At 36.8% G+C, this 138,054-nt stretch overlaps 5 protein-coding genes across 7 annotated transcripts in view; 1 reads left to right on the top strand and 4 right to left on the bottom strand.

Moving 5' to 3' along the window:
• Positions 1 to 16,804: 16,804 nt before the first annotated feature.
• Positions 16,805 to 42,090, top strand: acvr2ab (activin A receptor type 2Ab). 2 transcript variants are annotated; one of them, XM_026256032.1, is made up of 11 exons: positions 16,805 to 17,572; positions 29,770 to 29,977; positions 30,068 to 30,168; positions 30,464 to 30,618; positions 31,708 to 31,851; positions 34,504 to 34,647; positions 34,859 to 35,004; positions 37,261 to 37,375; positions 38,535 to 38,673; positions 38,763 to 38,893; positions 39,884 to 42,090. In XM_026256032.1, exons 1-11 carry the CDS (start codon positions 17,518 to 17,520, stop codon positions 40,076 to 40,078), a joined length of 1,533 nt encoding a protein of 510 aa, XP_026111817.1. In that variant the 5' UTR covers positions 16,805 to 17,517; the 3' UTR covers positions 40,079 to 42,090. The 2 variants fall into 2 exon arrangements, with proteins under 2 accessions (XP_026111817.1, XP_026111816.1); XM_026256031.1 differs by having other exon boundaries at positions 30,065 to 30,168.
• A 165-nt stretch (positions 42,091 to 42,255) lies between these two features.
• Positions 42,256 to 48,642, bottom strand: orc4 (origin recognition complex, subunit 4). The gene is made up of 14 exons (XM_026256026.1): positions 48,564 to 48,642; positions 47,605 to 47,661; positions 47,424 to 47,500; positions 47,179 to 47,269; positions 46,521 to 46,596; positions 46,312 to 46,397; positions 46,185 to 46,233; positions 45,476 to 45,627; positions 44,743 to 44,916; positions 44,579 to 44,665; positions 44,388 to 44,496; positions 44,182 to 44,277; positions 44,011 to 44,078; positions 42,256 to 42,542 (listed from the first exon to the last, which is right to left on the bottom strand). The coding sequence occupies exons 2-14, from the start codon at positions 47,653 to 47,655 to the stop codon at positions 42,360 to 42,362; spliced, it is 1,299 nt and encodes a 432-aa protein (XP_026111811.1). The 5' UTR covers positions 47,656 to 47,661; positions 48,564 to 48,642; the 3' UTR covers positions 42,256 to 42,359.
• Positions 48,643 to 52,209: 3,567 nt separating this feature from the next.
• ntan1 (N-terminal asparagine amidase) lies at positions 52,210 to 55,624 on the bottom strand. Of its 2 annotated transcripts, XM_026256014.1 has the most exons (10): positions 55,436 to 55,624; positions 54,981 to 55,083; positions 54,846 to 54,911; positions 54,632 to 54,740; positions 54,470 to 54,543; positions 54,342 to 54,395; positions 54,015 to 54,068; positions 53,539 to 53,636; positions 53,354 to 53,467; positions 52,210 to 52,789 (listed from the first exon to the last, which is right to left on the bottom strand). In XM_026256014.1, the coding sequence occupies exons 1-10, from the start codon at positions 55,514 to 55,516 to the stop codon at positions 52,628 to 52,630; spliced, it is 915 nt and encodes a 304-aa protein (XP_026111799.1). In that variant the 5' UTR covers positions 55,517 to 55,624; the 3' UTR covers positions 52,210 to 52,627. The 2 variants fall into 2 exon arrangements, with proteins under 2 accessions (XP_026111799.1, XP_026111809.1); XM_026256024.1 differs by lacking the exon at positions 54,342 to 54,395.
• Positions 55,625 to 57,791: 2,167 nt separating this feature from the next.
• On the bottom strand, positions 57,792 to 68,591 carry LOC113089428 (thioredoxin reductase 1, cytoplasmic-like). The gene is made up of 16 exons (XM_026256007.1): positions 68,275 to 68,591; positions 67,312 to 67,372; positions 66,206 to 66,315; positions 65,238 to 65,345; positions 64,559 to 64,631; positions 64,358 to 64,477; positions 63,707 to 63,849; positions 63,235 to 63,350; positions 62,376 to 62,601; positions 62,157 to 62,249; positions 61,420 to 61,496; positions 60,362 to 60,518; positions 60,138 to 60,245; positions 59,966 to 60,061; positions 58,962 to 59,096; positions 57,792 to 58,866 (listed from the first exon to the last, which is right to left on the bottom strand). The coding sequence occupies exons 1-16, from the start codon at positions 68,389 to 68,391 to the stop codon at positions 58,804 to 58,806; spliced, it is 1,803 nt and encodes a 600-aa protein (XP_026111792.1). The 5' UTR covers positions 68,392 to 68,591; the 3' UTR covers positions 57,792 to 58,803.
• A 53,356-nt stretch (positions 68,592 to 121,947) lies between these two features.
• LOC113089396 (plexin-A1-like) overlaps positions 121,948 to 138,054 on the bottom strand; it is a 111,054-nt gene continuing 94,947 nt past the window's right edge. The window contains exons 21-32 of the mRNA XM_026256005.1: positions 137,259 to 137,401; positions 136,921 to 137,177; positions 133,830 to 133,896; positions 129,917 to 130,063; positions 129,511 to 129,670; positions 129,244 to 129,347; positions 128,163 to 128,259; positions 126,734 to 126,924; positions 124,848 to 125,017; positions 124,558 to 124,770; positions 123,688 to 123,838; positions 121,948 to 123,603 (exon numbers count right to left, since the gene is read on the bottom strand). Of these exons, the coding sequence (XP_026111790.1) occupies positions 123,508 to 123,603; positions 123,688 to 123,838; positions 124,558 to 124,770; positions 124,848 to 125,017; positions 126,734 to 126,924; positions 128,163 to 128,259; positions 129,244 to 129,347; positions 129,511 to 129,670; positions 129,917 to 130,063; positions 133,830 to 133,896; positions 136,921 to 137,177; positions 137,259 to 137,401 (1,796 nt within the window). The 3' untranslated portion in view covers positions 121,948 to 123,507. The remainder of the gene's footprint in view (positions 123,604 to 123,687; positions 123,839 to 124,557; positions 124,771 to 124,847; positions 125,018 to 126,733; positions 126,925 to 128,162; positions 128,260 to 129,243; positions 129,348 to 129,510; positions 129,671 to 129,916; positions 130,064 to 133,829; positions 133,897 to 136,920; positions 137,178 to 137,258; positions 137,402 to 138,054) is intronic.

Here is a 138,054-nt window from a genome sequence, read left to right as displayed (position 1 = left end):
TTTCACGTACATTACAAAAATCGGTACACACATGTAACACACCAAACCTACAAAAAAGTCCCATGTTACGAAATCCGAATCCCATCAGGAAGTCGGTTATTTAGAATTTTCTCTGCAAAATTTGCATTGTTTTGCCATTTTCAGGGGTTGTACTTTAACAAACTACTCCTAGAGATATATTCAGATCAACACCAAACTTGGTCAGTTAAATCTAAAGGCGTTTGCGATATTAAATTGCGAAGATTTTGAGGTTTCGGTAAAGGGCGTGTCCATGGCGGCCTGACAAAATTCGATGTTTCGCCATGAAAAAGGAAGTTGCTGTTACTCAGACTTACAATGTCCAATCTGCCCCAAACTTCACATGTTAGATAAGACTTCTGCCCTTAACAGATCTACATGCCCATATTCAGTTATAGTCATAGCGCCACCTGCTGGCAACAGGAAGTGACATGTTGTATGCTGTGACAAACTACTCCTAGAATTTTTTTGAGATTAATGTATTTTTTTGTAGTCAGTCTAATCTAAAGGCCTGTGCAATGTTAACTTGTGGAGATCTTGAGTTTTTGTTAAAGGGCATGTCCATGGCGTCATGACAACTTTTGATGTCTTTCCACAGCAAGAAAAGTTGTTGTAACTCAGGCATAATTTGTTTGATCTTCCCCAAACTTCACATGATCGATAAAAGTCCTGCCCTGAACACATCTGAAGGCCAATAGTCCATCATAATGATAGCGCCACCTATTGGCAACAGGAAAATTGGCACATATAAGTGACTTTGACATATTCCACTTATATAAACGATTTGAAATGCATATTTCTCACCTTCACCTTTTTACTAAAGCCACACGATTGCGGTGAGCCCGGGTGCGAGGGCCCGTTCATCGCTGCTTGCAGCTTTAATTATTATTATTATTATTACGGTGCCAACTGAATCGCCTTTTTGAAGGCCTAAACATACTCAAAAAGTCAGGAAAATTTGCACACACCTCCGAACTGGCGAAAATTTACATCTGATATGGGTTTCAGAAGTGGGCGTGGCAAAATGGCTCGATAGCGCCACCTATACACGTTCAGCGGTGTGCGCCTCGAGCTACGTTTCACGTACATGTATGAAAATCGGTACACACATGTAACACACCAAGACCTACAAAAAAGACTCTTGGAGCAAAATTCTAAACCCAACAGGAAGTCAGTTATTTTTTATTTTATGAGCAAATTTTTTGCCATTTTTGCCATTTCCATGCGTTGTATTTTAACGAACTCCTCCTAGAGATTAATTCAGATCAACACCAAATTTGGTATGCCTAATCTAAAGGCCTTTGCGATGTTAAATTGCGAAGATCTTGAGTTTTCGTTCAAGTTCGTGTCCGTGGCGGCCTGGCGAATTTCGATGATTCGCCATGAAAAATGAAGTTGCTATAACTCAGACATACAATGTCAAATCTGCCTCAAACTTAACATGTTTGATGAGACTCCCAACCTGAACAGATTGACATGCCCATATTCAGTTATAGTCATAGCGCCACCTATTGGCAACAGGAAGTGACATATTTTACACTGCGACAAACTACTCATAGAAATTTTATGACATCAATGTCTTTTTTGTGGTCAGTCTAATCTAAAGGCCTGTGGGATGTTAAGTTGTGAAGATCTTGAGTTTTCGTTAAAAGGCGTGTCCATGGCGCCGTGACGAAGTTCGATGTCTCGCCATGGGAATAACAGATGTTATAACTCAGGCATAAAATGTCCGATCTTCCCCAAACTTCACATGTGTGATAAGAGTCCTGGCCTGAACACATCTGAAGGCCAATATTCCATCGGGTGTGGCAAAATGGCTCGATAGCGCCACCTATACACTTTCAACAAAGTGCGCTTCAGGCTATCTTTCACTTACATGTACAAAAATAGGTACGCACATGTAACACACCAATACCTACAAAAAAGTCTCTTGGTACGAAATCCGAATCCCAACAGGAAGTCGGTTATTTTGAATTTTCTCTGTAAAATTGGCATTTTTTTTGCCATTTTCAGGGGTTGTACTTTAACGAACTCCTCCTAGAGATTTATTCAGATCAACACCAAACATGGTCAGTTAAATCTAAAGGCCTTTGCGATGTTAAATTGCGAGGATCTTGAGGTTTCGTTAAAGGGCGTGTCCATGGCGGCCTGACAAATTGCGATGTTTCGCCATGAAAAAGGAAGTTGCTGTAACTCAGACATACAATGTCCAATCTGCCCCAAACTTCACATGTTACATAAGATTTCTGCCCTTAACAGATCTACATGCCCATATTCAGTTATAGTCATAGCGCCACCTGCTGGCAACAGGAAGTGACATGTTTCACGCTGCGACAAACTACTCCTAGAATTTTTTTGAAATTAATGTATTTTTTTGTAGTCAGTCTAATCTAAAGGCCTGTGCAATGTTAACTTGTGGAGACCTTGAGTTTTTGTTAAAGGGCATGTCCATGGCGTCATGACAAATTTTGATGTCTCGCCACAGCAAGAGAAGTTGTTGTAACTCAGGCATAATTTGTTCGATCTTCCCCGAACTACACATGTTCGATAAGAGTCCTGAACTGAACACATCTGAAGGCCAATATTCCATTATAATGAGAGCACCACCTGCTGGCAACAGGAAGATTGGCACATATATGGAGTAAACTTTGATATATTCCACTTATATTTATGAGTTTAAATGAATATTTCTCACCGTTCACCTATTTACTAAAGCCACTAGCTGCCGGTGAGCCCGGGTGCGAGGGCCCGTTCATCGCTGCTTGCAGCTTTAATTAGGGCTCAAGCCCAAAGGGCGAGAGGCCTATTGTTTTCCTTAGGATTATTTTTTATTATTATTATTATTATTATTTTTTTCCAACGTCTCGGGGGCTTTTGGGGCCCTTAACATGCTTAAAAAGTCTTGAAAATTGGCACACACATTGGAACCTGCGGCCATTAGGGCCGGGCAGAGACTGATACACGGGCGTGGCACAGGGGCTCTACAGCGCCCCCTGGAATACTGAGGGCCATATATCATGCATACTTGCACGTAGACACACGAAACTCGGTACACATGTAGATCTCATCAAACCAAACAACTTTTGTACTGCATGTCATAGGCTCCGCCCAACAGGAAGTTGGATATTTAGGGTTTAGTATTCATATTTTTCGTCAAAGTTGTGGGGGCTTTTGGGGTCCTTAACATACTCAAAAACTCTTGAAAATTTGCACACACTTTGGAATCTGTGGCCTTTAGGAGCCTGCAGAGGCTGGGACCCGGGCGTGGCACAGGGGCTCTACGGCGCCCCCTGGATCACAGTCAGAAATGTTGATGTATAGCTCACACATACTTGCACATATTCATATGAAACTCAGTACACATATAGATCTCATCGTGCTGGACAACTTTCGTATTGCATGTCATAGGCTCCGCCCAACAGGAAGTCAGCTATTTAGAGTTATGTAAAAAGCGCATGCTCTGGAATTTGAAATACTTGTCATAGGTTTTTTTGACGATTGCCACCAAATTCGGTCAACATGATCTCAAGACATTGGGGATGAAAAATTGCCAGGGGATTTTTGATATCTCGAACGGTTTGCTCGTGGCGAGGCGTTGAAATTATGGCGAGAAATGAGAAACAGGAAGTGTCTAATACCATCCACATACATTTCCTGATTTTAATCAAACTTCATCAGATTATTCGTTGTATGATGTCGATCGCATATATGTGACTATTAGGAGTCAAAGTTATAGCGCCACCAACTGGCAGAAGGAAGTGTGTCATTTTCAAAATGATTTGAATTCAGCATCTTATTATTACTCGATTTGCTTCAAACTTCATCAGAACAATGTTAAAATACAGCCGATATAAATCTGCAAGGGGGATATTGATATCTAAAAGTATTGTTGCCGTGGCAACATGTCAAACTGGAATACTTCTCAGGTGATTTTGAGGCATATAACATACTTAGAATTTCACGAAACTCGGAACACACATCAGTATTTCTGATAGCTAGAGACTGGCAAAAGCTTATTAAAGGGCGTGGAACAGGCACTCTATAGCGCCACCTTTTGTCAAAAGTGGGGGGGTTAGTTTTAGCTACAGACACCAAACTCGGTACATAAATTGTTCTTTTCAAGACGGACAACTTTCTAATTCACAGTCATCAGCTGCGACCAACAGGAAGTCGGCTATTTTGATTTGAATATGGATTTTTTTACATTTAGCTGTGAATTAATGCATACTGCTCAGAGGAGAGTAACACTATAAACACCAAACTTTGTCTACATGATGCCAAAACATTGAGGAAATTAAATTGCCAATGGATTTTGGATAGCTTGAACGGTTTTGTCGTGGTGATTTTTTTTAAATGACAGTAAAAAGGGAATTATTAATTGTTCTGCATTTTTAAATTCCAAACACTTCAAAACCTTTTTCATACAGAAAAAAAAGTAATTCTGAGTAAATATGGATAGTTTCACGACTTTACAACACTGTATGAATAACAGAAAATTAAAAAAACTGCCAGACATCTCATCTCACTCTGTCCCTCTGTTTGAGTATATGTGCTTAGACTTCCATTGTCTGAGAGAAATAGCGCCCCTAGGTGCAATTCCCGGACTTTTACTTTCACTTTTAAATCGGTTAAAAATACAAATAAATACTTAGATTTAATTCACACTGACAAGCTAAACCAACATATCTGATTATTACCGGTTCAGGGCTCATGGATAAATTATTTCTGGCCAGAGATACGTGAGAAATAGGAGAGATGAATCACCGCTGTGACCACGAGCCTCTGGAGTAAAGAGCTCAGAGAAAACGAATTTATTCCTGTTTTAAAGCTTTTAAAAATAAATTATTACAGCGATATCACACAATCAACCAATTAGAACACACCAAGAGCTAAATTCAGATGTTTTTGAACTGTTTGTGTGAAAATGAAATATTTGTGGCTGCCTATCTGAAATCACCGCCTCCGATCAGCGCGTACAGTGTCGAGCTCAAAACAGACGAATTTATTCTTGTTAAAGAGCTTTTTAAAATAAAATATTACCACAAATGCACACAATAAACCCATTGTAACACTACAAGAGCTAAATGCAGGTGTTTGTGACCCGTTTAAGTCTGCAAGACTATTTGAAAGCGCGACTGGCAGAATAACATATATCTCTCTCGAGCTGCAGGATTCTGCCTTTCGTCGTAAGAACGAACACATCAAGGACAAGATTATTTCAAAATACATAATAGATTGGCTAATATAAACGAAGACAGCCACGTGAACATAAACTGTATATATCTGAAGTGGATCTACTGGATTTGAATATTAAGTGACCGCATATACCAGCTGCTTCTGTCTTCAATTTTAATCTATATAAAAAATGAAATTCATTCATCTTGGCTGCTTTTTTAATGTGTGTACGTATTTATTTATTTATTTATTTATTATTTTGCTCTAACAAGAATTAATCTATATTTAATTAAATCAATTACATTTTATTTTACATTTTATTTTACATTTCTGCATCTAAACGCCTAAAAACATAAAACATGCTCTATTATACTATTGTTAGCAATTTCTTTATCGTCCAATTTATCTGGTGTACACACTTTTATTTTCATAATAAACTTGTTTGTTAGATTATACACACTTACAGTGGTCTATAATAAATATTAACATGTTTTATTCAAGCTGTTTAGAATGATTGCAGTAGGCTAATTTTTTTAAATGTAAATCCAAAAAAAAAAAAAAAAAATTAATAAATAAAAAACATTGGAAAACAATAACTACTGTACTTTTTTATACATTTTGTATAATTTCATAGTTTATGCATTATAGTTATAAAAACAAATAAATTTAGCCACTCACATAGAAATCGTAGGCCTTATCCTTTTCTGACATTTTTAGGGATTTTTAAAAATCCTAAAAAACCTTATTTGTGCTGCAAATAATAATTTCAAACTCAAAAAGTAAATAGTCAGTTCATGCTTTATAAAGCCTTGTCCCAATATTAATAGTCAGTAGTAAGCAGTTTATAAATACAGCTATAAATAGCTTGTTTTTGGTTTATAAGCACATTTATTAAAAAGGAGAGTAAAGGGTCAGTTATCTTCCTATGAAAAATAAAAAAATAAAAATAAACAAACAACAACACAGATTGATACAGAACTCAGAAATTCTATTGTGGATTTATGATAAAATCAGCCTGTAAATGAATTCATACTCCTCCAAGAAGACACAAGTAGTTCACACCAAACTTTTTTTTAACATGAAGCCAATATACTGAAGATGTTAAATTGTGAATGCGTTTAGGATAGCTTAAATGGTGTGGCCATAGCGATTTATTAAAGTAACATAAAATATAAAACATAATTCCAAACTCTTCATAATTTTTTATATACGTAGAAGTCATCATTTGAAGGAAGCACAGTAAGTTTCATAGCTTTATCATTTTCAAGAGCCAGCATAAAATTAAAACTATCATAACTTATAAATGAAGCTTGCAATTCTTAGTACCAATAATGGCCACCAGATGGAGCTATAGGATTACTTTTAAATAATTATTGTAGAAACAAGTATGATTTAAATCATTTATAGAAATCTTTCAAAGAAAAATAATATGAATTTTATGTATTTTACTGATAAAATGACCCTGACTTAATTAGAATAACAAGCTGAAGTATTGTGAACTGTATATTAAGAATAATTCTTTATAGGCTTTATGGATAGATACGTTTTGAGTGACTCTTGAAGGATCAGCACCACATCCTCTTTTACCACTGTTTAAAGAATTTATCTTACAGAACAGATGCGAATGAATTTTGGATAGCTTGAATGGTTTTGTCGTGGTGATTTTTTGAAAAAACAGTAAAAAAGTAACCAGTAAATGTCTTTGATTTTTTTAAAGTGCAGCTTCTAAACACTTCAAAAAAAATTTACACATAGAAGACAAGTCATTCTGAGGAAATATGCATAGTTTCATGACTATACAACACTATATGGATGATAGAAAATTAAAAAACTATCATACATCTGATGTCACTCTGTCCCTCTGTCACTGTGGGTAGTGTGTGCGTGTGTGTGTGTGTGTTTGTGTGTGTGTTAAGTGAATTAGGTGTGAAACTATCAGGGAGCATTTAGTCTCCAGCGCCAACATTTTACAGAACTGCCACTTTCCTGGAGTCTCAGAATTACAATGTGTCAGGTTCTGAGAGATCTAAGATTCCAAAAAAGAATTTAATTAGAATACCATGAAGTATTGTGAAATACTATATATTAAGTCTTTATATATAGGCTTTATGAACAGAGTAGAGTGACTCGTGAAGGACCAGCACCACCTCCTCTTGTCCGATGGTTTGAGGAATATATCTTCCAGAATCCAGGATTAAGATTTAGGAGCTCATTTTTATTCCACCTCCTTTCCTGAAAGTCTGTCTTGCAGAATTGACTAAAAATTAATCTTCACATTAATTCCTAATTATTTTGCAATTCTTTTTGTCAGTTCTTCTTGACCTGTTTTTTTCTTCTTCTTTTCTGACTTCATGACCCAGTCAGCATTTTTTGTACAATGGTCAAGTCTTAACTTATCCATTTCTGTATTGCATTTGTGTTTGATATTTCTCATGGGTATTTCATAATTTTCGACCTTACAGTTTGAGTTAAAACTCTTTTTTAGCGCATTTCATCTGTAAAAGAAAACATGCCTAATAATTCTGCACATATGAACATAAGGAGTTTTTCTCTTCCAGCTTTCCTGGACTATTGTATAGCACTCATAAATGATTAAATAAAAAATAATGGTAGTTATTAAGATTGATATGGTTTGGAATTGGTAAAATGTGCTTGGAAAAAAAATCACAATAAAACAATGTTTTAATGTTTAAGTTTGGAATATTAACTGACATGAATGAATGCTATATAAATATTGTTCATGTTAACATAATGTTTATAAATGGAATCTTATTGTAAAGTGTTACTAAAGTTATATATATATATATATATATATATATATATATATATATATATATATATATATATTGTTCTGTGAATGTGATTTTAAAGTCTAGATGATTCGGATTAACCCTTTAACTGCCATATCCTTTAAAACCTCACTGCCAGAGGGATATTGTGAATGCATGTGCCCGCTGGGCACAGTTTACCTGATGCCACCGGGCTGGCGATGGCATTGGTGGCTTGAGCCCGCCATCGCTGCTTGCAGCTATATTTCTTCTTCTTCTTCTTCTTCTCCCGAATGAATCGCATTTTTGAGGGCTTTAACATGCTCAAAAAGTCATGAAACTTTGCACACGCGTCAAACCTGGTGAAAATTTTCGTCTGATATAGGATTCAGAAGAGGGTGTGGCAAAATGGCTCGACAGCGCCACCTATACCAAGAAAATCAACAGCCTTCCAGCTATGTTTCACGTACATGCACGAAAATTGGCACACATATGTAACACACCAATACCTACAAAAAAGACTCTTGGAGCGAAATTCTAAACCCAACAGGAAGTCAGTTATTTTTAATATTATGAGCATATTTTGTGTAATTTTGGTCATTTCCATGTGTTATATTTTAACGAACTCCTCCTAGAGAGTTCTTCAAATCAACACCAAATTTGGTATGCCTAATCTAAAGGCCTTTGCGATGTTAAATTGCGAAGATCTTGAGTTTTCGTTGAAGGGCGTGTCCGTGGCGGCCTGGCGAATTTCGATGATTCGCCATGAAAAATGAAGTTGCTATAACTCACACATACAATGTCCAATCTGCCCCAAACTTCACATGTTTGATGAGACTCCGAACCTGAACAGATTGACATGCCCATATTCAGTTATAGTCATAGCGCCACCTATTGGCAACAGGAAGTGACATATTTTACGCTGCGACGAACTACTCCTAGAAATTTTATGACATCAATGTCTTTTTTGTGGTCAGTCTAATCTAAAGGCCTGTGCAATGTTCAGTTGTGAAGATCTTGAGATTTCGTTAAAAGGCTTGTTCATGGCGCCGCGACGAAGTTCGATGTCTCGCCATGGGAATAAAAGATATTATAACTCAGGCATAAAATGTCCGATCTTCCCCAAATTTCACATGTGTGATAAGAGTCCTGGCCTGAACAGATCTGCAGGCCAATATTCCACCGGGTGTGGCAGAATGGCTCTATAGCGCCACCTATACACTTTCAACGGAGTGCGCCTCGAGCTATGTTTCACGTACATGTACAAAAATTGGTACACACATGTAACACTCCAATACCTACAAAAAAGTCTCTTGGTACGAAATCCGGATCCCAACAGGAAGTCGGTTATTTTGAATTTTCCCTGCAAAATTGGTGCTGTTTTTGCCATTTTCAGGGGTTGTACTTTAACGAACTCCTCCTAGAGATTTATTCAGATCAACACCAAACTTGGTCAGTGTAATCTAAAGCCATTTGCGATGTTAAATTGCGAAGGACTTGAGGTTTCGTTAAAGGGCGTGTCCATGGCGGCCTGACAAATTTCGATGTTTCGCCATAAAAAGGAAGTTGCTGTAACTCAGACATACAATGTCCAATCTGCCCCAAACTACACATGTTGGATAAGACTCTTGACCTGAACAAATCTACATGCCAATATTCAGTTATAGTCATAGCGCCACCTATTGGCAACAGGAAGTGACATATTTTACACTGCGACAAACTATTTCCAGAAATGTTATGACATCAATGTCTTTTTTGTGGTCAGTCTAATCTAAAGACCTGTGTGATGTTTAGTTGTGAAGATCTTGAGATTATGTTAAAAGGCGTGTCCATGGCGCCGCGACGAAGTTCGATGTCTCGCCATGGGAATAAAATATGTTATAACTCAGGCATAAAATGTCCGATCTTCCCCAAACTTTACATGTGTGATAAGGGTCCTGGCCTGAACAGATATGAAGGCAAATATTCCATTGGGTGTGGCAAAATGGCTCGATAGCGCCACCTATACACTTTCAACGGAGTGCATATGCACTTTCAATGGAGTGCGCCTCGAGCTATGTTTCACGTACATGTACAAAAATCGGTACACACATGTAACACACCAATACCTATAAAAAAGTCTCTTGGTACGAAATCCGAATCCCAACAGGAAGTCGGTTATTTAGAATTTTCTCTGCAAAATTGGCATAGTTTTTGCCATTTTCAGGGGTTGTACTTTAACGAACTCCTCCTAGAGATTTATTCAGATAAACACCAAACTTGGTCAGTGTAATCTTAAGCCCTTTGCGATGTTTAATTGCGAAGATCTTGAGGTTTCGTTAAAGGGCGTGTCCATGGCGGCCTGACAAATTTCGATGTTTCGCCATGAAAAAGGAAGCTGCTGTAACTCAGACATACAATGTCCAATCTGCCTCAAACTTCACATGTTAGATAAGACTTCTGCCCTTAACAGATCTACATGCCCATATTCAGTCATAGTCATAGCACCACCTGCTGGCAACAGGAAGTGTCATGTTTTACACTGCAAAGAACTACTCCAAGAAATTTTATGACATCAACATTTTATTTAGGTCAGTCTAATCTAAAGGTCTTTGCAATGTTCAATTGTGGAGATCTTTAGATTTTGTTAAAGGGCGTGTCCATGGCGCCATGACAAAATTTGATGTCTCGCCACAGCAAGAGAAGTTGTTGTAACTCAGGCTTGAAATGTTCGATATTCCCCAAACTTCACATGTTCGATAAGACTCCTAGCCTGAACACATCTGAAGGCCAATATTCCATTATAATGATAGCGCCACCTATTGGCAACAGGAAAATTGGCACATATAAGTGACTTTGACATATTCCACTTATATTAACGATTTGAAATGCATATTTCTCACCTTCACCTTTTTACTAAAGCCACACGATTGCGGTGAGCCGGGTGCGAGGGCCCGTTCATCGCTGCTTGCAGCTTTAATTTTTATTTGTATTTATATGTGCTTAAAGACCCAAACTGAGTTTTTAACCCATTAGTTCTTAGAGCTGGTTTCTAACTTCAAGATCCAGAAACAGTGAAATTTCACAATCTCTTACTGTTGTTATCAGTTAGATTACAAGCATTGAAACTAGCAACCTTTTCGTCCAGTGTTTTAGGAATAATAGTCAGTTTTCTGAACACGTATTGATGCATTAACATGGATTTTACTAAACATTTCCGCAGTTTAGTTTCAGTTAATGCTCTTTTTGAGCAGGTTTTGATTTCTAATGGACTCTAATCTCAAAGATCCAGGACAATGTAAACCCTCATCATTAAATTAAAAACCTATGACCTATATAACACCCTTCACACACACACACACACACACACACACAGATCAACCTGACGGTAATTCAGAAGGGAGTGAAGCGAAAGAAATGAAAATGAAAGAATGCAATAAAAACTCCCACATCAAACAGACAACTAACTGGAAACAAATTTTCCAATGAACCCATGACAGAAACTTCCAGAAATGCTGAATGCAAAGCTTCAGGCAAACATTACGGTGTAAAGACATCGTGTGCAATGACTTGGCAGTACTGGGGTCATTCGTTTCATTTCTATTCACTGTTTCTGTCTATTTTTGAATTAATGTGGTTCAGGTTCAAGGTTAAATTTAGATCCAGAAGTTTCTGAGAGTAAACAGGTTCAGTCAGAAGAAGTGTTAATGTGTTTTATGCATTAGTATTTTATCCCTCATAAAGGTTTGCGAGTGCAGAACATGCAGTAACAGTAAAAGATATCCATCATTGAGTCTGTCAGTTCAGTGCCTGCAGGACAGTTTCCTAATTTCCTGAATGTGTATCCAGTCCAGAATTACCATTAAACCTGAGGCTGAACTCCTGTGTGCAGTCAGGATTGGTGCCAAATGATGCATTTACAGCATTTTCTAATATAGAAATTTAGTAATTGCCAGGGAGTTCTCGGTGGTTGCTAAAGAAAGTTACTTTCTAGTCCAAGTCAAACAGACCCAGTGCCAAGACTGATGAGATGATATTCTGGTAACACACACCTCTTCTCAACAAGCTGTGTGATGAAATGAGTCATTCATGTCCGTAACACATGCAGAATGAGTTATGTGCCGAGGGTTATTACTTAGAGTTAGATGTTGTTCAAAACATGTGTGTACTGTAAGAGTCATTTCTGAATGTTTTTTAGAGAGACAGAGAGAGAAACAGCATGTTTTAATTCCCCATCACACTAACTAATGCATCGATTCCTGTTGAAGAAAAGCACAAATTATGAATGAATCATACAGTACCAAACTCAGTATGAAATCATGAAAACTCATGCAATGGACAAAACTGTACTTATTTTAATTGAAAGATGTATATTATTGTGTCTGACAGGCCTAACAATTCTGAGCTTTCAACCAGAATTGTATCAGTCGGTTTTCATAATTTGTGCTTTACTTCAACAGGAATCGATACAGTAGTTAGACATGCCAGAAAGCACTTAAATTTCATCTCTCATAAATCTGTGGTGCAGAGATGTGCTCCTGCTCTTTCTGTCAAGGTGAGTGTATTTCATTTGTTTGTGGTTAGAGGCGTTTATGGGTGTAAAGCTCATCTCTGTCACAGCTGGGTATCTCTGTGTGTGTGTGTGTGTGTGTGTGTGTGCCAGGCTGGTGCAGGCGCTGGCATTCAGCCCGGCTGGCACATTAATCTAAAGAGTGAAGCTAATTATGGCCACAGTACCGAGCTCCAAACACGAGGCTGCAGGCTTGTGTGAGACGAGCACATCTGCTGAACCTGCACTCACAGTTCACAGCAGCTCAACGCTCACATATTAAACTGTTCCAAGCTCATAATATAGGACAACACAAGCTTATTTGAGTTCAATGTCAGAATCGCTTTAAATTACTCTTCCTTTTTTTTATTGTACCGTCCCTTAAGTGTGTAATATTGCTGTTTGTGCATGAAAACTGCAAAGCTGCAAAGCGAAGTCCATGCCAACCCATATTTTTTCAATATTTACAATATATTTCAAAAAGCCCAAAAATACATTTTCTAAAGTATATTTCAAAATATATTAAATTTCGATTTTTTTTAGATATATAAAAATGTATTTAGCCTTAAATATTTTAATCCAAGATTTCACATTTGAAGAAAGCTTTGTCTGTCACATGTGAAGATAAAACACTTTTGAATTAAATTCTGCAAGGAACATGCGTTACATTGTAACTGCTCCGAATTCAATTTATAGCTCTGTACTTTTACTGTTTGACAACTATTGTGACTCATTTGGGTCTGTTTTGTATTTGTAAGATAAATAAAATTGACAACTCACTTAATAAGACACAATTGTGAACTCTGTTAAGTCTTATGAGTGCTGAAAGAGCAACATCTGAGCAACAAATCTTTACAGTTTCTGTTCACCTCACTTTCTGTCTCTGTCCAGATCTATGATGATTCGATTACCACTCAATAGCATTTTAATTGACTCTAATAACAAAATCATATTGAAAATATTTGTTCAAAGCTGCACTGTACAATTTTTTTGGCAATAGCAGCACCAACTGTAATAGCACAAATAATGACTGTTGTCAAACAGGTTTCCCCACACACTGTTCCCATCTGTCAGGGTCTGATGGGTAATAAACATTTTCTGCATGCTATTTCATGACAAAATAGTTCATGGCACTTTTGATCGGAGCTGACGGTTTCAGAAATTTGCATGTTGAAGGTATTTTGAAGCATGTTGAAGCATGATGAAGGTAAACAGAGACGTAAGGCTTGAGCTGGAGTTTGACTCCAGCACTAAAAACCACTTAAACACTTCCTAAATGAAGTGTGTGATGAAGGGATGAGGTGATGGAGGGATGCTGGAAGTCCAGTGGTGAGGTCAGCAGCTGTTTATATGCTCTTGCGTAACGACTGACCGGATTAAATGAACTCGCTCCTGAACCCTCTCCTTCAGCTCTTCATCTCATCACATGTGTGCATTAAAAACATGGTTGCAAGATAAAAACTCTAATGATACCTTTTTAATATTATTTTGATGGGTGTCAGTGTTGATCATAAATCAACTTAATATTTTGTCATTTGAACCACCTAAATTGATCTGACCTGATATCTTCGGGACTTTTCACCCACTCTATTTGTTTTCCATCTGTGTATTGTTAGTTTTACAGCAATGTTGACCAGTCTGCTAGATTCACGAGTGAACAGTAAACACGCAGCAGACATGTAGAGTATTGCATGCGGTCCATTATTCACGTTTCAGTCGTTTAATCCTGCAGAGATGGAGAGATTCATGACCTTCATGAAAACACTCCTATAACTGCACAGCAGAAGTACATGACAAATCTCCACTGACAATACAGCATGCCAGTGGTCTTAGTGTTAAGAGCGCCAGACCTCCTGTGAGGGATAAATGCAGATCACTAAGTGTGTGTGTGTTTGCGATTTATCGCCTGGCACACACCATCCATCAAAATCAGCTGTGAACTATTTAACCTCATTGACTCAGGAGTGTCGTTCAAAACCCTGCGCCATTAAACACAAACTCACAGCAGAAATAAACCCAGTCCTGTCTGTCTGTCAGCGCAGTGATGCTGGTCATATATATTCCTCCCAGAAATATCTCAGGGCCAAAGGCTTCTGGCAGCTGCTTTTATTACACCACTAAAAGAAAACAGACACACATCCACATAAAATCATTTATTAGGCTAATCTTATGTTTTGATTGGTGTATAAGGAGTTTTCGTTTTATTAGAAAAAAGTGTTTATTATTAAAATTATAATTGTATTATTTCTTAATTAAAATCAATCTACTGAAATGTTGTTTTTGTAAATAAATCCATATTAGTCATTTATTTATGCAATTTATAGGCAACTCTATATTTTAAGCATTTAAGCAGATGCATTACATTATAAGGCATTTAAGATCATTTTAAAAATACATCAATTCAGTCAAGTGTGTCTAAAGATTTCAACAGGAGTGTATTTATACCATATATTTATGTGTGCCCTTAATAACTCAGGCTTTCACCAATAATAGACTTACTTCAAATGTGCTTGTATTATATCCAAATATCTGCCTAAAATACACTTAAAACAAGTCTAGATCGTTTTTTATTGAAGGTGTTGTTTGCATCTAATATTCATCGTTAAAGGATTACCAGGAAATATCAGTCTGAAATAATTTAGTCACCATCATGTTTAAACCTGTATGACTTTCTTTCCTCTGTGGAAGCAACATTGCGTAGAATATTTTTGATTTGATCTTTTACATGTAATAAAATTGACTATATTCCAAGTTTTCTGAGGTCCAATCTGTGAAGGATACTCAAATGCAAGTTGTTATTAGCAGAAAATCTTGTAATGCATGAGTTGCATGACCACTTTTATACTTGAACGGTGTTATTTATTTCTGTATTTAATCTTGACACACTCAGCCCTCATTTACTTGCGTTACACTTAACTCCAAGCCATTTCTCTTCAGTTTGTGTGAATTGAATGATTATTATTCTGGGCGAACCTTTAAAGAAAAGCATTCTTTAACAATTCTTATCATTACTGAAGAATTATCTGTTGTGAAATGCTCTCTGTTGATCCTCACTTGTTATACTCAACAACAAAAAATCTTGTATCTTATAATAATGATTTAATATTTATTGATAAAAATCATTCTTTTGAGCCTTGGAACCATTACTGGAAGCAAATTATGTATTGATAAATCTGTTATTGTATTAATGATTAAATAAACATGAATTATGGTTCATTTGATTGATAATGGGTTTATAAATCAAATAAAATCAGTACTCCACATCTCCAGTTGCATGTTTATTCAGAAATATTAACCTACCAAGTTTATAAATACATACATTTGTGAAATAAACACCATTAGCAGTACAATGTTTCCATTTATAGTATAAGATACTGCTTTATAATTAAATTACATTTCAAAGTAAAATGTTGGCTTGTTTTAAAATGCTCTACAGTGCTTTCGCAATGGTGTAGGCTGGCTACTGCCAATAAATCCGAACTGGAAATAAATACATAAATAAATAAATAAATAAATAAATAAATAAATGCCTGATTTTTCGCCCCTCCTGACAAGTCACGGGTCACCTGATCACTCTTTGCTCTGATTGGTGTGAACTATTTACAAGCGTTCTTCCATTGGACAGCTGAGCTGTCCGTAACATTCCGTCATCGGGCCGAGGGCGGGGCTTGTAGTAATACGAGCTGGCGCAAACCTCCTTTCTTTCCATTCGAGCTGTCAATCAAATGACTGTTTTGAGTGTTTCGTGTGGAAGCTTGGAAATAGAGGAAACCAGTAGAATGGCACGAAACAGTTGTTATTAAAATGGGTGGGGACTAACTAGATGTGAATAATATTTGTCTTGTTTTATTTCTTCACTGTGTATTTTAAGTTTACTGCCTGTTTTAAGGATTTTCAGTATCGTTATTTACGTGTAAACACTTAATGCCGCTGCTGAATCGGCGGCGCTGTCACACGATATCTGTTACTTTTCTCATCGCGGATATGGCTTAACCAATCAGAGTCGAATACCAGATAGTTTAAAAATATATAATTTTACAGTTAAGATGGAGTTTAAATTTTAATGTGCGTGCCTCCAATAAATCCTAGGAAATAACTTATAATAAATATTACACTTTTAAGTTTTCATATATTTGTATAAACACAAAAACGATCACAAGATTTGAATGTTGTGTAAAGGCAATAGCTGTTTTTGGGCCGCGCAGCGCCCCCTACAGGAACAACCGCCTTAACAATCCCCAGATGGAAATACTGCTGTTCATTTTTAGTCTGGAAAAGAGAAGGAGGAAAGGGGGAAAAGAGGAGGAGTGGAGGAGAGGAAAAAACCAAAACACTCAGTGCTGTTCGCCATGTTGTGTTCAGGACACATGAGAGAAAATATGGACGCCTCCGAGGCTTTATTCCAGCATTTAAACACACAGAAATGGAGCTGCTTTCTTCTGATCTGTGACTGATCTGGGATCATTTGGACGAAAAAAGGATTTTACGGAGGAATGCATTTTATCCGACACTATAAAACACGGTTTAGTTGATCTGTTTTAGCTGCTGTTTCGGATCTCTGTAGCTGGATTTCTATCCGTGAGTTCTGGAATGAAGATCATGATTATGATTTATTCAAAGCATTTTTAAAAGAACGAGAAGATCACATCGGGATGTTTTTGAACTTGACTGAACCATGAATAGGAATTTTCCCCATGCATTCAAAATGATCGCTGTTTCTATATCGATACTGATCAATAATAATGCATAAGTTTCAGGACAGGCCGCTGTCACTTTCTAATGCAATATGATTGTATCAATGTTTGATATTTCATCTATGCAAACAGAAACACACGCACTGACCTCCACACTGAGGATTTGTCAAATCTCTCAAACACTAAACCTCTCTTACAGACTTAAACATTGATCCGGACCTGTTTGCTCACAAATAAATGCTTCTGGCAATATTAAAACATTAATTTTAGAGGGAGTGGATTATCAGCTCGGGTGTTGCTGGGATTTATTGCAGTACAAGAATCTGCGCTGAAAATGAGGACAGACACCAAACTGGCCTTGGCTATATTCCTCGTCTCGTGCTCATCAGGTGGGTCCATATTTCTGCTTTAAATCCCGTCTGCTTTTATGTAATAAACTTCAGCATTGCTCGTGGATTGTGAGTAACTCAGGTTGTGTCGGATTAATCTAAAGCTGCTTGTTACAGCCGTGTGCTGATATGGAAAGCCAAATGGGTCAGAATACGCGTGCTTTTCAACGCCGTATTAATTTTAAAACGCCGTTTTCATAACGCCGCCAGGCGTTAAATAAGCGCCGTTACGCGTTAAGTTAACGCCAGACGCCACCACGCGTTAAAATAACGCCACACGCCGATAGACGTTAAGTTAACGCGACACGCCACTTAAGATGCAGATTTATTTACTCATCTACATGGACACACCTCTCATGGCTACAAGGACTCTACGGCAAGTCAGAGCATCCAGTTTGCAAGAGCGCGAAGATGGCAAGGATAGCCCTTACAATTATACATATAGCTTTTGTCTCATAAAGTTAAAACACGAATAAGTGCAAATTTGGAAAATATTTTATTCAACAGTTAAATTAATACGAAAGTAATATTATTATTTTATTATTATATTATATTTTGAGTAGGCTATCATTTCAATTTAATAAATAGTTGGTGATAGTTTCACAAAAATAGAAATTCTGTTTATTTACATTTACTCAACCCAATGATTCAGATGCAGTTTCTGTAACAAAAGTATAGCATGTGTAATTCTAAATTAAATATTAATATTTAAAGCTACATTTTGTTTGCTTTTTCAGATTTAACTCAATTAGGCTCTAATATATCTTCTGAGGGTACTTTTTCTTCCTTTTTAAAAACATAATAACATATGATAAACTGAAATCATACTCAAAAGTAGTTACCTGATTTATTTTACAATAAAGCAATTACAAATATGGATATAGGGAATATAGTTATCGAATGACACAAATAAGTCCAAATTTGGAAATTATTACAATGGTTAAATAAATGAGAAAATGTATGGCAAGTCCTGACCTTTTGGATGTATTTAATTATAAATACCTTTGTAATCTATAATAACAGTACATTTGTTCATTCTTGAATATTAATATAGGTACCTGTAATTTTGGCCAAATTATATATACTTTGTTTGTGAATTTGCACATGCTATAATGTAAGCATCATTAATGACCCCTTTGTGTTTAATAAAAAAAATAAAAAAGATTGATTAGTGAAATGAAAGAATGATTTAATATAAAATGAGACTGATTATTAATTGTCTCCCATTGGCCTGATTAGCTTTGCCCTCAAAACCTTTCTTATTTAGTGGTACAGTATTGCATTATTTGTACATAATACACTTTGCATAAACGTTTGCAATTAGTTTTTTAAAAGGTAACGTTACAGTATCAAGGCCTCTATGCTTTTCTTTTTTTGATATTTCTTTGTTTTGATTTTATTTTATTTTTTTTTTAGCTTTTTGATCCCATTTTCCATCTAATTTTTATTAAATTAGTAAAATACAATCCAGAAGAATAAGTTACCAGTCAAATGAAATCAGCATCAACATTTCAGCTTTGCAAGACACAGAACTCTGCTGTTGCATTAAGGATTATGCAGACTTTTTGAGAAGACTTGGAGGTGGCGTTAATGTATTTCATAAGAACGATGTAATGAAATTAATGTTTAAAATATAAAGTTTTGAAAATGGAAATATTAAACGATTTAAATGACTCATTTATACTTTCAAATGAAACTGAAACCGACAGTAGGTGGCAGCATGTCACTGCCTTATCAATGAATCACAAAGCAAATGACTCTCTTTATGAATGGGTGATGGGTAAATCATTGACTCGCTAGATTTGTTCTAAAATGCAGATTCATTCATAAACGTTGTTCAGAAACAGCTGTGTGTTTGTTTGGAGATACACCGCGATCAGCTGTGACTTTGTTTGAATTTGTTTTTAAGAAATAGAGCAAATTAAGTGTTCCTGAAATTTAAGTCCATATGTTCAGGGGCGCCTGCAGGATTTCTTCCGAGGGAGTCATCTCTACACTGTTTGTTATGATGAATGACAATACTGCAGCCTGCTTTCACGATCTGAGGTGAACCAATAAACATTTACTGCCTTCATTCCATCCCCATACTCCGTCTGTTTAATCTTATTTACTATCCTAATTGCATTATTATTATTATTATTATTATTATTATTATTCAGATTTGCCTTTGTTGTTGATGCTAATACAAAATATCAGGGGGGACTCCCATAAGTCTATTTTTAGTGGGGGTCAGCTCTGCAGTTCTGCTTAATTCAGCTATGATTATCATTTCAGCTTATGTTTATATATATATATATATATATATATATATATATATATATATATATATATATATATATATATATATATATATATATATATAAGAAAAATGATATTTAATTTAGAATTACATATGCTCTACTTTTGTTTCAGAAGCTGCATCGGAATCGTAATATTTTTACAGACTAAAACAGTTTGGTTATCAGCATTCTTCAAAATATCTTCCTCAAACGCAATACAGGCATAAGGTTTGAAACAACATTAGGTTGAGTAAATGTAAATGTAAATAAACAGATTTTCTATTTTTGTGAAACTATCACCAACTATTTATTAAATTGAAATGATAGCCTACTCAAAATATAATATAATAATACAATAATAATATTACTTTCTTATTAATTTAACTGTTGAATAAAATCTTTTCCAAATTTGCACTTATTCATGCCTGGGGTGATAACTTTATGAGACAAAAGCTATATGTAGAATTGTAAGGGCTAGCCATCTTCGCGCTCTTGCAAACTGGATGCTCTGACTTGCCGTAGAGTCCTTGTAGCCATGAGAGGTGTGTCCATGTAGATGAGTAAATAAATCTGCATCTTAAGTGGCGTGTCGCGTTAACTTAACGTCTATCGGCGTGTGGCGTTATTTTAACGCGTGGTGGCGTCTGGCGTTAACTTAACGCGTAACGGCGCTTATTTAACGCCTGGCGGCGTTATGAAAACGGCGTTTTAAAATTAATACGGCGTTGAAAAGCACGCGTATTCTGACCCATTTGGCTTTCCATATGCTGACGCGCGTTACATTGTAACGGATGTGGTAACACTTTATTTCAAGGCGTCCTTGTTACACGTGTTACTTACTATAATAACGATACATTATGCGTATTAACATGCAAGTAACCCAAACCCGTACATGTAGTTAATTAATATTACTCAGTACTTAAATGTGTAATTACACTGTAACAAAGACACCTTAAAATAGTGTAACCACTGGTGTTCGTCTGGTGTTACACTCTGCTCATAATAACTGCGGTCTAGTATTATTGTGCAGAACAAAGACGAAGGCCTCAGTATATCCTATAGACAGTTCCCAAACCTCAACATAATTTTTACAGTTTCCTGGTTACTCAATATTCTGTATATGATGTAATTTGAGCAAGATTAATTTTGAGCTATGAATCACGTTACACATCACATGTCAGTAAAAAATTGTATTCTTTATATACATTTACTGTTCAAAAGTTTGTTGTTTTAAGACTTTTTTTATACGTCTGCAATTATTTGACCAAAATACAATAGAAACAATTTTTTTTTTAAATATTACAACGATTAACTGTTTTCTATGTGAGTATATGTTTAAATTAATTGATCAAAACTGTATTTTCAGCATCATTCCTCCAGTCTTCAGTGTCACATGATCTTCAGAAATCATAAAATATACAGATTTATTGCTCAAGAAACATTTCTGATTATTATCAATGATGAACACAGTTGTGCCGCACAATATTTTTGTGGAAACCTTGATACATTTAATTTTTCAGGATTCACGGATGAATAGAAAGTTTGAAAGAACAGCTTTTATTTGAATTAGAAATCCTTTATAACATTGTAAATTACTTTATTCTAATTAAAAAATGACTGACCTCCTCTCCAAACGTTTAAACAGTAGTGTATGCCGTGTGCATTTTCATGCAAACGTGCTGTAATAATTTTAATAATTCTTTAGTCCTATAGAGCTTGGAGAATCTGCATGGCATTGACATTTGACATCTGATGAATGAACAGTTCTCCTTGGGTAGATTTGTACAATTAAATATTCAGAGTTTTCATTCATTACTTCTTTAATCATGTAATAATATTTAATTATTTTAGGTGTCAGACATTTTGAATGATCTACTCAAATCCTCATTTGTCCTGTAAGTGGTGCTTTCACTTTCTTGTGCTTTCTTTCATAAATGTGCTTAAAAGTACATTAAACTCGTCCTGTTAGTGGATCTTTCTTTTTCTCCTCCTAATACTTCATCATGATTTTGTGGCTGGATTGTTTGAATCTTGATGGTAATTGGCTTTTTAACAAAGTGGGAGAAGCTTTTGTTGTGATCAGCTCATCCCCTCACACCTAAAACACCTGAGACCAAACTCTGGAGAGCTTCAGTGTTTGCTGTTGTGTAGAGACAGATCTGTGGATAAAGAGTCTAGATCATGAGAAGGACACAGGTGAGGGCAGTAACGTTCTCTCATTGGTCTGGATTCGGTCAGATGCTTGTTCAGATGAGACACTATACTGATCTTTTTAAAGATGTCTGAATGCTTCACTGCTCAAGGTTACAGAGTCTGACGCCAGAATAACACTAATGCCATTAAAGACCAGTCTATCTGACGTGCTGCATTAGAGAGTGTTTACTATGGTAATATAACTTGAGGAAGTGTGTAATTTTTTTCAGTATATTTATAGTAAGTGGTCAGCTGATGTGTTTTTCATTAGCTGTAACTGATTGAGATATTACTGGTATATATTTCTAAATGGTCTATCATTATTAAAAAAGGACATCACTGTCATTACAATTAAAGTATTGCCTTTCTTTCATTTTAATCCGTTTGTTTAAAGCAGTCTGACATTGGGAAACCTGTCTGAAAACAGTAATTTGATAACTCTCGTGACGTGCAGAAGTTATCAGAAGCATCAGAAGTGACAGGTGAAGGTGTTTACTGAACTCCAGCACGCTCTCTCTCGCTCTCTCTCTCTCTCTCTCTCTCTCTCTCTCTCTCTCTCTCTCCTCGCTCTACCAGTCCTGAAGTAGGCCAAAGGTCTGCAGCAGCCCTCATCCTCTTTAACATAAGCCTGTAGGGCTCACACAGACTTATGCCAAGGTTACAGCCGCGAGCAAATCCCTGCACCAGCAAACCTCACGCACCGGCTCTAAGAGCAGCTCACCGCTCATCAAAAGCATTCTCCAACATCCCAAGATGATGCAGGAATCCCACATGCCCTGCTCCTTTACTTTGGCTGAAAAAAAAAGAAAACAATTAAGAGATAAATTTTTTAGCCTAGTCTTACAATTTTTAAACATTTTAGTTATATATTTATTTAATTCTCATTATTGTAATAGTGTACTGTTAATTGAATGTAATCACAACTATTCTTGTAGCTTCACAAAATTGAAGTTGAACCCCTGATGCCACATGGACTGTTTTACTGATGTCCTTGTTTCTGGACCTGGGATCATTCAGTTGTGTTGCTGTCTATGAGGGTCAGAAAGCTCTCGGATTTCAACAAAGATATCTTCATTTGTGTTGCGATGATGAACGGAGGTCTTACGGTTTGGAACGACATGAGGATGAGTCATTAATGACATAATTTTCATTTTGGGGTGAACTATCCATTTCATATTTATCATCAAAATAATTTATAATAACAATAATATAAAATAATAATATATTGCTTTAAAAATTAAGCTTATATGCTGAGCCAGTATCTTTCACATTGTGACATTATTTCATTAATTAGAATTCAGCACATTCTCCTAGAAATTTTTGTGTTTTATTTACCGGTATTTGTTTTTGTCATCACCGTAATACTTCAAAAATGCTATTATTATTACAGTCAGCATGAATGAAATGCAGTTAAAATGATCCTTTTGTTCACATTGCTTTGAGGATTTCAAAACAGAGAGTTCTGGTCCTTGATTCTGATTGGCCGAGCCACGCTCGAAGCTGTTACTCTTCAAACATACTCCTTTGTTTACATCTGTGTGTTGCTCGGCAAACACTTCGTTGGAACCACAGCTGTTTCTGAGGAACTACATTGTTTTTATTATTAATATCACTACACTGATCTGTTTTATTCTTTGGAACCTTACTAGGTAAATGGAATAACTGTTTTATAAAAGCAATAATCCCCGTGAAGCTCCTGGGTCTGTGGTTTAGTGTTGGTTGTTTCTGTGAGTGTAGAGGCTCATCTGCAGCTCCAGATGGGCAGCCGTCTCTCCGCCGGTCTCCCAGCATGTGGCTGGCGTTGGTGGTTGTGTTTGAGACAGATGTGCCTCTCCGTCCAGTCGCTCTGGCTCCAAACTCTGGGAACGCTCCTCTGGCAGACGGAGGAGTTACAGACTCTGAAAGCATTTCATTTGATGAATCTGCAGAGAAACTGGAGAAGACAGACCGACCGAGAGCGAGAGAGAGATTCAGAAGCTCACGAGAGTGTGTGTGTGTGTTTAGAGAGAAACTGTGAAGTGTTTGAAATGACTGAAACCCAAAGCAAAGAGTAAAATATGATGCTGGTTTGTGAATGAAAATATGGGGGCAGTAAACCAGAAGTCTTAAAAGTGTCACATTCTAAGTTCACTTATAACACCAGTCAAGGTTTCTTGCTCTGAAAGGAGTCGTAAATTCATTTTTTTATGCTCTTTTTCCATCCTGACCCTAACAATGGAGCTGTTCAGTCATGACGTCAATTTGTCAGCAAACCCAGAAGACTAATTCAGCAACAGTTTCCCTCAGGAATGTCCTCTGGGTCTTTAGAATTGCAGATTTCTATTTTTCAAAGAGTAAAATAAGGTCACTTTTTGTTCTACACACATTAACACTTCATTTGTGAGATATGAAACCATTGTGTGTTTAAAAGATTAAGGTTTCTACACATGCACAACAACAGTCGTCTGATTTGTGAAGTTTATAAACTCACATCTTTGTAGTTATAGTCTTTGTTAGCAGCTCTCATTTTTTAAAGCAGAATAAACAAAATTAACATTTAAAGCTGCGGTAGGGAACTTTTGACGCTCTAGCAGTTAATAAGCAGAACTGCTTGCGTCTTGCGGAAGAACATCGTAGCCGGAACTACTTCTCTCTGTTTATGTCTACGAAGAATCACAAAGGTACTGGGTTACTCCGCCGCGGTATCCCCGGAGAAATCTAAAATAGTCCGAATATAAACACTTATTATAGGTGTACCCTAGTGATTCAGGACAAGCCAAAAACACGGTTTGGAAAATGGATTCATGGTGTACTCGCTTATTATATACATTTTTCTACATTTTGAACACAAACAAAGTTACGGACCGCAGCTCTGATTGTTTTTTTTTTTTTTTTATAATTTCCATTTGTATTTTTCAGTATTGTTGTGTTCGTCATTTTAATGTTCTTAATGATTGTTATTGCAATATAAGTTGAGAAATGAGAAATGTTGTACTAACAAGTAGCTGAAATAAAAAACTTTTTATATTTTATTTATTCCAGTAAATGTTTCTTTTGTAATGAAGTAATTCAATTAATGAAAAAAAATTTAATAATAATACTTTATATTATACATATAATCATTTTTTTTAATGAATGCATGTAAAGTTCAGAGTTTATATGCACGTTGTGTCTTGGAAAGTTTTCTGTTTTGTGAGCTAATGTAGTTTTAACTTGGTATTGTGAGCAATTACTGGCTTGTATGACAAATTTCTTGGTTCCTCATTTGTAAATCTCTGTGGATAAAAGCATCTGCTAAATGTTAGGATATTGTTCGCCGAATGGGTTGGTGTTTGTGAGATTGTGAAAGAAATGCTAATGCTGACTTACATTTAAACATTTAAACAGATATTAATTAGGAGACATGACAGGACAAGTAGTCTTAGCTGATTAGCTATATTTGTGCATTTGCTTATTAGATTAAAGTTTCCAATATATGTAGACATTCGACAAGCCTTTTTAGCGTTAGTTTTACATGACACTACGACTAAGCAAAACAAACTCTTAAAGTATGGTTATGACCAACATTATCATCTCTAATCAGGGTCGTTTCTGGAACTAGAAATGGCTCAGTTTCCACTTAAGAAAATAAAAAATAAAGTAAAAAAAAACCCTAAGGTTGCTACACTTCAAGTACCCTTAGCCAAGAAGTATTTATATAAAAGTAAAAAGCCCAATTTCAATGTGAACCTGTGGTCTTGTGCTGATTTACTTTTTCTTCAAGTACATTGTTTAATTGAATTTGGAAAACTATCAGTATTTAACATTTCTGTGGTTATTTGAGTAATTGAGCACACTTACACACAGTTTAGCCTGACTGTAGTTTGTCTGATTGTGGCGGCGCCTCATTAGATCTGCTCTCTGTAGATGATGAAGTGATGCTGTCCGCTGTTTTGCAGTCATTTGTATCCTCAGTTATTCCGGGGTTGTGAATCTGTGTGTGTTTTAGTGCTGATTGTACAGTATGCTCAGCGTCTGAGGGAGTGCATTGATTTTGTGTATTGGATTTGGCTCTCTGTGAGGTTTCTGCAGTAGTTCTTGTAAATTTGAGTGCCTCCTCCTGATTTACACGTCTGTCCCAGCTGGCCTAGTGATCGGCTTCATTAGCTCATTACTGAGAGGATACGAGCGCTTCATTGTGCTTCTCCCTTAATCTCTCAGAAAAAAAGGTACAAAAGCTGTCACTGGGGCGGTACCTTCTTAAAAGGTACCTAAAGAGTCCATATTGATACCTTAAAGATACATATACGTACATAAAGTGTACAAATTACTACCTAAAAGGTACAAAAATTTTCCTTTTGAAAAGGTACCGCCCCAGTGACAGCTTTTGTACCTTTTTGTCTGAGAGTACAAGCTACATTAAATGACATTCACAGTACGAATGTATGCACTAATACTAATAATATCCACTTTTAGAATGCAAGCCAAAAATTTTTTTTTTAAGTTTTATTTATTTAAAACAAAATTCTTTACATATTTTGTGTATCTTTTAAACATTTATTTGTTTTTATATTTTAATTTTAGTTTAAGTTAATTTGTAAACATAATTTTTTATTTAAAAAAAAAGTTATAAAGAAATGTTTTATTTTTGTAAAAAATTATATTTTATATCATTTAAATCATCTATATTTAAATTATAGAAATAAAAAATCTAAAATTAATTATATATAATTATATTTTTATATTTTTTATTTCACATTAGTTTTTTATGTATTTTTTATTTTTTTATTTATTTTTTTATATATAATAAAATAATCACAATTTAATTCCTTTTTTTTTATTAAAATGTATGTCATACATGTCATCAGGTCCAGGTGTGTTTCCACCTGTTGTGTGTTTCTGCTGCTGACGGTGTTTGATTGGTTGCTGTTAGAAGCTTATGGATGAAGAACTGCATTGTGGGTAAATTTCAGCAGATTAGGTGGTAAAAAAGGTCTTGCCAGAGTATATGGCACGTGTGTGTGTGTGTGTGTGTGCGCGCTGCCAACAACACACACATATATTGACTTCCCTTTATTAAATATATATATATTTTATGAGGAAGTGCTCTGTGATTCTGTGCTGGAAATGACCTGCATTTTACTGGAAGTTCAGATTTTTATTAAATACAGAAAGAGATCATACAGGAACTGTATTTCAAGAAAAACAGATGGTGTTAAATGGGTCTTGATTTAGGATCATTAATGAATGATTGAGGGAGTAACTATAGATCCGTTTACAGCACAGACTGGATTCTGAGGTTTGTGAAGTTTTGATCTGATGACACTGATCTGAATCTGCAGAGAGAAAGAGAATACAAATGAAAAAGGGTTTTTAAGAGAACTTTCAGAAAGATTGTTTATTTTTGACATGAATTCAAATTCATATTCATCTAGAGTTGATCTAATTAAGGCAGGAGTTTCTGGATAGTTTATTGCAGCAGGTCTGTCTCAGTGTAATACTCTTTGCACTTTATTGATTTATTGTAGAATACACAGTGTGTAATTACTGCTGTGTTGGTGTTGCCCTCTGCTGGTAGTAGTGTGTGTGTGTGATTATTTTTTAATACTCCAGTTTAATATGCAGAGACAGCTGTAAGGCACTGTTCTTGTGTGGTAATGCAGATGATTGAATGTTCATGTTCAGATTTCAAAAGAAAAGATTACAGGGATTGATGAAAGCTTAGCACGGACTTCAGTGGAATATGTCAGACTGATGATTCTCTCTTAATTGAGGTGATTAAGAGAAGATATACGACTCTTGACGAGACGGCAGAATCATGTTGAGGCATCAGAAAGTTGCTCGGGGACAAACACACCGTTCAGAAACTCACACCAGACTCCTAAAGAATGAAAGTGACATTTAGGAGAGAAATGATGCAGCGCAGAAATATCTCCACCAGCTGAAAACTGAAGAAGCTCGATAACATCGAGAGAGAGAGATCAGTGACTGCCGGCCTTTTAATCTTGTGATTTATGAAACTAAGTCGACTATTACTCTGAAAGCTCATAATTATTTGATAATCAAGCGCCTCTGCCCTGCAGCCTGATGAAGGCTTTTCATGTTTGTGTCTCAGCGACGCTTGCGTGGAATTCGGTGAATGTTCAGTGGGCTGAAGTGAATAGAAATCTGTTCAGTGTGTTGAATTATTGAGAGGTCAAAGACGTCCGTCAGCAGAAATGTCTGATTGCTCCACGTCTCGGCTTTCTAGCATTCCTTCCCTTCAGTGAGCTGCTGTGGATGAAATACAAGCCCTTCCCTGACAAACACACACACACACACACACGCTCAAAAGTTTGGAGTCAGTAATATTAATATACAACTTTCTATTTCAAATAAATGCTATCCTTTTGAACTTTATGTTCATCTGTGAATCCTGAAAAATAAAATGCATCATGGTTTGCAACTGTGTTCAACACTGATAATAATCAGAAATGTATCTTGAGCAGTAAATCATCATATTATTCTGATTTCTGAAGATCATGTGACACTGAAGACTGGAGGAATGATGCTGAAAATACAGCGGAGCATCACAGAAATAAATTACACTTTAACACAGATTCACACAGAAAACAGATGTTTGAAAATGTAATCATATTTCAAAACGTTACTGTTATAACTGCTCTTAAAGCAATAATTTACCTAAATTTTAGAATTTCTTATCAGTGAGTAACATCATAAAATTCAGTCTGTTCCTCACAAAGTTATAATGTCATTGCAGAAGATCTTCAAAATATAAGACATGCATGATTATGCTGCCTTCGATTTAGGCAGCATCGCATTCAATCCCAGAATGCACTGTAACAAACACTATAAGAAAACTAATTTTGTTATTTTTAAAGCTTATTTTAATTTGACCCACTGTCTGTGTCTTGTGTGTTAGTTTTTAAGAAACATCCAAGAACTGAAATCTAACAATATTCAGCTCTACAGTGAAAAATCATGAGTCAATAGATAGTATTTGAGATTGTTGAACTCTACGAGCTCTAAATATGCTAAAATGAATCATAATCTTAATTTTTTAATGTGTGTGTGTGTGTGTGTGTGTGTGTTTTATACCTAAAGGTCCACTAATAATGTTACTCGTGGTTTAATGCATGAGTTGATACACTGTAAAAATAAAAATAAAAATAAATAAAAGAAGCAATTTTCCCTCAGAAATCACTAGTACCGTACTATAAGTCACACTTTTTTTCATAGTTTGGCTGGTCCTGCGACTTATAGTCAGGTGCGACTTATTTATCAAAATTAATTTGACATGAACCAAGAGAAAACATTACCGTCTCCAGCCACGAGAGGGCGCTCTGTGCTGCTCAGTTCTCCTGTAGTCTACACTGTAAACACAGAGCGCCCTCTCGTGGCTGGAGACGGTAATGTTTTCTCTTGGTTCTAAATAAATGCGATTTATAGTCCAGTGCGACTTATACATGTTTTTTTCCTCATCATGACGTATTTTTGGACTGTTGTGACTTATACTCAGGTGCGACTTATAGTCTGAAAAATACGGTAAATGTTACAAATAATTACACAGATATTACAAGTGACACTGAATTAAATGTGAAACTTTGAAATAGTATTTTCTTGAAAATGTAGACTCCAATAATCTATTTTATGTGCGACTATGAAAGATCATCATTATTTTATAGTGTACTGTACTTTTAAGGTTTGATATGCAATGAGCCTCTGTTTTGTTGATTAAACAGACTGAAGTGTCTGTCTGTGTTTCAGGTGCGATTCTCGGGCGCTCGGAGACGCAGGAGTGTGTGTTTTACAATGCAAGCTGGGAGAAGGACGGCACGAACCAGAGCGGAGTGGAATCATGTCACGGAGAGAAAGACAAGAGACAGCACTGTTTCTCCACCTGGAAGAACCGCTCAGGAGCCGTGGAGATGGTGAAGCAGGGCTGCTGGCTGGACGACATCAACTGCTACGACAGGTACGAGCGCTAGATGTGTGTGTGGAGCAATCGATTGCGATGTGAACAGATGATGACACACGTTACCTGTGTGTGTGTGTGTGTGTGCAGCGAGTGTGTGGAGCATAAGGAGAATCCAGACGTCTTCTTCTGCTGCTGCGAGGGAAACATGTGCAACAGGAAGTTTCACTACAGTCCAGAGATGATTGAGCGTGAGTAACACACACTTCACACCCCTCTTTTAGTGTCAGGCATCAATGTATCCTGCTACTAGTAAAGATACAATCTTGTTATTCAACCCAACTCTCTCACTGTACTCAGATATAATTTTGTGCTTTTATAATATGGTTGGGCCATATTTTGTGGATGGATATTTCAGTGTCCTGATGCTGGCTGTTGTTAGTCACGTTGGTTTGCTTCTGCAGCTTCAGGACCTTCTGAATCAGGGTTCACTTCATGGTTTTTAAGGGCTTTTAAATGGTAAGATCTCTTTCTCTCTCTCTCCAGCCACGACCATCACCGTTCCCCCGAAGCCGGACTTGTTTCCCACGTTGCTGTACTCTCTGATTCCCGTCATGGCTGTGGCCGTCATCCTGCTCATCTCGTTCTGGATGTACCGTCGTCTGAAGCTGTCGTATCCGCCGCTGCTCGTGCCATCACAGGTACTGTACCTCATCTCTATATACTCAATATCTGATCTTTCACATAACAGTGCATTATTAATGTGTATCCATGTGTTTTGTGCTTCTCCTTCGTAATAACAACGATGTTTCACTGCAGAGTGATTTTCTCACTGTGTATTTGTCTTGTTTTCTTGTGCAGTTTAAGACTAACATCTGTCAGTGGGGTCAGAAAAATAAACTTACTTCAAAACCCAGTTTATTTTTCTGAATCAGTTGACAAAAACCAGTCTTAATATCTTGAAATTTTGCATCTCAAGTCAGTATTAAGTGATAAGTTTCAAGTACAAACAAGACAAAATTACTAAATAAGGAAATATATTTTTCACAGTGTTTCACTCGCTTGTTTCTACCCACATGTTCTTATTCCAGAGGGATTGATCGATCGAGCAACATTCAAATCTCTTTTATTTTTTTTTATTAGAGACATTTATACACCAGAAAGAATGCATCTGTTAATCTGAAGGATTCATACTTTCCCAGAAATCTCTATAAAACTCATTTTTATTCATCTTCATGTTGTGTATGAAGTCAAAGCATTGTGATTGGTCCATATATTAACCAGCGCTGTGATTTGATTGGTTGTTACGTTCCGTTTCCATCTGAGTGTCTCACTGTGGCACATGAGAATCCACAGCTCAGTGTTCAGAGCTGGTTCTTCCTCACATCCCTGCGCTTGTGTGTGTGCTAGAGACAGTAAAACCCCTCTGTTCCTCTCTTGCTAGCACGCCTTTCATATCATGATCGAGGTAAGAGCTTCATTCACTCTCACGGTCTCCCATCATGCCCTGCTGATGCTTTAGTTCTCATCCCATCATGAGTTTGTGATGCGGTCGCTGTGTTCTGCGTATCAGATCTGTATTTATTTCTTTCTAGTATGCATGGATTCATATTTGTGTTCTCCTGCATCAGACACTGTGTGTTTGAGTGTGTGAGTGTGTGTGTGTGTGTGTGTGTGTTCAGTGTGTGTCTGTGTGTTCGTGTTCATTGTGTGTGTGTGTGTATGTGTATGTGTGTGTGTGTGTGTGTGTGTGTTCATCATGTGTTCAGCGGCTGTGTTTGTGTCTGTAGGACCCGGGTCTGATGCCTCCGTCTCCGTTGTTGGGTCAGAAGCCGCTGCAGTTGCTGGAGCTGAAGGCTCGTGGATGCTTCGGCTGCGTCTGGAAAGCTCAGCTGCTCAACGAACACGTGGCTGTAAAGATTTTCCCTGTGCAGGTCTGACACCTTTCATTTTAATCTCATTACTGTTTGTGCATTTTTGCCTCTTCAGCCTCAGCATACAAGAACAACACATACTGCTGCCATAATGTAACTCAAAACTCTGTGTGTTTTATTATTGTGCTCTGAATTTCTGCATTGATATTCTTCAAAAATGATGTTTGTGATAAACCTCTTACCCGAAATATTAAGAACATATAATTTCATTGTACTGTAATTTAAAATGTTACACAACTCTACAAGCTCAAAAATGATCAAATTAATCATAATCTACACATAAGTTTCTTTTTTTATTCCCTGGAGGTCCATCTATGTTAGTTATGGTTTCTTGCATCAAAAAGTCATAATGTAGTTTTTAGTGATTTAAACAATTAAACTTTTTCATATCTTTTACATTTCAAAATGCTGAGTTTGATACAGTGAAAAAAAATGTGCAGTGTAGTTTAAGTCTTTGTTTTTGTAAACTTTGTTGTTTAAATGTTTATAAAATTCACATTGGTAAAATTATGATGAAGTCATTGTAATATTTACATACTAAATGAAACAGTCTTTTGCACCAATTTACATTGCAAACACTAAATCTAGTTGCTTTTATAAAACAATTGCTACAGCAGTGATAAAGCACACAATGTTCAACAAATAATTAATAACAATAATCATAACAAAGCACCTATCCATCAAGTAAGACAGCTCATCAGTCTGTTACACCTCGGCACATGAATACAGAAATCAACTGATGTGCTTATACTGTATATACAGTTGTGCCAAAGTGTATTTACATTTATTCATTTAGCAGATGCTTTAATCCAAAGCGATTTACAAATGAGGACAATGGAAGCAATCAAAAACAACAAAAGAGCAATGACATATAAGTGCTAAAACAAGTCTCAGTTACCTTAAATGCAGTATACATAGCAAGGGCTTTTTAAATAATATTAAAAAGAAAAAGAAAACAGATAGAATAGAAAAAGAATAGAGCAAGCTAGTGTTAGTGTTTTTTTTGTTGTTGTTGTTGTTTACAATAGAATAGAATTAGAATAGTGAGTGTTAAAGTTAGAGGGTCAAATAAAGATGGAAGAGATGTGTTTTAAGACGATTCTTGAAGATGGCTAAGGACTCAGCTGCTCGGATTGAGTTCCACCAGGAGGGAACATTTAATTTAAAAGTCTGTAAAAGTGACCTTGTGCTTCTTTGGGATGGCACAATCAAGAGACGTACACTTGCAGAACGCAAGCTTCTAGAGGCACATAAGTCTGAAGTAATGAATTTAGGTAAATGGGTGCAGAGCCAGTGGTAGTTTTGTAGGCAAACATCAATGCCTTGAATTTTATGTGAGCAGCTATTGGAAGCCAGTGCAAATTGATTAACAGAGGTGTGACTTGTATTCTTTTCGGCTCATTAAAAATTAATGTTGCTGCCTCATTATGGATTAATTGTAAAGGTTTGATAGAACTGGCTGGAAGACCTGCCAAGAGGGCATTGCAATAGTCCAGCCTGGACAGAACAAGAGCTTGAACAAGGAGTTGTGCAGGATGTTCCCAAAGAAAGGGCTTGATCTTCTTGATGTTGAATAAAGCAAATCTGCAGGAACGGACAGTTTTAGCAATGTGGTCTGAGAAAGTCAGCTGATCATCAATCATAACTCCAAAGCTTCTAGCTGTTTTTGAAGGAGTTATGGTTGATGTGCCTAACTTGATGGTGAAATTGTGATGAAACGATGGGTTTGCTGGAATCACAAGCAGTTCTGTCTTTGCAAGGTTGAGTTGAAGGTGATGGTCCATCATCCAGTAAGAAATGTCTGTTAGACAAGCTGAGATGCGAATAGCTATCGTCGGATCATCAGGATGGAATGAGAGGTAGAGTTGAGTGTCATCAGCATAGCAGTGGTATGAAAAGCCATGTTTCTGAATGACAGAACCTAATGATGCCATGTAGACAGAGAAGAGAAGTGGTCCAAGAACTGAGCCCTGAGGCACCCCAGTAGTTAGATGTTGAGACTTGGACACCTCACCTCTCCAAAATACTTTGAAGGACCTATCTGATAGGTAAGACTGAAACCACTGAAGTGCAGTTCCTGAGATGCCCTTTGCCAGTAGTGTTAATAGGAGGATCTGGTGGTTAACCGTGTCAAAAGCAGCGGACAGATCAAGCAGGATAAGTACTGAAGATTTGGATTCTGGCTACAACAACTGAGAGCAAGGCAGTCTCAGTTGAATGTCCACTTCTGAAGCCAGATGCTGTCAAGGAGGTTGTTCTGTGTGAGAAATGCTTGTTCAAGTGTTTTTGCAATGAAAGGAAGAAGATAAACTGGTCTGTAGTTCTCTAAAAGAGATGGGTTGAGGGTGGGTTTCTTAAGTAGTGGAGTTATACGATCCTGTCTAAATGATGAGGGGAAAACACCAGTGTGAAGGGAAGTGTTGATGATGTGAGTTAGTGCAGGTACAACTGCAGGAGAAATGGCTTGATCAGTATGTATATATATATTTAGTATTTTGATACTTAAGTTTTTTTAAACAAAATGTCATGTTTAAAAAAAATGGAAGTAAAAGAAATCAATTGATGTGTATCACAATTGTTTGTAAATGGACTGTCTTACACAGACTTTGAATGTTGTTGATTTTGCGTGTGTTTGTCTGTGATCTCTCTCAGAATAAACAGTCGTGGCAGAGTGAATATGAGATTTATAGCTTGAGCGGAATGAAACATGAAAATATCCTTCACTTCATCGGAGCAGAAAAACGAGGAAATGGAATCGATATTGAGCTCTGGCTCATCACAGCTTACCATGAGAAGGTATAAACACACACACACACACACACACACACACACTCACACACTTACTTACTTGTACACACACACACACACACACACACACACAGCTACAATATTCAGAATTCTACAATATTTAGAAAATATGTCATATGCAGCAGTTAATGTTTGAAACAGTATTATGATACATTATTGTCACATGTTTGATATCATCTGCATGTGTGTTTGTATTCAGGGCTCGCTGACAGACTTCCTGAAGGCGAATGTCGTGTCGTGGAATGAGTTGTGTCTGATAGCGCAGACGTTTGTGCGTGGATTGGCGTATTTACACGAGGACATTCCCAACCTGAAGGATGGACACAAGCCTGCCATTGCACACAGGTACAAAATGCCTTTCCTAAAATTAACAGTCATCTATATAGTTTCTCTTAAAAAGAGTCAGTTTATACTGTAAAAAAAAATTACAGTAATAAAATTGCATAATAAAATGTGTAAAAAAAACTACTCTTTTTTGGGGGTATTTATTTATATACTTTATTTATTGATGTATTTTTTGAGCATATTGATTTTTAATATTCTTTTTAAGTTTATTTTTTTAATTATTTTTTACATATTTATTTTTAGTCTAAAATGTAATTTGATTATTAATAATTAATTAGTTAATCATTTCATTCATTAATTTTTTTTTATTATTATTCATTTATTTTAGTAGTGAGGTCCCCTCCACTTTATTTAGTTTCTTGTATAAAGCTCCAATTTATATGGTTTGGAAAATATTTAGTTTCAGCTAAGTTACATTATTATTATTTATTATTATTAATATCATCATCATCATTAGGGCTGTAACGATACACCAAACGGTTCGTATCACGATTTTTGACCCACGGTACGATACAAACCTCGATAATTAAAAAACAATTTTTATGCGTGGTTAGTGAAAAGCTAAAAATGTTAAAACACTTGAATAAGGCAAAAAAAAACACATAAAGAACATTGGTTCCTGGGATTTTTGAGAACTGGAGCTTGTAGCCTAGAATTTTTCTTTCTAAATTATGTGAAAATCTTCTTGTTTACTCACTCACAGAAAACAATATATTGATTTAGATTTTCTAAGACACTCTTTGTTGGTAAAAGTCATATGCGAGAAGGCGTCAACTATCATGAATATCATTGTGATTTACACCTGAGAAGACAAAGGCCTGCATAATGAGCTGCATAATGAGCCTCTCATTCAGCTGTGCCACTGAGAGGGAGGAGTTACAAGAAAGAATGTAACCCTTACATTCTTATTATTATCATAATTATCATTGTTATTGTTATTTATTATTAATGTTGAAAAGAGCTGAGAATATTTTTCAGGTTTTTTAGGGGGGATAAATTAAAAGAACACAATTTTTTGTTACATTTGTTACAGTTGCATTTATTTGTTACATTTATATTATTTACATCAAGCTTTTGAATGATATAGTATTGCATATTGATATTGAAACTTCATAATATTTCACTTAATTATACATTTAGTCAGGAATTATAGTTTGGAAAGTCTAACTAGTAAAATGTTTATACGTTATGTGAAAACTAGTACAAGTATATAAATAAATATAAAGAAACTTACTCATGTTTATGATCTCTGCTGAATAGAGGACATCATTCTTTTTTTTCTGAGGAAATCCAAATCTCAAATACTCAACCAAATCACATCTGTTTGGGGTGAATTATGTCTTATTGCTCTCATCACAAAGCAAACAGTAAAATAAAAAGAACTTGAAGAACAGTCTCGCTGCTTTTTCTTCTGTGTGGGTGTATTCAAGCCGCGCGCTTCAGTTTGAATCTGAATAGCGCGTTAAGCGCGGGGGCGTGGTCACATTAAATATAATGAAGGGAGACGTGAAAAACGGACATCGCCTTGTTTTCATATGGATTACTTTATCACCGAATATTTGTTTTCGGCAGCACTTGTTTAGTTTAAAAGTAGACATGTCAAGCTTTCTATAGATATCTCTCTCATGTCTCTTCGTTGAGTATTCACGGAGTTACACTTCATTTTAATGACGTGTTTGTACATGACGATCAGCGGAGACGAAGGCTGCAGACAGCACACCTTGTTTGTTATCTTTATTTTATAAGTGCACAAAGTTTTGTTGTTATGTCTGTATCCAAAAAAAGTAGACCCTTTACAGATTCGATTGATGTATTGCTCTTATCTTTACGATTAAAACCTGAAGTGTAATTTAAGTTCTTTTCGGGGTTATCAGGAGAAAATTACTCATAACGCGTATCCGCGTTAATCGACTCCTTCAAACGTATTTTATAATGTTAACTTCAAATAATACTTATAGTAATTTTAAAATGTGGTAGCATTGGATCTGGACAGGAAGGATAACTTCAGGAGGGGTGTGTCGCGATTCTGCCTTCTCACATCGCGATACAGGTTCGTGGACCTGCGTATGGCGATTTCGATTTCATATCGCATATCGTTACAGCCCTAATCATCATCATCATAAATATTTTTTCTCTACTCATTATAGTAATTAACCTCTCTCTCTTTCTCTCTCTCTCTCTCTGTATTCCTCTCTCTCTCTCTCTCTGTCTCTCTATCTCTCTCTCTCTCTGTCTCTCTCTCTCTCTCTCTCTCAGGGATATCAAGAGTAAGAATGTGTTACTGAAGCATGATTTAACGGCCTGTATTGCTGACTTTGGCCTGGCACTGAAGTTTGAAGCGGGGAAATCTACAGGCGACACACACGGACAGGTATGATCAAAACTTCACTGACGAGTGGTGATTTAACTTGTTAAATGTCACTCACGTTTTTGAAGATAGACATGAATGTGCATGATACAGACCTAAATTTTTATAATTCATGACTGAAAACATTTTGTAAGATGAATTTGATGTACCATTTACATGGTAATGCAATGTCTGATTTTAAAATGGGTATTGAAGGATGAATTTTGAGATTTTATGTTTTCAAGTGATATATAACTTCTGATGATTTCTAAAATGTGATAGAGAAAAAGGCAACGAGGAAGTCTTTTTTTTTAAACAAAGGTCAAAACTCCTAGCCTGGTAATACCAGACTCTGCTACTTCACTTTGCTTCGTAGACAGAGTCTGGAATGGCATAATAGAGAAGTGTTTTCTCTCTCGCTAGGGGGCGCTTGTCTGAAGTTTAAAATCATTGGTTACCCGTAGCCAATCAGATACGTTTAGTTATGACGTATGTTATTCGCCTGTACAGCCGCATCGAAGCACAGACATCATGCATCGAACTCAAATCTATGATTGAACTTCCACTGTAAACCTGTTGTTAACACATGATGATGCGAGCGAAATACCGGAGTGAACATGGCTGTAAACGACTTTTGCAGTTTGAAAAAGAGTTGAATGTTCTCCATAACAGAGCGAATTGCATCCCGTGTCTCGTTTCCCATTTCCGCGGTCGTTTCGGTTTCTCTAACCTACAATGTAAAACTCGGCGCTAAGCATCTACGTCACGGCTCTCAGCCCGCCCTCTGCTCGTTGATTGGCCCGGCCGTTTCCAGACCGGTGGCAAACAGAAAGCTCTGACGCAGTATCAGACTGAGTACAGAAGCGAAATGAAATTGAGCGGAAGTAGGAAGTCTGACGTAGTCAGGCTACAAAACTCCTTTTGTAATGTAGATTTCTGAGGGTGCACTCTTGTCATAAATTCATCTATTACTTTTCCTACATAATTTTTAACAAAAAATATTGATATAATACATATTTGGGAGTCTTAGACCTTTCCAACGATATATAGTTTGTCAAGATTAGATTAGATTTGGTTGTAATATAGTATAGTCAACGTAGGCGTCCCGTATACGGGACGGGGTGACAATTAACAGGTTAAAGTGATAATTATTGATTGTTGTGGTTGTATTGGCTGTGTGAAGGTGGGGACGCGGCGGTACATGGCTCCGGAGGTGCTGGAGGGAGCCATCAGTTTCCAGCGCGACGCGTTTCTGAGGATCGACATGTACGCCACGGGTCTGGTGCTGTGGGAACTGGCCTCTCGCTGCACAGCGGCCGACGGTAACAAACACCCATTCACTCACACTCCAGTGAAGTCCTGTGATGAACCGCTGCTGATCCGTGTGTGTGTGTGTGTGTGTGTGTCTCAGGTCCTGTGGATGAGTTCTGTCTGCCGTTTGAGGAGGAGGCTGGTCTTCATCCGTCTCTGGAGGACATGCAGGACGTCGTTGTGCATAAGAAACTACGGCCGATATTTAGAGAACACTGGCTAAAACATACGGTACTTCACACACACACACGCACACACACAGGCACACACACACGCACACACACACACACACACACACACACGCACAGACACACACACACACACACACATTGACTGCATTACATTTTCTATATTTTCACAAATATTCTAGATTTTAAAATGATCAAAAACTCAACTGACCCAGTATACTCTTAATTTCATTTTCATCATTGATGTTTAGTGAAAACAAAATTAAAGTCTTCATCTTTCATCATGATGTAAAAAGTTCTGAAGTAACTTTCATATAGAAACACTTTTTTATTATCCAGTTGATGCTTTGTGTCAGGTAATAATAATGAATACAAATATGACCATAGTGACTATAAAATCAATTTAAATTGTAAATTGAATAAATATACAAGTATTTTATACACATCAGTGTTACTTTAGTATTATTTAGATACTATTACATATTATTGAGATATAAACTGATAGTATTTTTATATACTATTATTATTATTATTTCATTTTATTTTAAAGTTTGTTTTTTTAAGTCTTTTATAAGTCATTTTTAGTCTTTTATTTCTATATAGCTTTATTTTTAATGAGTTTTAGTCATTTTAGTAACTTTTAAATGAAAATTCCTAAGTGAAAATGTGACCTGAATTAAATCTTTTTTCTCCTAATATTTCTATTTTTATTTCAGCTTTATTTTAAATTACGGTTTTCAACAGTAACATTAGGAAAAAGTAGTGCTTGTTAGAAAACGCCATGGATTTTGAGAAATGCAAAGCCAAGGTTACATTCAATGCATAAGAATAAATCTACATTTCAGATTCCATATTTCTAGATCAACTAATTTGTAATTTATTTAGTCATGTGACCCTTTGTACAGTTGATCAGAAGCTCAAGATGCTTGAAGATGCATGATGTTCAAGTTTTGGCTCAGAAAAAGAGGCCCACACCACATGCACAGCTCTCAAAGGTTTTTATTCTTATTATATTTAATCTGTGTATGTGTAGGGTCTGGCGATGCTCTGTGAGACCGTGGAGGAGTGCTGGGACCACGAGGCCGAGGCGCGTCTGTCTGCGGGGTGCGTGGAGGAGCGCATCCTCTCAATGCAGCGCAACACCAACCTCATCGCCCCCGAAAACATCCTCTCCGTCGTCACCATGGTTTCCAACCTGGACTTCCCCCCTAAAGAATCCAGCCTATGATGCTGTTCTCTCGGCCAATCAGAGCGCAGCGTGTGCGAGAGAACACCAGACTACAGTGAAAGCAAAACGAACACGAGAATGATTCAACGACTCACATTTACACACGGAGGAACTCGAGATCAAACACACACGGACGTCTCCGTCTGCACCAAAACCTCTTTTATGCATTAAGGAAAGACTTTTGTGTTTTATATGAACAGCGTATCGTATGGTTTTAGTATAAAAAGGGCGAAACTCTGGACTGCGTTTGCTGTTCGTTTCTGCAAATCATAACAGTCATGCCAATACAAAACACTTCTGAATGTCTGCCGCTCAGCCGCGAATCACACACGGCTCTATGAGAAATTATGCTGAAATAACCATGAACCTCCCTAAACAGGTATACCTCATTTTGATTTCTCATGCTTTTTTCTGGACAGCTGCTACGGAGGCGAGACGAGTCGCTGTAACACGCTAGTGTTTCTACCGTTCACATTTCTGCTTCATTTCATCACAGCCGTTCTGAAGGGGTCGAATCATGAGGAATCAACGCTCGCTTCACTGAATCACAGAAACCAGGGGCCAATGTTAGCGTCTGGAACAATTCGGACCGCTCACGCTCACTCAACTATATTTTTGCACCACAATTTTTGAAAATAGTGACACATCATATGCAAAACTGCACCTGAGACATTGGGTTTTTCTGGACATCATCTTTCTGATGTGAACTAGATTAACGTTAACAGCGATTTAGCGTTGAGAAACCTGGGCCACCGAGACTAGATGTCAAACTATAGACACATGAACATTTTTAAAAGGTAATTGGAACTTTTTATCACACAATATGGATTTATATTTTTGTTTTAGAATTCAGATTTTTTTATTTTGCAATTCAAAGAAAGTCAGACTCGAAAAAAACGGATAAGTCTGATGTTTTCATCAGTCAAACCTTGCATTTCTGAGTTTATAGCTCACAATTTAGTTTTTTTTTTCTCTTCTCACAGTTGTTTTTTGTTTCTGCCATGAATTCCAGAATCATTTGCAATTACAAGTTTAAATCTCAATTCTGGAAAAATCTTGATACTTTGAGATAAACTCAGAATTACGAGACGTAAACTCAGAATTGAAAGGGAAAAAAGACAGAATAATCAGTTTATATCTCACAATTCTGACAGTTTTTCTTTAGAATTACACGTTTCTATAGACTTGTGAGAAAAAAAGTCAGACTTGCGAGATATAAAATCAGTCACAACCAGCTTTAGTTTTATTCTGTGGTTAACACAAGCTTCCAAATCAAAAAATGGTCTGAACACCAGCAGAAATAAAATACATAGAGTGTGAACGCTTGTGCATTTCAGTCTGAACCATTCAGGATTGATTTACGAGTCACAATCCGATGCATCTTTACAAACAGGCTGTTGTTGAAGGATGGAGCAGTTAAAAACTAGACTGAACTCACAGAAAACACTCATCGAGGATGAAAAGATGTTGTTTGTAGGAGCAGGAATCCTCATGTGACATTATGAGTTGACCTTGTGGGATAAATAAATGCTGAAAAGGCCCCTTTAATGACTGTTTTCACACGACAGCATCTTTCAGGCTGTGAATCTGTCTCAACGCCACATTGTCCTTCCTCAGTCTCTCTTCATCTCTGTCTGAAGCACTACAGCAGTATTCAGGGACTTACAGCAATTATGCAACCAACACGCAGCAGCGATCGCAACTGTAGCACACAGTCTCAACCGCTTCTATTTATTTCATTAATAATGTGACAAACTCTCAGTACTGTGAAGACAAACCCTGGTTATTATTTGCCTGAATGTGTTCGACGACAAACCGAGTGTTGGGTGAGGAGTAAGTTTGTAAAAGACATTTCAGATCAATCTGTAGTTCCCCCGAACACACACATGTACAGCAAATGAATAATGTAAATATGATTGTTGGTTTTAAATTATTAGACTAGCATGATGTTGCTCTGTTCTTTTCGGTGTCACTAATCAAAAACTGTTGTTTATAAAGAAATTATACCAGAAGATTGTACTGCGGGGTATTTATTGTCTTAATGTCTGCAGAAAAGTTGCAGTTACCCTTTCAAAAAAAAAATTTTATCCTTTCATAACATTAAATCAAGTACTTAAAATAAGAACAATGTTGTACAACATAAAAAGAGTGTTTGAGAAAAAGACATCACAAAATGTAATTTATTATTAGAAATTTTTATTGAAAACAAACCAACCCAAAAAATCTATAGACATACATTCTACTGTACAAATGCATAGTTCAGCTTGTGCAGGCTCAGTGTTCAGCCGAAGGCCGAGAGAGCCCACTGTTTGACGTCTGTGGGGCATTGTGGGTACCTCTGCAGCGCCTCCATCACCTGACCGTGTTCCAGCATCAGACGCATCAGCTGATACTCACGCTGAACCTTACACACACCTGAGTCCACCGGACGCACCAGCTCCAGCTGCAGCAGATGCTCAAACGCCTGAACACACACACACACACGGAGAGAGAGAGAGAGAGAGAGAGACACACACAGAGAGAGAGAGAGAGAGACACACACACAGTGAGAGTGAGAGAGAGAGAGAGAGAGAGAGAGAGAGAGAGACACACACACACACGGAGAGAGAGAGATAGAGAGAGAGAGAGACACACACACACACACGGAGAGAGAGAGAGAGAGAGACACACACGGAGAGAGAGAGAGAGAGAGATACACAGACAGAGAGAGAGAAAGATACACACACACACACACACACACACACACAGAGAGAGAGAGAGAGAGAGACACACACACACAGGTAAGCACTTGAAAAATTGTAAACAAAAATGTAGATAGTCAAACTTTCATTTAATCTAGTCAAAGAATAAGAAAAAAATTTGATAAAAAAAAAAAACCTACACACCCCAAAGGTAAAAAATACCATATTTTTCGGACTATAAGTCACACCTGAGTATAAGTCGCATCAGTCCAAAAATAAGTCATGACGAGGAAAAAAACATAAGTCGCACTGGACTATAAGTCGCATTTATTTAGAACCAAGAACCAAGAGAAAACATTACCATCTCCAGCCGCCAGGGGGCGCTCTATGTTTTCAGTGTAGACTACAGGAGCAGCGCCCTCTGGCGGCTGGAGACGGTAATGTTTTCTCTTAGTTCATTTCTCTCAGTTCATGTCAAATTAATTTTGATAAATAAGTCGCACCTGACTATAAGTCACAGGACCAGCCAAACTATGAAAAAAAGTGCGACTTATAGTACGGAAAATATGGTACTAAAACATTAAAATAAGACGAAAACGAAAAAAGCCAATTCAGTATATAAATAATACTAAAATAAGACTTTTAGATTAAAAACATTTACTGATAAATACCATTGAAAAACTTTACATTTTTATCTCAAATGAAAGCTATTATTTACTCTCCATAAAGTCATTCATAACACAAACTTTCTTTCAAAGAACATAAAAAGACATTTTAAAAACCCTTCTGGATGCTTTTATCAAATTCATTTTTAGACCAGTTTTATTAAAAAAGTCTATTTAACACATACCGTATTTTCCGGACTACAAGTCACACTTTTTTTCATAGTTTGGCTGGTCCTGCGACTTATAGTCAGGTGCGACTTATTTATCAAAATTAATTTGACATGAACTGAGAGAAATGAACCAAGAGTTCACATTACCGTCTCCAGCCGCCAGAGGGCGCTCTGTGCTGCTCAGTTCTCCTGTAGTCTACACTGAAAACATAGAGCGCCCCCTGGCGGCTGGAGACGGTAATGTTTTCTCTTGGTTCTTGGTTCTAAATAAATGCGACTTATAGTCCAGTGTGACTTATAGTCCGAAAAATATGGTAACTGAAAAGATTCCACTCCAAAGAATGATTCACTGAACATCATGAACATGCCATCACTGAATAACCTTCAGTCTGTTTTAGAACAAGCATGAGACTGACCTTCATCACCACGGGCTTCTCAAACTTATGGATGGAGTGAGACTTCCTCTGAATGAACTTCTTAAACTCTGAGAGAGAAACACATTCGTCTGAGCTGATGTACACATGATGGACACTCACACAATATAAAGGCCTTCAAATGTTTTCAAAGAGTGCTCAAGGATGTCGTACCATTATGGACCATCTGGAAATTGAAGGGTTCTCCATCATAAGTGTCATTCAGATGCTTCATGGCAATAATCAAACACAGCTCGAGAATAGACAGACCTGGAAAACAGGCGATCCAGGACATCAGAGATGAGTGTGTGTAACTGCAGATCTTAAAGAGATGTGGAAGAATCATCAAACTGCAGTAAAATGAGTTTCCAGTGTCTCACCGTGAAGGACGTTTGCTTTTGAATCAGCAGAAATCAAGCGACTGGCCTCCAGCAGATCAGCCTCACACAGAGTCGAACGAGAGACCGACACTCGACTGACAGCCAGAAACTACAACACACACACACACACGCTTACAGAGCCGAACAGACAAACAGTGGTCTGATTGCCAGATGAACTGGGTTCACCATACCAGCAGTGAATGAAGAGAGCGGAAATCTTTACTAGCGTTAAAGTGCCTCTTCAAAATCTCCTCGACAGACTTCTCTTCACATAATTTCTAGAAACAGAAAACACGGAGGTAAGAAACAGAGACTTGTTTGTGAACACGAGAAGAGACGTGTGTTGTGTTTGTACCGTGACGCTGTGGTTCCACTCTTCGGAGAATTTGGGATCTGGGAAGTCCGGAGGCAAACTGAGCTGAGCGCGAACCACATCCACGTACTGAGCGAAGGAGATCGAGCTGAACAGATGAATCTGTCTGTGAGAGAAACGAGACTTCACTCGCTTCTCCAGCAGCTCCAGCACGTCCTGTAACACACAAACACACCACACCAGTGACTCGAGAGCGATCCGCTGAGGCTTCAGATCACCTCATCATCTAGAAACTACAGCTACAACAACCAATGCATGAATAGAAATCAATAAAACAGTTTGCATGGAGAACTTCAATGGGTTTTGCATGAAGTTTGCATGGAGAACTTTAATCAGTGATGATGTTGCAAATCTAATAAAATCACCTATTATGAAAAACACATTTACATTCTTTTTTAAATCACGTATGTTGAGTAAAGTAACTTAAAATTAAGCAATTTTTTACTAATGTTTTTAGTTGAAATTTTTTCCTTTTATATGTTCCTTACATGGTCAGAATTATATTAAGGCCACAATGCACAATTTAATTTTTTTGCATTTTTATTTGCATGAACAAAAATGCTAATTTGATGCAAAGTGATGCATTTTTAAAACTGCATTTTATCGTAACCTTTATAATTAATTTTTGCACAAAATCTACAGAATGCATCACTGTTTAAAAGAAAGCACTGGGAATATAAAGGGTGTAAGAAATGTGTTTTTCGAGCAGACGCACCAGTCTGCAGGTGAGTCCCAGCACAGCGACAGGCGTCTGAGCAGACTGAGACACGTCCAGCAGGTTATACAGCAGCGTCTGGTTCTTATGATGAGCGAACAGATCGAACTCATCCAACACGAACAGCACGGGACGACTGCTGCTCTTATCACCTGACCACACCACAGACAGAGCGACACACCATCAGCTGCAAATACACTGAGTTACTGTCAGCAGAAATTGTGCATTACCAAATATTAAGGGATGAAAAAATTATAAGTTGAAGTTGAAATGCTGACCCTGGAGCACAAAAGCAGTGAAGTCGCTGAGCCAAAAATTATTAGAATTTTAAGTAAAGATCATGTTCCATGAAGATATTTTGTAAATTTCCTACTGTAAATATATCAAAACATAATCTTTGATTAGTAATTTGCATTGCTAAGAACTTTATTTCGACAACTTTAAAGATGATTCTCAAAATGTAGATTTTTTTTTTGCATCCTCAGATTACATATTTTAAAATAGTTGTATCTCAGACAAATATTGTTTCCTAATAAACCATACATCAATGGAAAGATGATTTATTCAGCTACAAATAACAAGAAGTTGAAATACTTAAATTCCTAAAAACCAAAATTTAAATAAAAATAAAAAAAGACAAAACATAAAACTGAAAGTATATATGTTAACACAGAATGGTACACAAATAATAAAATTGAGAAAGCCTCACCTTTCTTAAGAGCTTCCAGGAGAAAAGCCAGATTCTCTGCAAAGCTCCCCTAAACACAAGATCACCTCTCAGTACAGAAACCGTGAAAACTACAGAAATGCTTCCAGTAATAACGTCAGGAACTCACAAAGACTTTGTCTCCGACGACGTTCTCCAGGTGCAGCTGGCGCGTGATTTCTTTCAGAGCGATTTTGTCGTCTGTCTGCAGAAGACCTGTGTTCAGAAACCACCGCTGTCACTTTAACATCATCTCTGAGACGTTACACAGCTGTAGCTTCTCATTTCAGCGTTTAATACAGAGAACAAACAGCATTAAAGTGATGTGCACGAGCTCACCGTTCAGCTCCACCAGAAGAACGTTCTTCTGCACTTCCTTCAGACTCATGAGCTCTCGGAGGACACAACCCAGCAGCTTCACACATACACCAGAACAACCAGTGCAGGACAAACAATTACACCAGAGCTTCAGATATATTCACCTTATTTATTTGCACACTTCAAAAGTTACTTTCTTCCCCAATTTTGTCTTTTATTTCTACATTTCTAAACATTTTTAAATGCATTTACCTGAGATGCAACTATGAGACACAAAACCTTATTTTCAGGGAAATTAAAATTAAGTGACTGCTTTAAATAAAATAAAAAATAAAAAATAAATCTGCCATTGCCAAAACTCAAAGTTGTTAAGTGGACATTAAAAAAGTGGTTTAAAGGAAAATATTTTCCATATGAATTTCCTTAACCTTTTTTTGTTTCATTATGGACACTGATTAAATAATGACAGAATTTTAGTTTTATTTTGATCTATTACTCCAAATGAGTGAAAAAGAGATGTCAGTCAACAGAAGGGTTGCAAAGGGGTGGAAAATGTCAAAATTTCAGAAACTTTCCAAAAATTCCCGGAATATTGAAAAAAATAAAATCCTGGAAAGTTTTCCAAATTTCTGGAATATTGCAAAATTCACTATTCATCAGCTCTCTTGATGCTTCGTACCATAGTTTTACCGGATCCTCGCGGACCAACAATGAGGACCGAGTTACTCTCTCCATGAACAGCTGTGCGTCTCAGCAGCTCCAGCAAGTGCCTACACACACACACACACACACACAAGTATAAGAGTCACACACACACACACACACACACACACACGAGTGTAAGAGTCACACACACACACACAAGTGTAAGAGTCCCACACACTCTTTGAGCAGACAAGAGCTGAGAGAGTAAACGGGACACACTTGTACTGTGAGTCCAGACCCACGGGTCGATCCGGCAGCTTCTGATGACACAGTCTCTCTCGCAGGAGCGTCTGAGCCTGAACACACACCAGCACATCAACACACACATCTGTACACATCTGTACAGGAGAGGCAGAATAACGAGGACAGAGGATCTGAAACCATAAAACAGCAGACAGACCAGAGAGACGCGCTGGGCTTCAGTGAGAGCCGCTGACCGCCGTTTGCTCATCTTCACCTGCACACACACATACACACACACACACACACATTAAAACATCTCCATTATCATGAGCTTGTTCACAAATGTTAATAAATACATGCAAACACACCAGTCCATGACTTGATCATGCTTTCAAACGATTAATCACATCAAAATGTTTTGTTTACATCATATGTGTGTGTACAGTGCATAATTATTATGTATATATAAATGCACACACATACAGTATATTTTTTGAAAATATATGCATAACTTTATAGTCATAATTAATATTATACATTAATATATATTTAATATATAAACATATGTTTTCTTAAATATATACAGCACACACATATATATTATGTAAACAAAAACTTTTCTTTTGGATGTGATTAATCGGTTGACAAATACATAAATACAGGAAACATTATCAATAGATAAAAACACAAGTAAAGACCACATAATCAAATCTGGAACATAACTGACACTAAGCTGGTTTTCACTATTTTAATACGCCTTCATTAATTTATTTTTAATAGTACTGCGGTATGACATATTAATTATAACGTAGACATATTTAATGCAATTTCTAAATTAATATGAGCTCGTTGCACTGCATATCTCGGGATGACTTTTGCACATTTTTTATTGTTTTATTTATATTATGTACTTTGTTTCATTTCATGTTGTGTTTGTCTTTAACTCTTAATTGTAGCCCACTGAAAGCGTTCTTTGAATCGTCTTTGTACAGATGTAACGTTATATTATGGACGCACTGATAGCATGCCTTGGATTAAATTACAAAAGAATTAACGTAAGAAACTCTATTTTAAAATGTTGTAGACTGAGTTCGGAATACTGCTAACATACTTAGTAAGTAACTTTAAATGACCTTAGATTAAGTTAACTGCTAAATTAAGCGTAAATAAACTCACCAATGTTGATCCTGTGATTTCGCGCCACAAGCCCAAGTATTTCCGGGTAGCAACATTGCGTATTTCCGGTGTAAAAAATGGGCGCTGATAGCAGATGGCGCTCTGCGGCCCGCGAAACCGAAGTACAGCCTCGATATATTAATTATGGAGCACTGTAAACAAATTAATAGTAGCCTACATTATATTGTAATTCGTTTGTATTTAATTAATTGAACGCATAAACACGGCCTGAGCTTCTCTTGTCAGCATTCTTTAAAAACTTTTTTAGGTGCAAATTACTCTAGCAAGCAATGAAACATGGACTGACATTGTTGACGTGTAGCCTACCATTAAACTCCAATGAAATGCCACTTAATGTCCATATTTTATTTTATCTGCTTACTAGGCCATGCTAGTTTAGAATTAGAATGTAACCTCTAAAATCTCAAATAAGGAAAAATATTTCAGTCTAAAAACATTTTATTTATAAAGCACATGCTTGTACAGTCATTTAAAGCATTATGAAAAACTATGCATGCTGATGTGTTTTTAAAAACAACAAATAACCTGTCACTTGTATACATAATGTTATATGTATGTAAAATGTAAAAAGGAAAAACATTATTATTTGAGATTGTCCTCTTTTCCTCCTTCACACAAAAGATCAGGCAAATCCATCAACACAACATACAACAACATATTACAAATATCTGATTTTTAGCATCTTCAGATGAACATCTTTAAAAACAATAAGGCATATAAAGCTGCCAAAATGTGTGTATGACCCACTGACTCCAAAGGCATGGGCTACTAGGTTTGAATGAATGCTGATATTTAGTTCTGCAAGATCATATTAAGAATAAGTATTCACACTATTTTCCAGACTTCGCATTCAGCAGTTTCATTAGTAAATGTCTTGTATAATTAAGTATTAAAAAAGGTTCTGCTTGCACTTGTACTGTGCGTTTGCATCTGTTCAACTTTGCAGATCCTTATGATTCAGTTTCTTATGATGTAGGCCTACTTATGTGTAGTCTGCTTTGAATAAAAGTTAGTATAAATGTACATGATGAAAAGTGCGAGTAAAACCCCTACAAAGATGCCAAAGACTAGTCCCATAAAAGACCCTCTAACTCCATTTTCAGCTCCTGCAACGGATCCAAGAAGTGCTCCGACTGCACCCATCAGTATCAGTACAAACTGTGTGAAGTCCAAAGCCCAAATTCCCTTAATCATCCATCACAATCAGAAAAAAAACAAAGATTATATTTCTGATGTGCAGCAAAAGATGATTGAGCTTCACAAATTGGTGAAGTGGCTTTAAGAAAAGAGCTTGAGCAGTGACAATTCCCATTTCCACCATCAGGACAATAATTAAGAATTAACAACCAACATAAATTGTTACTAAACTGCCTGTAAGAGGACGTGTGTCTATATCATTCTAATGTGTGGTGAGAAGGAGAGTTTGAGTAGCTAAAGACTCTCCAAGGATCACAGCTGGATATTTCCAGAAAATAGTTGAGTCTCTGGTTCAGAAAACCTTTTAAAAAATGGTCAAAAAGCACCTACATCACCACATGTTGTTTGGGAGGGTTTCAAGAAAAATTATCCTAGCTCATCCAAAATCATATCTCCAGCATATTCAGTTATCAGACACGACTGGAACTTCAAATGGGACTGGCTTCTATGATCAGATGAAACTAAAAAATCAGCTTTTTAGCAGCAAACACTCAAGATGGGTTTGGTGAACACAGAGAGAAAAAGTACCCCATGTGTACAATGAAATATACTGATGTTGTGGGGCTATATTTCTGCTGGAGGTCCTGGACATCTTGTTTAGACACATGTCATCATGGATTCTATCAAATACCAACAGATAAAAAATCAATAAGTGACTGACTCTGTTAGAAATCTTATAATCGACCATGTTTGGATCTTCCAACCGTACAATAATCCAAACACAAACCTCAAAAACAACACAAAAAAATGGGTCACTGAGCTCAAAACCAAGCTTCTGCTATAGCCTTTTCCAGTCCTCTGACCTGAACCCTATAGAGAATTAGAGGAGTGAACTGAAGAGGAGAAGCTGGGAATCTGAAGGGTCTGGAGTGATTCTGGATGAAGGAATGGTCTCTGATCTCTTATGAGGTGTTCTAATCTCATCAGGCATTATAGGAGACAGTTTAGACCTGTTAAACTGGCAAATGGTTGTGGCCAATGTGTATTAGAGAAAAACATTTATTTCATAATGATATTTCCCCCCATTTTAAATTCTTATTATCCAATGAAAGGATACATTTTTTGTGAATTTTTCAAATAAAACATCAAAAGGATTAACAATGCAGATGATTTTCACAGCCTTATTTGACCGTATTTACCAAGGGTGCCAATATTTTTGGGCATGACTGTAAATGTAAGAGCACATGGAGTCACATTCAGAAGAAACAGAGAAATCCACCATGAGCCAGTAAAGCATTTTTCTTATGTATAAATACCAGATTAAAACATTCATAAAATGTAATTAAACTTTTACACCACTTCATGTTTTTTATTTATTTTAATCTGGTTCAGAATGTAATCAAATTCAAGTTTTACATTGCTATTTATTAAATCTATATTTAATATGCTAATATGCAGTGTTTATAAAACAGATTTCAGTTGAAATATTAACAGATTGTTAGTTTGTATGTAAACCTATGTATCTGTGTAGTTACTAACTGGTCCTGTTTCCTGTTTCTTTATAGACCAAGGCGGCAAGGAAAACTGCTTCATATCATATTCATATCAGTGCTCTGAATACAGCCATGCTATTACTGAGATGGGTTTGAAGTATTGCATTAAAAGTACTTGTGGGTCATTCACAAAGTCAGGCTTCACTTTGGTCACTGTTAAAGAAAACAGCATTAGATTAGTACAAAAGTGGCATGCATTAAAAAAACATTCACTGTCAGGAGGATTTTTCCAGATCAAAAATGTTTCTTGTATGCATGCTCCTGTCAAAACAAGCTGCAGATGATCTTATAATGAAGTGTCTCTGTCAGATCACGTTCAAAGAAGACTAAACAAGTGCCTAGTGCATTCATGTCGGTCTCGACAGACTTATTGTGCTCTCCTGTGAAGTTCAGGAGATCATAGACCTGCTTTCAATTGGGATATCCAATATTTTATTTTTTTTTAAAAATGGACTGATTGACATTTGTTTCATTATGTTTGGTTTCAACACCACGAACACGTGTATTTTACTAATATTGCTCAACGCCGTGAAGATAACATTGTGGGAGGGACTAACCTGCTGGACTACAGCTTTCTACCAAAATATTTAATATAAACAACAAATGAAGATATTGCCTGTGTTCTCAAACCATCGCAATTTTGCATTTCAATCTATATGCTTTAATAGGCTCAATAAACGTTTATTTATATTCAGCATCTTGGAATACATTACAGTTACCTTTGCGCAAAACAACTGATTTTTCCCCTACATATTTTCTATGTATTTAATTGTACATTTTAAATACAGATATATTGTACTTTAGTACTGCACAAACTAAAATGTGTCAGTAAACAGCAGATCCTCGTTAAGACAACACTGTCTAAAGAGGAATATATTGAAAGTGTCCATTCATTGTTATTATCATATAAAGGTTTAAATAAACAAAACACCATGTTTCCACTGACAACAGAATTTTTATTCTCTCATTCCTCGTTCAAGAATCACAACTTTATTTACGGTTTCCAGAATGAATGTTTGGTGAGCAAATAATATGCAGCTAGATGTTAGGGGAAAAAAACCATCCTATCCTGTCAGTGTAAAATAAAGAACACATCTTATGATCCATATACACAATTGCATTGACATACATAACAAATATGAAACAAAAATAAGAAATAGTTCATAGACTCTTGTTTCTACGTAAGGTGCGGTTCATGAAAACCATCATCAGATATTTCACTCTGAGTAGAAATCACTCTCTAGACACTGTTTTAAACTGTTTCGGTTCAGATCAGTGTAAAGGAGCTTCTACTTTAAACAGCAGACGTTGAAGGCCTTTAGTTGGGTTACAGTGGGGGTCAGAGGTCAGCGTTTAGGCTCTCTTCCAGCGGCCGTCCTCGGCGCGGCGGTACAGCTGCGGCTGACCGGCTGGAAACAGCCCATCTGCGGTCGGATGGTCCAGAAGAAACCGGATGGTGGATTTGATGTGATGCACGAAGTGAGGAGGCTCTGCATGCGGAGACGTGGACAAATACTGACGAGAAATCAATGAGAAAAAACCAATTAATCCTGCCCACCTGACTTAATGATGAAATACACACCTTACTGTATCATATCTGATCAAAGTTTGCAGTTAAGTCAATCTACTCCATGCCTTCTGCATCTGATTGATAGTTTATGCTTTTTTTTAGCAGTGAAAAGGCCATTCATCTTCAGCTTGTGATTCACGTCTCATCAGGTTTTAGATTGCATTGCATTATATGTTTGGATCATTTCAATCTCAAGACTGATATTTCAATCAATTTAGGGAAGCATCTGTCATATTGTTATGAAGATGTCAATGTATCTTTTTGGTCATTAACTTCAGCATCTTTGAGTTGTGCTTTCTTGTATATTCTCTCTATATAAGCCATAAAAACTTGATGGATAAAATACGAAACGCGACGAAAAAAAACACACATGCAAACTTTTTATATATATATATATATATATATATATATATATATATATATATATATATATATATATATATATATATATATATATATATATATTTGGTCTAAAGGTTCAATAAACGAGCAGTGAGGGAGTTTCAGACCTGTAGGATAGTTTCATCATCTTGGGACAGCCAGAAGGACATGTCTTTGTTTGGTGTCCATCTGCACGGGTCGATCTTCACCAGCTCTCTGCTGGAGTCATACACTTCTACCATCTGTCAATGACACACACCGATATCTCATTCTTCTGTCAGGAACTGAGTGCTATAGAATATCATCTGTGTACCTGTCCACCAGAGAAGGAGCGAGCGGATCGGAGCTCCTCGGCTGGTCCTCGACAGGAGAACGAAGCTGGAAACACGTGACCTGTTTTAACGTTCACACCTGAACTCAGACAGAAACACGCCGTCAGGGTCTCATCCTCTCAAAACTGAAACTGTGATATGGCTTCACGTGATTATGAAATCACAAAGGCTGCAGTTTAGTTAAATAAACAACAACTGTGTGTGTTTCAGAGTAAAGTGCAAAAAAAAAAAAAAAAAGCTCGGCAAATCTGAAGAAATTTAAATTTTAACAAAAAAAAAAAAAAAAGTAATGCTGTATTTTTGGTGCTGTTTTTTTTTTTTTTTGCATTATGCAGCACTGTGTTTTTAAGTATTGTATTCAATTCATACTGAAAATTCATAACTCGGATAACAAACACATCACATTTTTGCTGAGGTGTCTATCACACTGAGAAAAGATGGAGATGTTGTACAGTACCTATCCCATAGATCACGGGCCGATGAATCCCGTCTTTGATGACGTCATTCATGTCTAAAGAGAAACACCATACAATTTGAGACACTATTTTGGAAAATAGTGAGTAGTTGTAGAGACTAATTTTCTTAGGGCTTTGTTTTGACGCATGTGAAACTATGAGCTGTTGTAAGGATCTTGTCAAAATGACTGCTCTTGTGTTCCACAGAAACAATTAATTCATACAGGGTTGGAACAACATGAGAGTCAGTAAATGATGACAGAATCTTCATTGTTTCTTTTTAAAGTAAATTAACTAATAGAAGTGAAATATTTCCCATCACGACGGACCTGTGATGCAGCACGTCTCCAGGTGAATCTCTTCCTTCTGCTTCTGAAAGGCAGCTGTAATGCAAAATCATCAGAATCACTTCTGATCACACAGTGACTGTTTCATCATGCCTTCGCTCTTGACCTACCCAGAATACTAAGGCTGAGTGAGTGTGAGGTCCTTCGGTCATCATCAAAACCACCGACCAGATGCAGCTCTAGTCTGAAGACACAAACACAGCCATGAATCACACATACAGTCCTTTCTATTTGACGTTCCTGTTCAGTGGTGCGTGACCAATCTACAGCACCTGCCCTCTTTCACTGGACTGCTTCTAGAAGTGACAGCATTGACGATCAGAGGAACTTCAGTCCATGTGCTGGAGCCATCACAGTGAGCCAGACACGTCGCTCCGCTGCCTGCAGAACAGACACAAACACAGTCAACCAACACACACACAAACACACACACACTGACTCTGTGAAGACACACACACACACTGACTCTATAAAGGTTCATGTTACCTGTGTGTCGAAGCACCACTAAGTGGCATGTTGTAGCGTCATCGGATCCCAGGATAGAGACTGAATCTGAGGAAAGAGAAACATTAGAGTGTGTGTAACACATCGCTGGTCATCAGATGGAGAGCAAACACTCACTGTCCGCTGGTGTGGTCGCTGCAAACTCCCGCTGCTGGATGTACAGGAGCTGTTTAGTGTCCACAGCCTCTGGACTTCTGGACACAAACTGCTTCGCACTTTCCTAAAAGACACACATCAACAAATCAACCTCTTCTGATTATGACATGCATTGCACACTATATGTGCATAACTGGCAAATGACATGACACGGAAACTAATGTTTCTTTTTTGCTTATATATATATATATATATATATATATATATATATATATATATATATATATATGCATACTTCTGTATTATAATAAAATATTAATAAATTTAATGAATTTCAAAAGTGTTGTTTTAAAGATTGTGTTGTTTATCTTATACATCAAAGAGAAAGAGGGTCTATATTCATTACAGTCTGTGAATATGTGCTGCAGTATAATACTAATAATAATATTATTATTGTGTATTATTGTGTAACTTACCTTCAGCTGCGGGTATTTGCTGAAGAGCTCCGCGGTTGAGTTCACGCGCTCTATTCGCTTATTCTGAGTAAACAGCGGCATCCTGACAGAGAATAAATCTGATCATTTCATTAAAGTCGGATCATTAATGATAACTCTTTCATGTGTGATTCTCCCCTTCTCCTCATCACACCGCCGCGTTCTCTTCCGCTTTGCGCGCACGTCAAAGCTCACGTGACTCGGTGCAGTAGAAATGATTCGCTAGAACGGACAGAAACCGGAAGTCTCTTTGACATTAGAAAGAAATCGAGAGGAAAGGCCAATGCAGTTTACTAGCTGCATGTGAGCATACAGACCGTCAGGCGGCGACTTTATCTGCTCTCGCCTAGTTCAGCTTATATTATATTATAAGTAATATTATCTAAATATATTAAATAAACACATTATGATGTCAAATAAACAATGAAATAAAATATAACAATTGTTATTAATAATAATAATAATAATAATAATAAAACGCTACTCCTCCGCGGGTGTCGTGTGTAATAGCGCTGGTGAGCAGCAGGAGGCGCTGGAGATCATCTTCAGGATTCACTGACACTGACTCACTCTGTATTCGGTTTTGATTAAAGAGGATCTTCTTTTCTTTCCTGGTGCTTGAGAAATATTTAAGAAATGTTGAGATGTAATCCATTTCCTGGAGCAAACACAATGAACAATGTCCTTAATATTTAAATAAGAATTTGGTCGCTTTGGATAAAAGCGTCTGATAAATGAATAAATGTAAATGTAACAGAAATAAATAAATATATTCATTAAAATAACTTTACTAATAGAAAGAAAGGAATTTAAAAAGCTATGCAGTTAATACATAGATAAATGTATGAAGCGGTTAACCTTTTAATCACTATTATAGTTACAAACAGCTTGCCAAAAGTATTTTTTTGGAACCCTAATGAATCCTATATTTTAAGTTTCTATTTTTTTTTTCTCCAACACATCATTTAACTAGCATGTCAACTGTTAATAGTAAGGTTTAAATTTAATTAATTTAATGAGAATTGAACTGCTGACTCACTGTGATCATGTGTGTATTAAACACTGTTTGTGAGGTTTCTGAATGCATCAAGTCAGTAAAGTTACTCACAGATTAATCACCTTCATTTCCCAACTCCAGCAGCATAGAAGCTTCTAGATTAGTGTTGCCAGACTTTTATGTTTTGCCACTTTTAATTTGTGTATTCATTTTTGTATTCACCATTCAACAGAAAATCTGACCACCTGTACAAAGAATCACACATTGACAGTCTAAATGTAATTTAGTGTGTGTGTGTTTTGACTTTTGTCTTATTACTATTGGAAATACAGGATATAATAAACAAATATATTTTTAATTCTATAGAAACCATATGAAGTTTTAAAGAAAACTGTTAGGTGTCAACAGCCAGCCGGACTTAAAGTAGAGCAGCATTATAATCAAACCAAACAGAAAGAGATGAGAAACACACACACACTCAGCCTGTGATTATTCTCTCTATAAATGCATGAAAAGGAGGCACTTCATCCTCATTTCCTCAGGTCTCAGATGAATGCACATAAGCAGGTGTGCAGTCCAGGAATTGAGGGTTTATTGTGAATATTCATCCAGAATCATAAAGAGGACGAACTCTCTGAACTGAATCGAGAGAGCTGCAGGAAGTGACCATCCCTGTTCTATACATTACAGCAGACTCCTGTTAGACGACAGGAAGCTGTTTATTATAAACATTTCCTGTTTACAGTTTCCAGCCAATCAGCTGTCACCTTCCATCCAGATGCATTACTATTATCAACGTTCCTGAACTATATTTATCTCTTTCATAATTCAATCATTAAATATATCTCAAAAGTTGCAGAGAGTAATTTACTGAGAAGGAAAGCGGAACTTAAAGGCTCTGACGAAAGCCACGAGTAAACTAAGGCTTTAAATTGAATGTGTTGACTTGCATGGATCAACTTAAATAGTATTTTTTTTTTATTTCAGTAAAACTTCTCCAATCTGCTTCTGAATCTTACTGATAAATGATAACCCTGGAAACAACTGTTCATGCAATAACAACATGAAATACTAAAGATTCTTGGTCAATAAATAGATTATCCTCCTTTACAAAAACTAAAAATAAAAAATGTCTGCCTTGAGGTATTATTGCATTGCTTTCCCATCCAAGCTGCAGAAAACGTCATGATCTTCTAATTATATTGACCGAACATTAAACAGTGATAAATCAAAGTATAAAAACATTGAAAAAAAAAAAAAAAAAAAAATGCACACAATGTATGATGTTCATTAAAGTTTCACGCTTGATAATTTCCTGCAGATAAACGTGAGAAACTCAAGTTGTGTACACAGCTTTATTAAAGTTCATGAACAGAGATAATATGGAAATACTGTACATGCATCAGGAGCCGACTCTTAAACACAATCCTTAGAAAGCAACAGGGAGTGAATGATGAGACGAAAGCAAACGCACATTTATACTCGACACAGATAATCCAGTGAGATTTATAAAAATATGAACATACACATCTCAGTGATGTTTCTAAGTGCTCTGAAGGCATCAGACGGATCTCAGCGATGATGCCATTAGTTTAAATACTTTGAGGAAGCATCTACATGCTGCATTTGATCCCGTCTCAGTTACTCGGCAGGAAGTGAAATCTGTTTTACGATGATCCTGACACGGATTGATGACGCTCTGCCGAGCAACTGATGACGAACCACTGTTAAATATAGAAAAATAGACTCCTACGACTGAAAGAAATTAAAGTATGCGGCCCTCACGAGTCTGAAGGCCATGAGTTATCTATTTAAAGTCCAAGTGCAGAAAACTTCAGTCATAACCCGCCACTGAACGTGGGTTAAGGGTTAAAACGTCACTGAGCACCAAACACGAATGCGCGAGTTTATAAGGTGTAAAAAAAAAAAAAAAAAAAAAAAAAAAAAAAAAAGGTTAAGCACAGACGCCTCTGGTGCATTTCTGACTCGGACAATCAGTTAAAGCAGAGTAACCCCGCTGTCTAACAGGCTGTCAATCATCATCTCCTCCCCCAATCACTGGTCTCTAGCCAAGAGAAGCCCCGCCTCTGAAGGGCTGTCGTGTCCCAGGCTCCGCCCACCACACACCCCTCACATGGTTAGTTAAAGGTGATGCAAACGGTGAACAACAGCGAGACACAAAGGCCTTTAAGAGCAGGGCGGATCGTGATCACACGACTTCTGATGGGTTTTAATGACCTGAGATTAATTCAAGAGACTCGAGTGTGTTTATGCCAAGGGCAGAGGGATGAATCACTAGAATAAACCAGTTTAAACTAGTCCTGACAGCCTGTTAAACGAGCAGGGTTTAACCTCAGCAGCCCGACTGAGTGATGTCTCCACCCGAGCGCTTGGTGACCTCCATGGTGGTGAAGATCTGGAACAAGTGAAGGGAGAAGCATGTTATAACTCAAGAGCAAGAACATGAGGAAGCAGTGATGTATCATGAAGCAGCAGGTCGCAGGAACACACCTCAGCACATGTCGGGTGAATCCCGATGGTGTTGTCCAGCTGGTCTTTGGTGATTCCACATTTCATGGCGGCTCCGAAGCCCTGAGTGACCTCTCCAGCGTTAGGACCCAGATAGTGGAAGCCAATCACACGATCCTGCACACAGACCACAGACAGACAGCCGTTAATACTCCTGAAGTGTCTCAGAGTAATGACAGCATTCACACGACACAACGCTCGAAGGAAATCAGTCACTGCTGGTAATATGAATATGATTTAAAGCCTCACATTTTTACTGCATTTTCAAAATATGCATCATAAGCCAAGAACGAAAAGAAAAACCATAAAAAATATTCTTCATTACAGATACATTAATATTAAATCTATTTTGACAATTTTTTTTCATGCATTAATTTGAGAATAAAATAAAAGTAACAATGCAAGATTTGTTAACATTGTAGGGTAGTGTAATGTAATAGTGTAATGTAGTTTTACAGAATGCATGAATCTGTTCATGTCATAAAAAAATGCAGTTCACAATTTAGTGTTAACATGCAACTTTTGATTTTAAAATGTATAAGTAAAAAGATGGACAAATGGTACGCAAGAAAGCCTCATTCCTGTCATTTTTCACAATTGTAACATTACAACAATTGTAATCCTCCATCCTAATTTCATTTCCCCATTTTAAGTTCTAGTAACTCGTCATTTTTTTTTTTTTATTCCCATTTAGTTTTTCTAAATTCAAGTGCTTTTTATTACTTCCAAGTTAAATCAAATTTTTTCAACCATCTATTTTTTTTTTTTTTTTTCTCATCCCTGAAACAATACTAGTTTACTGGAAGCAGCACAGTTCACTGTTAGTTCAGCTAATGCTAATGAATTAAACCTTAGCGTAAAGTAACTCAAATCCAGTTTAGTGTATCATCCTGACTTGGAATCATAATGTTTCAAAAAAGCCTTTATTTTTATTTTAAACGAATCAAACCACGTTCATGTAGGATGGTGAGTTGTGCATGTCTTACGTTGTCCAGTTTATTGCAGATGATCTTGGCGTAGCACCGGTTGTTGTCCCGGTTGGGAACGGTGAACTCCAGAGGCCAGAACAGACTGTGATAGATCTGCAGAGACCAACACAATCATTATCAGCACAGGTTATTAATATTTACAGTCTGACGTCTGTCAGCAAACACGCACCTCGAGGTTCTCGTCTCCGTAGATCTCGACGGCCTTCTCCTCCGGATAACCACAGCTGCCGTACTCCATCGGAGTGAAGACCGTGGTGGGAACGTTCACATAATCACACTGAAACACACACAGAGAGGGAGACAGGAACAGTGAGATCACAGCAAACCAACTGCTCTTTACAGAGTTTACTCTAACGTTTAACACACAAACACACAGGAATAGTTATGACTGACCTTCAGCGACGCTCCAGCGAACAGTCGGCGAGCCAGAAGCTTCCCGGCCTGGATGGCCACAGGAGTCAGCTCCCACTTCCCCTCCAGGATGTCTCCAATGGCATAGATGTGAGGAACGCTGGTCTGCTCCTCATCGTTCACCGGGATCTTCCCGTTCCTGGACGGAGGATCAGGAAAGGAATCAATGTTAGCTTTGGGAGAGCAGAATCCGTAAAGACACCACACCAAGAAACTGAAAAGTCCAATTCAAACTTGCTTCTGGAGCTTGATCTGAATCGGATTACTTGCATTCCCTTCTCAAACATCTTTTCACGTTGTATTACTTGGTTGTGAAACATCTGTGTCAGTACTGCATGATCACAATCTTCCACTTTTCCTCAAAGCATCAAAACTTTTGTATTGAGGTTTCAATAGATTTGTGCATTCATGTCACAGACTAAAATGCAGTTGCAAGCACTCATTGGCGACTTAAAATGGATATGCATGAACTAAAATGTAAGATGCATTTATGAGCTGCAGAAAGGCTGTCGTCATAATAAAACCACATTACATCAACCTCCGCTCACTTCTGCAATCTTGGAAGACTGTGTTACTGTAACTAGTGCACAATGACTTGTCAATGTACAAACACATTGTGTGCATTACTAAAAGGAAATGATCAATTCAGTCAGCATTTCAACTCATAATTCTGTGAATGCTCAGTGAGTGATCATACAGAAGAGCCGTGCATCACTCTCACATGTGTGTGGGTCATATGGAATCACATGATTCTGCTTAGGAACAGATCTAAACCAGTCAAACACACACACTTCTGTGTGAATTAATATAAATCATCCCTCACTACTGAATGGAAATGTTTATCTGAATCCTTCTTGACCCAGTGTGCTCTACAAACACAGTCCTGTCCTGAGGTCAGTTCAGACTCAATACTGCTGACTCACTGTGACACTCGCCTCTGACCCCGCCCTCTCTAGAGACACCATGACAACAAGCACTTTGTTATGGGATGTGGGAGGGACAGACGACCAAAATAAACTATTCCAATGAAAGACACATACTTGGCATTGACTTTGACTCCAGCTTTGTCCAGACCAATCTTTCCTGTACAGGCGTCTCGACCGACAGCGATCAACACCTGAGACACACAGCAGCATTAGAGACACTGAAACACAAGACTCCTACCACAGTTATAAAGGAAACAGCAAAAAACCAATACCAAAGCACTGTTCACGACACATTTAACGGTAGACTAACTGTACAACTCCAGTCAGGGTTTATATTAAACAACTAATGCAATTATTATTATTATTATTATTATTTAAACATGACTTGGAAACATCAAATTATTTATTCATCAAGTACACATTCAATTATTCAAAAGTGACAGTCAAGAAAAGTTACAAAGGATTTCCATTTCAAGTAAATGCTGTTCTTTTGAACTTTACTCATTTTCATGGAAACTGATGCATTTTTTTTTAGGATTCTTTGAAGTACAGCTCTGATCATCAAATGTTTGAGCAGCAAATCAGATCAAATTCAGCTTTAATCAGAAATATTACATTTTACAATATATTTGCATAGAAGACGGTTATTTAAAATTGTAATAACTCACAATATTACGTTTTTTACTGATAAATAAATAATGGCGAGCAGTTGTTTTCAATATGGATTGCTCCAAATCAGGTCAGTTATGAGGTTTCAGTTCAGCAGCACGCCTCACCAGTTTTGAGAGATCACAGATAAAACCTGACGCTCTCCAATGAAATCTTTTTGTCTGAACACACATGATACTCACAGTGTTGTATTCTCCTTCACAGACTTCATCACCCTCGGTTGATTTGGCCGTCACTTTAAGTCGGCCTGGAGTCCCAGCTTCCAGCTGCTCGATCTGTAGAGAAAGAGACTAAGTGTTTATCACCAACATGATGATAATACTCCTAAAGAGCATTTCATAACCGACAGATAAAGCATCATTTCATATTTCAGTAATGTTTAACAGCACACATGCACCAACCTTGGTAGGAACAAACTTCCTGAGGAATTTGACCCCGTGTGTCTCCATGTAATCTCCCGCACGGTTGGCCATGTCCTGATCGAATCCTCGCAGGAGAATGGAGCGCACCATGATGGTCACGTCCAGCCCCAAACCGGCCAGAAACCCCCCGCACTCCAGAGCCACATACGACGCCCCGATGACCAGAGTCTTCCCGGGACAGTAGGGCAACGAGAACAGGTCATCGCTGCGAAGAACAAACACAACCGGTGAGGAGGACACGGACGGACAAAAGTTCAGACACATACAGTTAAACCTCAAACACTGCCAGAGAGAAAAGTCAATATACTGAAAACCACAGAGGCTTGAGCCAAACACCTGCTACTCACTTCCTTCTCAGATAAGAGATGAATGAACATCAGGAAATCTCAGACGTGAGTCAAAAGAACAAGCGCACATTCAGTTTAAAGGCTTGATACATCAAAGAACAAACTCTATTTGAAATGTTCAGACTCTCTGTTTGGGCGGTGTAAATTAAACTATTTTATTGACTTAAAATGCATTACGTGACCAGGTGAAATTCTATTCAAATCAGTCTCAGTTTCAGTCTGATCGGATCAGATTCTGCACAGCTTTTTTGCCTGTGCCACCTTCTCACACCACGCATTTAAAAATAACCACACGACCACACGACCTATAGAAGGAAATCCTCCTCTTATACGACACATGCAGTGAAAGCCTTCCTTCCCTTGGTGACTGAGAATGAATCTGCTTTAAATCAATAAAGCTTCATGTAAATACACCAGTAACGACCCCCCGAGGTGCAGCGGTGTTTATCGGGCTCTCCAGAGGGTGAACTGAACTCAGAGTCTGATCTCACCTGGTGATGCAGTACTCTTTGTCTCCTGGGACGCCCAGATAACGAGGTCTCTCTCCCGTCGCCAGCACAAACTTAGCAGCAGTGTAGAACATCTCTTTACCGCGCTTGTTCGTGGCCTGTTGGGAAGAGCAAACAAAAGCTTAGACGAGGGAGGGTTTGGCAGATCAATTTTTAGCATTTCATTCTGGTGCCATTTAGACTACAGCAGCTCTCTTAATCCAAAGCAATGCCTTGTGACATGAAGCCATGCTTTTCCTCATGTTCTGCTGACAAAAGTAGTAATTAAATAATGTTTTACACTTAATCTCTAAAGGAAATTAAACGTCCTTAGTGGAAAAGAATCAAGTTCTCTTTGCATTCTCACTGTGTCTGAACCTGAAGTGGACTTGAATCTCTTTTAGATTAGCTCCGTCTTTATAAAACTTGTTGAGGGTCGACTACATTTCAGTCAGATCGAGTCAGACACACTTGCCTTGATCTTGTGCGGCTCCACAAACTCAGCGTAGGCGTTGACGTAATTGACGTTTTTGTCTCGTAGAGAAACCCTGTAGCCCCAGTTCAGTGAACCGATGTAGTTATTCACCGCGGTCCTCATCGTCTCCCAGTTGTGACTCACTTTAATAAAAAGTCAACATTTCATGACAATGTCAATTAGAACAGAAAACGGACCAAAAAAACAAAAAACAAGGGAAGCTTTTGAAATCAACACTTTGCAATACACTGAATGTTGCAATGTTCACTTGTTCTGTGTATCATGAAGATTTCTGATGTTAAATCTCACATTAACAACTCTTTCGATGACGGATGTAAATAAAGACTCTCGTGACAGTCTTTTTAACCATTTCAAGAAATATTCACGAGGCTGCAGTCACAGAATTAATAAACATATACTGAAACTCTTTTAAAGAAAGAGGAAACCAATCTGAAACATGTCTTCAGATCAGAAATCACAAAATTTCATCACAACTTCAAGCAACTCACGTTTAGTTTCACTTCTATCTGGAATGCATTCAATCATGAAAAGCAGTTCTCATCTGCGCTCCGTATCAAAGAGCCAGTTTATCATGTGCTGCTGTGTACCACGTCCAGCTTCATATGTCCGGTCGTGTTGAATATAGCTCACCCTGTTCACTGAACTCCCAGCCGAACTTGCGTGCGTCCTCCAAGGCGGTCCCCAGCAGAGCCGTCTGATGCATCAGTTTCTTGGGAATACAGCCCACGTTCACACACGTGCCACCCAGACCTGCACAGAGACAGCTTATTATCATCTTATTACAAGTCAGTTTTGATTAAACCTGCATGCTTTTGATTGCGGTGTTCTTACCCCAGCTTGTGCCTTTCGGTGTGGGAACAACATAATCCAGAACCATGACCTTCTTCCCCAAGGAAGCTGCTTCCTGTTTGGGCAGGAAGAGACCGCGTTAAAATCTGATTGATGTGCAAAACCCACAGAATTGCTCATGTGCTCCTATAGAGTTAAAGTGTTTTTTAATCACTATAAGTATTTGTTTCTGATGATTTTGCAACATAATTAAGCGAAACTAAGTGCACCTTCACTTCTTAATTTGACATTTAGTTTCCTAGAAAGAGTGTTATTCATATTTGTTGATCATTTTAAATATTATTTAAATGAATCAATTCAAAACTGAAATACACACAAACCTATTTTATTTGGTGTATATAACTTGCAAATGAGTATTAAATAAAAACTGTAAATATAAAATTCATACAAAAGGACTATTAAAAAAAAACAGTATAAAAGTAAAAATACACCAGTATAGCATATAGAAAAAAAGTTTATGTAAAACTGTGCCTTCAATAATTTGGATTTACATCTATATTTTACTCCTTACATGCCAAAAGCTTCAAACTTTTTAACACCAAGACCCTAAAACAGGCTTCATGCCTGTAACTTGAAGCTCAGAGACTGGCTCGACTGACCTGAATCCACACACAGCATTTAAACAGCACTATAAATGAAGGATCTGTGTACTTTAACTCACCTTTGAGCAGGCCAGACCCCCAGAACCACCGCCGATCACGATCAGATCATACTCGTACGCCTCGCTGTCTTCACCCAGCAGCTTCTGCAGGACGCCATCCCTGTGAGCCTGTTACCACGACAACAAACCCATCATCAGCAGGAGCATGAACACGATGCTGATGAGAGACTCGGTGAAGAGGTGCTTGAGCATCATTCAGCTCCATTACCAAACGTCTCTCCCACAGAGCTGCTGAACCTCAAAACAGTCCTCACAAATGCACCTCAAGGCATCATTGGTGCCATCTACATGCTAAAATACTGTGAAAAGTTGATTTTAATCATTTCTGGAAAAGTGTCTGTCAATTTAAAAGTTACCAAGGTCATGATATCCAGACAGTAAGATGTCTATTGAGAACAAACAAGTCACAACAGCAAAAGACTTGATATAAGGGCTGAAATGTATAAGCATCATGCTATTTATCTTTTAAAACAACACTTAACGGCGTTTGTCATTTATAAATTCACTGACAAGAGATTTCAGAGAGTGAGGGACAGTCAGCGAAAGTTTCATTACCTTTTATAGACCTATAATTATTCTAATAAAAAAAAAAACCCACTGAGGAGAAAGTGTGTGTGGGGATGAGCCCTTTGCAGCAGAAAGCTCACGAACTCAGTCAAGCATCAGCTCCTCTTTACTGTGAAGTGAAGCAAGAACTGCCTCAGAACAGAAAACCACTGTCTTTAGTAAACGGTGTTGCAACAGAATGCATGAAATTACACTTCAGCAAATGTAATGGTCACTTGGTTATTCTTCATTATAACTAAAGTCAGAGAGGTTCACTCCATCAAATCTGTGAGAAAGTGAATGAAGTGTGAAAGCTGTAAAACACTGTTTGCTTTTGGAAATTACATTTACGTCTCTTAATTGTCCTGGCCAGTGAGACGCAGCTGGAGTCACAATGCACAGATCAGTCAGAAACACAGTACCTTCATGGTGCTGTCACAGCCTCCGATGTGTTTCTGGTTGATGAAGACGCTGGGGACGGTTTTCTGCCCCGTCATCTCATGCAGCAAGTCCTGGTAGTTGGTCCCGTCCTCTGAAACACATCAGACACGTTCAGATCAGTCTGGGTCTCACCGCTCGTGTTTCATATCTACACCACATGGGCGGCTCTCCAATAATCGAATCAGGTTCGGATCTGGCACTGCTCGCCTGCTTCTGAAAGAGATGTCTGGCTCCAAACACAGCAGCTAATCAGGTTTAGAGCAGTTCGCCAGAGAATCCTTTATCAGGGTCATGCTACGAACATGAGACGAACAGAGAGATAAAGAGAGCGCGAGATGTGAATGAGACACGGATTGTGACTCAGCAGACAACACTTAAACATTAACTTGAGAGATTCAGAGAGAACACATGCAAGTGTACTTCAGCTCAACTCTGTCAATGAGGCAGTAAAAGTTCAATGACCTTTAACATGAACATTACATAATACTAGCTGGAGTGGAAACACATGCATAGAATCGGTTATCTTGCATTTTAGGAAGAAGTTCTTGTAGAAATGAATGTTTCGCAATTGCAAGCTCAGCAAAAAAAAAAAAAAATGTAGTAAACATTAAGTTTGAATGAGTACTTCTCTAGTCAACAAACAGATCAGAACCAGTTTCTGTAGACAGCAGCAATCACTGACAAATTATTAAGACTCAAATAACCTCACCTATATTATAATTTGAATAAAAAAGATAAACTGTCCCAAATTAAGTGCTAATTAAGTATCTCAATTGAGTGCAAAGACTGAGACGCATTTTCACATTAAAAAAGCAAAACACTGTTTCTGACTGTTTCGATGGTTAAAACCATACTTGAGTTTATTTTAATCTTGAGTAACTTGACCTTGATTCTCCTAAAGATTAAAGTGTTTAATGACGTTATTAACAGACATTAATCTGCTATTATTCCCATCAGCTGAAGAACACAAAGAGCTTGGCACTTCCTCCATGTATCGTGTTTCACGCGTCGAAAGGAATTACTGTAAAAGTCATCATCTGATTACTCCTTTGATATGTTGAATGATAAAGAGTTATTGTGCTCTCACCCATCAGATCCAGCTCGATGGTATTACACTTGACATTCAGCTCTTTAAAGAGGTCCTTCACCTGGAATTACACAGAACCACACACATTACTGTCTAAAACACAACATCTATGAAAACAATAATTATAAACAAACTTCATTATCTTTCAGGGTGTTTCTAAAAGCAGCTTTGCACCCTTTTGCTTCTCTGAAGGCCTCACTTAAGTCTACAGATGCATGATATCATTTTATTACACAAGTGACGTGTCAATATTTGATATTTAATTGTAAATGTTCCTTTCTGCCGTCTTAATTTCTTATGCTGCATTTAACACTAATCTAAATAGACAGTGCTGGACTACAGCAGAAATTTAACCCTTTAAGAACACAAGCTCACACTGCTAGACTTGATTCAGACTGACTTACACTAAAGCAGAGCACAAAAGAAACAGTTCTCCTTATTTCACACTATACATAATAAACTTAATTAACACATTAACTAAAGACTAAAATCATTAACACATGAACTTGACATTGACCAATTTCAGGTTTTAGTTTAATAGTTGTAGAACTTTTTTTACTCTCAACTTTTAACAAAAGCAAAAATAATACAGCACAAATAAATTTAATCAGTGAACAATAATTACTTGACCAGTGTATGTAAATATTCAAATATCGAAGCACTTTACAACATACTAAAACTTAAACTACAAAAAAAAAAAAAAAAGTAAATGCTAATTAAAATGATTACAAAAACCAAACAAATAATACAGAAAAAAGTTTTAAGGTTTAACTGATCCTTATAACGTTACACTTTTAAGTACATGGACTTTTCACTGAGTGACTAATGATCGCTAATACACACGAGACTGATCAACTAACGTTATACAAACCTTCACTTACTCTCTCTCAAGACAGAACACTCTCTTTCTCTCTCTCTCTCTGTTTGTTGTGTTATTGAGGTGTTTAGTTTATCTTCACTCACCTGTACGCAAAAGGGACAGTAGCTCTTACTGAACACGAGCACCTGATTAGCATCGATCAGCTCTTTGATCTTCGATCGGATCAGCTCGCGACCCGCGTCTTTTTCGGTGGGCGGCATAATGATTAATAACCGATCAGGGATCGATATTCCGCGCTATACGGCTTCCTCAGTCGATGATTATGATACAAGTCTAACTTTACCTCAACATAAACTCATGATGCAACATTTATTAACAGGTTAAATAAGACTAAAATCACTCCTGACATTATTAAGACTTCATCTCGCGGCCGCCGCTGAATGACGCTCTGCCGCGCGCGCGCCTCTTACATAAGACCCAAAGAGTCTGACCCGCGAGCGCCTGACTGAAAATCAACCCACGTCTTAACTTACTGGGACCCACGTGTTGTGTGTCATAGCTGTTAGTAACTTATAACATAAAATAAACGTGTAATGTAAAATTAAAATAAACTTAAGGTCTTTAAATAAAACTGAATTTAAGGTATCGTGAATCTCAGTAGAGTTTTAACTGAATAATTACACTGATTATTTATGGAAGCACAAGATTATGATTAACCATAGTAATTATTAATATTATTATTATTAATAATAATATTATTATTATCGTTATTATTATTATTATCGTCAATGATAATAATTGGTTTACCCACCAGGCAATATTTGTAGACGCCTCAGTGAGCTTGATGCAGACACAGGCGCCACCTGGTGGCTAAACCCCCACCATTGCAGCTTGCGCATGGTTAACTAATTTACAATGGATAATATACAATTGATACTCATACATTTTTTCCAGTAATTCAGCTTAAACTAAAACAAATCCAACACACACTTTGTTCAACTCTGTAGACGTTTGTGTAATTGTTATTAAAGTTAATACATTTACACTATAGTTCCAGTGTAGAACGCTAACCTTGCACTAGATGGCGCCAGTGCTCCATATTAACTCTTTAACAGAAAATTTTGTGTACTTCAGCAGTCAAAATTAAGAAACACCAATTTGTTCTTAAATATTGTTATTTACTAAAGTAATATATACATGAGTGTTTGAGTGTCTGTATATATGATATTAAATATAGCATTACATTACTATAGCATACTAAAGCATTTCTGCAGAGCAATAATCATACTGCAGAGTGTGTCTTCCACCTAAAGAAAGCTCAAAGTCTGGATAATAATTTGTGATTTTGTAAGTGTTATAAGGTCATAAAAGCCTTTAGAGCTGGTTTTAAAATCTGTGTTGAAGCAGATAAGCGTTTGAGCTGTTATATTCTAACACAAGACTTTGAGTTCACCGTGACATAAATTAACCGTGTTTAAAACTTTATGCTGTTCACAGACTGATTGGTAGTTTATGCTAAATGCTCGAATGTGATGTGATTTATTATAACAAATCTAAATTACTGAATTTATTTTTTTTTACCAAAAAAAAAAAAAAACTTAGAAACTCAGTTATTCATTGTTTATTTGTAATTTGCTTTCAATTCATCTGATTTGAAATATTTCTGCAACAGTGAGAACAAAACATGAGATTTATAAACTTGGTATATATAATAATAAATGTTTATCTTTTGCCACCTTACTGAGTTTAGAAGCACAGACACTGAATAAGAATGAGTCGATCTAAAAAAAAAAAAAAAAGGAATCGATCTTTTGACGTCCTTCGAGGAATCTTCCTCCTGATGCGTAATGTGTTCCCATGGCGACTGTCAATCATCCCAATGAGAAGAGGAAAGCAGATATGACAGCGTGTCCCTCGTCAGCCGCTCCTTTAATCACACACACATCTGTCTTTCCGAGGAATAGTTCCCGTTCACTCATCGTCTCTCGTTCTCATCCATTTATCTAGAATTAGTCTCTCAGATGAAGACAAATATGATGATGCTCAGCAGACGACTAAACACACACAGATGCTGCAGAAAGATGATGCACGCTGATATTCATCATTCATCTTTTATACATTTACTGTCTCTCAAACAAACACACACATGCACACACACAAACACATACAAAAGCGCACGCACACACACACACACACACACACACACACACACACACACACACAGACACACACTGACACACACACACAAGTACACACATGTTTGTTTATGTGTAAAGTGTGTTCATCCCATAGGCGTAATGGTTTTTATTCTGTAGAAACTGTATATTCTATGGCCCTTCACCAACCCTACACCTAACCCTAACCCTCACAGGAAACTTTGTGCATTTTTACTTTCTCAAAAAAACTCATTCTGTATGATTTATAAGTGTTTTGAAAAATGGGGACATGGTTATGTCCTCATAAGTCACCCTCTCCTTGTAATACCTGTGTCATACCCATGTCATTATACAGAGTTGTGTCCTGATATGTCACAAAAACAAGAGCACACTGACACACACACACACATACAAGTACACACTGACACACACACACATACAAGTACACACTGAGACACACACACACACACACACACACACTGTTAAGACTAATCACATCACACTTCACTTTCATAATAGCATCATTTGGTCTTAAATAAATAGGAAATAAATTTTTTTTACTTAAATTTTCTTCATTTTGATTTGATTTTCTTTCTTTTTTGTCAAAAGTCTGACGTTATATTGTGTTTCACTCCCCTACAACCAACTACTTCATATTGATTCAGACATAAAATAACCTATACATTTTTTTTTAAATATGTACCTTTGAAAGAAACGTTATATAACTTTACTAGAAGGAAAGCAATTACTGTAATTGAAAAATGTAACTTTTTATAAGATTTCAACACCACATATTTATGACAATGTTTATATTTAAGAAAATATCAAAGTCAGTCTTCATCTCGAAAGTGTGATTTTGATATTATTATATTATGTCGTTTATTATATTTTTATTATTTTTTTACAATAAGTACGGAAGTTCTAAGCGGCCATGCATTATAATTTTTTTCCTTTTTGTTTTCTCGTTATAACGACTTAATTTTCTCGTTATCTCGACATAACGAAATTCGTTTTCTCGTTATAACGACTTATTTTTCTCGTTATCTCGACATAACGAAGTTTGACATGTTCAGTTGAGGCTTGAAAACAGACGTCTCCTCGTCAGATGCATCGTACATGATTGGATGTCATTTGTGTGCACTTAATCAATCGCTATTCCTTCCTCACATGTGTGTGTGTGTGTGATTGAGAGTGATTTGAATGTTAACTGGTGTGAGATGTGAAAGAGTCTCAGACATCAGCAGTCACGCGCCGCTGGAGTCTGACAGTCTGTGTTTGAGGAACACTTTACTCAATAAGAGGCAAATGGACTGAAACACTGCACACATGGATTCCTGCACACTGTCTAATCACGCGTTAGTCTCTTCACCCTAATGTCACACACACACACACACACACACACACACACACACACACACATTCTCACTATACTTTGAATAACATCACAGTTGAACACAGTATGCAATAGCTGTATGTAGTATGTAGACTTTTCATTTCCAGATTGATGAATAAACTGCAAGTATCATGTTTTTCACTCATAATTTAATCCAACATGTCAAATATTAAGACATTTTCCATGCAAAATTATATATAAAATATTAATTAATAATTTTCAGTTCCAATATTATATGCCTAGCATGCTTTATCATTTTCAATACCGACTGATTAAAGTTATTAATAACAAATTATACAACTACTATAAGTATATAGCCAACTTTACTCACAGAATGCAAACCCACATTTAACAGTATGTACTTTAGCAAGCTGCTTGATTGGTTGCAAAAAAAAAAAAAGCAATTTTATCATCCAGCTCTAATGATAAATGCAACAACATGGCAAAGATATTAAAACATTGAGAATATGATTTTCTGTAAAGCTGCTTTAAAACAATGAATACATTTGACTTGACTAGACAGACACCTGATGGCAGTGTCTCACACTTTTATCATAATGCATACTGTTTTTTACTGCACAGTTTGAGCTGTATTGCTGGTAACAGTGTTTGTTGAACTCAGTTGATTTGATGGGGTCAGGTGTTTTTCACAGATCAGTTCACCTGAGTGGTTTTCAGAAGAGCAAACATCTTCGATTGTTTAACCTTGAGCCTTTCTTCATGGCTTTGTTCATCTCGTTAGACATAATTACTAATGGACGAAGAATTACACATTCACAAGTTCAGTAAAAAGTGAGATGCACTAGAAATCCAGCTCATATTCAGAAGATACACATCTCCTCTCGAACAGCTGTTTCATGACTGTTTGTACAGTATGAGTTGTTTACAGCATTATTTTGTTGTAATGTCTACAGTCACATGCAACATACTTTATAAAAGTGCTTATTGCACAAATTACAGACTTAAAAAATATCAAATGTAATGTTTAATGACATATAATTGCATTTATTTTGTAACTGAATGAAAATGTATTGAATAATTAGCATATTCTGATTTCTGAAGATCATGTGACACTGAAGACAGGAGTAATGATGCTGAAAATACAGCGCTGCATCGCAGGAATAAATTACTATTGACAATATATTCACATATAAAACTGTTATTTTAAATTGCAATAATATTTCACATTAAGTGAGCAGAAGATCTTTATTAAAGATATTTTAGAGACGTATAAAATATCGATACTCATACATCATACTTTATGAAGTAGCCTATGCTACAAGCACATAGTCTATTGAATAGTTAAGCACAGTTATTTTCCACAAGGGTGTATTTGATTGCTTTTCTCTTGGTCTGCGGTGGGAAGAGTGACAGTAAACTTGACATTTCCGGTGTTTTATTTGCTGTAAATATATGACAGTTTTTTCTGCACAGAAAGTTTTGTGTGTGAAAGTCTAGCTCAGGTAGCAAGCCCATAAATAAAACATGACTCTTCTCTCTCTCTGTTATTTTGGCTGTGTGTAGCTCTCTCCGGTCGCAGGCGGCCTGTCATTGTCAATGTCCTCGTACCCAGTGAGCGGCTGTCAAACCGAACCAATCAAGAGCTCGCGCTCGTTCTTAGAGAGTATTCTCATTAGCCCCCCCACTGACCCAGAAATAAACATTCCATCATATTGGAGCTCCGCGAGTGACTGGCGTCCCGCTGCTGATTTGATCTGAGAGGGATTCATGCAAAGTTGAACTGCGTCCTTGAGTTCACTCACAACAACCTGACGACGCTCTGCCTCCAGGAGACGAGAATCCTGATTATTGATCGTGTTTGCTTAGGTCATCATCACTGGAATTATTGATGATCATAAATACATGCTTGAATAGTCCGATTTTTGACTATCAGCATAATGTCTGGTTCAGATTATTGTGGACAGGAGAACATCTGAATAATGACATTTCCAGCAACCAAATGCAGTTTGCTTTGTGTGCAACTGAAAGCAGGTTTATTAGAAACATATTACTGCACAATAGATGCTGCACTTTAGAAAACTAAAGACTTTTGATTCCATAAAGGAAATAATAAAAAGGTAATTGTGAGTCTTTTATCTTAAAATTCAGACTATTTTATCCCTCACAATGCTGATTTCTAAACACAGAATTCTGAACTTTTTTCTTTTTTTTCTTTTCTTTTTTTTCTACGTCACAGTTCTGAGTTTAAGTTTTGCAATTCTGGATTTTCTTTCCCTCTAAAATCTAAGTTTACATCATTAAATTCTGTATTGAACACTTCACATAACACCCGATGTACTTGCTATCATTAGAAGAATGGCATCTACGCTAATATTAGTCTGTTTCTCCAGTACATATCCAGACCAGATGGTGGATCAGCACCTAGAAAGGACCTCTACATCCCTGAAAGACAGCGGAGACCAGGACAACTAGAGCCCAGATACAGATCCCCTGTAAAGACCTTGTCTCAGAGGAGCACCAGGACAAGACCACAGGAAACAGATGATTCTTCTGCACAATCTGACTTTGCTGCAGCCTGGAATTGAACTACTGGTTTCGTCTGGTCAGAGGAGAACTAGCGCCCAACTGAGCCTGGTTTCTCCCAAGGTTTTTTTCTCCATTCTGTCACCGATGGAGTTTCGGTTCCTTGCCGCTGTCGCCTCTGGCTTGCTTAGTTGGGGTCACTTCATCTACAGCGATATCATTGACTTGATTGCAAATAAATGCACAGACACTATTTAAACTGAACAGAGATGACATCACTGAATTCAATGATGAACTGCCTTTTTCCTTTATTGACATACTATTTTCCTATTTAATGCTATTCAGTTGCTTTGTTACAATCTATATTGTTAAAAGCACTATATAAATAAAGGTGACTTGACTTGAATATTTTGTTTTTCACCATGAAAAAAAAAAAATAAAGTTAAATTTTTCTAAAATCCCCCCCCCCCCCCAGAAATTCTGAATTTACACCTTGCAATATCTTTATATAATGCTGACAAAAAAAAAAAAAATCAAATAATAATAATAATGCATAATTACAATATGAAAAAAGTCAGAATTCTAAGATAAAAAGTCACAATTACCTTTTTAATTTCTTTAAAAAAAAGTGCAATTCGGTATTTCTTTAAAAATACATTTCTATTGTGAAATGTAAACTCAGAATCACAATAAAAATAATTCAGAAAATTAGAGTTTATATCTTATAGTTTATATCTTTGACAGAGTTTATATCTTAGAATTGTGAGAAAAAACTATGAATTATAAGATAAAGTCGCAATTAACTTTCTTCCATTTCTTAATCCCCATGCAAAAAAATGTAATAAATAAATAAATAATAATAATAAACAATGAAATATTATGGAAATGTGTGCTGACTTTCTGATCAGAATTTCTATCTATCCAAAAAAAATTTACAAACATAAAAAATAAGTCAGAAAACAAAGAATAAAGTGCAGTTCTGCTCATAAATAACTGTATGTGTCTCAAAAAGTCTGAATATATTTCAGAGATTTAATGCCACTAACCTTGCAAGAATCTGGTGGCAAATTCTTCCTCTTTTATTCCTGTTTTCTCTCTCTCTCTTTTGGTCGTGACTGATAGGCAGCTCTGTCTGTTGGAGGAAGCAGCAATTTATTTAATGTGACCTTGCAAAATCTTTCAGTTAAACATTATATTTACTCTGGAGAGGTGTGATGCATTATTTATAGAAACGCTCTCATCTGGTCACCGGTGTGACGGAGGTGGACAGACCATTTGTAGGATGTCAGATGGAGTTTTTGAGTGGTCTGACAGATGATTATTAATCTGCTGGTTTTGCTCTGAATGAGTGAATCTCACCAAACCTGTCAAGAACATGACTGGCTCATATTTCACCGGAAAATAAAGATGAAACCCATTTCTATGACCAATTAATATATAGTTTACATTTTAAAATATCTATACACATGGCAGAATGTGTTATAGCCTATCTTTAATATCATAACATTTTAAGCTAATATGCAAAAATATGTATTTATTTTTTAAGCTTGAGCTGAAATATAACCTAGATTTTATTTTTTATTTTTTTGACTGTTGTGGTTATGCACTTTGTCTGGAAAAGAGCTGCATGGAGAATCTTTTAGAATAAATAACAACATATGGGTTTGGAATGATTTGAAAGTGGGTAGATAATGACAGAATTAAAATTTTGGCTGCATTATCTATTTAAAGGCCTGTGTGTCGTTCCTGAGTCTAACACTAGGAGGCGCTGTTGAACTCTGTGAGCTCTGTATGACACAAACATTTCATATAAAGACTTTTTCTATACTAGACAAATCTTTGTATAATTAAACATTCAAAAGCACAGTTAAAAATGTGTGAACTCTGACAATCTTATGTCATTAATAAATACTAAAGTTGTTCTTTTTATTTAGCATCAGGCAATATTTTATTTTAGAAAAGCAATAAACCTTGACTCCACAGGTAGCAAACTGCATGTTTGTTATAGGATGATTATTTTATTTATTTATTTAAATTAGATTGATTAAACGTTTTAATGTGACATTTATTATATGCAATAATAATAATAATCAAAATGTTGTTTATGGTTGTCAGTGATTTCTCTTTATATAAATGTTTCATGAAAGACTTGTTGTGTGCATGTAATTTATTCTGCATATTCCATGTTTCAGAAGTCTGTTTTCTGTTTTATTCTTTTCCGATTTCAAATACGAGCAGTGTTTTTATGAATCAATTCCTATTTATCCACTAAAAGCTAAATCCTTTGGTCTAAAACCCAAAATATTGCTTTATAGAGTTTGCATAAAGCAGAAAATGAAATGATCTTTTAAAGGAAGAGAGACAAACAGGCAACGCAGCTGTGATAAGTCAATGGTTATTCTGTCTCAGAGTAAGAAAAGCGGAACAATAAAGACAAACAGTTCTTTATATTGTCTGATAAAGGGACGGTTTAGAGGAAATGTGCTTTGTAAAAGTTTCTCAACTAATTAAAGTGTCTCAATAAATTCAAGAGAAAAGCTAGTGTGTGAAACTTCCAGAATGAGACCCGTATTTAAAGAGAGAGAGAGAGAGAGATGAAGTGAATTCAGTCTTTTGCAGTTAACTTTCACTTTGCTCAAAGTGCTATGCCTTCATTTTACACATCAATCCTGTCTTTTCACTGCTCTGTTTCAATTAGCACCTGTGATTTCATAGTTTAAATAAAGCACATTACGTCAGCATTACCTGGTAATCAGTTTGCATGAATAAATTCATCTTTAATCAAACTACAGATTCTGATCAAGACTGAAATGAGCAAATGATTGTCTGTGGCCCACGGCTCACCATTTCGTTGATCTTTAGTTTTAAAACATCACTAGATTTTACAAAGTTTGCCTAATCATTAATGCTCATTTTCTCAATATACTGTGCAAATAAATATCTACTGACTGTAAAATCAGTCACATCACCATGAGCTTTTTCTTTATCTCCCAGAATGCACCATTTCTGTCAACAATCTGCTGCATTTTAGAATTAGCAGTTTTTAAACAATCTCTCCTTTAAACTTCAAAGACATTAAAACGATTATTAAGCTGTTATTATTCAGGTTGCTAGATTGAGAGTTTAATTCACTCTAAAGTAATAAAACAAAGATGACTGGAGTACATTTTACAAGTAAACAGCTGTTCTAATTCAAAATATTATGTATTACTTGCCATTTCTTTCTCATTTCAGAGTAAAAATGGTTTCGACACTAGATTTTTAGTATGTTTCAGACATGACCAATACAATGAAAACAAGAAGGCAGTTCAAATAAATGTATATTTTTGGACGTGATATCTTGTTAGAAACATCTCATACTTCTCACATCCAGAACAGAACAAACTCATTCGGAAAGCTTATGACATCCAAATCTATATTTGCACTTTCATAACAGGATTATCTACACGTATGAACATGCCTCAGTGTCACACACATGTAGATAAAACACACACATTCATCTCATTCAACACTTCAGATTACATTTGATGGATTCTCTTCTTCAGTGCATGTGTGCCTTTAATTATTCTAATACGCTACTTCTTGTGCTCCCTGCTGAGCCCATTGCATATATTTAATTCTGGAAAACACAAATATAGAGGATCTCACCCGACTTCACACAAAAAGCTCATCTTAATCAACCAGCCTCCAAGAGAGAAGAACACAGACATGTCTTTTCATAGCATTACTGTAGGCGGATTTGGAAAAGCAACATGCATGATGAACATTGCTGGTGTTACACTGATTGCTTTGCTCACTCAGTCTTCAGCTCTTTTGATCTGTTCATCCATACATCCATCTGTGTGAGTGTGTGTGTGTGTGTTTGAGTTCTTACAGGCCTTTTAAAGCTTGTTAGCTATGGCGTAGCGTTAATTGGTTTAACCTCACTGTAATGCAGCAGAAGCATCAGAGCACAACAGTGAAACACCCACCTTTACAACACATTCATTCTCTCGAAGTTTTGATCTACTATTTAAAGCAAACCATTTGTTTTTTTTAAGGAAAGTAACACTTTCATGCACACTAAAATGGATCAAAGTGAGGATAAAAATATTTATAATGTTACAAAAGATTTATTTTTGAACTTTCTAATAAAATGCCTAACGGTTTCCACAAAAATATTGTGCAGCACAAATGTTTTTTTTTTTTTGTTTGTTTTTTTTTACTTTGATAACAATCAGAAATGTTTATTGAGCATATTATTCTGATTTCTAAAGATCACGTGACTCTGAAGACTGGAGTAATGATGCTGAAAATACAGCTGCACATCACAGAAATAAATTACAGTTTACAATCTTTTCACATAGAAAACATCTGTTTAAAATTGTAATATATTTCACAATATTACTGTTTATACTGTATAATTCACCCATGGGAGTGGGCACTTTCTAATATCTTTTTTTCATTACCACAATAACAGTAATTTGTCTAATTGGTGAATCTCTCTCTGGGTTTTTGGTCAGTGTGGTTCTTCACTGGGAATTCTGCTAATAAACAAGATTCAGTTTGTGGATATTTATCATCAGTAAATAACCTCGGCGCTCATGGTGAGTCTGTCTTGAGATGTTTACACATTGCTGCAAAAAATCTATTTCTGTATGAAGAATATGAAAGGGCCATTCTTAAGTTTGCAAACGACTGCTGCACTCCATTTTAGTGCTGAGAGAGAAGAAATTAAATGCAAACGACTGTACTTCCCTCGTCTGTTTACAGTCTGAATTTATACCACCACATTTTCAAACAAATTGAGCCAGTTAACTTGCCGTTTCATTTACTCAGATCTGAAAAAAAGCAATGTTTGACGGCATGAGGAAGAATATTTCAAGCACTAGAAATAGAGTGGTATACAAAGATCTAAATGGGGACATTCCATAGACTTACAATATTTTCTTTACACCTTATTATAAACACTGTACTGTGACCTAATCCTAACCCACACTCAGAAAACATTCAGGATTTATTTTTTTAATGATTGCTTTTATCCAAAGCCACTTGCATTGCATTCAAGGTATGCAAATCATGCATTTTACTAGTGGCATTATCTACTCTTTGAGCTACAAAAATGTGCTTTTTTATGTGCCTAAACTATGATTTTTTTTTTAGGTTTAGCTCACTTCTAAGTACATTTTTATCCCTAAAATATGTCTAGGTAGGTAGTAACACATCAAGTTACTGCCACTGAGCTGCCTGATGGGGATTGACAGGGACTTTAAACATCAGATTGATCAAAAACAGCTTTACAAACACACTTTAATATTGAAACCAAGATATAATTCAAAATTCTGCACATTTGCCTACAGAAAAGAAATAAGAGAATGAAAGGAGAAACTATGGAGAAAACTAGAAAATGAGGTTTGTTCTGAGAAGCGTCTCTGGACCAACACCAATCTCACTCCAACACGATCTGTTTGATGTCCAATTAGCCGCACCGAGTCTCATTCACAGCTATTATCATCCAGAAGAGCGTCACTCGCCTGCCTACACACAGACTGGCAGAGTAAATGGAGTCTGAATTAAAGATGAAGCGGGGGTTAGTTTATATGTATTGTGTGGCGACTGTATAATTGTTATATTATATCGGTGGGCTGATAATCTGAATTGCTCTTGGCAGCGTGCTGATATGATTCTTACACAGAAGTAGCTGCATATTTGAACACTGTCAGCGGTTGAAAAGCTCTAATCAGGTCTGTCGGAGGAACCTCTGGACTATAAAACATCACTCAAGAGCCTCTTATCACACACTCAAGTACCTTTCGCCACGAGTTTCTTTTTAATAGCCATTTGAGTTTTTCCTTTCTTGCTTGCTTATACTAGGAATAGTAGCAAATAAAAAGCTATATTTGAAAGTACAGTAGCACTGCTATGTTTACAGTTTTGTTTGACTATATCAGTGATATACGTTTAGCTATTGCCAAAAAAAAAAATAAAATTAAATAAAATTAAATTTGTTGAGCGCATCTCCAGGTCTGTTCTCCCCTCTCTGCAGGACATCCATCTGAAACGCTGCAAAAGCAGAGCTGTTTAAATCATCAAGGACTCCATCCACCCCAGTAACTGTCTTTTCACTTTGCTGCCATCTGGTAAGCGCTACCGTAGCCTGATGGCAAAAACCGAGAGACTCAGGAGGAGTTTCTTCCCCCAGGCCATCAGGCTCCTAAACTCAAAACCAGCCTCTTAACATCTTCATGTCTCCACTTAATGTTCACTTTATCAGTAAGATATTCATCATTCACTACCCCTCACTGACACACTGACAGTATCAACCTGTTTGCACATTTGCCTCTTGTACATTCCTTTGTCTCTTAATATTTAAGACTAGTTTACTTTCGTGCACATAATTTTGCGTTCTATATTTAATTCTACAATATACATATTTTTAATATTTTATTCTTATATTTTAATTGTTTACTTTTATTTCATTCTTACATAGCTATATTTATGTATATTTTCATCTGTGTTGTATTCTTTAATAATTGCACTGTACATGGAGCGGAGCTGACTCACATTTCACTGCTGGTTATTTATGATCCATATATAATTGTGTATGTGACGAATAAAAAACTTGAATTTTAAATTATATATATATATATATATATATATATATATATATATATATATATATATATATAAAAAAATAATCCAGATTATATGGGAAAGCTTGCAACTAAAGTGCTAATGTTTAAAATGGAGTACTAACTTATTTCTCATTGACTACAGTTTAGAGTTCAAACTACTGTATATACAGTCAAGAAAAAAAAGTTTGAAACAACTGTACACATTTTACATTAATTCAAAAATGAGCTCAACATTTAACTATGCTTTTGTGGAAACTTTTATCCAAAGCGGCTTACAATGCATTCAAATATTTATTTTATTTGCTTATCTATTATCTGAGAAATTAAACTTTTGTGTTGTAGTGCAATGGTCTATTTATCCATTTAAAATGTTATGTTTTATGAATCCAATAAGAAATAAGAACACAGAATTAAAGAATCCTTTTTAAAATTTAAAGCGAGGCAAAAGACAGGAAGGGCAGGCAGGAGAGCTGCATTGGAGGCACTGAAGTGTGTCACAGAAGTTTCTGTGTGTAGGGGGACACAGATTCCTCGACGCTTCAGAGCTGCTGCATATTTGATGCTTCACTCAAGCTCATTCTCAGAGTCACGCTTGTTATTTCCACACCAGAGCCAGCAAAACCTCAAAGAGATCTGAATCCATTGAGGAGTCACTGGGTGACAGTTTGCAGTCGCGTTTCCCTTGAATCACCAGCACAGACTAAGACAAAAACAGTGAATGCTGGAGGTTTTCTGAGGAGATGTGTTGCTTCAGCGGTTTCACTCAAACGGAAGAAACAGAAATAGCATTTTTCTATTTCTACTGGCATCATCACATCATATCAAATCATCTGCTGTTTTTTTACATAGAGTTTGCAGTAGTTTCTGTCTGACAGACTTGAGAGAGAATAAATAATGATCATCTATATTGGATGTAGCATTTAAATAGATACAGTCAATATGCAGAAGAGCAGCATGGCATCACAATGCACAGTGTAAAACCTGGATTACTTGTGTGCAACATCGACTCTCTGAGCTTTGGATTCAGTAAGAAGTAAAAAAAAATACTTCCATACATATCAAGGGTGGGTGATATAATTTAAAACATTATGTTTTAATGTTCTGAGCCTTTCAACAATACATATTAAATACACAACATTTATAAAAAGTCACCCTTTTTTGTGAACAATGCAAGAAAAAAAATCTATTTTAAATTAGCCATGGCATGTATTCCCCATGCATAAACAAGAATATTTAATAATATTTAGAATATTTAAATAATAATATATAGGAAATGGCACACAAAGATGTCGATGTTTAAGTGATTTTTGAACTGAAACAGACATTGTTATAGGGTGGTGGTGTACACACAGCCAACACACATTTCAGTTCTAAAAACTTAAATGATAGATTGTAAAAGAAATGGACACAGCGACCCCATTGGATTTAACGGAGACAAGTGAAGTGAATTAGAAGCGCGCATGTCCTGGGGGTCTAGCATACTGCGCAGACTCAAAATGAGCTTGATGACATAGATGTGACGTGAGCAACCTGTCTGACAATTTTAAGTGTGAATGGGAGCAGATTTTGGAAGCATAGGCTTCTCCCTTGACTTACGCCTCCATGTCCCCCTGATAGCCTCATAGACAGATGAATTTTTCATTTTTCTTTAGAAATAATTAATAGACAAATGGAGTCTTTAAACGCCTCAGATGTGAAGTTATTCGCTGTCAAAGTGACGCCAAAATGAATGGGAGTCAATGGAATGCTAACAGCAGGTGGCGGTCCGCTAACCAATAGCGGTGCCCAGGGAAGCTTCAATAAAACATGAAACTCTGCCCCCCTGTTAAAAGTGCATGTCACATCCGATGACCCCTTTAAAGCTTTCAGTTTGATTTACAGTGTTGCAATACTTAGCAATTTAAACAGTAAAGAACAGCCAAAAATTTCAGAGAGAGAGAGAGAGAGAGAGAGAAGAGGTCATTAACATGTTGGCCACACAGAATAGGTGAAAATGTCTTTCACCCAAGTGTTGGGTCAACAGCTGCTCTCAGCTTCTTGTTTGTGTGGCGTCACACAGACCCAGGCCCCTCCCACGATAGTTTGATTGACAGTAGTGTTTCGGCACAGACTGGACTTGTGTCTTACCCTAGACCTGCCCTGAGTGAGTGGTCATCAGTCTGCTATTATTTTGATGCCGGATCAGATGTAGACAAGAATGACTCTTAAGTGATGGAAGTGTTCTGGTGTTGGATGTAATAATGAACATAGCAGTCGTCATTTACCCCCAACATCTGAGCCACTGAAGATGCAGTGGATTACATTTGTTTCTGAAGGGAATGCATCTGCGACCTACATAAATGCGTCTATCTTTGTGTGAATCATTCATGATCCAGCCTTACCTCCGGGAGAAGTGAGTATTTTTAAGGTTTTTAAATGAATCTTTGAAAATCGCCTTCCCTAATAACAGGGAAGTTTCACAATGAATGCGGCTAAAGTCTCTGAGTGGCTCAGAGGAGAGGGGCGGGGTCAGCAGAGCTCATTAGCATTTAAAGTGACATGCAGTAAAACAGCTTGCTGTAGACAGGGTAAAAACAGTGTTGTTTTACACTGCCATTGAGAAATTTGAACCAAACCATGTTACAGACTTTTCATTAAGACACTAAAGAATCATATCAACTTGTGGAAAATAGGCATCAGACCACCCCTTTAAAATGTTGAAAATTTGTTTGAATTGGCCTTCAGAGATTCGGAAGGAAAATGTGTCTATCATGTTTCTCATGGTTTTAATTATCAACATATCCATAACAGTAACAGTGAGAGAGTGAGAGTATATCATGAGAGGAATATGCAAATGGGAATTTGACTGCAGCCCTTGGGCTCCATGGCAACGGAAGTTTCTAATTCAGTTTCCCTTTGTTGTGCATCTGGCTGAATAGAACTTGGAAATATGGTTCTGAAAAGAGCCGTGACAACAAAAGGAAATTAATTTTAATAAAGCCCAACCTTTCTTTGAAAAAGCCCATTGAGACAGACACAACCTGACTCTCAGTGGTCTGATGCACTAATGGTGCATTATCTTCAAAGAGAGCAGCAGGTTGTTTAAGCCACATTCAAACTCCATGACGCTGGAATGAAAGGGGAACTGGATTTCTGTGGCTTTTGTTTCTGTAATGGAGACCCACATGTGGGGCACACACGGAGATAAATGAACATGCAATAACAGAAAACCCTCAAAAGAAACAGAGCCAGAGAACAAAGGAAGACGATTTACCACATCTCACAATAGTGAGGCTTATTGGGCTTAATATATGGTAACCTCTGTTCTGTTTTGCGCAGTGATTTTGTCCTCCTGGTGAACCCTTCATTATATGTGATGGTTGTGCAGATATATGTGAGACCAGATATAATGTAACTTTTTTTTTAATTTAGCAAATTTCATTTTGTTGTTAATTTTTTTAAAAATCATTTCTGTAAAGACACAAATCTGAAACAATTTCAAGGATCAATTATAGCGGGTTCATTTAATACAGTAGTGGGTTATATTGCTGAACTACATGGGGTAAGTTGACACAGTCTGCCATTAAAAAGCCTGTTATAGACTATACATCAACATGTAAGCACTTACTGTGATTTTTATGACAATTATGAAAGTCAAAACAATTAATTAAGCAGTAAAAAGGTAACAAATAATTACTTTAAAATTATAAAATAATAACAATATAAAAATGACTAACAAATATATTTTTTAAATATATATTTTTATAATTTTAAAATATTTTAATGGTTGTGACAACTTGCCCAACCTGAAGTTTAAGAAAAATTATCCTGTTCTGATGACATGGTGTTGCCCAAATATCAAAATGTATGTACATATTCGACATTTAGTAGTCAAAATTCACCAAAATTATACTATGACAATTATGAACTCCTGTGCTCGGCTGCATAAAGCAGCTTAGGTTTATGAGACTTCTAACCAACAAAAATATATAAATAAAAAAACATGCATTTCAAGCAGCTCATCTACTGTAGCATCAGCAGTACGTCTTTCACTAATGAGCACAATCAACCTCGGCCTACAGTCACTGACCACTGTCACTCTCACCTTGGGGGGAAAGGTGATAGTATTTTGCTGAAAACGCACCTGCATGCATAAGTTATCAATGTTTTGGGCAGTGTTTCCTGGAGATTTACCTACCTGCAGAGTTCAGTTCCAACCCTGCTTCAGCGCAGCTGCCTGTAATTATTAAGTGCTCCTGAAGATCTTAATTAGCTTGTTAAGCCATGTTTGATCAGGTTTGGAGCTTTGCAGGAAGGTAGATCTCCAGGAACAGGGTTGGGCTTCACTTGTGTAGGGCTCTATGAAAAATCTTTTAACCAAAAACCTACACTTTTCCTGCGCCAATTCAGAAATGGTTGCTTTTAAATCAAATCTCAAGATCATCATGAAATGTCTGAAAAATTTCTATGGTCATTTATTTTTCTTTCCATATGATTCCTGTTAAATTCATGTGTAAATGCAGTGCTGCTTTCTTTACAGCAATAACCAAGGAAATATTATATTGCTGATATTTCATAAGTGCCACCAACTCTCAGAGAGTTCATTTGCAGTTTTCAGATGATCGTGTTACATGTGTTAGTATCTGGTGGTTCTTTTTTTCTTCTTCACTTGTGTTTCCTTTTTGGAAATTCTGTGCAGAAGATGTGTACTAGTGCCCTCTACTGTATAATAATCAAAACAGATTCTAGTATAGCTATTATAGGAGTATAGCTCAAACATATTTAGACTTTTTTGTAAGTATAAGTCAAGTATACTCATTTTAAGTAGATTTCTGAGAAGTACATAAAAAAGTAAGCTAAAAGCATACTTTCCTATTTTTAGTTTAAAAGTATACTTATAACACACTTGAATAAACTTCTTTTTTGACTCTCATCCAGTCCATCAAAAATAAACGTGAGCTCATAACTATATATGTGATTTATCTTCAATGTTTCCAGGCCCTGCAATTCAGGATTAAATCTTTTTATAATTTAATGCAGACTGATATCTCTGTCTTTGATGCAGTTCATCTTTCGTAATGGAAGTAGGAACACAAAGTCAATATCCTGATTGGCTTTTCCTTTTGTCCAGTCCAGAATGAACTTGAGCACTGAAATGGTTTTTCCAATGCCAGCGATGCCTTTGGTGAGCACAATCTTTTTCTTTTTTTTGATCAGACTAAATAAATCCTTGCATTTGATTGGCCTGTCCTGTGATTTACAGGGTTTAAAGGCATGACCAATCTTCAGAATCTGTATACATTTAAAAATACATTGAAATACGTATAAAAACACAAAGGTGGGAACAAACAACGTTAGAAAATGAATCACATTGGCACGATTATCAAAATCAGCTGTTGCAGACATACTATTGCAGATGGTATTTAAATTCATAGTACTGAAAGCAATTCTATTCTGTATCCAATTGACCCTACTTTAAAGATGTGTTTAAGGTTAATCCACCTTGTTTTCTTGTGTTTTTCAGCAGCTTCTAATGAATTCAGCACTGTGAAGAGAAAGGAGACCAGCAAATGATTTCTGAAGGATCATGTGACACTGAAGACTGGATTAATGATGCTGAAAATTCAGATGTGAACATTTTTTATAATATCTGATAATATTATATGTATTCTTATTTAGATAAATGCAGCCTTGAAAATAAGAATATACTTTCAATTTCTTTCGCATTTAAATGAATCTGCTGCCTTCTACTGTTTTTATGCTTTATTACCTTCCGTGTACTTGTTCTCTAATTCTAAAGCCATCTGGTTCTGGTTTATCCTCCTCAAGATGTTTAGTGTAATCTTCCCAGTCCATAACTCTCCAGCATCAAATTCACTGTCAGTAACATCAGCATTCTCCAGTTTCCAGCTCCAATGCGCCCATTTTGATGTAAAAGACTCCTAAATCTCCTCAGTTTTTCTTGTTTCAGGTCATCTAGAAAATTATAAAGCAGCTCTGATACAGATGCCATCGCCTTTCATAGACTATTGGACCAAAAGAAAAGGAAATAAAGAGTTGGATTGGTCTTAAAGATTCATCTGAATGCTTGTCTCATCAGACTTAAAGCTTTATGATCCTGTCATTTTATAAGGCTATTGGATCACAGTTCATGATTACACTTGTGTAGTAGTTTCCCATTTAGTCCTAGCCTTCTTGGAAAACTTAGCTTAATCATTTCAGACCAGACTAGAATAAAAAGAAAAAAAAAATGTCACATTGAAATTACTAAGGGCCAGTTTTACTAAACACCAAAGGGCATGGAAAATTCAAGCTAAATAAGATAACAAATGGGCATGAGAAGTTGTCATGGGAACACACAAAAGTAACTATTGGAACAAACAAGAAGACTTAAAAAGTGGGAACTAGACACAGGGAGTAAAGACAGAAACACTGGGGCTGAGAAACACTTCAGTATAGTTATATATGCATAGTTCTGTCAGGGGTCTAGGAAGGAGGACCCAATTGCAGTGAGAAATAACAAGGTTTTGACAAGACAGACTGATACCAGATGTAGTGAAGTGCACAACAGATACCACAACAGGAACACAATAAACAGAACAGCTAGGGAAGGCCACTGGGAAGGCTTCAGGAAAAAACTGGCAGAATACTTGAGCAACAGAGGGGGCAGCAAGACCAGGCTGATAGAGCAGAGCTCAGAAACTTGGTGACCACTGACTCTGGAGACAGACCAGATGCCAGGCTGATAGAACCAGGGCAGGACACACGGGGACAGGTCAGGAACTCTAAAGAGTACGATCTTAAGAGAACGATCAAACAAAACCAAGAATCAAGACTAGAAAAACTAAAATATTACAAATGAAAGCAAAGGGCAAGAACAAACAAATTACTAAAACAAGGAGCAAGACAAGAACAAAGAATCACAAGGAATAGACAAAACAAAGGCACAAGACCAACCAGACAGGGAGACACAGACACGTATTCAGCCACCTCCACAGACAGAGGGGGTGAGAATGACCCCGGACCAGCAAACACAAAAGGGTAAGGTGCACTATAAATAGCGAGGAAAAAACATGAGGGACAGGTGAGCACAATTAGACCAACTAAGGTAACAAGAGGTGTGGTAAAGAGGAAACAAAGGAGGAGGGGCTAAGGGAGCACATGGCCGAGAAAATAACTAACAAGGCCATGTGCTGACACTAGACACAATAAACAAACATAAACAAACAAATAAAACAGTGACAGTGCAAAACCCTGACAAATTCAACTTCAAGTCCACAGTGAAACACAAGAAAATGAATGGGAATTGTGACACCACATTTTATGAGGACATGTTTTTATACTGTACAAACTAGTGTTGTCAAAAGACCCGGCACTTCGGTATCAAGTCAGAACTAAAACAAATGAAGACATTATGGTACCAGGTTTTTTTTTCACTATTCGTAAAAGCACTGAGACATGGTGACCTCAAAAGGAAGAAACACATAAAAAAAGGGAAACACTTTAAAGACCGAAACCCGGATCAAATGATAGCGTTCAAGCAGGCAAGTTTCAATTAAATTTTTCAATTAAAAATTTTAAATTCTTCTGTTATGAATATTATTCCATATTTTAATTTGAATGTAGGATTTAAATAAACATCACGGTAGCGTAGATAATCATTAGCATAAGTGTGGCTAATGCGAATACAGTACAATGAGCATTAGAATCAAGTTTCTTTATTAACTATTTAATGCTTCTATAACTTTTATTTGGTTAAAAAAACAAGGGCATGATGGCATTTACTATTTTTACATATCAGAGGATTTTTAATTAATTTTGCATCTAAAATATATGTTTTAGAGAATGTACAAATGGTTAACAGTGTTTATGTCATATAAGTTCATCAGAAAAGCAGTTCTGGGCTTTTTTTTTTTTTAAAGCTAGTTAGTTGTTATTCTTGGCTGGATTACTCTGGCATGTTTTAAAAGCCCATTAAAAAGTTACACAGTTTGTATTAAATGAAAATACAGCCAAGTTGTATCTCCTTTATAGACTTTACACTAAGATGCCATTCATTAACATTTTATGTTATTATCTAACATCAACTTACAGTGAGTGAATAACTTACGTGAGTGAAAAAAAATTTTTTTTTTTACATCATTAATTAATATTTGTTAATGTTATTTAAGGCAAACATTTGATCATTCATGTCTGTCCATTGTGCATTAAATATTGATTTTATTTATTAGTAAATATTTTAATTAACCATAAGAAGACTGATTGCTATACAACTATTGTTTATTGAAATTTCATGTTATCTAACAAATGGAATCTTTTTGTAAAGTGTTTTTAGTACTACAGTTTCTATCTATTATATGTACTTCATTTAAATTTGATGTAATCTTTTCTAAATGGGGGGGGGGGGGGGGGGGGGTCATGGCCTAGTGGTTACAGAGTTTGACTCCTAACTCTAAGGTTGTGGGTTCGAGTCTCGGGCCACCCCCAGCTGCTCCCAGGGCTGTCCACTTCTCCAGGTGTGTGTGTGTGTGTGTGTGTGTGTGTGTACTTACTGAAAAGTTATATTTTAGTCTAGGGTCAGGAAGTGGGTAGCAAGAAAATGTACAAATGCAAGACAGAAAAAAAAAAATCAATATGCAATCAGGAACTCATCTTTCCTGTCCCAGCACTCCAAAAAAAAGTGTGCAATGCTCAGGAAATATGGTTTATTTGACAAGTTAAAAAAGAGGGGAGAAAATAAAGCTTCGAAAGTTGACCAGAGTACTTTCTAAACTTAACAACAGAATTCTTACCTTACTACCTTTCTCACTAAAAACAGGAGAAAACAAGTTCAATTGTGTTTTCATCTACAAATGAAACTACACAAATTATTCACTACTCAATGAAGCTAGTACTAAAGTAAAAATATAGTATTTATAATTATACTATTATACTATACTATATTAATTAGCCGTAATAAAATTAAATAGGCCTTATTTAAACTAAAACTTTAAACTGCGCTTCAGCAAAAAATTGTTAATAAGTTAATTTAACATTTCATGGCATTAACATATCTCAAAAAAGTTGGGACAAGACCATGTTTACCACTGTGTGGCATCCTCTCTTCTTTTTACATCAGTCTGCAAACATCTGGGGACTGAGGAGACAAGTTGCTCAAGATTAAGAATGTTGTCCCATTCTTGTCTAATACAGGCTTCTAGTTGCTCAACTGTCTTAGGTCTTCTTTGTCGCATCTTCCTCTTTATGATGCACCAAATGTTTTCTATTGGTAAAAGATGAGGACTGCAGGCTGGCCATTTCAGTACCCGGATCCTTCTTCTACGCAGCCATGATGTTGTAATTGATGCAGTATGTGGTCTGGCATTGTGATGTTGGAAAATGCAAGATCTTCCCTGAAAGAGACGACGTCTGGATTGTAGCATATGTTGTTCTAGAACTTGGATATATCTTTCAGCATTGATGGTGCCTTTCCAGATGTGTAAGCTGCCCATGCCACACGCACTCATGCAACCCCATACCATCAGAGATGCAGGCTTCTGAACTGAGTGCTGATAACAACTTGGGTTGTCCTTGTCCTCTTTTAGTCCGGATGCCGTGGCGTCCCAGTTTTCCAAAAAGAACTTCAATTTTTCAAACCACAGAACAGTTTTACACTTTGCCAAAGTCCATTTTAAATGAGCCTAGGCCCAGAGAAAACACCTGAGCTTCTGGATCATGTTTAGATATGGCTTCTTTTTTGACCTATAGAGTTTTAGCCGGCAATGGCGGATGGCACAGTGGATTGTGTTCACCGACAATGTTTTCTGGAAGTATTCCTGAGCCCATGTTGTGATTTCCATTACAGTATCATTCCTGTATGTGATGCAGTGCGTCTAAGGACCCTGAAGATCCCAGGATCCAGTATGGTTTTCTGGCCTTGACCCTTACGCACAGAGATTGTTCCAGATTCTCTGAATCTTTGGATGATATTATGCACTGTAGATGATGATAACTTCAAACTCTTTGCAATTTTTCTCTGAGAAACTCCTCTCCATGCTCCACTTTTTTTCGCCCATCTTGACTTCTGGGAGACACTGTCACTCTGAGAGGCTCTTTTTACACCCAATCATGTTGCCAATTGACCTAATAAGTTGCAAATTGTTCCTCCAGCTGTTCCTTATATGTACATTTAAATTTTCCGGCCTCTTATTGCTACCTGTCCCAACTTTTATGGAATGTGTAATTCTCATGAAATCCAAAATGAGCCAATATTTGGCATGACATTTTAAAATGTCTCACTTTCAACATTTGGTATGTTATCTATATTCTATTGTGGATAAAATATGAGTTTTATCAAATATGAGATTTGTAAATTATTCCATTCCTTATTTACTCCCAAATTGTACAACCTTTTTGAAATCGAGTTTGTGTTAACAGAAAAATGATATTAAATAAAGAATATAGTGTAATCAAACATTACATTGAATCGAAATGCTTTTATGAATAATATTAATCCCCAAGCAAAATGGAGTAACAAATGTAATATAGAGGAAAGTAAGTATCTATTGCATGTTGATTGTTGTATGTGACTATAAAATATCATTTATGTTCGAAGACTGTAATGTAAACATTGTCTTATTTCAGGTCATCTATTGAATAATAAAGCAGCTTTAAAACCGATGCCATTGTCTTTCGTGGACTATTTGAAGATGAAACTGATAAAGTTTTCAGGAAGCTGCACTTTCATGGGATCTATGAAGACAATACAATTTAGTGATTGAAAAACAAGGGCAATATTAAAAATCTTCATGACCCAGCACATGCATATTATTATTATTATTACTATAGATTTTAAGAGATTCATGGCAAACCTACCGTAATGTAAGCTTTAACATTTAATTTCTCTAATAAACAGTATAGTTGCACATTATCAAAACGAATCAGTTAAATTAAAGGTTATATTGTTGAATGAGCCTGTGTATTTATGATTTAAAAAAAAAAGGCAGAAAAGACTAGCATGAGTTTAATAAGCATGAAAAATAACTTATTAAACTTCATGTCAGTAACTTTGCTGCATGAATCTGCTGTGATTACTGGAAACTAAGAACAACTAATCAAGGCTGATCACTAAACAAGGTATGTATTAACTCACCTAAATAATGAGAATCTTTGGCGAAGTATCTTTCTCCTCCTCTGAAGTGGCAGCTTGTTCAACAGAAGTGTTGCTGTTCTTCTCACTTTCTTCTTCTGTGGGCATGTCTCTCAGTACTGCCACTCTCTAAAGAGCAGCGGTGGAGAATGTGGAGAATGAGGGCCGGTGTTCCTTCAGAGTTTAGCTCCAACCCTAATCAAACACACCTGAACAAGCTAATCAAGCTCTTCAGTAAACAGGTAGGTTTTTTCCAGAGTTGGAGCTAAACTCTACAGGACAGTGGCCCTCCAGGATCAACATTCCTCACACCTGCTATAGAGACAGGCCGCATTTAGGCCACTCCCACACCGGGGGTGGGGGGGGGGTTGGCACAATCCAATGCTCTCTCTTTCTCTTTCTGCTGGAAGCTGCCTCCTTGTCATTTCTGACTTACAACAAAAACGGAGCAATGCCTAAATGCTGCCATTTGACAAGGTGTAGAGTAAACAAGCTAACAAGTCCAGAACTACGTTATTATAAGCTGTCAACCCAAAAAACGAGCAGGAGATAAATAGTTGTAGATGTCTGGGGTTTTCACGTTGGGCTACGTTTCCTCCAGTAAGCACAGTTCTCAGAGTAATATGACATGCTGCACTCTACTTTTGTGTCTTAAACGACAGCTCAGTCGACAGCTTATAAAAACGTAGTTCTGGGTTTCGTATAGTTTGTTTACTGTACACCTTGTCACATGGCAGCTCTTAGACAAGAGTTTTTGTTATCGTTGTTGTTGTTGTTATAAGTCAGAAATGACAAGGAGGCAGATTCCCACAATAGAAAATCAATGGTTTTCCCCCCAGTGGGCGTGGTTTTCAGATCATGACTTGTGTTGCTCTGTCTCTATACACAGAGTATGCCATTTGTGTTGGGCACCAACAACATATAATGCACATAACTATGTAACACTATTTTTAGTTTCTGAGGGGAACAAAACTGTTGCTTTTGCATGTCTTCAAAGTGTTTTCATGCTTAAATCACTAATAAAATTATAAATGCACTGATAATTCAAGACACTTAAACTGTTTTGCTAACATGCAAATAAGTGATGTTATGGATAAAAAATTAAGGCATTAATGGTAGAGTTGAAACTGTATGCTGTATACCAGTTTAATTTAGATTAAATCTGGATGGAGACCAGCAAAGAACTCGTTATTCATCAGCTTGTCTGAACACCTGCTCCAGAAACTATGGCATGGATGGAAATGCAAATTAATGCACATAAGCCATGTAAACTTACGGCCGATTTGCATCTTTCTGGCATCCATATTTAGACTCGCACAAGAGGAAGACAGGAATGCATGAGTGTACAATCACAATATTTGACTAAGACGCCTAATTATCCAAAAATATCTTAATTCACATACCTCAATCAAGCTTGTAAGCTCTGGCCCTTGTTTGTCTTGCATTGAAAACAGGTGGATTACCCACAAGCCCTTGGGGTGTCTCTCTCTCTCTCATCTGGCTGCTGTGGGAACAGCTTGCAGGTCCAGTGGGGAAACAGCTTGCAGATGAGTTGGCCAAATGTACAGTATTAACGGGTTTCGTATTTAGCATCAGCTCTCTGCTCAGTCTCATGCTTCATGTCCGCTGAGTTAATTCCTGTTAGAGAAATGTCCCAAGTTCTAACAGCCATCTGAATGTAGGAACCGTCCTGTGTAGGTCGCACTGGTGACAGGATTCTGTAAATTAACCTGGACGTCTTCAGGTCACCATTACCTGATTGACCCTGCACTGCTTTACCATCTCAAGGCCTTAGCCAGCTGGATCTCAATTCACAGAGCAATACAAGCTAAACGTATAAAATTAGGAAATCATGTGATCTGGCTTTTCGCGTCTCATCAATAATGTATTATTTCACATATGGCAAATGCTTTTATCCAAAATGACCTCAATTGCTTTGAAACTACACATTTTAATGGAGCCATGGCCTTTAACTGCACTATAGGCAATGTTTTGATTAATCACAATACTTTTTTGGAGCATGTTAACTCATAAACATGAGTTAATAGAAGTTATTTTAAACTGTAATAATGTGTCCACAATATTACTGTTTTTACTATAACGAATGGTTTTTCTATTGGTCTTGTGTTTCTTCCTGCTAATTAGCAGCAGCTTTATAAGAACTCACTATAGGCACGATGAGACTGGCGTTGAATGGTAACGGCTGGCACGCTGTGACACTGCTTGGCAAAGACCTTCATCACTGGCACAGTCTGGTGTAGATCTGGCTTCAGATGTAGAGGCTGGCATACTGTCAGATGGCAAAGTTTGGCAGGGCAGAGGCTGGCATGTATAAACAAGGCTTGGCATGACATGTGCCTGCGCTCTGTGCCACCCAAACCATAAAGAAGTTTAATTAGAGGACTAATGCCCACTTCTGGGGGCGGCACAGTGGGCAGCTTGCACAGACTGGCAAAAGCACACTGGGGAGCAGACCTGGACATGACTGAGAGGAATCAACACACACACAAACCAGTGAACCAAAAAATGAATCATAATAAAATAATCACATTTTAAAACCATGGAAGTAGACTTACAAATCACGTCTTTGTCCCTCACTTGCTGCATAACTTATTGGCATCCACATGTTTAAGGTAATGAAATTTAAAACCTTTATAAACTTATAAAATTCATAGTTGCTCAAAAAATGGCCTTTGATGAACTTTAATTTGGCCCACCATGCCATGTCACAAGATGGGGAAAAAACAGGGAACAAACACTCCATAGAGGAATATCTTAATTTTTTATTTATGTTTTGTTTATTTATTTATATATTGTTTGTTTGTATTTAAATGTAGAAATTTAGTGAACTTGATTTAAACATTTACATTTACATTTTTTTCCCTTTCGAAAAAAATGTCCGTCTCTGTTTTAACCTGTTAAATGTCACCCCGTCCCGTATACGGGACGCCTACGTTGACTATACTTTATTACAATCAAATTTAATCTAATCTTGACAAATTATATATCGTTGGAAAGGTCTAAGACTCCCAAATATATATTATACCAATATTTTTTGTTAAAAATTATGTAGGAAAAGTAATAGATCAATTTATGACAAGAGTGCACTCTCAGAAATCTACATTACAAAAGGAGCTTTGACCTTTGTTTAAAAAAAAGTCTTCCTCATTGCCTTTTTCTCTATCACATTTTAGAAATCATCAGAAGTTATATATCACTTGAAAACATAAAATCTCAAAATTCATCCTTTAAAACCCATTTTAAAATCAGACATTGCATTACCATGTAAATGGCACATCAAAATCATGTTACAAAATGTTTTCAGTCATGAATTATAAAAATTTAGGTTTGTATCATGCACATTCAAGTCTATCTTCAAAAACGTGAGTGACAGTTAACAGGTTAATGTTATTTAAAAAATAATAATGAAAAACAATTATGCGACAAAACATAATCTCATTATCTAGTTGTTAACACCATATTAATGTGCTTCGTTAAACTGTATATAAATTAAGCTAGCATTGAGGAAGGTCATGTTCTGGATGCGTTAAACAATCTACTGAAATAATTGAGACTTACACATGTGATATAACTAATTGTAGCTAATTTAAGGATCATACCTTATGCTTTTACTAATGTGTTTTTTCTGAGCAGTCCTTGATCATCCTTAATGATTTAATGTTCTTCTTAAAGCTCATTAAAATTACATTTGAAGGAACTCATACCCATAAAGACACTGCTCTGATTGTTGCAGTTAATATAAAGAGCCACAGAGTTTAATATTATCAGGATTTGAGCTATATTTCCCACGGACAGGACGGAGTTATCCTGCTCTTGACCCGAGCTTTCCTCACTCAGTTCCATATGGATACGCTTCAATGTGCATCCAAAGCCTTTCCATCTAGACAGAGATGGAGAGATGCAGATATTAAATGAAAAGGAGTGCGATTGTTGAAGAGATAATAGAGAAGGCTGGAAAGAAATCAGGCTGATACTCTACATAAAACAGATGACAAATAAACGTGTGCAAACTGTAAAACTCGTGGAAATTGGCAAATCACAATCTACTAAGAATTGAAATGTAGTTAAACAACAGTCAAGCTACAGAGAGAGAGTAATTAACAACATTATAAAAAAGCCAAAAGCTAAAAACAATGATGCAGCTTGAGGGGACAATGTGATATCAGATGCGTTTATCCAACACAAAAACAATGAGGGACAACATGACTCCTGAGCAAACACTGACTGTAAATATGACTAATAAAACAAAACAATCATTTAAAAATCTCTCAAACAAAGTAACAACAGTATTTCACTACACACAGAAGATGCAAAAAGCTACACAAACGTGGAGTTTGACTTTAATTCTGTGTCTTCTCGAGTCTCGGCACCAACTGTCCGTGATACGATGCTGTCCGGCGGTCCACACTGCATTAATCAACTGCGATGTTCTCACAGCTTCTGTTTGTGAACAGACTTTTGGCGACTAAAGCGTCACATTTCATCTCAGGACAGAAAATGACTGACCATTTTCCTCTCATTTTCCACACTCTCTTCTTACCTGTCTCAGTCTCACTAATATCACTGTCTTCTCCTCTTTCTATCACGTCTCAGACACGTTTGTTGTCATTCTCTTCACTGCGTTAGTGTATGTATGTAGCTCAAACACTAAGGTCGTGAGTTTGATTCAAAGTAAATCCATGAACTGATCATCGAATGCAATGCAAGTCACTTCGGGGAACACTTCGGTATCATCCTCAGGCTTTTAGTAGTGGACTGTGACCTCGACCCAGGGTGCAAATCAATGAGCATTTCAACAGACAAGAGTTCAGCTGCTGTTCGGACCAGAACAACACTAACAAACTTGATTTCTGTGACTTCAAGGGACAGACAAAACATTAAGCTTGCAAAACTAACATTTTAGTTTTTATTTGAGAAAACCTCATGTACAGTACCTTGTACTCAGCTTGTGCTACAGCAACAATCAATGACAACATAATGAGATGGACTCGACCCGATGATTGATCCAGTCCCTGAATTTAACATGTAAATCCACCAGCAATAAATCAATTCCAAAATCCATAATCCATATCTCCTGCCTGGTGTATGTCTGTAGGATCAAGATATTCAATGGAGTCTAAGTCGTTTTTAATCACATCAGTCCATCTAACTCACCTGGAAAAAACATAAATCTGTAAAACTGTTGATTAAGCTAATGTAAGGAATGACATACATACATCTCGATGTACTCATCGACAGTGAGAACATAAAGAAGGTTCATAGTCGAAACACTGTCAGGTAAATGTGTAAGAAATCACTGCTCATTCAGATGAAGTGCTGAATATATTGAGCAAGTCTGGTTTAATGTCTGCATCAGATCTGGATTATCAATGCATTATTGTTTTATCCATACTGAGTCTCTGGGGAATATTTCACTGCACAGCTCTCATTCCATCTGAGCCATACGAGTTATTACCATCTACACTTCTGCCATCTATAGAGGGACTGAACCCTAATCTCATTCTAGAATAATGAAATAAACTTTCACACTAGTGCTTTTGGCCGGGACAGGCTCCGGGATATGATCCATAGAAACTCCAGTGGTTTGCAATTGATGCAAAAGCAGATCACAAGTGAAGTGGCACTGAGCTCTGGTTCAGCTGAACAAAGTGTACTGCTTCAGTCCAGTGAATAGATATACACACATAATATAAACTATAGAGAACTCTTAAGATAAAAAATCCCCTTTTCAGGATGGTTTATTTTAAAGATAATTTTGATCTATATTGAAAAGGGTGTAAACCATATTTTTCACATTTGTTCAGTGAACCATAACCAATTATTGCACATGCACCTGTGGAACAGTCCTTAAGACAATAACCTGTGGCAGTAAAGAGACCTTTCTGGAAGGACAGATGAACGTCCTTACCACACGCAACTGCGTTTCCCCCAGACGTGTTCGAGAAATTGAAAGAGTCTTGGTGGAAGAGAGAAGTAACATCTCATAGTAAGAACTGACAAAAACTTGGTGCAATGCATGAGGAAGAGATGCAGAAGCTGGTGGACAAGTCATTAAATATCATTCAAATAAATATATATATATAAAACACTCTCCACAAAAAAACATTTTTGCAGCCAAAACTGTTTTTAGTACTGATAATAGGAAGAAATGTTTCTTGAGCATCAAATCAGCTTGTTAAATGCTGAAGGAGGTAGTGACAAACATTTCCCAAACACATTTTCTGTTGCAATTCACATGTACTGCAATTCAGAACAAGAGTGTTTCTACGCACACACACGCACACACAAAACAGGCGTTCACACACACACACACACACACACACACACTGACTCTGAATATTATTTGCCTTGTACTGTGATCAAAGGCGTTTCATCTGCCCTTCCACATGACCTTAAGCTGTCAAAGTTATCTCTTTCAAACACACACACTCAGAATGCTTTAACCTGCTTTAACACACACACACACACACACACACAGATACTCAGCCATACAGCGCACACCTACTGTAACTACACTTGAGGATATTGCTCTCTTAATTTTAAGTAATAATGTACAACTATTTAACTTTAAAGCACTCATATCATAAGTACATTTTTTCTTCACAATTCAGATAAAAGACTATGAAACTTACTATTAAAGTTAAGCTTCCTATTTTAAAAAAGGCCTAAACTGCATAAAGGACTGGAGATTTCTGCAGACATCACAAAGATGAGCACCAACACATGACCGTTCACATTTACACATCAGTGATCAGAAACCTGGTCCGTTCAGTCTCAGTGAGGTAATGAAATATGATTAAATTAATTAATCATCAAAACTCCACATGTGTACCACTTCACAAAAAACTAAAACTACTTGAACTTGAACGTAAAAGAATAGTTCAACCAAAATCATCATTTACTCAGAAGTTAGCCATATGGCTTTCTTTCTAACATGCACTGCAAAAACAAAACAGAGGATTCTTAACCAGTATTTTCTTCTTAAATAATGGTGAAACTGGTGCATCAAGAGGAATGAAACTAATTACAGAGTGCATGAGACTGATGGTATTAAATTAACAATAACCAAAGGGATGTCTACCGCTGACAGACAGATGACCAAACCATTTACTCTATCTATCTTTCTACAAACATCTGCAGGACGTTCCACATGACACAGTGCATGATGCACGATGCACACAGACAGAAAGAGAGAGACAGAATGAAGGATGAGAGAGATCTGGCTGACAGCCAATCAGAACTAATCAGAATAAAACCGCCGCAAGCAGCAATTACAGTGCAAGGCACTTCAGTGTCATAAACGGTAAGTCAATTTAATAGGGCATCCCAAAATAAGCATCCCAGCAGATGTACAAATGCTTATGACTTTTAACTTTCCATTTTCAGATGAACTTTTGTATCAATCCACCAAAGCCTTGCTGAAATTCAACCTCAGATCTGGTCTGGAGTCTTCATGTTGAATTCACTGATGCATTACATGTACACGGTTTGATACATTGAAAATTTTAATAACTTTTTTTTTTTTAATAACTTTTGGGCAGCATACAAGACAAATGTGGGAAAAATCTGAGAAAATCAAAAAAAAAAAAAAAAAAAAAATAGAAATGCAAAAAAAAAAAAAAAAAATAGAGAGATATTTTGTGTAGGAGTTTTTGTAAAATATGGTTTTCCCTCATGAAAACGAATCGCTGAATGACAAAAAATCCACCAAAACAGAGTCGTAGCACAGTCCTGTTGCTGTTTGTTCCTTCTTGAGGAGAATTTCATCTTTCTGGGCTGTTCTTTATTTGACTGAGACTCATCTGCTCTCTCTAGCTGAAGTCTCAAGGGTTCAGAAACCATAAATTAATCATCACACACACACATACACACACACACACACACACACACTCTTTAGAGACTCCTCAACCCCCAACACATCTGATCATTGCAAATCCATTTAAAAACATTGGCCCTAACGACAAGACACTTCCCCCATGATGCATGCATAATTAACATGGTTGTAAATGAAATAATCATTATAAACATATTGATAGAGATATAAAATTCATTATATAAATTCAGATCAATAAATCATCACAGAAGACATTCTCTCATCTCCTTCTAAAGCAGTATTGAGGTCACACGAAGCACTGATTTCCTCTCAGGCGTCCTGAAGGTGTCAGCTGCGTATTGGGAGGTCTGGAGATTTAATTGACTCTTTATTTTTGAAGCATCCATCATGTATACAGTGAACAGTATGACGACTTTCTACATGAAATGCCTGAATGACCTACTTACTACATTTCCAAAATATGCAGTACACAACCAGAGCATACTGCAATGATCTTGACCAAATATTAATGGTGTGACAAATGAACCAGAAGTCATAGGATCTAAAAGACATTTAAACATGTCTTGAATTGCAAAACTACAAAATTACAACTGAACTACAAATTAATAAATAAAAACACTGATAACAGATGATAACTGTATGCCACTTGCTGAATTAAACATGAAAAGAATTAAGTAAAGTCATGAAGAAGTAAAGCAAATGGCATATGTGCCAGTGTTATTTTAGTAGAAATTAGCTACTATTATCATTTGTATTCATATTTTTAATGTTTTAAATAATTTTCTGTTTTCATGTTAATTACAGTTAAATATTTCTGTTGTGTTTTTGTAATTTAATATGTTTTAAGTAATTACATTTTAACAACTTATTTCAGTTTTTTTTCTTATCTATTTGTTCATCAAGTTAACCTAAAGTGAAACGAGAAATGCCTTGGCAACTAGCTGATTTTATTTTATTTTATTTTATTTTATTTTATTTTATTTTATTTGTGTATACATTCCAAAAAATATAATGCACAAATATTTTGGGTAAATATTTTTATCACTGAATTAATAATGCTTGCAATGCTTTATTCTTTCTTAATTTTGGCCACATGAAGGTATCTTAATTACGCAGTGCACTTTTGGCCATTGCAACAGTGCTGCCTTAAAATCCTACTCTCCTGTAGCTCAAACAGAGCTTGGTGCAAGCAAAGGTTATACGCTTAATTCCCAGAGCAAGCCAGAACTGAGAAAATGTGTGCTTTGAATGCATTGTCAGTTGATTTGGATTAAAGAGTCTGCCAAATGCATAAATGTAAATGTAAAAATGTTGCCTACATAGGCAGCTGACTTGGTTTTGGAGCCATCTTTTGCATCAGCAGTGAGGCTCAGTCAAGCTCACACAGATGAGAAAGGACTATGTTTATCCCTCTCTGTTCTGCATCTGTTTGTCAAACAGAACGGTTGCTGATAGCTTACACAAAAAAACCTTTCTTTTCTAAGACACAAAAACAAGGCTGTAATTTCACTGGTTGTCCCTTTTCCCTCAAGTCATTTCACCTCTTTTTCTGTTTCTGTCTCCGCTCAAATGTATTTCTAACAGAAAAGCAGAAATTGCCTTTTATCTGGGGTCGATTTTTAATGTGCTTGTGAACTGGCGAGTATTGACACGCTGTCAGGGAGGAACAGTCGATGTTAACCGACTGAGTAAAGCAGCAGTCTGGACCTCAAACCCCTCCATCTGTGCAGACGCAGATCGAAGGTGACACAAACAGAGAGAAAGAAAGAGAGAGACAACTGCAGAAACAAATGGAGAGAGATGGAGGTTGCACTTGATCAAGGAAAAAGTAGAAAATGAAACATACCTGCTGTGTCCAAAACTTCATTCTTAGACAATATATGGAGATAAAGTTCCTATTTATTAGTGCTAAACATCTTGTCTACTGAGATGTCTTCATCTAGACAGCTTTTGAATCCAGTGTAGATGTCTTTGAGAACCCTTCAGTTCTCAACACTTGAGATCATCCATAAATCATATCTGCATAACAATAGATTATGCTTAAAACAGGAAAACAAACAAACAACAAACACTAATATATAAAAGATATATTTCAAATCTTGTCTAAAGGAAGTTTAGACATTTGGTAACACTTTACAATAAGGTGTCATTTATTAACATTAGTTAATGCATTAAATAACATGAACTAACAATAAGCAATGCATTTTTAGAGCACTTGCAATCTTAGTTAATTGATTGTTAACTATTTGTTCATGTTAGTTTACAGTGTAATAAGTATTAGTAACAAATAAAACCATTTTTATTATTAAATGCTGAAATTGACATTAGGATTATAAAATGCTGTAGAAGTATTTTCATTGTTAGCTTGTGTTTACTAATGTAGTTGAATAATGTTAACAAATGAAGCACTTTTAAGAGTTACCAGACATTTTCACAGAAAAAAAAAAAAAAATATATATATATATATATATATGAAGAACATGATTTTTCTCCATCACAGATGTATATATATAAATATATGATTTTTCTCTAGCACAGTTCTCACATAAGATGCCGTTTTAGAACAGCATTGGATACTCTGAGAGAAATATGTGGACATTTTTCCAAAACGTGTGACAGAATGAAAAGTGTTATGCTTGATTTTCCTTCTTTTTGGCACGAGGAGGAAAAAAGATGAATAATAACATAAAATGTGTGTTATAACAGATCTAAGTGTGTTTGCATGTTCTCCCCAGTGAACACAAGAACACATTCACTGCCAAGACGCACACAAACACATCACAGTCCCGTCCTTCTCAAACACACAAATCTCGTCACTCTCTTTCTGTTAGTCATACTGATTTGTGCATGCTTCAGTGTGTCTGTTTCCTCCCTCAAACCCTTTAAAACAAAGAGAGAGTCCAAATGACCTCAATCTGTCTCCTTTCATTATGTGTTTTGACGTGTTCACAGTGGAACACCTTGAGAACTAGAAACCTCTGCTCTACATCTTGTCTGCATGTGTGTACATGAAGATTGTGTAATATATATTTATTTGGACAAAATGCAATTGTATTATTTATATATATACACACACAACAACTGAAAACTTTGTGAGCTTGTCTTAAGTATCAACCCCAGAAAAGAGCATTTTTGAAACAATTCAGATGAATGTAAGCCAAGATCTGACAGAATGGAGAACATAGCAGGTTTGTATTAAAGAGTTCACGATTTTAGTGACAGTTCAGATTGAAGAGGAATTACAAGCACTTAAACCCAACATTCATGCATTTAATTCACAGGATCTGCGTGGTGACTTAACAACTGTCCAGATGTGGTTAAGAGTCCATAAATGAGAACTGAAATGCATATGAGAGAACTTCACCATATACACAAGATGAAGATAATCCTTACAATATCAACACTTCATGCTTTTCACACAGTCATCTTCCCCACTTTACCATAATCCTTCCACAGACGTTAAAAAATATCTATAACATGTCTCAAATGCACAGTCTGCTCACTGCACACAAAAAGTGAAAAGCACTTACCTGATATGGAAAGCTCTCTTCTGATTGGCTGGATTCATGCAACTTCCAGGAGCAAATGCACACAGGGTTTTCTATAAATCTGCCAAGAAACAAAATCCTTTGGAGGGAATCAAATCCTGACCATAGTCTACATACAGGTAGATTTCAAGTGTTTTCTGTGCCATTGTTTCATCATTTAAATCAACTTTTTCTGTCTATTGCTGTAGAATGACACATTTTAGATAAACCTGCCTCTTAATGGCATATAAAAACAAAAACCATGACTGGATGCATTTAATGATGAACAGAAAGTCTAAAGAACAGAGTCTGGATGGTTCTTGGCCTGAATAATCTGCAATGTGGAAAAAATTTAATTTTGATCATTATAGATCAGACTACATGAGATTTTGAGTGAATTGTGTTGTCGTAGTGGTTTAGATATCTCTGAAGTGACGGTTTCAACGTTCATATTCAAGTGTGAGCTATGATATTCTTAATAAATACAAATGTCTAGAATAAGTGCAAAACTGCCAAACACTAAATGAGACAGCGAGATACAAGCCCTGCAAGAAACCAGTATTTAGTGAGTACGAAATATCAACACATCCTACTCTAACTTAAATATTTTTTTATTCTAAATGCTAATAAAGAAAGAAATTACAAGGCCAAAAAGTGCAAAAATGACCTGAGTGATAATGAAGTCTAGTGTAATGCTAATGTAAAGAGGTTAGTTAAATTTTCAGCAAAAATTCCAGATTCTCAACAATTAAGTTATTGTAAAAGTAAAAAAGTACCATACTGATCGCATGATGTGCTTTTCAGAAAGAATGAGACACACAGTTTACAAAACAACATTCAATCTGACTTATTTCAGCATGGAACAGAATATTAAATGAGAAAATGGACCGCTGCACAGCTTCATTTAATGAATTATGAATTGATTTTATCATTAGAGAGTAGGCACATATACAAAATAAGAGGACTTGATCACGTCAGTCCAAAGGTAAACTATTTCAGAGGTGGAGCAGATTATTACATTTTGATGACAGATTACGAGGAATACTCCTGTTCTACCTCATTCCCACAATATTTCACTGGTCTGAGATCTGCAGACGTCACAAATATATTCAGGCAACTAACTCGCAGTTTGCTTGGTGTGATGGCACAAAGGCTCTCTCTTTGATGGTCTGGTCCATGTTTTCATGCCATCTATGCCAGATTTTGACCCCTCCATCTGCACGCCTCAGAAAACGAGCTTTGTTTGACTCCTCATGCTCTGCACTTATGCCGTCTGGTCAGTGTCACGGCCTCTGATCTCTTCTGATGCGCTTCACCATCTGCTGATGCTTTGACACGCTGCTCTCCTGCCTACAGATGAACCCACTCCAGCACCAGAGCCCTGTAATGCTGTGTGTGTAACAGTAGCAGTAAATATTGCAACTGCACACTTACAAATAGCTGTAAATCCTAGGAAGGAATTATTGCTATGATATTGCACTTTTATAGAGTTAGTTCGAGAAACTTGGGCACGATTTATAGTCAACCAATTATGATTTTGTTCACAGATATCTGGCATGTATCTTGTTGCATGCTGGTAGCAAAAACTATTTTTTTTCCCATCTGATTTGGGACCCGATGCATCACTGGTGATGCACTATTAATTATTACAGTTGAAGCAGATACCAGTTATCAATATCTAGAGAGCAAGATGATAATAAAATGCTATTACAATACTGTTATAATTCAAAGATACCAACAGAGATATACACAAAAATTGTAGAAATGAACAAATGAATGAAATGATTGTGCAAAATGAGGGATTGAAAACAATTCTTCAGAAAGGAAGTAGAACAAAAGCGGGAAGTGTTAACTGTGATCATTTGAAAATAGCAAAAAACGACTGGTTATTACTTTCAGTTATGCTCTAAATGAATGTTAATCTCACAATATCAGATCTAAGCATGAGTATAAATGCAGTATACGATTTTGAATTTTTTATGAATATTTAATTGACCTGTTGCTCTTCAGTTATTAAATGGTGTGGTAAGAATTCAAAACATTATAATTCAGCTTAATTATGGAAGATAATATATATATATTTTCACTTTTATACATTACTTACTAACATCTCTTCCAATCTCTTTTGTAGCCCAGAGGGAAATCTGCTATGTGTATAATAAAAGAGATCACTTACACACCAGTGTTTGTTAGCTCCTCTTGCTTTATCGTTAAAAACCACTATAAACTACTTCAAGTTCTTACAAAGAGCAGGAATATGTCCAGAATATTTCACTGTTGACAAGGAACAGAAACCAGAATGCAGAAGCATTATAAATGCTTCTCTTGAGAAAAAATTTAGCAAATCTAATGATCGTATAGCAGTGTACGTCATGACAAAGTGCCTCACAAAACTCAGTCATTAGCGCTCATCATACATTAGATATATTTGGCTGTGATCTATTATTTAAACTCTATTATCGACTGTGGCATGAGTTATTCTTCAGGTATGAAAATAGTTTTCCATCGCTTAGAAAAGGTTAGTTCACCCCCAAAAAAAGAAAACTGTCATTACTTACGGACCTCCAAATCTGCAGGATTTTCTTTCTTGCATGGAACGCAAAAGGAGACGTTTAATTTTTTTTAAATGAACAGAAAGTGAACGAGGACAGATGCTGTCAAAAAAAGCACAATACAAATGCAACTTATTCCAGCACTATATTGCAACTTGTCTTCTGAAGCTACTGCATACAATGGTTTCGTGTGATGAACTGACATCTCGTAACATTATGATGTGCTTATTTTATGTATGACGGTATATGATCTGGAATAGAGAGCCTGAATAAAATAAACTATGATATAGTGCTCTCTTTTTATCCTCTTTAGAGCTTTGCCAAGTCAGTCACCGTTTCTTTCATTGCATGCACTGAACTAACTCTGAAGCTGAAGAAAGCTCCTTCTGAAAGAACATCTGTGGAATATTCCTTCTTATGGTAAAACCTGTAATTATCTCCGAGGTCTAGCAAACACACAATAGAGCCTTTGGGGAAGAAAAGAGATTCAAGAAAGAAAATAATTGGTGGCAAAATGTAGTTTATAAAAGATGCTAAATTCAATCAAAAATGTTCTTGTATAAAACAGATGAAGCACATTAGATGCTCTGTGTGCGTGTGTGTGTGTGTGTGTGCGCGTGTGTGTGTGTGAGTGTGTGTGCGTGCGTGCGTGTGTGTGTGTGTTAAAAGTTAAAAGGGATACAGAGAAAGACTAAAATGTGTTATTAGGAGTACTGTACATAAAAATCTTTCTCCGCTACTCTCAGCTAATAAATAAAAATAAAATAATTTGTTTGGTAATGTTGTTCTAAAAGAGTGAACTTTAAAGCTTGACACACACACACACACACACACACACACACATATATATATATATATATAGTGATATAAACAACTCAATACTTGAAAGATAATATTCAGGATATATTCTCTTAATATAATATTTCAGCCTTAATATCGTCAATATTTTCATTGCAAAACAAGAAATTGAGACAAAATCAAAGTCACTTAGAAGCAGATGTTTTTTCCAGTGTAGTCATTATTTCAGTTTGCTCCTAAATGAATACTAGATTAAGATAAATAGACAGAAAGACAAGAACGTGATGCACGACGAGTCAACACAGACAGGAGGGAGTGTTTCCACGGCAACACGTGATGAACGTGTGAGTACAGTCATGTTAAACACGGTCACGTTACTGACCCAGAAACATCTGTGGAGCAAACCCAGAGAAACGGGGCGCGACGGACCTGCTGGGCCTGTTCGATGTGACAGCGGGAGAATCAGAGACGCTTGCTCTGAACCAGCATCCATCCATCCACCAGCCTGAACGATGGAGGAGGACCGAGACAGAGATGAGAACAGGAGACAAACAGGAGCAATCCACACCTGCTACTGCGACCAAAACATTTCAACACACACAACAGCATTAACATCCCTGTCCACAAAAGAGAAGAAAGACACAAAACTATGATGAGTAAACTAGACTATGATTCAAATTCAAATGCATGCACTGATATTTAAGTGGATGTTTTCTCTTATTTACTACACATCATGACCATAATGCAGAATAAACTGTTTTTATTGGTTTTATTGCTGCGTTCGTTTGAAGTGGTGTATACACAGCAGAAACACGTTACCATGGAGACCAAGACATTCCATGCTGTTTCTCCTGCATTGTCCTCTGCGTCTCTCTCCCGCTTTAAATCAGACGCAGCACCAGGGTCTGACAGCTTTCTGAAGTGTGTTATCCTGCAGCAAGAGAGAACGAGAAAATGCACAATATACGCTGAAAGAAAAACTCAGAACTGAAACACAGTCACAATTTACACGAATGAGGTACAAATAGTGTCCAATTAAGGCAATAAAAGCACAAATCGTGTGTTCCTTGGAGCAAGAACCATTAAATGTTAACTAGTAAAGTAAAGTAAGTTTATTTGTATATCACCTTTCACAGACAAGGACGGGTCACAAAGTGCTGCACAGTAATATAAAAATAAACAATACAATAAAATACAAACTCTACAACTATACTACCATCCAGTTCCATAAAACTTCAATAACAAACAAATCATATTGTTAGTTAAAAGCTTGTCCAAAAAGATGAGGCTGAGTGTTTTTTAAAGGATTCCACAGAACTCATAGTTCTCAGAGCTAAAGGGAGCGAGGTCACCTCTTGTCTTAAGGCATGTTCTGGGAACGGTTAAAAGATCTTGGCCTGAAGAGCTCAGAGACCGACAGGGAGGATGCATATGTAGTAGATCCTGGACATAAGAGGGTGCTTGACCATGCAAGGCTCTGAAAGTAATGACCAAAATTTTAAAATGTACTCTAAAACCAACAGGAAGCCAACGAAGGGCCTTCAGCACAGGAGTAATGTGGCCATGTGAACACTGAATGACATCATGTAAACACTGGTTGGCTCCTTTAATAACTATTATTTAATAATAATAATAAAACAATAACAGAATAAAAAGTACTAAGCTTTAGACATGACAACACACAAATAAAACCTAAACCTAACCATAAAAACCATAACCATAAAACCTCCCAACCTAAATTTGGCACCATGCTAGCTACCAAAGCTATATTTATGAAGAAAAGGAAGTGAAAATGTTTATAAATCAATTAATAAATTAAGCTATAAATGCAGATTAACTTTTTAAATAAAATAAAATAAATACAAAAGACTTCGGCATGAGGGGAAAGAAAAAAAAAAGTTAAGGCCTGTTCACACCAAGGACTATATCTATGAAGACAGCGATAAGGATATAGTTCTAAAAATCAATCTCAATATTAAAGAATAATAGCAGAGTCCACACAAATATAGTAATGCTATCACTCTTGGTGTGAACGGGACTTTAGTCTGGAGTTGCCTGTTCAATGTATCCTCTATGAGTAAAATCATAACGTGTCAAAAGCATCACAATGTAGACATAATCGATTCAACTGAAATGCAATTAATTGAAAAACCAATGTTTGGTCTTAAGCTAGATTGACTCACAGCTAGTCTAACTGTAAACTTTGATACCCAGTCAGTTACGTTTATTGCTAAAAAATAATAAAATCACACATTCAAACATTTTAAACTGTTGCACACGTTTGGTAACAGTGCAGCAAAAACCATCAACCTCGTAAAATATACAGAAAATAAAATTGGTTTTTAAAAAGTTGGATGAAAAAAGTGCAAGATTTAGCACCTCCTTTCACAAACCATTTGTTTAAAAGAAAAATGACTTGGTGTGGCCATATTAATGATTTAAAGCTTTAATTCCAATTCCAGAACCTTTTTTGCAGACACTGCCAACTTTCTAACAAGATTAGTTTTCTACTGTCCATCTCTTCCACAAGTGCAATGCTCTTTAGAGTCACCTTCAGAAACTACAGAATGAATTCAATCCTCTACATGATGCTAATTTGAAAAGCTTCACAAGTCAAAAGTGATGAATGCTACACAGTGAAAGTCTTAAAGTGAAGAAAGATCCGAGTGTTGAATAAAGTTTTCAGGTTCATACAGAGTTACTGTGAGACCCTCCTCATCTATTACCAGTGTCTGTGACAAACTTTCTGAGTTTCTCTGCAGTATATATTTCCTAGTGTACTGTGTGTCAGAGAGCAACAGCAGTGTTCTGGAGGAAGACATGCTATTCATCTTCTCCACAGAGAAATGGATTTATAGGGATAATGTATAAACCCTTCAACAGAGGCCAAAGACAAGCTACGTTACCCACAATCCTCAAAACAAATCAGAAAATTAAATATGGAGGAACAGGAAAAATAGCGATTATGAACCACATCAGATCAGCCTTCCTACACTCTCATGCAACTTATGCACTTACAAAAATAAATTAATAAATAACACAATAAAATAATTATCTATGCACAGACTAGTAAGTTCAGTATTACTGTTACTGATAATGCTTTGTGGCTTTATTACGCAGGTCAGTACATAGTCTTGTATCTTTGTCTTTTCTGCATTGTACTGTCTTTAACTTAAAAATGCAAATACCATCATTTTACCAAAACTTTGAGCTGCTAATGCCATGTGAACACTGAATGACATCATGTAAACACTGATTGGCTCCTTTAATAAGCAACAGTTACAGGAAGTCATCAGTATCTGTGACGGCTGGCAGGGAAGAACATTAAACAAAGGCAGGAAGAACATGGGCTTGTGAATTAGGAATCCTGAAGGTTAATGAAAAGTGTGGCTTCTTTCCACCCCCATCATTAATAAGACACATGGCCTGAGGAAAACAAGAGACACTGGGACTGTGTGAGGAATCGACATACTCAATACTGCACACACATACTGGATACTTCAGTGCCTATTTTTAGAAAAATAATCAGTGAAACTTTAAAATCATAATTAACTGAGTTGTGGCTGGTTATTAAAAAACAGTGTAAAATTGTGTGTAAAATTACAGTATCTTTTGAAAAGGTCAATCAAATTGAGTTAAAAAAATAATTCAAACGATCATTCTCCACACTGGAAAGAGAAGGTAAAAAGTTGCAATGCAAGGCACATTGCATTGAAAGAATGGACTCTAATGTTAAACTAGAACAAGGTACATGAGATATTAAAGCAGATCTGGTCAGATATGTGATTCTTGGCCTGTCTGGCTTCTCATAATTAATTAAACACAGAGAGCTTGTTTCTCATCTGCAATGTTGCCAAGTGTGCAGTGAGCTTATCTGCAGGTCGTTTGAAACGGCTCAACAATGGCTCTGTTCCAAAACCTGGTGACCTGCCTTTACTCCCTACACAGGAGGCTACCTTTTAATGGAGCATCGTGACTGTCGTTGAGCCTCTTGACTCACTGATTTGGCTATCCACAAACAGCAACTTATACAAAATAATGCATCACACAAATAGCACTCCACAGGAGACTCATCTCACAACTGCATTTTGCCAGTTTAACTATTTTCATTCATACATCAGATACTGAACAAAGAAAATCTGTTTTATCCCTTGCAAAAATAAAAGTTCACCAAATTGGATTTTCCACCCATCTTCAAGCTTTTTATCTTTTGAAACATAAGAAGTGCATCTTAAAAATGCTTCTTACATAGACAGTCAGTAGGATTTGAAACAGATCTCTTGAAGAGTTGAAGAGTTTAAGATTTAATGCTCGACAAGCCAGATGAGGTTCAGCAGAATGGAAGGAATCTGGCCAAAACAGGGTCAGGTGAACACAGGTGAGCAGGAGAACACAATCAGGCCTGCTGCTCTCCTCTGGCTCGATCCATGCCACCTTCATCCAGGGAATCACTCGCCGAGCTCTGGCAGCATGTGCGAGTGTAACCCATCCAATGGGAATGGCCAATTGATATTGGTGTAGAAATCTGCCTGCTGCCCCGAAACTGGATTCTGGCAAGTCCAGCTTTGAGAGGTTTTGCAACTCAGGAGAGGGCAATACAAGGCTTTTATGGAGGAAATTTTATGAAGAATATCCAGAGAGCTTGTTTCTATAATGACGACTGGAGCTATCGACCAGAAAAGCACCAGAAAAGTACCACAAAAATAGCCCATACAACATAAATACCATTATCTTTTGTCTTCCAAAGCTACACGATAGCTATGTGCCAGAAATATAATACTCATGCTCATTTGCAGTGACATCACAACACATACCACCAGGTTTGATGTTAAAGAGAAATACTCTATAACCAATGAGATGTAATATAACAGGTTTCTGATATCATTGTTTTGTCAGATCTCATTGGTTCCAGCATGTCATTACTAATACCAAACATTTGGCAATGTGTTCAATTAAAATGTTAAGTCATGGCTGAACTCTCTCTTTAAAGTTGCTTGTTCACTAAATAATGGCAACCACCTCTGCAACTAGTGAGATGACTTAGGAAAAACCGTAAACTCAGACATGCTGTTAATTTAAACCAGAGTATATTTAAATTTAACAGACTATTTCATCCTGCAGAATACAGATGTGGTGAGAATATAGCAGATTGATTCGACACAGATTCTTATCATTAGACATTCGCCTTTAGGTGTAGCGGGGAAAAGATTCTGCAATAGAAATACACAGCTAAACTGTATTTGACTGGAGTTGCTGGTTTGCCTGCAAGGTCTGCCTGGGACCATGAGAATATTGTTTGATTATGCCATCCAGAACCTGAGACCCATCTAGACCCTTCGGCCCACAAACCACCCACAGCCTCTTCACTTATCCAATGCATATTTCACAAAAATGTATATCCAGCTGGCTAGCCTTACACAACTTCCAGGAGTCAAAAGTGCTCCAGACCACCTGGAAATAAAGTCACATTTACAATGTACCAAGTTGATAAAATTAGTGCATTTGAGTAAGAACAAAACACGAAGCTGATCAAATGATCAAATGATGCCAGAGGACTAAACAGGAGGATGTGTTGTACTCCAAAACCATCCTGAATACCAGTAATTTGGTTTTGACGATTCTTGGCATGAATTTACAGTAATACAGATAACTTCTTTAAAAAATGGATACGTTTCTCCAGAGTCCAAAGAGATCAGTTTGATGCCTAGAGTTAGAGTGGGTTTGGTGGAAAGACCTTCAGGACCCTGGACAGCAGCACACCTCCAGACGCTGGAGGCTGAGAAACCACACGAGAGAACAAGATGCGTGTGCTAATGGACAAATTTCAGATATTGCTCAATACTTGTGCTGATCATTGAATAAAGATTAGCCAGGATTCATGTGTCATCTCTTAAAATGACAGCACTACATAAAATTGAAATGCCATCAACGTGCTGTTGTAATAGAACATAGGTCTACATGTTTAGAAGAACATAACTGATATTTAGTGGCTTTGTTTTTTTTGTTTTTCACTAACTGTGAAGTCTCTGTGAATTAAAAGCACAAGAGTACTCCCTTTTTTAGCTTATCTTTTTTAGTTAGAAAGACTCAATGCCTGTCAATCATTTTTGGTGTTTGAGTTTGGATGCCAGAGTTTGGGACATGTATTTAAAGTTAGCAAAATGTCTGAAATCACTTACTGTAATGTTACACTTGTTACTTTTTCTTGCATTTTCTGTACATTTTTTTAAATCTAAAACTAAATCATCAGAATTGCCCAATATGATCCACTTTCACAGGTGCATGCCTGTTCCACTTGTGCTGACGACTCTGTTCCTGTTAATCCATCCTTCAGTGCACATGAGAGGCTTGACTGCTACCATCAGAAAGACATGCTGCTCCTCTGGGGCTTGACCTGATTGGAGGAAAAGGAAACGACATCATAAGATAGCTGTCGAAGCGAGAGAAAGGAAAAGGCAAAGAAAAAACAAGAGTAGAAATAGGTGGAAAAATGCAAGGCATGGTGCCTTCATATGAACCAAAGTCATTCCTGTTTGGGCTTTGCACTTAATTTATATTTTAATGTTTTGAATATAAATGTGATTGTGTCTTGGATGGACACTAATTCAATTCAGCATAACTGAACACAAACCTAGGATCCTCCATTTTAACGCCAACAGATTATTGATGAAATTACTATTTAGACAAACAGACAGATAGACACATTTGAGACCGGAAAAATTACCACCACCAAACTAAGCATGAAGTGCTGTAGTACACATGCACATAGTGCAGTTAGACAGTGCATGTAATATGCATAGTAATGCTACAAGGTGCATGAATAAGAAGATGTGTCCTTGTGCAATGTCATTCCTCTTGGCTCGGGTATCAGCCAGCCATCACACGCAGGCAAACTCAGTGGTAGAAGGAAGAGAAGACATTTCTAGCAGGCAGTGAAGATTCCCGGCAGCACGACTTAAAACAGTGTGCTGGAAGATGCCAGTGGCTAAAGCAGCTCTAAGACAAAGTGCTGCAGAGAGGATGAGCAGAATTATTCATGATACAGCCGAGTTTGGCCACCAGATCTTCTCTGAATCAGTGTTTAGTGAATCCAAGAGAGCAGCAAAATCCACTCACAAGCATTTAGTTTAGCTGTTTGGGTGCACTATAAGTTGGTGTTGGACAAAACTTGCCAAGATAGCCATAGTTTTAATCAAGGATATGTTAGTTTTACTGTACATTTTTCAGATTTGTTAAATGTACAACACATTTCAGTTGAGTTTCAGCACTGCTTTCGGTAACTGCAGTTAAGTTTTATTTTTATTTTTCAGAGCTTCAATGTTTAATAATTACAGTATACTTTTTTTTTCAGATATACAGCTAATATAAGAAAGGCATGAGCAGCATTCATGCTTATACTGGATCACAATTTTGGAAAACATAAATTTAATATGCTTTTAAAATTACCAATAAAATTAGTTACATTTTTAGAAGGTGTCTTCAAAATAATTATGCACAGAATTTTTTTTGCATGAATGAAATACTCACTGCATTGTAATTCAATACATATATAATGTGCTCAATTGTAACTATGTTTACTTTAACCTCTTTTTATTCCAATATTGTATCAGAATAATACATTATTGTTGGTGCAAAACTGAATTAAAGATGAACTACCATTATTATTTCCAAGTTCATCACCATAAGCTGCTTCTTAAGCCAGAGACGTGAGTTCGTGATTAACATACCAGAAAAATCAAAGAACATACGGCCTGACTGGGGCGCTCTCTTTGTCCAGGTGGGATCAGACTGTGAGGAGCATGTAAATCAGAGTGATGCCACATTTATACCTCTGTGAGCCCATTCAGAGCAGATTCACCAACTGAACCTCACATGCAGCTCAGTTTAGAAGTCCGCCAGGATGCAAAACAAACTTCAATAAAATATTGCCATTTGAATTATAAAAAAAGAGCACATTGACGTAACTGAGGCCAAACTCAACTGGCCCTAAAGTGATCAGTGACTCTGAGGGAAGTCTTCCAGGTCTGAATCACTCTCATCAGGCTCAAGGTGAGGGAGAACAGGTGCTACTGAACCCCACAGAGCCGCCTGGCACATGACTGGAGCTCCTGGGTCTGTTTCCATCAGACACACACTCACCTGTGAGATCTCCTCAGTCCTCAGCTGAGCCGCAGAAATGTGTCCTGCGTCCCGCTGGAGCTGGAGGTGATGGAGGGACGGACAGAAAACCTGCAATTCTGTTATTAACAGAACTCACTTCTAATCTGACTTTAACACATACACCCACGCAAGGCCAGAAATAATCACATCTAAAAGCTAGCTGAATTTGAATGCATGTAAAACACTGGAAAAATAACACTGTTAATTAGGAAGCTTTGCATTTATTAAAAAATTCTGTCTATGCAGCCTTTAAAGAAAAGTTTTGTTTTAAATATAAATTGCATTTACTCACCGTGATGTTTTTCCAAACATTTATGGTTTTAACACATTATACTGAAGAACATCCAGACACTTTTTATAATGTTAACTGGAGTTGATGAACTTGAAAATGACAGTGTCGTGGGCTATATTCCAATTAAAAACTTAAGTTGTTAAATTGGCTTGCTCACTTAATTTGACGATCAAAAAAATAAAAATGACGCTTAGGAGACATTCGGCTGGTTTTGCCACCAAACACAGCACAATTTTAGCCCTGATTGTCTGCTAAGGCAGTTAATAGAGATCGGCGCCGAGAAAATTCATGTTTTCAACTATCAAATAAGCAATCGAGAGAAGAGCCAATGCCTAGACCAACATGCTTGGATACAGCACTCTGTGAACTGCCAGATTCTTTGGCAATGAATGTTTGTGGCTTGATTGTGTAGCCTAGTGAACCAAACTGAGATACCATTCTGAAGTCTCAGGAAACCTTTGCAGGTGTTTTGAGTTGATTAACTGATTGGCATGTCACCATATTCTAATTTGTTGAGATCTTGCATTGTTTTTTTTGTTAAATGTGAGTCAATCACAATTAAAAGAACCAAAAGATTTAAATTACTTCAGTCTGTGTGCAATGAATTTATTTAATACAGTTTCACAATTTGAGTTGAATTACTGATATAAATTAACTTTTCCATGACATTCTAATTTATTGAGATGCACCTGTGTGTATATATATATATATATATATATATATATATATATATATATATATATTTTTTTTTTTATGTTGATTTTAAGTGTTTGTTTTAGCATTATTTGTAACCCCAGATCAAGTGTATGTTCATTTTATATACTTGATGTTTTACAGTGTATTCCCTTCATTGCTGGGTGCTTTGTTTTGTGGCTTATTTGTACAATATATAAATATCATAATAAATGCCCTGTATTTTCATATTTTTTGGTCGATATAACTAAAAGTGTGACTATTTCTTAAGGTCATTTAACAATTTCTAATCACACTTTTTTTCTAGAATCTTTATCTTACTACCACTTTCTGTTGTTTAAAGTGATAAAATATAACTTAATTCCCACCATATTTCTGATATTATCTACCAATCTGATTAATTTGATCATTCACTTTTATTTTAAATCCACGAGTGCAGTGCACCTGCATTGCGTTAGCACTCGTTAGCTTGTCAGTAGCGTTTCCATTTGTGCCTATTGCGGTTTTCTTTTCCCTTTCTCCTCTCCTCTCTCTCGCTCCGGGTTTTCACAAGTTCATCAAACAACTGTGGTAAGAATCTTTCATCAAGAACGGTGAGTAATGGCTTCTCCTGCTATTTGCACTGCTTGCCACATGTAGAGTTTATCTATCTCTGTCGCTGCTGATGAGGGATTCACATGTGATAAATGCAGGGAAATAGTTAGGCTGACAGAAAAGATTTCAGAATTAGAGACACGCATCCAAACTTTAATTGAGGACAGTAAGAATGCGAGGGCTCTAGATACGGCTTTGGATGTGTCTAGGTCTGGGATTCCTGTACATTGTTCAGTTCCAGTAACAGCGCCATCGCAGTATTGCAACTGGGTGACAGTGAGGCAGCGTAGTCGTGGGTCAACACATCGCTCTTCTGTTCCGATCAAAACAATAAACAGGTTCTAACCCAATCAGTGATGCACCCACCTAGAAACCTGATGAAAGTGCTCTAGGTATTGGTGATTCTATTGTACAGAACGTGAATATAGAGACACCAGCCACCATAGTCAAATGTTTAACCTAGATATCACACTATAGAGACTGTGTCTGTTCCCCGAACTGGAAAATACAAAAAACGTCCAAACCAAGTTAAGAGTAACAATTTATTTGAGGTTACAAATAAAAAACAGATGCAATATGGATAAACAAATGATAAAGCTTGGCTTATTGAATATCAGATCCATTTCTACGAAAACAATTTTTGTAAATAATATGATCACTGATCATAATCTAGATGTTCTCTGTTTGACAGAAACCTGGCTAAAACCTGATGATTACATTATTTTAAATGAGTCTACCCCCCAAGATTACTTTTATAAACATGAGCCGCGTCCAAAAGGTAAAGGGTGAGGTGTTGCTTCAATTTATAAGAATGTTTTCAGGATTTCTCAGAGGGCAGGCTTCAAGTATAACCCGTTTGAAGTAATGGTGCTTTATACAACATTATCCAGAGAAACAAATGTTAATAGTAAATCCCCAGTTATGTTTGTACTGGCTACTGTATACAGGCCACCAGGCCACCATACAGACTTTATTAAAGAGTTTGGTGATTTTACATCCGAGTTAGTTCTGGCTGCAGATAAAGTTTTAATTGTTGGCAATTTTAATGTCCATGTTGATAACGAAAAAGATGCATTGGGATCAGCATTCATAGACATTCTGAACTCTATTTGGGTTAGACAACACGTTTAAGGACTTACTCATTGTCGAAATCATACTCTAGATTTAATACTGTCACATGGAATTGATGTTGATGATCTTGAAATTATGCAGCCAAGCGTTGATATCTCAGATCATTATTTAGTTTTGTGCAAACTTCATATAGCTAAAACTGTAAATTCTACTTCTTGTTACAAGTATAGTAGAACCATCACTTCTACCACAAAAGACTGCTTTTAAAGTTATCTTCCTGATGTATCCAAATTCCTTAGCATATCCAAAACCTCAGAACAACTTGATGATGTAACAGAAACTATGGATTCTCTCTTTTCTAGCGTTTTAAACTAGAACTATGAACTACTTTACTTCTAAAATCGATACTATTAGAGATAAAATTCAGCTGTCAGCTACAGTATCGCATCAGACTATAGACTGCACTATAGACCCCCTGAGGAACAGTTCCACTCATTCTCTACTATAGGAGAGGAAGAATTGTATAAACTTTTTAAATCATCTAAACCAACCTCATGTATGTTAGACCCTATTCCATCTAAGCTACTAAAATAGGTGCTTTCAGAAGTCATATATCCTCTTCTGACTATTATTAATTCCTCATTTTCATTAGGATATGTCCCAAAAACCTTCAAACTGGCTGTTATTAAGCCTCTCATCAAAAAACCAAAACTTGACCCCAAAGAACTAGGTAATTATAGACCAATCTTGAATCTCCCTTTTCTGTCTAAGATACTAGAAAATGTAGTATCCTCACAATTATATTTCCTCTAAGAGAAAAATGGTATCTGTGAGGATTTCCAGTCAGGATTTAGAGTATCATAGTACTGAGACTGCTCTCCTTAGAGTTACAAATGACCTGCTCTTATCATCTGATCGTGGTTGTATCTCTCTATTAGTTCTATTGGATCTTAGTGCTGCATTTGACACAATTGACCACAGCATTCTTTTGCATAGACTTGAACACTTTGTTGGCATTAATGGAAGTGCATTAGCACGGTACAGTACTTATATGACCGCCATCAGTTCGTAGCAGTGAATGAAGAGGTATCATATCGATCACAAGTGCAGTATGGAGTACCTCAAGGCTCAGTACTAGGGCCGCTACTCTTCACACTTTATATGTTACCCTTGGGAGATACCATCAGGAAACATGGTGTTAGCTTTCACTGTTATGCTGATGATACTCGGCTCTATATTTTTTTGCGGCCCGGTGAAACACAACAATTTGAAAAACTAATGGAATGCATAGTCGATATAAAAAATTGGATGACGAGTAATTTCTTACTGCTAAATTCAGAAAAAACAGAGGTGTTAATCATAGGGCCTAAAAACTCTGCTTGTAATAACCTAGAACACTGTCTAAGACTTGATGGTTGCTCTGTCAATTCTTCGTCATCAGTTAGGAACCTAGGTGTGCTATTTGATCGCAATCTTTCCTTAGAAAGCCACGTTTCTAGCATTTGTAAAACTGCCTTTTTCCATCTCAAAAATATATCTAAATTACGGCCTATGCTCTCAATGTCAAATGCAGAAATGTTAATCCATGCATTTATGACCTGAAGGTTAGATTATTGTAATGCTTTATTGGGTGGTTGTTCTGCACGCTTAGTAAACAAACTACAGCTAGTCCAAAATGCAGCAGCAAGAGTTCTTACTAGAACCAGGAAGTATGACCATATTAGCCCGGTCCTGTCCACACTGCACTGGCTCCCTATCAAACATAGTATAGATTTTAAAATATTGCTTATTACTTATAAAGCGCCGAATAGTTTAGCACCTCAGTATTTGAATGAGCTCCTTTTACATTATACTCCTCTACGTCCGCTACGTTCTCAAAACTCAGGCAATTTGATAATACCTAGAATATCAAAATCAACTGCGGGCGGCAGGTCCTTTTCCTATTTGGCGCCTAAACTCTGGAATAACCTACCTAACATTGTTCGGGAGGCAGACACACTCTTGCAGTTTAAATCTAGATTAAAGACCCATCTCTTTAACCTGGCTTACACATAACATACTAATATGCTTTTAATATTCAAATCCGTTAAAGGATTTTTAGGCTGCATTAATTAGGGGAACCGGGAACACTTCCCATAACACCCGATGTACTTGCTACATCATTAGAAGAATGGCATCTACGCTAATATTAGTCTGTTTCTCTCTTATTCCGAGGTCACCGTAGCCACCAGATCCAGTCTGTATCCAGATCAGAGGGTCACTGCAGTCGCCCGGATCCAGTATGTATCCAGACCAGATGGTGGATCAGCACCTAGAAAGGACCTCTACATCCCTGAAAGACAGCGGAGACCAGGACAACTAGAGCCCCAGATACAGATCCGCTGTAAAGACCTTGTCTCAGAGGACCACCAGGACAAGACCACAGGAAACAGATGATTCTTCTGCACAATCTGACTTTGCTGCAGTCTGGAATTGAACTACTGGTTTCGTCTGGTCAGAGGAGAACTGACCCCCAACTGAGCCTGGTTTCTCCCAAGGTTTTTTTCTCCATTCTGTCACCGATGGAGTTTCGGTTCCTTGCCGCTGGCTTGCTTAGTTGGGGACACTTCATCTACAGCTGACTTGATGGTAAATTAATGACTTGATGACAGAATTTAAACTTAACAGAGATGACATCACTGAATTCTATGATGAACTGCCTTATTTTACATTATTGACACACTTTTTTCCTAACTAATGTTGTTAAAGGTGACTTGACAAAAGTAACCAAGTTATGTTATACCAAAAGAAGTGTAATTTGGTCTAAAATGACCAAACAGTACCAGAATGTACTTAAAACTTTCATATTTTAGTCAATGACACCACTGAGAGTCAATATTCCAGGTTGTGCAGGATTTCTGCTGTGATTTTAGATTTTTAAAACAAAAATACAATCACCAGAGGTTTTTTGCAAAAACAAGTTTAATTTCTCCTTGATGCTTATGTACAAGTAGTAAATCTCAAACAAACAAACAAACAAACAAAAAACCCACATATTTACACATGAATGGACACCAGTGACAGTCTAAGTCCTGAATCATAATTGTTCAAATGTCTTTCGTTATTTCAGTTTCACCAACAACACAAACTGTCTTGCTTCATCTTTTTTTTCTGGACTGAAGGACAGATACTTCATTATTATTTTTCAGAAATTACTGGAAAGAAACAAAGCAAAAAAGCATTGAGGTTAGACATGAGAGCTTCCGTGTCTGTGCCGCAGTATTACTGCGTTATCTTGGACCTTCATAGTGAGTTTGAGTTATTGCAGATTCATGAAAACATCACAGGAACATATGAAAGGAGAGCAGAGAAAACTCCAGCAGCACCAGTTTAGACACATTTCAATCTAAGAAACACAACAACAGGATCAAAATATAAATAAATTAAAACACAATATGAATTTTTTTTTTATTTTTTTTATGTGATTTGAAAGTTGGGTGTTACTGTAAACATTGAAAGTCCCTGGGAAGAACTGCAACCCAAACGTCCAGAACATGACCGGTGAGTCCAGCAAACTGACCACAGCACTTCTCTGGTCAAGAAACTAACTCAAAAGTGGAAGGAAGATCCTGAGATGTTTGGATCTGATTTTAAAGCATGCAATATCAAACCAGACTGATTAGAAAGTTAACGGCTCATCCGCTGCAGTCACACTGACCAAAAACCCCAACATGACCTCCATCCGTCTATATCAACTAATACAGGATTGACTGTGCAAAGTGTAGAAGTGCACCAACACACTGACAGCACAGGGTTATTGCATGAAGATTATGTAGATTAGATTGTAATATCTGTCAAAACAAACCAGCTGAGCAGGAGAAAAAGCATCAGTGTTAATATAAACTTGTTCTTTGTGTTTGGGTAAAAACTAATGATGTCAGATGATGATCTGACCTCACTACCTGCCTTTAGCTACAATGCAACCATCAAACTGGTTTTGAGGCTTTGTTCACACCAAGAGGGATGCCTTCAATCAATAGTTTTAGCAGTCTACATTAAAAGGAAATGCATCACTGTTATCACTTTCAGATCAATTAATTTTTCTAGCTGATGAACAACAAAAACAATGACAGTTAAACAAAATCTTCCTTTTTAAAGTGTGCACTGCAATGCCATTCACAAAACATATGTGACCCTGGACCACAAAACCAGTCATAAGTGTCAAGGTTTCAAAATTGAGATTTGTATATAATCTGAAAGCTGAATAAATAAGCTTTCCGTTGACATATGTTTTGTAGGAGATAATGAGAAAACATTAGAAAATCTAAATATTGAGAAAATCGCTTTTAAAGATGTCCAAATGAAGTTCTTAGCAATGCATAGTACTAATCAAACATTAAGTTTTAATATATTTATGGTAGGAAATTTACAAAATATCTTAATGGAACATGATCTTTACTTCATATCCTAATGATTTTTGGCATAAAAATACTACATAATTTTGACCCATACTATATATATATATATAATATATATATAATTTTTTTTTTGTGCTCCAGGGTCACATATCAGAAGTGCACTTTGAGAATATGTAATATTATTGTCCTTTGGTGAGGATTCTAATATAGTCATCATTCATGGTATGAACAGGCCTTTAATTTGATATTTTGGTGAAATAAGCTTTAGAGACCCCACGAAACGGCCTGATTAGTTCAGTTTTCCTTTGCTGACATATTTTCAATTAAAAAGAGATGTTAGGATGGTACTCTAAAACAGCTAAGAGCTTTTATTTAGCCATTTCACTTGTATTTAATTGGAGGCAAACAACAAGATCACCAATACTATTAATCAGGTTTCCTGGAAGAGAAAGACTGCAGTTGTTAAATGCTAAAATCAAACCAGATTGAGTTTAGTTTGGTCATAGTTGTAGAGCAGTATATGATGCACTCAAATCTAACAGGCATGTTGATCTCATGAGCTCTTCAAGTTGAATCTGAGGATTCAGAGAATGAGAAACTGGCCGAAAACTTCAGAAGAGACTCATTGAGAACATAAAAAAAAAAAAAAATTGTACCTGCTCATGAGGCATTAAAACATCTGCTCATAAATGACGAATCTCAGGTTCAAGAGGAAACAAATGTATCAAACCAAACAGTTTGACAAACGTGACGTCTCCTCTTCTAGTGATCAATGAAAGCAGAGCGATTGATTAGTCCAAATCAATCAGGCCCATCTCATTAAAAACAAAAGCCCAGCTCTCTTTTCTGAGCACGGAGGCTGAAGGCCTGATGAACGAGCGCATCGACACGCCGCAGAAATGCATCTCAATTCACTCGGCCTCCGTCTCACTAAACCTAGTGATTTCTACAGAGAATGAACCTGCTGAGATGATCTGACCGAGTTGATTTGTCTAAAATCAAGAGGAGCATCTGATGATTCAATAATTAAAGCTTTGCTTAAAAAAAAACAGAAATATTTCTCCGGTCATCATTTTTTCCATAGTAAAACAATTCCTAGGAGCACATTCCTACTTTCACAATCCTTTTTTTTTTTTTTTTTTAGAATTAAACAACATTCAAATAAAACATGGCACAGGACAAGATTTTTTTTTTTCATATTTTTGTTATTTCTTTCCTTCTTTTTGTCATTTGTGTAATGTCAAATCCACCTTTGTCAACACTATTGTACGTGAAGGTTAAAACAGACGCGTCGTTGTGTTTCCTGACCCGAAACGGGCCGTGAGTTCATGAGATGGAAGCAGTCCTCATTAAATCTGTAAACTGTGCAAATTCAGCAGAAACACAAGTGGCAGAGAGAGCGGATAACATATGTACAAAATAAACAGAGTAAACACAATCAGATTAGAGTGTCCTTTGATCTGTCGCCATTATTGGCTCGTGACACAGTCACATGACTTCATCAGACGTCCTCATCGTCTCTTCAAAACAGGAAAGAGCGTCTTTGTCCTCATTGTGTGAAGACACCCACCGCACTCAACAACAAACCATCCAAAAACGACGCAAAATCTACACCACCTACATTCAGCGTTGTGGCTCTGTCCTGGTGTAAAAACACACACACACGGAGGTTTCCAGTCCCGATCAGCTGGAGAGAGCCATGGTGTCGATCACCTGCTCCAGTTTAGCCCTCAGTCTCTGTCGACGCGACTGTTCATCTCTCTCCAGCGCCGACAGGATCTACACAGAACGAGAAAACACACTGAATTCAGAGACACAGCAGACGGAGAGCGTTCTGAAGCCTGAGCTGTGTTCGCTTCTCACCTCGTCCTTGTATTTGGTGATGTAGGAGAAGATCTCGTGCAGCGCGCTCATACTGTTGAACTGATTCAAATGCAGACGCGACTGTTCGGCCAGATACGCGCTCATGTCCTGATCACTGATCGCAGGCATCCGCGAGATATCAGAGTAATACCTGCACAACACACACACAGCCATCCATTAGCAGCTCAACAGCCATCAGCAGAGCAAACATATCAATCCAGACATCTGCTTTAACTCACACACCCTTTACACTTCCACACTTGCTGTATGTACATTTCTACTGTTTCTGGCACCAAAAACAAGGGCTTCTGATTAACTATTTTGAAGTTTGGATTCAATAAATAGTGAACAAGGAAGGTGGATTTCATAAAAAAATATTGTGCAGAACAACTGTGTTCAACATTGATAATAATCAGAAATGTTTCTTGAGTAAATCATCATATTATACTGATTTCTGAAGATCATGTGACACTGAAGACTGGAGGAATGATGCTAAAAATACAGCGGAGCATCACAGAAATAAATTACACTTTAACACAGATTCACACAGAAAACAGTTATTGTAAATTGTAATAATATTTCACAATTATTTTAATGTTAGTTTTAGATGTTAATGTTAATTTTGGTTTTGATTAGATAAATGCAGGCCTGTTGAGAACCAAACCCAATCTATTGAACAAAAGTGTAAAAAAAAAACTATATCTATAACTATATATTTTTTTACATTTTAATCTTATTTATCATGCAAAGTATTTAAATTTAAAATACAGCTAATAATAAAAAGTAGCTATAACAATCAACACATTTTACACTATTTTAATTGTTGATTGCGAGAAGCATCCAGTGAAAGGAAAGCTCTCCGAGTCGTACCTCTCCACCCAGTTCTTGTAGTTGGGGATGTCTTTAGCGTACAGCAGCTTGTTGGAGGGCGAGTCTTTGCCCAGCTTGTGTTCTGACGTGGAGCAGGAGTCCATGAAGGTCTGAGCCACGACGGACAGACACGCGTCTGTAATGCTGTTCTTATGAATGTCGAACACAAACTGCGGGTTCTTGATCACGTTCACCCAGAACCTCAACGGCAAGCTGCAGACAAAGAGGAACAGCGATCAAACACCAAGAGATGGAGAGCTGGAGCTCCTCATCGAGACACACAGACTCACCAGTTGCTCTTCCACGTGTGTCTGACGTCAGGGTCTGATATCATGTGTCGGTCCGCCTGCTCGTCTAAGAAGTCAAACATGTATTTGATGGCCAGAGGAAGAGCGCTGCCCCGGTGGGCCGTACTGAAGATGGTCTCAAACAGGTCGTCTACAAACTTCTGCAGTGTCCCCTGTGAGAGACGAGACAGTCAATCAAGGCATGTTTGAACAGAAACTAAGGCATAATGAAGAAATATTTACAGTAAAACTCTAAATGATGAACTGCTTCATGCAAACAGAACATCTGAACTATTTTCAGTAAATGAATCAAACTTAGCAGCTCTACTATTTTTGCTACTGAGGTGCAGGTATACATCATAGATGCTATATTTAATTTAATGCAAAACGGTCAGATATAAAAGGCAAAATCATTGCAATGTCCTCCAAGTAGCTTAATTTTATATTGCAAGCAGAAAAAAAATTTGTAAATATACACTGCGAAAAATGATTTTCTTGCTTCGTATTTTTATCTTGTTTTGCAGTACAATTATCTAAACAATCTTACACCAAGACACATTTACTTAAAATGACATACATAAAATATTTTCTAAAGAAAAAATCTTATGGTTTTCCTTGTGTCTTGACTTAAGAATGTTTAGATATTTATCTTGGAAAACTAGACAAAAACACCAAGCATTAAACAGTGTAAGATTCCCTTGTACTGACACTGTAATATAATACAGTAAAATTGAGTTATTTTTATTGAAGAATCAGTGATTGGAGCCGCTGTGGGTTCAGATGCACGTGTTCTTCACATGAACACTACAGAGCTGCAGGGAAATGCAGCAGGTTTGAGTCCAGATATCTGTGTAGTGTCAGACGGAGACGGAGCACAGGACGGATAAAGAGACCGTTTTTCCCAAACCGCTCAATAAGCAAAGGTCAGTGGTCTAATTAAGATACAGTTCTCCATGAGAGTGGGAGCACTGGTAAATGTTAATGAGCAACTAGTCATTCACACACAAAGGTCAACACTAACTGTCTGAGGACATCAGCGAAGAAAATCAGACACGTGCTTCAAAAGTGAGCCAATTAGTTCCAGTGTGTGTTTGTCAAGACGAGGAATATAAGCCACAGATTTCACCGTACTCGTACTAAACACTCCTGCCTGAGAAATACATCAAAAACCATATTCAAAAAAGTTAATAAAGCTAAAAATAAAATAAAATAAATATAATATAAAAAGCTAAAATAAAATAGAAAATTTGAAAATTAGAAACGATGCACTGGCAGCTAACTGAAATAAATTACAAAATAACAAGTGTACTAAAATTACTAAAAATAAAAATAAAAATACATTAAAGCTGAATAGAAATTCTCCTTTAATGCATAAACCAATAAAATAAGATAAATAAGAAACACTTAAAAGCAACAGCATTACAAAAATATAAAACCCTGTAAAATTACTAAGAACTTACACAAAAAAAAAAAAATAACTTAACTGAAAATAGAAAAAAAATATTATACTATATATAATATATACTATATGTAAATACAATATTAGTGTGTAAATACTACTAAATGATTGTGAGTATATTCCCAATGGCATACTTCATGCTATTTAGATGTAGTACGCAGTAGGTACTCTATATAGTCTACATCTGCTGTATGCAAAAGAGCACATGCACAAGACACTGTATCTACAATGCAATGCACCTGACTCTACCTTTTAATTTGCAGAATGAGACGTATTATCAAACCATGGTTTTCAACAGTTATCTATTATTTTAAACAAGCTTAATCTCCGATTTCAGCAAGTATTTTACAAATTAAGTATGCAATGCATGCAAGTTTTTCAAGGTACCTTCATAATTCAAGGTGCAGGAGTGTAATACACCTCTCCTTACCTTGGTGGCCAGCAGACGCGTCAGGTAGATCTCAGAGACCATCTTGCTGCCGCGGTCGCCCTCCCTCTGGTCCGGGTGGTCGTGGTTCTTCACCAGGTGCCAGAGTTTGGTGCCGCTCTCCAGGTCTGGCGTGATCATGGGCGTCCGCGAGCGAAGGCTGTCCGGACTGCTGGCCGTCCTCAGCATGCTCTCTGTGGACACAAACACGACGGCTCGGTCAGGAGACATTTTGGGGGAAAATATGCAAACAAACTGTAAAACTGAAGACAACAGAGCGGTTCTAAATTCTAAAACATTTGTAAATGATAAATGGTCAAATTCATGGGGAGCGACACAGTCCAGACTCAGAGATTGTATCATCTAGTGATAAAAAACCTAGTCATGTATCATAACTGTCTTTTCTCTCTGTTCCTCCCTCACTGTCAAACACAGATTCTGGATTTCATATCCATGCTTTCCTTTCTGTCTGAGGTTCATCATCCCACTGAGGAGCAGAGCATTAGGATACACAACAACACCACAAACAGAACTTCAGCAGAAAAAAAGAGAAATATACAGAACAAAAAAGACAGATAAAAGGATATGCTTGGAATAAAAAAAGAATACAATAGTAATGCTTTCTGCATCCTGCACAGAATATTCTGTATACTGCCTGGTTTTTTCTTACGTGTGGATACAAACTATCAGATGTTAACATTTAGAGTATGCCGATTAATTAAAAATTTTTTTATGCTGTCAACGGAACACTGACTTGGCAATCAACTGAAATAATTAAGCACTAAAATTACTAAAACTGTAACTAAAACTATATCTAAAAATTTGTGCTGTCAAATGATTAACCACAATTTATCGCGTCCAAAATAAAAGTTTTTGTTCAAGTAATATGTGTGTGTACTGTGTATATTTATTTTGTATATATAAATCCACACACACAGTATATATATTTTTTATATTTACATGTATATATTTATATTATATATAAATATATTTAATACAAAAACAGAGCATATTTTTCTTAAATATATGCATGCATGCATGTGTGTGTATTTATACGTATATGCATAATAAATATACACAATACACACTCATATATTACTTGAACAAAAACTTATTTTGGATGCGATTAATCACAATATATCATTTGATAACATTAATAAAAAAAAAATGAATAAAAATAAATCCAAAACAGAGATGTATTTTTAAAAACTAATCTAACAAAAATGACAAAAGCACATAAGAAAATGTACATAACTGAACATATTGAGTTATAAATAAATAAATAAAAGCTGTACACTAGGCAATAGAAGGCCATGTTTGATCCACTGGGAAACATTATTTCATGCTCTGATTTTATACTGTGACTCTGAACATCACAGAGCTCTCTCTCTCTCTCACTCTCTCTCTCTCTCTCTCTCTCTCTCTCTCTCACCGTATCTACTGAGGGATTTGGTGAACGTTGAGGAGTTGGAGATGTTGTAGGCGGAGTTCTGCTTGGCAACCAATGCGATCGCTGACCCATCTGTTACCTAGACGATTGACACAAATACAGGAGACATTTAGAATCTGACCAGATCAGACTGGTTTTCATGAAAATTCTATAATATAAAACTAATTTTGTAGAGATTTTTAAAGTTTTACATAGTAAAACATCCAATATTGAAAATAAATAAATAAATATATAAATTGTATATTCTAAATTCCATAACTTTGCTGACTAATGATTTTGATCACCATATCAGTTATTAGCCATTAATTCTCTAATATCTATCTTGTGAAATCTATCTAGTTTACATTTTGTAAAAATGAAAATATAAAATGGCTCAAAGTAAACTTGTCAAACACGTCAAATTCTAGATTCTAACTTCTAGAGGTTTGTGTCGGCTCAGAATTACAATATTGATGATCAGTTATCTGATTATTATTACAGTATCATTACTGTAAATTCTAAATAATTTCTATACTGTATAACTAAGTTTCAAAAAACGAACATGTACAATTTTATTTGTAAAATTACAATTGTGTGTAAACTTGTACATTTAAAATTAACTAAAAATTCTAACTTTTTTTTAACACATTTATAACTAATACATAATATAATATACATGTTTAATATCCGTTCATCATATCAGTTGTCAATCGAATTCTACATAAACTATTTTAATTTCGTAATAGTAATTGTAATTTTGCATAACAGCTAGCTTTAGTGTGTATGTTTGTAAACCTGTAACACCCGGTGAACACAGCTGTCCCACAGAAGCAGTGCTGGTCAGTAGAGATGCACTGATAACAATGAATACATCGCTCTCAATGCATCTCTGCTGACCAACACTGCTTCTGTGGTTATGTTTTGTAAATTGTTGCTATGGTTACCGGTTCATGCGCTACGTGTTAAAATACTTCAAATGTTACCTAGTAACTTGCTGAGGGGTTGCCATGGTTACTGGGCAGCGGGGTGTAGAGGTGTTGCCATAGTAACCAGGCGGAGGATGCTGCGAGGCCACTGCGGTTACCTGATAGTGTGCCAGCGTGTTGAGACGCTTCCAGTCGTTGTCGATCTTCGTGGTGACGTCCTCGTCCTGGAGGATGATACGAGCCATGCGCCCCTGACGCCACTCTGAGCAGAGAACACACACTTCAAAATCAGCCGTCTAGACCGTTTCCACAAATGTCATGTGTGTGGTCATTTGCTGGACGTCCAGCTGGTGGGGTTAAGGTCAAACATCTTGCTCAAGCTGGTAGACCACACTGTAACCACAATATATTCATTATTGTCGTACCGAGGTCCATGTCTCCCACTTTGGGCCGCTGCGAGTACGGAGTGCCTTTGAAGACGGCGTCCAGCAGCTTCTCTTTGACCTGTGTGACGGTGTCGCAGTTCAGGCACTTAACGCTGACCTCGGCTGCGTGCTCATTCTCTGGGTTAATGCAGTGCAGCGTCTGCAAACCAGGGAAACACATTTGAGAGTATTAAAACACCCTCCCACTGAAACATATGACACAAAAAAATAACAGCAAGAAGATAAAAAAGTCAGATGTAAACAACTGCAAGATAAAAAAGTTAGAATTGTGAGATAAAAAGTCACAGTTGCATGCTTCCATATAATACAGACAACTATAAAAAAAAATTCAATAAAAAGATTCGTTTTTTGTGACTCATCTGGTTGACTTTGAGTCAGCACTGACCAGTGTTTTGTAGTCGATCTGTTGTCGGATGAGTTTGTCTTCGCTGAGCGAGTATCTGGCCTCTCCGGTGATGGCGTCTATCGGCCCTTTTTCCATCTGCTGCTTTATAGCACAATACAGCATGAAGAGAGGCTCGCCTGCACACTCCTGAACAGATAACAGAGGGAGATTAGACCTCAGAATAACACACAAACACACACTCAATGCAAGCACTTGTATATTTATATAGCCGAAAGTGTGATGATTTTCATGTCCTAAAACAGACCCACATCTCACCCTCATCTCATGCACACACACCCGTCTGACTCTAGGAGGAGCTGTGACAAGCCAATTCATGCTTTAGCTTCGAAATGAGGGCTGTTTGGGGGAAATTAATCCTTCACTTTCTCCATTTCATCCCTGGAAGGCGGCATTTTGAGTTTCACACAGTAGTGATATCAATAGATCATGGGACGCACACAACGTGATTTCGTGAGAATTCAAGGTGGTATTATATTAAGTGTTACTTCATGTGAAAATAACTTATGTGCTTTTTCCTAATGAACTTTTCCATAGTTAAAGGGGCAGTTCACCCAAAAATGAAAATTCTGTCCTCATTTACTCTCACTCTTAAGGTGACCCAAATCTTCTTTCTTCTGTTGAACATAAAAGAAGATATTTTGAAAAATGTGGCTAACCAGACAGTTTTTGTTCCTCATCAACTTCCACATTGTGGAACAAGATAGTATGTAACTCATTGGCTAGCAGAAACTGTTTTGGTAATAAACTTTAGAATGACTTGAAGGCGAGTTAAATGATGACAGAATTTCCATTTTTGGGTGAACTGTCCCTTTAAGGACTTTCAAATACATGTCAATTTACATGGTAATTTGGGTTTGCTGAAAGGCCTAAAAACATGTTAAAAATTTCATTTATGACAGTTGTCAGATTTGGGCAGACTAAATGTTTAAAGCGGGCCTATTACCCTCAAACACAATGTGGACAGCAGGACAATCTGAAGACGTGTCCCAAATGACATCATTCTCTGGTGCTAGGGGCCATTATAACTAAAGTGTCACTATAACTGTGATCGAAAAGTTTTCCACCATTGGATAACTGTGTCTGCAGCATCCATTCTTCCAATTTTGCCATTTGTGGTCATTTTCTCCACTTTGCCCGATGATTGTGGATATATTTTTGCTCGCCCCTTTCACTTTCATTCTAGCCATTTTACAGCACTCCATAACATGAAATAAGTGCAAAACAGACAAGTCAATTTTTTTTTTATGCATTGCACATCTACTCCAGCCACTTCTCTTTCACCCATTTCACTAATAATAAAAGTCCCTATTTGATCCATTTCATTATATATTTCAATAACAAAGATGTTTTCAGCCGTCATATTTAGTTTCTAATCACAAATGTGTGCAGGTATTTTGTTAAATAATTTTTCCATTACTATTTCACTGATCTAAAATAAACCATGCAAAGTAACCGTCACTGCATGACAATGGATTTCAGTTGGAAAAGAAAGGATTTTATTTCAAATATTCATAAAACAATGCCTGATGAAGGTTGCATGACCAAAATATGATTTGCAAGCCATAGCATTGTGAGGGATTTATCTGTTTTAGTTAAAATATTTTTATTTCATTCCATTTACTTGTGAAATGTAGTTATTTAATACAAAATTAAATTAGACATTAATAAATCAAATTATTAAAATGATACATTTATATAATTATACAATAAAAATGATGGTATCATTTATCTAAAATTCGATTATAAATGAATCATTATTTTGAATTAGTGTTAACAAATTTTGCTATCAAAACAGACTGTACCTTTTCAGTCACTTACAGTGTAACCCACAGCTTCAGTGCTTAAACGGGAGTGAAAATACAAGTTTAGAGATGAAGATCTAATGTGCAACTCCTACAAAAATAAATCAGAGGAAACTGCGAGAACTCCTGCGCCTCCCAGGAGCACCAGGCGTGTAAAAGCTGCTGTTTAGACGTGGAAATGAGCGGCGGGCCGCGTGAACAGACCCGAGGCGAACAGACGAGCGACGGAGGGTTAATAGAAGGCTAATGACTGTGGAGGAGAGAGCTGGAGAAACACTTCAGAGCGTGATGTGTGTCAAACAGCCAATCACACGCCTCTCTCTCCGCGTTTGGCTCAGACTCTTCCTCCTACACACATTCTATGACTTTCATCATTCACAACTGCTGCTCTTCTCGTCTCCGTCTCACTAATGTGATCATCATCTTCCTTCTTTCAGTCCTGTCTGTCTCCTGAGAGTGTGTCTCTGTTGTCTGATGCAAACGTGCAAAACACCACAAAACCAGTGCTTTATGAAATCAAATTTTGTGTTTTTATAATGGTTAAAAAAACCTTCGTGTCTTAGCTTAATATGCTGTTGGAAAAAAAGTGTAAGGCTGCTTTCAAAACATTCACACTGCTGATTCAACCAATGGTGAGAGTGTGTGGGCGGGGCTAATGTGTTAACTGACCAATGGCAGAAGGGGGTGTGGTCAGGAGCCAGTTTGAATATATGCCACAACATTAAAGTGAAATGCATCACAAAAAAGCTGCTTCTTTGAGGCTCATGGCTAATTACCCGGAGTAATTAAACCGTATAAGACTAAGGTGAAAACACTGATCGACAAACAGCCATGTGTGACTCCTGCTGGATGCTTGTTGTGTCTCGTGTCCCTCACTGGGATCCGTAGCGGGACGGTGCGGCCCATCCATATGCCGGCCCTGCCACGCTGGGCTCATTAGCACAGGGGATAATTAAAGACACAGCTGTTAATGAGCAGCAGGAGACGACACACACACACACACACACAACGCCCCTCACCCAGTGTGTTTATGGAAGTGCTTCATGTTAATGCAAGTTCTTAAAGATTGTAATAATGAATGAACTTCCCCTGCGGGAATGATGAGGTACATCTTGTATCTGAATTTCAATAAACAGACTCAAGGTGAAACCGTAATTCAACGCCAACATGATCATGCACAGAGTGTCTGGACCTTAAATATGCAATCAAACACCGCTGCATTTATTAAATCACTCGTGATCCTGTGGTTTACTGATATCAGTCAACGTTTTGTCTGTGGATGAAAACTTCCTTCACATTTTGTAGAGTCATACTCAATGTTTTAGGTCATTTTACTTTACTTTAAGAATAATTTTAGTTGATAAAACTAAAAGTTGATGCAAATATCAAAACTAAAAAGAAACTAGACTTAAGACTAAACCTAATTTTCAAACAAACATACAATATCATTTAAAAGTTTGGGGTCAGTAAGACTTTTTCAATGTTTTTGAAAGAAGTTTCTTCTGCTCCCCAGGGCTGCACTTATTTAATCAGAAATACAGTAAAAACAGGAAAATTATGAAATATTATTGCAATTCAAAACAGCTGTTTTCTATGTGAATATAAATTACACTGTAGTTTATTTCTGTGATGCACCGCTGTATTTTCAGCATCATTCCTCCAGTGTCACATGATCTTCAGAAATCAGAATAATATACTAATTTACTGCTCAAGAAACATTTCTGATTATTATCAATGTTGAAAACAGTTGTGCTGCTCAATAATCTTGTGGAAACCGAGACATTTTATTTTTCATTAGAAATAGTAACATAGTAACAATTTTTGTATCATTATAAATGTCTTCAGTTTTGCTCAATTGAATGCATCGTCGCTGAATAAAATAGTGCATGAAAGTATACATGCAAATAAATGCATTGAAATTGCATGAATATTATTTTGTCAAACATAACATAAATACAAGATGTGACAAAAGCAGCAGTAAACCAGACCAGTGGAAGAGCAGCAAAGCTTTTTTTTGTAAGCAGGGAATACATTAAAATGAGTAACATCACTTACGATACATGGAAACAGTCATCCAGTTCTCCACTCACCTTCAGAAACTTGTAGAGGAGGAAAGTAAACCAGTTTGTTAGCATCTTCTCCGCCACAGATTCAGTCCTGAGGGGGAAACAGAGTAAAAAATAAATGTCAAGGATTTATTTACTTGGGTGTCGGAGTCCCTGAGGTAACCTTTAAGAGCAGAGAGAGACGCTTTGAAGGCTTCTTCATTCCCCGATTCCTCACAACAAGAAAAACAGCCATTCCCATAACCAACATCTTTCGGGGATGTTGAATTAAACTCATTTGACATCAAAGTGTCGCGGCCGCATTATTCCTTCAAAGCTTCAAAGGACCCGAGCGCAAAGCAAACATGCTAATAATTTCACATTAACAACAAACCAAAGCGCTGCTCTCTTCCCTCGCAAAGCAAAGCATTAAACTTCATTAAGAAAACACCAATTAAAAATATTCTGTATCTTCTGTTATTAAACAGAAACCTGGCGCACAATAACAACCCTCCAAAAACAAGTCCCTGCGAATGAGGCTAATTACACGGCTTGGTAATTAACGGACCTTATTAGTGCTAATCTGCTCGCGGCGTGCGAGAGGAGGCGCAGGCGAGGAATCTGGTGAAATATGTTTGTTTTTACCATCTCTGCTGAATTATTAACTCGTTAAGACAGATGCAGAGGAACACGATAAAGCACGAGAGCTCGATGTGAACCACACGCTGTGAGGAGCTCTTAAAAAAACCTGAGATTGTTCTGGAAACGTTTCTGGAGCGGTGAAGGATTGAGATTTGACTGCTCACTTTTATTTGATCTTCAGGTTTGTCAGGTGAGAGAGAGAGGAACAGAAACTGAGAAGTTATAGTGGAAAAATAATCTAAAACCAAACTAGACGAGAGATCAGTACAGACAGAAAAGAACAGTGATTTCTGAGGTATTGCTGAATATTGCACAACCTGTCTGGTAATAATAATAGCAGTTATAAATGAGTTAAAATGAATGAATGAATACATTTGGCATTAGTAGTAGTTGTAGTAGCGGTAATTATAAATCATGGATTAAATAACTAAAATAATAATCAATGAATAAATAAAAATTATGCAAAAACAATTTTTGTTTAAAGAAAGTTAAACTATTTTATTTTGCATTTTCAGACAATATAGTGATATTATTTTCATGACAAACCATTCAGTCAGTGTACTGTTTGAGTGCATGCATTACTCCTGGATATTGGTTTGTTTGAACTCAGAGGGAGTGTCAGCCACATTAAACAAGTTAACAGCTTAATTCATTTGTGGATTAATGCGTATTAGAGATGCGAACCGTTTAAAATGATTCAGTTCGATTTGGTGAACTGAATGATTCGTTCGCGAACCGGATATCCAGACTGCTTTGATTTGAACTCTCTCTCACAACAGACACGGAAGAGAAGACAATGCTGAATAAAGTCGTCGTTTTTGCTATTTTTGGACCAAAATGTATTTTCGATGCTTCAAAAAATTCCAACGGACCCTCTGATGTCACATGGACCACTTTGATGATGTTTTTCTTACCTTTCTGGACATGGACAGTAGACCGTACACACAGCTTCAATGGAGGGACTGAGAGCTCTCGGACTAAATCTACATAATTTTCATTTTTGGGCGAACTAACCCTTTAATTTGGACAACTTTAAAGGTGATGTAAAGTCAACTTTTCTTATTTTTCAGATTTTTTTTGCACCCTCAGATTCTAATATACATCCAAATATTGTCCTATCCTGACAAACCACACATCAATGGGAAGCTTATTCACTCACAGCTTCCAATGTGCTCCAGGGTCACAATTGTTCTAAAAACAGGATTCTTTTTCTTTATGCATTTTTTTTTCCTTTTAATTTTGGAGTAAATGGAAAATGTCTCATGCTATTATTGTATCGTAACATTCTACTGTCATATTCATCCAAATTGATCTGGGGATGCCTCTTTGTACGTTCGTTGCAAATGAAGCTGATGCCAAAGAGATGTAGATGAAACACTGAAATGCAAAAAGACATTTCACAAAGCGTTGACTTGTTTTTTCTGTGATATTGGTTGAAGACAGACACGAGCGAAAGGAGAGATTACAGCACTAAAGTCATCAGCTCCCCCTCAGTCTCTGGTCTCCTCCAGGAGCTCCATCTCACACAGCGCTCGTCCTGACGCCGGCGCTCCGCGGGGAACGAGTGTGTGCTCAGGTGTGTGATACTATCTGACAGAAACAGAGTCACGGACGCGCAAGGTCAAACCGAGAAACGGAGGGACGGAGAAGGACGATGGGAGAGCAAATGTGACCCCTAGAAGTCAAACTCATCACTTTCATCATGTCCATTAACACTGCGACTAAACCAGGTGCAACCTGGGAACTGTGAACATTAAGCAATTAGAGTTCAGAAAATGGGTTTTCCATTTCATTTGTTTTAATTCCATTTGAATTAAGATTATTTCTCAGACCGCATTGGCAGATATTTTCTCTAGTTTTAAGCATAAATTCATTTCATTTTGCTAAATTGTTTCAGAAAGCAAGATTAATATTAGGGCTGTCATGCAATTAATATTCTTCATCTGACTGATCACATGATGTGCTGATTAATTAATTTAATTGCAAATTAATCAAACAGATTACTGTATGTGTCACTTTGTTAAACTGAATTGATACGGAATAGATAATACAAAAAAGTAGCTTTAGAAATAAATATTTAGATTTTTACATTGCATAAATAGTGATGCTAACTTTTTTTTTTTAATGATACTCTCAATATTAAACTAAAACCACAAGTGTCTTAATGAGGGAGTCATTCATTCAACTGATTCATTCAAACGTCTGATTCATTCTTTATGAATGAATCACTGAATTATTGAATTTTTAATTATATTTTGATTTGTGCAAAAACGTGGATTCATACAGCAACGAAAGACGCACAACAGTTCTGCTGTGGCTTTGATTGCAAATATTTTCCTTTGCAAAATTGAGCATAACAGACGATATTCAAAATATTGTGTCTAAAATGTAACAATACTAACTTCTTGTTTATTGAACTATTGTATAAAAATCTATATAACACATGCAAAAATGCAAACGTTTGGGGAAAAACAGCCCTCATATCACGCAGTACCTTCGCAGCAGGAGTTTGGGGTGGTTCTTGCTCTCCAGGTTCTTGTCGATGAGGTCAGACAGGAGCTGTTTCAGGACACCGGTGCCGTACTCCATCTCACCCTGCAGGGCGCTCATGATGAGGGACGCCACGTTCCCGCGGTCGCGCATGGAGAACGAGCGCTGGGCCTCTAGCGTCCGGATGAACGTCAGCAGAAAGTGCTTCTTATTCAAGAGCTGGCCGAACAGAGTCAGAGCCTTCTCCACATTCGCCGGCACCTGAGAGAGACGGAGAAACACTTCCAAAATCTCGTCCAGTTCAGCCGAATGCATTAAATCTGACAGGTGTGCAGCGTTCACCTCCATCTCCTTCAGCACCGGATGGTCCTCTATTCCAGGGAAAAGCACTCTCATGGCGTAGGTGCGGTAATCCAGGAACGGGATTCCAGCTCCATCCAGATCCTGAGTCAGCTCATGGATATCAGTCTGCAGCTCCGCAAACGCTGGAAACACAGAGATCAAGAGAAAGAGTTAATCACTGCGTTGTGCAAACCACAGAGAGGAACCCGAGACCTCCAGATTCTCCACCAACGGTTCTAAGAAGAGGAAGAATAAAGTTGTAGGAAACGTGAACTTCTATCAGAATTTCAGTCTGTAGTGATGTGCTCAAAGATTACCCTAAAAACCACATAGCAACATCCCGGGAAACAGCCAGAACACCCTAGCAACCACTCAGCATACCCTAGCAACCATATACTTTAACACACCCTCGGCATAAACATCTAGTTTATTTTAAAATCATCTGCATTTTACCAGCGAGTGACTGATAAAGAGTTATTTTCAGCAGAACCTGGGCAGAGATGCACAAGATAGTCTGTCTTCATCAGTTCACTAATCATTTATTAGACGAAACTGTTTAACTACGAAAGTAAACGGTATATTAGCTTTGTGTTATTATTATTTACAAAAGAAATGCAAGAGCTATATTAAGCTTTAATGTTCAGCAAGTGCATTTATGTTATATTTCATTGTTGGGTTAAGTGTTATTTGCTATCATTAAATCAAATAGTGCTATCTCATATTGATTTGTCTTTGTATACACATAATTTACTCTGTTTTCTAAGGTATCAGCATTGGCAATCAGACAATCCATGTT

The sequence above is a fragment of the Carassius auratus genome, chromosome 6, assembly GCF_003368295.1.
Source record: "Carassius auratus strain Wakin chromosome 6, ASM336829v1, whole genome shotgun sequence".
NCBI classification, from domain to species: Eukaryota; Metazoa; Chordata; class Actinopteri; order Cypriniformes; family Cyprinidae; genus Carassius; species Carassius auratus.
Note: the sequence above shows the minus strand (reverse complement) of the source record. Positions and strands in the feature narration are given on the sequence as shown.

Coding starts and splice junctions, on each gene's coding strand:
- ntan1 (XM_026256014.1), bottom strand. CDS start 55,516: ATGCCGCTGTTTACTCAGAATAAGCGAATAGAGCGCGTGAACTCAACC. Junction 54,544..54,631: donor AGTCCAGTGAAAGAGGGCAG/GTGCTGTAGATT, acceptor TTGTGTCTTCAG/ACTAGAGCTGCATCTGGTCG. Junction 53,468..53,538: donor GCTCCTTCTCTGGTGGACAG/GTACACAGATGA, acceptor TGTCATTGACAG/ATGGTAGAAGTGTATGACTC.
- orc4 (XM_026256026.1), bottom strand. CDS start 47,655: ATGAGCAAACGGCGGTCAGCGGCTCTCACTGAAGCCCAGCGCGTCTCT. Junction 44,917..45,475: donor TGGGACTCACCTGCAGACTG/GTGCGTCTGCTC, acceptor TGTGTGTTACAG/GACGTGCTGGAGCTGCTGGA. Junction 44,666..44,742: donor AGTGGAACCACAGCGTCACG/GTACAAACACAA, acceptor TTCTGTTTCTAG/AAATTATGTGAAGAGAAGTC.
- acvr2ab (XM_026256031.1), top strand. CDS start 17,518: ATGAGGACAGACACCAAACTGGCCTTGGCTATATTCCTCGTCTCGTGC. Junction 17,573..29,769: donor CCTCGTCTCGTGCTCATCAG/GTGGGTCCATAT, acceptor TCTGTGTTTCAG/GTGCGATTCTCGGGCGCTCG. Junction 35,005..37,260: donor AAGCCTGCCATTGCACACAG/GTACAAAATGCC, acceptor TCTCTCTCTCAG/GGATATCAAGAGTAAGAATG.
- LOC113089428 (XM_026256007.1), bottom strand. CDS start 68,391: ATGCCGCCCACCGAAAAAGACGCGGGTCGCGAGCTGATCCGATCGAAG. Junction 62,250..62,375: donor GGAAGTTTGTTCCTACCAAG/GTTGGTGCATGT, acceptor CTTTCTCTACAG/ATCGAGCAGCTGGAAGCTGG. Junction 60,246..60,361: donor TCGCTGGAGCGTCGCTGAAG/GTCAGTCATAAC, acceptor TGTGTGTTTCAG/TGTGATTATGTGAACGTTCC.